Source organism: Misgurnus anguillicaudatus, chromosome 5 (genome assembly GCF_027580225.2).
Source record: "Misgurnus anguillicaudatus chromosome 5, ASM2758022v2, whole genome shotgun sequence".
Taxonomy (NCBI): Eukaryota; Metazoa; Chordata; class Actinopteri; order Cypriniformes; family Cobitidae; genus Misgurnus; species Misgurnus anguillicaudatus.
Window position 1 is genome coordinate 12,910,737 of NC_073341.2, and position 121,896 is coordinate 13,032,632.

Consider the following 121,896-nt stretch of genomic DNA (forward strand, 5'->3'; position numbering starts at 1 on the left):
TTTTCCACATACTGTACATTTTGGTAGCTCCAGATATTCTTGCTTCCTCAAACACATTAATTTGAAAAGCTCTGTGTCGCTGATTGGCCAGCTAATCTGTACATTGTGATTGGCCTAAATACCTCTGCCGTCAGCCGGAAATGTGAAAGATTCGGACACAATGCTAACAGGAGTTAACTTACAGGCTGTGAGTCCGAAACGGGAGGAATTATGCTACCCAGTCGCACGAGGTTTCGTGATGTAGTCACGTAATTTTTTGATTCTTTTTTCGTGATCGTATAACGAATTCCTGTTTTCATGTGATTATCACGTACTTAACTGCTTTTTCCTATTTTTAAACCATTGTCGCTTCGGTTTAGGGTTCGATTTGGTGCTTGCATTAGAATGTCACTTTATGTATTGGTTTATTCAATTTTTTCTGATTTTTTTTTTTGTCACCAGGGCCCGGTTTTTCAAAAGGTTTAATCCGGATAAAATTTATCTGGATTTAGTAATCTTTTTTTGCGATCCGTGATCACGTAATCCAGTTTACTGTTGAGCCAGTTCTTCAAAGCAACATCGGATTGGATCAATCTGATCCGGATAGGAACTTTTCAGGATCACCAAATCTGGATAACCAGTGCTCAATCAGGATAGGAAATCACAATGTAGAACTATAAATATTTAAAGAGCAATAAGTAGAATAGCCAGTGTGGGGTCAATATAAGTTTATTTTTATTTAAAATGAAAACACACACATTTAAAAAAAAAAAAAAAACCCACCCCATCCCATCCTCTTCCAGTCTGCTCATCTGAGACCTACAACACAAACACTGAATTTTATTTATATATATATCAATTAATGACAGAATAAAATTTATTGATATATATATCAATCAGTGACAGAATAAAATTTATTGTTTTTCGTCAAATTTGACAGCTGTTTGGGGGATTATTTAATGATGCCAAACTCTTTCTACTTTGCTGTAGGCCTATACTGAAAGGCTGAATACGTTAAAGCCTACCTAATTACTGTAGCATGACTGATGATCAAATAAAATTAAAACCTTATGAATAAATAGAATATCTTGTAAGATACTGCATAATCCAAATATAGTATCATTTGATACATTTTTTAAGTTTTCATTACATTTTGGGCATGAAATCCACGCTAAATCCACCCTTCTGATGGGATCAGTTTAATCCAGATTTTTTGGATCAAAGTGATCCAAATCCTACAAAAAAGTTCTGAAAAACCCAAACTAAAGGTTTGATCCGGATCAAAACCAAGATTGGATTACGTGATCTAATCCGATTATGTAATCTGTTTTTCTTTTGAAAAACCCATTTTCAAGATTTGATCCAATCCGTTATCCAAAATCCTAGTGGATTACTTTTGAAAAACCGGGCCCTGGCGTTAGGGTTAGAGTTGGGTTTGGGTGAGGATGTCATTTTATGTAAATCTAACCCTAAACCGAAGCGAGAATGGTAAGAAAACAGGACAAAACAGTTGAGTAACCAATCCGTGATAATCACACGAAAACAGGAATTCGTTATACGATCACGAAAAACGCGAAAATTTGTGATAATATCACGAAAAAAATCAAAAAATAACGTGACTATATAACAAAATTTCGTGAGGCTGGGCTGAATTATGATAATGTCGGTCTTGTCCACTTCAACAGACCCAGGAAGTAAACTGTCGCCTACAATCCGTGCGTTTGTAGCCCAAGAAAAGACATTTACATTGAAAACGATAAATTGCGTCATCGTTTACTTTGGGGTTTGTACCTTTTGCATATTGTTTATATGTACTAATACACACTAAAGGAATCATAAAATCATGAATCAGACCATAGTTGCTCTTTAATATTAGTAACTCATCATAGGTACTGTAGGCTATGTATTGGCACCAAATGTCTGTACCTAAACGTATTAGGAACTTTTTAAAGGGCTCTGCCCCTCTGACAGCTTGGGAACATTATTTGGTCATTTTTACTTACAGTGTAAACATAAATATTTAGGCCACACATCAAAGATTTGTACAAAGGATCAGATTTTCATTGCTTGAGGTGTTGGATTAAACCAAAAAGAGAAATAAAAATAGAAAGTATAGTACTTTTAGTACTTTTTATTTAAACTGTTGCTGTAAATATAACTTGTAATGGAAATTGAGCTTTATATTCACATTAAATGAAATTATTACATAACTTGTTGGAATGCTTGATTGTGATTGGTCAGTCGTGCCATTTGCAGGTTTGTTATTTAAAACAACTGCTGAAAACAAATAACTCATGGTAATCCAGACATTTTCCACATCATTTTGAGAGGTAGAGCCTACAGTTTAATATAACAATACATTTTATATAAATATGTCTTTGAATATATTTTGTGAAAAGCCTTTATTTGGTTTAATTATTTGTAAACATATAGTTAACCCCGAGTTATTCTAACACCAAGTTAATGGAATCCTGGGTTATCTGTTTCACTTTTCATACTTAACCAGAGGTTTAGAGATAACCCTGGGTATTCATAAGCTGATGTTTCATACTGTGCATTTCTAAACCCTGGCTCAGGTGTCTGAAACCCTGCTTCCCTTACAAAAATTAACCATGGTTTTACTTCAGTTAAAAACCAAAAAAAAAAACATGGTTACTGTAGTAAAACCATGGTAACCACAAAATAACCATGGTTTTGACAACCATTTTTTAAAAACCATAGTTAAACTAGTGGTTTTGCTGATAGTAATCAATACACACACAAAAACATGGTTACTACACTTTTACCACAATAAAACCAAGGTTAATTTTCGTAAGGGTCCTACACCTGTCTGTAATTATCAAGCTACCCTGAACACCTTGATTGGCTGCTTCAGTTGTGTTTAATTGGGGTCATAACATTCTAACCCTGCTTCGATACACACTGCAAGCATTTGGTACCGCAACGTGGAGTTAACCCCACAAAAGCAGGGCTAGCAGGGTTTCATAACCCTGGGTTAATTTCAGAGATAACCCCACTTTTAAATTATAAGTGTGAAACGATCCTTAACCTAGGGTTAAAAATGGGGTTTAGAATGAAAATAACCCAAGGTTAAGCATTTTAAAGTGGTCCAAATGAAGTCCTTAGCAACACATGATAAATACATTACTAATGATAAATACATTTTTTGATATATTTACGGTAGGACATTTATAAAATATCTTCATGAAACTTAATATCCTAATGATTTTTAGAATAAAGAAAAATGTATAATTTTCACCCATACATGTATTGTTGGCTATTGCTACAAATATACCCATGTGACTTATGACTGGTTTTGTGGTCCAGGGTCAAAGATTTAGTGCTTTATACCAGTTTTTCAAGGGGGCCTTAAGATGACTTAAAATGATAAAAAATTTGACAAAACAAGCATTAAAATAAGCTAAAACAAGCAAAAATCAAGATGTTTCTTATTTTTCAGCCATTTTAGTAGCAAATATACATTAGTGTAGTCATTTCAAGCTCTAGCTAATTTTATTTGCAAAAAATTGAGTGAGTGAGGAGCCTTCAAATATTGTTGTGGGCAACTAGGGGTGAAAAGGCCTTGAAGTGAAAAGGGCTGGGAACCACTCAATGTAAAAAGTTCGCTGTAATTATGCAGCTGGTTGCCAGTAACTTACTATAGAAGATAAAGACTGAACATTTTTCATGTTCATTTAACTTGCAACAAACAGTAAATAACATTAATGTAAAATCCCCTACTGAAAAATCCAGGTAAGACTAGCGTGAGCTGGTTTTAAGTGGTCCCCAGCTTGGTTTTAGCTGGTTTTGCTGGTGTAGGAAGCTGGTTTTGCTGGTGTAGCAAGCTGGTCTAGCTGTGTTTTGGTCACATTTTAAACTGGTCTAGCTGGACTTAGCTGGTCAGGCTGGAATACCAGCTGGCCCACCAGCATGACCAGCTTTGTCAGGCTGGGAGGACCAGCGTAAACCACCTTAAACCAGCTACCAGCTTATGCTAGTTTTAACTGGATTTTTCAGTAGGGTCTACAGTAAGTTACTGGCAACCACCTGCCAGTAATACTGTAATTTCTACAGAAATGTTTTACAGTGCTGCTTTATACAATGTGTGGTACATAGGCAAAGTGACGTGATAATGAAGTGACTTTGAGAGTTTATATGAACTTTAAACTTTGCTTAACATTAGCGAGAACAATGGCGTGTCCCGTTAAAAACTATGTCCTGTGTTTTGCTGTGGGCAAACACAGACTGCCAAAAAGCAGCGTGTTGATAAGACGGGCATTATATAATCAAAACAGATAAAAAACTTGCCTGGCCTGTGTTTTAGCAGTACTTCAGGCATGGGCCGGCTGGGGCAGTGTGTGTGTGTGTGTGTATGTGTGCTTGTGTGCGCGAAAGCTCATAAAATTAGAGAGTCTCACACTCTCTCTCTCAGTGTTGGGTTACTGTAGACCAAACACGTTGCAGTATTTTAGAGTGTCTACTTTCACCACCCTAGTAATGATGGATGCCCTCAGGTCCTAGGGTGCTGTATGAGTGTGTATGTGTGTTATAAGAGAGGCCTGACCTCTCTCACACTAAACACAATTGAAAGCGGCACTGTAATGTGAGCAGAAAGGCCTGTGGGTGATCTTGGCCTAGTGGTCATATCTGAACAAGAAAAGACCCTTTTATAACTTACAGGGACTTTAAACTTCTCCACTCAGACTCTGTATTTGTACACAGGCTATTGGTAAAAACATGTACAGAACATGGGTCTACCTGTAATGAGACTATCTGCTTATTAAAAAAAAAGAATGAAAGAATGTGTTTAAAACTAAATACATTTATTGCTGTGTCAATTTAAGCATATGATTTGCTTCTTCAAAAGAATACAACATTTGAAAATGTAAGAAATTATAAAAGTGTTGAACTTTGTTCATACAACTAAATACACTTACCTAAAGGATTAGGAACACCATTAATGCAATTATCTAATCAACCAATCACATGGCAGTTGCTTCAATGCATTTAGAAGTGTGGTCCTGGTCAAGACAATCTCCTGAACTCTAAACTGAATGTCAGAATGGGAAAGAAAGGTGATTTAAGCAATTTTGAGCGTGACATGGTTGTTGGTACCAGACGTGCCGGTCTGAGTATTTTACAATCTGCTCAGTTACTGGGATTTTCACGCACAACCAGTTCTAGGGTTTACAAAGAATGGTGTGAAACGGGAAAAACATCCAGTATGTGGCAGTCCTGTGGGTGAAAATGCCTTGTTGATGCTAGAGGTCAGAGAAGAATGCGCCGACTGATTCAAGCTGATAGAAGAGCAACTTTGACTGAAGTAACCACTCGGTACAACTGAGGTATGCAGCAAAGCATTTGTGAAGCCACAACACGCACAACCTTGAGGCGGATGGGCTACAACAACAGAAGACCCCACCGGGTACCACTCATTTCCACCAGAAATAGGAAAAAGAGGCACAAGCTCACCAAAATTGGACAGTTGAAGACTGGAAAAAATGTTGCCTGGTCTGATGAGTCTCGATTTCTGTTGAGACCTTCAGATGGTAGAGTCAAAATTTGGCGTAAACAGAATGAGAACATGGATCCATCATGCCTTGTTACCACTGTGAAGGCTGCTGGTGGTGGTGTAATAGGGGATGTTTTCTTGGCACGCTTTAGGCCCTTTAGTGCCAATTTAAATGCCACGGCCTACCTGAGCATTGTTTCTGACCATGTCCATCCCTTTATGACCACCATGTACTCATCCTCTGATGGCTACTTCCAGCAGGATAATGCACCATGTCACAAAGCTCGAATCATTTCAAATTGGTTTCTTGAACATGACAATGAGTTGACTGTACTAAAATGGCCCCCACAGTCACCAGATCTCAACCCAATCGAGCATCTTTGGGATGTGGTGGTATGGGAGCTTCATCCCCTGGATGTGCATCCCACAAATCTCCATCAACTGCAAGATGCTATCTTATCAATATGGGCCGACATTTCTAAAGAGTGCTTTTAGCCCCTTGTTGAATCAATGCCACGTAGAATTAAGGCAGTTCTGAAGGTGAAAGGGGGTTAAATACAGTATTAGTATGGTGTTCCTAATAGTCCTTTAGGTAAGTGTATATGTTGCTGTTGTTGTGTTGTTCTAATTACTTCTATTGTTTACCTAATTTGGAAGTCGCTTTGGACAAAATTTTTCTTTTTTTAAGTACATCATTGTCATGTAAACACAGCCTTACTTAAAATACTATTGGTTTCTTGTTCCTTTTATTTATAATGTGTCGTTGGTTTACAACTGTAGCCATAGTTCATAGTTTTCTAGATAAAAGTATGTAAAAATATAACCCTTAATTTTGACTGTGAGTAGGTCAAAGATTAAAATCAATGTGAAATCAGACTTTAATTCTCTTAAACTTATCATTACATAATAAGACTCTGGGCAGGATTTCACAGACATGGTCATAAAGGCTAAATCGTTTTACTAAAATGTATCTTTAAACAAATCACGTATGTTCACAATTAAACTGAGCATAAATGATGTAGTTCCTGGTGTTCACAACTATCCCTAAATCTTTTTTATTGATCCTGTGTCCAAACAACTCTTTGGCTAATTTATTGTATGAAATCTGATTAGGTTAATATACACGAAACTTCACGTAAGCAGAAAAACTGTGGGGAAAATCATATTTTATTTGGCATGTTCATGTTATATGCGATATGTTAATGGTGGTTTGATTAAATTGGACCTATTGTCATTCCAGCAGAAAAGAGCAGCTACAGGCCTTTTGTTCTGCATCCACACTGAGAGTTTTGTCCACAGCTCTTATCAATGAGACTGATTTGATTATGAGCTCATAAGAGCGAGAGAGCCGTTCTCATGTTTATGGTGTGCTCAGCAACCCACGACACAATGTCAGACTGTCTACAGGCGAGTTAATGAAGAGGAGGCTTTCTGTGAACCCACTTCCTTTATCTGTGATTTAATTGTGTTTTAGAGCTTGAGCGTGTGTATGTCTAGACCTTTGTCTCGTCTAAACGGTATTGATGTTGTTCACAAATGTACATGGCTTGGGGTGGACCATTTGACATCTCATAGACGTCCAATGTTATCCTGCCAGATAATGATATTTGGTGCTAGCAACACGAAGATACCTGTACATTAGAAATGTCTTCATTTAAAAAAAAAAATCAGATGTACTATCAGTCATCTGTGTCAGTCTATGTAGATGTGTGGTTTCAAGGAAATATAAAAACTAATCTAATTTGAACATCTCAATGATTTTAAAGCTGGTTCTTCCTTATCAACCCTTTGGTTAACAGAAGTGAAGTGCTTTATTATTGAGAAAAGGGATGAATCTGGAAACCAAGAAATGAAAATCTGTCTGGAAGGTATATACAAATGGATCATTTGCTGACTGGTGTAGCATAACAATAACATGAGTCTTCAGTCGTTGTCCCCTCAAGTGAGCAAGAATACAAAGTGAATAACTGTAGACACATATAATGAATATTAAATATGAGCAGCTTGGAAATGTGATGCCAAAGCTTTCCTTGTTGTCATTTTTAGGCTTGAAGTATAGTATAGCGCACAGTGCACGTGAATCAAATTTCATCTTCAGAATAGTATGCCCACCACTGGATTTTTGTAACCGTGCGTACTTTGTACACATAAGTCTTGCATGCGCGTACAGGAGTATTTTAACAAGAAAAAGCATTGCAGTTTGTCGCAATGCTCATGCGTCGAATGTCTGTGTATGCTGATGAGTCAAACTATCTCTGCATCTAAAACCGCATACTGTCACAGTAGTATGTACCGAATTAGATGATCGACTGTTAAAACACTATGTATACTAGTCAACATTTGAAGTGAATCAAAAGTTCATCAAAGTTGCCCTAAGACAAAAACCGGTATTGGGTATTGGTTTTAACTTGTATAATCGTTTAATCCACTTCAAATGTTGACTAGTAGTATGAAAATGATGATTTCTTTATTCGTTCATTGCCAAGTAATGTTTACTCTGTTATTTAATTTATTGATTCAGTGATGCATCATTTATTTAATTTATTAATTCTGTGTAGCAAAACTGGAGTCAAGCTTTGTAAACTTTTAGTAGTGTAAACCACTGAGAAACCTTTTGTTAGAATTTTTTTGCGGTCAAGCCATTTTTGCGTCAAATCATACTTGGGTGTCTAGTAGGGATGCATATCAATTAATCGCGATTAATCTATAGCAGAATAAAAGTTTTTGTTTACATCATATATGTGTGTGAACTGTGTATAATAATTATGTATATATAAATATGCACACATGCATGTATAATTTTAAGAAAAAAATATATTTATATATTAAGTATTTATATTTATATATAATATAAATTATACATAAATATACAAATGTATATACACATGTAAACATTGCTTAAATATATACATGCATGTGTGTGCATTTAACTATACAAAGTTATTATACACAGTACACACACATATATGATGTAAACAAAAACTTTTATTCTGCTATAGATTAATCGCGATTAATTGATATGCATCCCTAGTGTCTAGTGTCCATGACAAGTCCGGGACCATTAAAATATGGTCTCGAGACAGAGTCAGAGTTTCGAGTACATGGGTGATTCTCACGAAAACTTGGTTTTAAAAATGTCAAGCATGAAAATGTAAAATTTACTTTTTTTCCCAGACATTGAAAAACAAAGTCTGGAGTAAATGGGAACATTAATTTAAAAACTTTTACTTATCATTTAACACTTTTTGTAACATAATTTAAAAAATTAGTCCTAAAAAATCTCATTACCGCAACAGTCAGAAAACATCAACACTGACATATTTTCAAAATGACATGACAAACCTGAAAGAACATAATTTGGAGATTCTGCACATGCATTTAAAATCAAAGTATTATGCTTCTATTAATTAAATTAACATTTAATAAGCATCTGTTGCGGTAATGATAATCAAAATGTTGGGTAAGCATTCTGACAAGACAATATTTCAAATTAACTGTAAAAAAATGATCTTACCTGGTAGCCATCTTGAAGTAACTAGTCCATGTGCTTGGTCACTCAAAATCAAACTTTATTAAAATTCTGTATGTGTGCTTAAACTGTTCTCAAAAAGTGTTTTGCGGAGGATGAGAACATCAGGCATGGACACATCATATTCCTAATTTTTCTTCATTATTATTATACATGAATATTCAGTAAATATTTTTTCTGTGTTAAAGTAGTCTAGCAAAACATCCATTTTTTTCTTAATATTTTTGTGTTAATTTGATTAAATTACAACATAATGCATGTTCAAACACAGCCGGACACATTGCGGTAATGAGAATTTCAGCAGAAAATGAGATAAAATTTACAATTATAAATTCTTATGTTGAAATCACACATTGTGCAAGGTAGAACACAGTATTGTGTTAATTCTGATGCTTTTTAATGTTACTATATTACACATTTTAAAGCTAAAATCATTAGTGCCATGGTGTTTCAATGGTTTCGTGAGAATCACCCACATAACACTGCCACTCACTTTGCCTATTGCTTTTTGCCTACTAAATAGTAGGGAAGTAGGCGGTTTCAGACACAGCATATGGTTTGCAAGGCTGTGCATTCGACTGTGTGCATACACAAAAAAAAACGTATACTCCAGGCTTTAGGAACAAGTTTTATGTTAGTATTATTATCAGTACGCGCAACGCGAACGGGTTTTTTTTCCGCTCATTTTGCACGAGCCGTCTATGGTTTATCTTCACTACATGCTTAATTAATATGCCCACGCAGCCTTGCGTTAAGTCGAACACAATACAAACGTTGTTGAACACAACATGACCAGGGGGCGGATTCACAAAACATTCTTAAGAAGAAAAATCTTCTTAACTGCCATTTTTATCTTAAATTCAAGCTTAAGAAAAAAGTAAAAAAAGAATATTTTGTATTCTCAAAAAGGCTTCTTGAGAAAGTTCTTATTTTTTTCCTTAAGTATGTTCTTAAGAAAAATTTAAGAAGAATACCAATTCTCGAAAAATAAACTGTCTTAAATAACATCTTAAAGTAATCAGTTTACTTCACATAGATTAGTTTAAAGAGGAATTCCACACTCATATAATGAAGTTTAATGGCTTACTCAGTAATATGTCATGAAACACAAATAAATATTAGTGATAATATTAGCAAACATTTAACTTCCTCCGTAATAGCCTACATTCATTGTGAAATTACTTAACAGCTAAAAGTCTCTCTAAGCGGGAGGCGAACCGATAATCACTCCGTCATGTGAGTCGAGGGCTCCAAAACTGCGGGCACGCTTCACCCTCCGCGTCCGTCTTTTGACGCATGAGCGCCTGAAGCCGTGGGCATGTAGAGTGAAGCAGGCAAACCCAGAGCGCTCGACCCGCATGACGGACCGGAAGGGACATTATGGAATTATATTACCCACCGCACCGCCTTAATACTAGCTGGCCTCTGTTACAACAGTGAATAACATCATGTAGTAGTCTTAAAGGTTCTCTAAGCGAATTCACGCGTTTTAGACCATAAAACATTTTTTGTTACATACAGCAAACATCTCCTCACTATCTGCTTGCTTCCTGTCCGCTGATCAAACTGTAAAAAAACACGATCTCTGTAGACAAACCTACACCAGAAACCATAACAAAGTGTTCTAACCAATAAACGCCAAGAAGGATTTGGGGGTTGGGTTTGGGCGCGTTCATGAAAGCACGGAAGGGAGGGGGAGGAGTTAACTACGCTCAGTTTGTTTGAAAACACATTTCAAAAATCAACACACAGATTCGCTTAGAGAACCTTTAATGCAACACTCGTTTGTATCACGTTAATGATCGCAAGGTAGTCAAAAGATTAATGGATAAGTGTATCGTTACCTCATTAGCAGGGTGTCTTAATTCATTTAAAACCTTATCATTTTATTCTTAAAGGTGCAGTGTGTAATTTTTAGAAGGATCTCCTGACAGAAATGCAAAATGTTATACAAAACTATATTATCAGGGATGTATAAAGACCTTTTATAATGAACCGTTATGTGTTTATTACCTTAGAATGAGCAGTTTTTATCTACATACACAAGGGTCCTCTTAAATGGAAGTCGCCATTTTTTGCCGCCATTTTTCTACAGAAGCCCTTAACGGACCAACTTTTTTTTACTAAGTTGTCTCCGACGATGACATGTTTGTCCGGTGACGGATACCGTAGCTTTTCTATGTGTTTCAAAAGTGAGGAGGGAGCAGTGGATTCAGCTGTTGGCTGCAATTCACAACATCACCACTAGATGCCGCTAAAATGTACACACTGCACCTTTAAGAATGTTTTTGTGAATCCGGCCCCAGAATATGGAAATAACCAGGGTTTAAACTGGGCCGGGGCTGAGCCCCAGCACATAGGCTAAGGGTCTCGCTCTGTTCCTTTCAGATGCCTTTTTTTAAATATTTTGGTCCAACCTCTGGCACAGCTTTAAAGCTGAAATTTATCCAATCCAGCATTTCAGTGAAACACACCAGTGGCTTTGCTGTCATCAGTGTTACATGTTACCCCTTGAACCCTCCCACATAACAAATCCCAATTTAACCCCAGGGAATAATGATTTGTTCTTAATAAATTATTGAATTAATTTTGTTCATTGTTAACCACACTGTCAGAAAAAATGTACAAAACTGGGGTGGTACCCTAAGGTTCCGTTTTGTACCCTTACCGGTATACTAAACAAAATACAATGTTGTACCTTTTTGGGTATGTATGCATAGGCCGGTATAAGATTCTGGCAGTATGATAACCTTTAGCAAAGTTTCACAGTGTTTCGTATTGTCATTGCAACACCAAAATGTGTTATTTTCAAATGCCAAATAAAAACAAAGGCCTTTAAATTATAATATGCTTTCAAAAATATATAATATTTTCGTAATGTATATTAAATGTAAACATCAAATCAATCACATAACTTAATGATTTATTGAATTTTGTATAAACACAGCTCATACTGTAATGGATGAGACGGGGAATCTTATGCAAGTAAAATGTTTATTAAATAAACAGAGTAGAGAAGAGGAAAATAATCCACAAGGGTCTCAGCAAAACAGCCACCAACAACACAATCCACGATGTATGGTAGTAAATCCAGAGTCTCAGAAAGTATCAGCAGGGAATACACAATCCTCACTCGCGGCCGGGAAAATAATCCACAGTTCTCAGAAAACCGGTGAATAGGCAGTACGGACGGTGAAATCACCACCACGCTCAATCGGATCTAGCCTGAAAACGAGACACACCGATGAGCAGAGAAAAGAGTCACATAAAGTTCACAGATGAGTACAGTACCGGTAAAAAGAGGAAACTGTCCCAGCCTAAATAAGGCTTAGTTGAGATAAGCTGAATACTGCCACCGAGAGTCCACAAGAATCAAAAACAGTATTCCACACCGGAGGTGATAGTGAATGCCGAACGACACCAATCTCTACCGAGTCCTGGAGGCAAAAACACACAATGAGAACAAAAACACGATCAAAAGACCAACGAGAGTCTAGCAAAACATGACAGCGATCACCCGGAAGTAACTCAACGAACGCGCACAGAGCACAGGAATCCCGGACCTAAAATAGAGGAGAACAAACACACATCAGCTGGAAAACAATCAGGAATAACGAGAAGGGAGGAGACTGAGAGTGCACACATGAGACACAAAAGGTAAACAAACAAAAAGAGCAACCGATCACACCGGGGTCCTGACAGTACCCCTCCCCCCACGTCCGGCACCAGACGGGCCAGGGAGGAACTCACCCTGTCGTCGACGGAGATCCTCGATCAGTCCGGGGTCCAGAATGTCCCGAGCCGGTACCCAACACCTCTCCTCCGGACCGTATCCCTCCCAGTCCACAAGATACTGAAAACCTCTACCCCTACGGCGAACATCTAGTAACCTCCTGACCGTGTAGGCAGGAGTACCATCCACTAGTAAAGGGGCGGGGGTTTTAGGGGCAGAGACAGGGGAATTAATAGAAGCAAAAATCACTGGTTTAACCCTGGATACATGAAAAACAGGGTGAACCCGACCAAGAGAAGGAGGTAACTTAAGCTTAACTGTCACTGGATTGACCACCTTGACAATGCTGAATGGCCCAAGAAATCTCGGAGCCAGCTTACGAGAAGGCTCGCGAAGAGGCAGATCCTTGGAGGAAAGCCAAACCCTCTGTCCACAGATATAACGAGGAGGAGGTCGCCGGTGACGGTCAGCCGCAGCCTTGGTTCGTCTGGAGCTTTGTAATAATAGGGTTCTAGCTTTCTTCCAAGTGCGTCTGCACCTTCGGACAAAAGCTAAAGCAGACGGAACCGCTGCATCGGGTTCTTGTGATGGAAATAGGGGAGGTTGGAAACCGATAGAGACTTCAAATGGGGACAGATTGGTCGAGGAAACGGGAAGAGAGTTATGAGAGTACTCGACCCAGGGGAGCTGTTGGCACCAGGAGTTCGGAAAGCGAGACGACAGACAGCGGAGCGTACGTCCTAGATCCTGATTAGCCCGTTCACATTGCCCGTTGGTCTGCGGATGATAACCAGAAGACAGACTGGCGGTGGCGCCGATCTGTTTACAAAACTCCTGCCAGAAATGCGAGATGAACTGAGGACCCCTATCTGAAACCACATCAGAGGGAAGACCGTGTAACCTAAAGACATGGTTAATCAGAACCTGAGCCATCTCCTTGGCAGAAGGAAGTTTGGGCAGGGGAATGAAATGAACCGCTTTAGAGAAGCGATCCTCCACAGTCAATATAACCGTGTTACCATCAGATGGTGGCAAGCCAGTGACAAAATCAAGGGCTATGTGAGACCAGGGGCGAGAGGGGACAGGCAAGGGTTTAAGCAGACCAACAGGCGGCTGATGAGAGGCCTTATTACAAGCACAAACCTGGCAGGCTAATACAAACTGTCTGACGTCAGGACCCATAGCGGGCCACCAAAAACGTTGACGGACAGCAGCCAACGTTCTCCGAACACCAGGATGGCCGACAAACCTGGATTCATGACACCACCGGATAACATCAGAACGCAACGCCTCGGGAACCCACAGACAACCCGCTGGACACCCCTCTGGAACTTCCACCCCTCGTCCGGCCTCTCTCACCCGCTGCTCGATGCCCCAGACGACCGCCCCGACTACCCTTCCCCGCGGAAGAATGGTCTCGGAGCAGTCGTGTTCCGAACCATTGAACAGACGGGAGAGAGCATCGGGCTTAACGTTCTTAGAACCAGGCCGGTACGAGAGGGTGAAGTTAAAACGGTCAAAGAAAAGTGCCCAGCGAGCCTGTCTGGATGTTAATCTCCTGGCCGAACGGATGTAGGCTAAGTTCTTGTGATCCGTCCAGACCAGAAAGGGCTCCGAGGCTCCCTCCAACCAGTGACGCCACTCACCCAAAGCGAGTCTAACCGCCAGCAGCTCCCGATTACCTATGTCGTAATTACGTTCTGCTGGGTTTAACCGGTGAGAAAAAAAAGCGCAAGGATGCACTTTCCCATCAATAGGTGACCGCTGAGACAAAACGGCGCCTACCCCGACTTCAGAAGCATCTACCTCAACTATAAACTGGTGAGCCGGATCAGGAATAGTAAGCACAGGTGCAGAGATGAAACGGGACTTTAATTCATCAAAGGCTTCCTGAGCTTCGTTATTCCAACGGAAACCTACTTTAGTAGAGGTAAGTGAAGTAAGAGGCTTAGCGATCTGACCAAAGTTTCTGATGAAACGCCGATAAAAATTGGCGAATCCCAGAAATCGCTGTAACTCCTTACGTGTGTCGGGTACTGGCCACTCAGCGACTGCTTTGATCTTAGCGGAATCGGGGCGAATCTCTCCCGCGGCTATAACAAAACCCAAGAACGAAACCGACTGCTTGTGGAATTCACACTTCTCCGCCTTAACAAATAACTGATTCTCTAAGAGCCGTTGTAAGACTAGGCGAACATGCTGGGTGTGTATCTGCACCGAAGGTGAAAAGATGAGAATGTCATCCAGATACACGAAGACAAACTTGTTAATCATGTCTCCCAACACTTCATTGACCATAGTCTGGAAGACAGCTGGAGCGTTCGCTAAACCGAACGGTAAAACGGAGTATTCCCAGTGTCCTGAGGGTGTATTAAATGCTGTCTTCCACTCATCGCCCTCCCTTATGCGAACCAAGTGATACGCGTTACGCAGATTTAACTTGGTGAAGATGCGAGCTCCCTGTAATAGTTCAAAGGCGGTGGACATTAAAGGTAAGAGGTATTTATTCTTAACAGTAATGTCGTTTAACCCTCTATAATCAATACACGGACGGAGGGAGCCGTCTTTCTTCTTGACAAAGAAAAAACCTGCCCCGGCAGGGGAGGTGGAACGGCGAATGAGACCGGCGGCAAGAGCTTCATTAATGTATTTGTCCATTGCCTCTCTTTCAGGACCCGAAAGGGAAAAAACGCGACCCTTAGGCGGAAAAGTACCTGGGAGAAGATCGATGGCACAATCATACGGCCGGTGAGGAGGCAGGGACGTAGCTCGAGATTTACTGAACACCCGGTGCAGATCAGAATACTCCGCCGGAACCCCAGAGACATCGGCCGCTGGAATCTGCAAAACAGGACAAACAGGATCAGAAAGAGCAGGACCAAGACAAGATACATGACAAGACGGTGACCAAGACAATACAAGACAACTCTGCCAATCAACGTGAGGATTATGTTTAGTTAACCAGTCATGACCTAAAATAATGGGTGACTGGGAAGAATGTAACAAAAGAAATTTAAAATCCTCACGATGATTGCCAGAAACAAAAAGACTTACAGAGGGGGTGCAATGTGTGATCTCTGCCATGTGTTGCCCTTTTAAAGTTAAAGCAGAAAGACACTCTGTTAGGGGTACCGCAGGACTACCCCAAGACTCAGCGAGAGAAGCGTCCATAAAACTCGCCTCGGCACCAGAGTCCAGCAAGGCCTGAGAGTGAAACACCGAATTATTATGGATGATGGAGACAGTCAACATGGTACGAGACCCAGGAGAAGACTTGAGTGGAGAAACGCCCACCGATACTCCCGGGGCTACCGGCGGGCGGAACCTTTTGCTGGACAGTTGAGGGCCTTATGCCCCGGCTTACCACAGTATAAACACAGACCATTGACGAGACGTTGTTGTTTCTCTTCTGCGGTAAGCCGAAGACGACCCAGTTGCATAGGCTCACCCGGAGAGATGGATGTTGAAGGAACATCGTCGCCCACACACAGCGAGGGATCGGATAGAAGATGGTGTAAAGAGCGACGAGCTCTCCGCTGCCTGTGGCGAGCCTCGACACGAAGCGCCAGATCAATGGTACCCTCCAAAGAGCCAGGTAGGTCATGGGATGCGATTTCATCTTGAATATGCTCATTCAAACCTCTGAGAAATTGAGCTCTCTGGGCGGAGTCGTTCCATTCACTTGACACGGCGAGGGTTCTGAATCTAATCGCAAAATCCGTAACAGAGGAATTACCCTGAGTAAGGCGGGTCAACTCGGCTGCTGCTAAATCGCCTTGTACACTACGATCAAATAATCTGATCATCTCCGTGCGAAAAGATTCGAACGTGACGCAGCAAGGGTGTTTGGCATCCCAGACTGCCATTCCCCAGTCTCGCGCTCTGCCTGTGAGGAGGGTAAGGACGTATGCCACCTTTAAAGCCTCCGAGACATACCTCCGAGGCTGGAGCGCGAAGACTAGGGAGCATTGAGAAAGAAAGGCTCTGCATGACTTGACATCTCCATCGTAGGTGGGCGGATTATTTGCATGGGGCTCGCGTTCGGTACCACTCAAATTCTCAGTAGAGGATGTGGATGCTCCTCTATCTCCAATGGCTTGCGCCACCTGCTCCATTCTGTTATGAATCTCCGCTAGACGACCCGACAGCACTTGGAAATCATGAGACGCTGAGGAAAGCATTGATGAATGTTGCTCCAATAGTGCCCCCTGCTGGGCTAAGGCTGCTTGGACTGACTCTCCACTCGCCTGACTTGCAGATTCCATGTTGGCGCGTTCGTTCTGTAATGGATGAGACGGGGAATCTTATGCAAGTAAAATGTTTATTAAATAAACAGAGTAGAGAAGAGGAAAATAATCCACAAGGGTCTCAGCAAAACAGCCACCAACAACACAATCCACGATGTATGGTAGTAAATCCAGAGTCTCAGAAAGTATCAGCAGGGAATACACAATCCTCACTCGCGGCCGGGAAAATAATCCACAGTTCTCAGAAAACCGGTTAATAGGCAGTACGGACGGTGAGATCACCACCACGCTCAATCGGATCTAGCCTGAAAACGAGACACACCGATGAGCAGAGAAAAGAGTCACATAAAGTTCACAGATGAGTACAGTACCGGTAAAAAGAGGAAACTGTCCCAGCCTAAATAAGGCTTAGTTGAGATACGCTGAATACTGCCACAGAGAGTCCACAAGAATCAAAAACAGTATTCCACACCGGAGGTGATAGTGAATGCCGAACGACACCAATCTCTACCGAGTCCTGGAGGCAAAAACACACAATGAGAACAAAAACACGATCAAAAGACCAACGAGAGTCTAGCAAAACATGACAGCGATCACCCGGAAGTAACTCAACGAACGCGCACAGAGCACAGCAATCCCGGACCTAAAATAGAGGAGAACAAACACACATCAGCTGGAAAACAATCAGGGATAACGAGAAGGGAGGAGACTGAGAGTGCACACATGAGACACAAAAGGTAAACAAACAAAAAGAGCAACCGATCACACCGGGGTCCTGACACATACCTTGGAGACGGTATCACAGAACATTGAAACCTTGACTGTTTAAAACGGGTAACCGGCCCATGCCTTATTACAGTACCTTAAGGATCTATTTGGTACCTTTAAAGGTACAGTTAACTGTTTTGTATTTATCAATTTAAATTATTGCTTGAGGTACACAATAGGGTATAATATTGTAACCCAAAAGGTACATGTCAATGTGTAGTGCATAAAGGTAAAAAGAAACCTTGTGTGTACCACCATTTATAGTGCATGTTAACAGTGGATTAATTCACAGCTATACCAATCCACAGATTTTTATCCACCTAAGAGAGCGTTCGGTCACTAAGCCATGCTGGGAATTGTAGTCTGTACACTTGTACATTTCAGCATTAGCAAAAGCCCTTTCGCAGCATGCAGATAATTCAAACCAATTAAACACGTTCAGCCCCGAGGCAAGTGGTTAAGTTAAACAGCATTGTTAAGTTTTAACAACCAGCAGAAGCAATTTAAGCGATGAATCACTTAAGTGATTCATCACTTACAGTGGGAGCTGATTTCGCAATGGGAGGGGTCGTTATTTAATAACTAGTTTCCTTCATTCTACACAATTAGCATGAATTACGTGATTTATAAGAAGCCGTCGTAGACGTACATTTATTTCATGAATGTGAGCACTGTGAGAACCGTCTTATATATGACTTTGCATCATGATTATGCATCATAGTTTACAACGTGCATGTGATTCATAGTTAAGCGATTTCTTAGTGCATAATAAAGGATGTACTGTCAGTGATTATTGTCTATAAATTACCCACAATTAAAGTGGCTGTGTTGTTTAAGAAATGTTGCTATTGTGTTACCGCATGATGGGAAATTCCTGAATCACAGGACTGACTAAACATGCTTTGTCTTAACATAAACAACTGCTGATAGGTTAAGCCTTGTAAACCATACGTGTAAAATACGTTAATTATATATGTATTTACATTTACATGTTTGTTTAAAAATAAGATAGAAATGGTTGTCATGCTTTAAAAAATTGGAAAATTTTGAAGATCAGTGTGGGGCCCAAACAATAAAAGAAGCATTTAGCTCACAGAGTGCAATTGTAGAGGGTTACGTAATAATGATATAATAATTGACATTACCAAGAAGAGATTATAATAGCAGTCTGAATCTTTTCTTACACTTATCACTCATAGTCGCTCATTAATTTGGTCACTCCCTCATGTGCCCAATGAAAAATGACCTGCGTGACTCACAGTGTGAGCAGGTATGAACACGTGAATGAGGCAAATGTAAAACCCTCTAACATGAGCTTTATTACGACTTTACTCAAAATCTATAATGGCGTGCAGTAAACCGAGTGTTTTGCTGACTGAATTATGAAGGGTGTGTGATTGTTTATTTAGCTGTTTTATAGATTAGATTTGAGAATTTTTAGCTTGCCAAAGTACCTTGACTGGGCTCGTCGCTGTATAGCCTTTAAGATCAGTTTGACGTGTATTACAAATATTTGTAATTGGTGTACAGCAGTGGTTCTCAAACTTTTCGGCGTGTGCCCCCCTTGTGTAGGGTCCATCCCTGTGAAACCTCCCCACAAAAAGAATATTCATGCCATAAAACAATCTCAAACTAAGAATTTGAATGAAAGTGCCCATCTTCATATACAAATAACTATAAATAAATAAATAAATAAATAAATAAATAAATAAATAAATATATATATATATATATATATATATATATATATATATATATATATATATATATATATATATATATATATATATATATATATATATGTATATATGGGTGATTCTCACGAAAACTTGGTTTTAAAAATGTCAAGCATGAAAATGTAAAAATTGCTTAAATTTACTCTTTTTCCCACCAGACATTGAAAAACAAAGTCTGGAGTAAATGGGAACATTAATTTAAAAACTTTTACTTATCATTTAACACTTTTTGTAACATAATTAAAAAAATTAGTCCTAAAAAATCTCATTACCGCAACAGTCAGAAAACATCAACACTGACATATTTTCAAAATGACATGACAAACCTGAAAGAACATAATTTGGAGATTCTGCACATGCATTTAAAATCAAAGTATTATGCTTCTATTAATTAAATTAACATTTAATAAGCATCTGTTGCAGTAATGTTAATCAAAATGTCGTGTAAGCATTCTGACAAGACAATATTTCAAATTAACTGTAAAAAAATGAACTTAGCCATCTTGAAGTAACTGGTCCATGTGCTTGGTCACTCAAAAACTTTATTAAAATTCTGTATATGTGCTTAAACTGTTCTCAAAAAGTGTTGCGGAGGATGAGAACATCAGGCATGGACACATCATTTTCCTAATTTTTCTTCATTATTATTATTTAAGCAATATCGCTCGAGTAGGAGTGTGATATAGCTCTATATCATCACAGCTGTGATTAGGCCAGAGGCAATCACGGTCGTGATGAAATAGAGCTATATCACACGACTCAGAGAGCGATATTGCTTTTATACAACAGTTCGACGGCACACGTTTGAAAAACGAAAACTAGAAAAAAAAGAGTTATTTTAAAAGCCTCTTTGTTTGAGAACTACTTCTTCCGCCACGGATTTGAGGGCGGCCAGAATGACAGGTAACCCTTTCGGCTGCTTTGAATCTCATAACAACTCAATGGACGGAAAAGCCATTTCTTTATATTACCGTTTCCTGATCACAAAGTGTAGTTTTAAGATTAGTTCAGTCGAGAATGTATCTGTATTATATTTAAATCTAAAGTCGATTAGTAAAGATAGCGCCTGTTTGAACGTTTGCTTAGTGAGATTCGGTACGAATGAGAACCAAAGCATGAGCGGACATCAGTGTTCACTCTCCCCGCTGACCACCGCCCTCTCTGGGCTACATCTCTGACAGAGATACCCCGGCTCTCATGTTGGCCTTGTTTGTTTATGATCGTCAAAATGAGATCAAATCAGCAGTATTTGGTATCATGATCAAACTATTACTTGTTTTTTTATTCATATTTAGTGTCTTTTGTGTTGTTATTGTTTTGGCGCGAGGTAAAAGTGAATAAAACTATACTTGTATAATGTTACTATTGCTTTCTCATTTACTCTTAACGCGATACGAGCACTCGATTTTTATTAAACTTTGTTCTTGTCAGTACTATACAAAACGTTTTTTTATAAGTGTCAGAGAGATGTTTTTGCATGCTGCTTATAAATATACCAGTGGCGATATCTCATAACATGTTTTAATAGTCACGTCACGATAAAGTAAATGATCAATGTCAACATTTAAAAGCTGCGGTGCTTACCTGCAGTTCCACGGTGTTTTCGCATTCTGAGAAGAGACATTGCTCCAGAAAAAAAATAGTTTACATTCCTCTTTCCAAGTGTTAATCGTCCACACGATGTGACAAGCCATAACTTCCATTAAGTTTAACGTAACATCCAAGAGCGCTGATCTTTGACGGAATAATAACTTCCGATTCGGGATTCACACACTGATTTACGAGCTAGTGAACTAATGAGACACACGGAGAGTGATTCAAAACAGCGCGTTTGTTTGTGTACGTGTGTGGGCAGAGAGGAGCTGTTTAGATGAGCTGTTTAGAGTGTCTGTGTCCATTCAGAGATGAGCCTGCTTAGGACCTCCATTCACTAGGTGGCGGAATGATACGAAAGGTTATCAGCACAATATGGCATAACTCTTAGCCAATCAGATTCGAAAACCAGAAAGAACTGTTGTATAAACATGAATATTCAGTAAATATTTTTTCTGTCATCTAAAGTAGTCTAGCAAAACATCCATTTATTTTTTTTCCTAATATTTTTGTGTTAATTTGATTAAATTACAACATAACACATGTTCAAACACAGCCCGACACATTGCGGTAATGAGAATTTCAGCAGAAAATGAGATAAAATTTCCAATTATAAATTCTTATGTTGAAATCACACATTGTGCAAGGTAGAACACAGTATTGTGTTAATTCTGATGCTTTTTAATGTTACTATATTACACATTTTAAAGCTAAAATCATTAGTATTATATATATATATATATGTAAGGAATAATTGACGACGGGCCATTGAATTATAAGAAAATAATGCACACCAAGGTGGTAATGCGGCATGTGTTCCATAAATATACTAAATATATTAAATGATAATGCTGTTGGATAGTATTATAGTTATTTTTTTAGGTTTAATTACAGATAATTTATGATTATGATTAACTTATTTAAAATGATGTCGCCTCTGGGCCCTCCTGGCATCATCTCACACCCCAAGGGGGGCCCAACGATTACCCTACCCACACCATTTGTAAACCATCAAAACAAGATTCAATCAAATGTATCAGATTCCTACACGCGGTTTCACAGTTTTTATTTACTAAACCAGCAACCCTGTAACCACTGTTAAAAATTTCAGTATAAATTACAGTATCATCTGTTTGCCAGTAACTTCCTGTACATTTAAATGTAGGTAAATGAACTTTAAAGAATTATTCAATTTTCTTAAAAAAATGTCATCCAAAATGTTGATGTCTTTCTTTGTTCAGTCAAGAGAAAAATATGTTTTTTGAGGAAAACATTCCAGGATTTGTATCCTTTAATAGACTTTAATGGACCCCAACACTTAACAGTTTTAATTCAGTTTAAAATTGCAGTTTCAACGGACTCTAAATTATCTCAAACGAGGCATAAGGGTCTTATCTAGCGAAACGATTGTCATTTTTGACAAAAAAAATAAACAATATGCACTCTTAAACCACAACTTTTTGTCTATGTCCAGTCCTCACGCAAAACGTCATCACGTCAAGAGGTCACAGATGACGTATGCAAAACTACGCCCCAGTGTTTACAAGTGTAGAGAAAGAGGACCGTTCCGACGTTGTTGTTTGTCGACTGATACTAATTAATGTCTTTGTGTCAGTTTATTGGTTAAAATGGTCCGCAAATGTGTGTTTCATATATGTAACACGTGATCTTTTCGCGTTGGCTCGTCACGCAGCTGGAGAAGGAAAAGAAGTTGTGGTTTAAAAGTGCGTATTTTTCATTTTTCTTGCCAAAAATGACAATCGTTTTGCTAGATAAGACCTTAATGCCTCGTTTGGGATCATTTAAAGTCCTTTGAAACTACGTTGAAAGTTTTGAGTTAAGTGTAAGTGTTGGGGTCCATTAAAGTCAATTAAAATGAGAAAAATCCTGCAATGTTTTCCTCAAAAAACATCATTTCTTCTCGGCTGAACAAAGAAAGACATCAACATTTTGGATGACATGGTGGTGAGTAAATTATCTGGATTTTTTTTTTAGAAAATGGACTAATCCTTTAACAAGTCTTTATCTTTACATAATAAAAGCCTCATGCAAAGCATTCTGGAACCAAAATCTGAAAAAAGGGAAAAAAATGAGGATGAGGATTTTTGGTTCTCAGAATGCTTTGCATGAGGCTGTTATTTTATAGTTTTATTCTGTAATGATAAAGACTTGTTAATGTTTAATGTTTATTTAACTTGGTACAAACTGTTGCAAACATTTAAATCTACAGTAAGTTACTGGCAAAAAGCCGCATGTTTACTGTGTAACTTTGCATTTCTACCCTTTAGCCGTATGAGTGACAGGTCATCCAGAGAGCTCTTACAATCCACGAGCTTCCTTAAGAAACAAAAGAGGGATATCCTACTTTACACACAACTGTGGGCATACACAGATACACACAAACACACAAGATGAAAGAGGAAACATAATAGAATTTATTATCACTATATTTCACTGGCATTCTTACAGTAAAACATGTTCATGACCCATGTGCTGTTATGCCGGTTGGAAAATTTGAGCACAGCTTATGAATATCCAGTTGAATGAAATGAAATGAAATAACTCTCTAATGTAATGAAGTCTGACTGGTCTTATGCTCTAAATGAGAGTGTATATGTGCCCTGAAACTGTACTTTAGTCAAAGGCAGCATTTATATGGTACTCTGTATTCTGAAAGGGTTCTGCACTGTTCCTTTCATCAGAAAGAAGAGGGGCTCGGTACAAAAACAAGCTTTATGTGTGGATAAAAGACATGACTACCCTTTTGACTGTGCCCTTGAAATCCAGAATGGATGGCGAGAGAGACTTTTTGTGCTTTATTAGATATAAGCCACAAAAGAGATAGATGAGAGAGATGGAAAGGGAGAAAGAGAGAGAGAGATTTTTCTCATCAAATCAATTCGATCAGAAAAGGATGAAAAACTAGCTGAATCATAAACCAACAAGAAAACAAATAAAAAATTACTCATTTCTGATCGCTTTGCAGAGAATGCATTAGCGCATGGTTTTCAAAGTAAAAAATGTTGGTAATTTTTAAAGTAAAGTTATATTTTTTATATAATTTTTAACATAATATTTTGTTTCAATATAACTTTCCCCACCTCTAAAATGACTTTTCCAGCCCCACCCCTACAACCATTTAATTAACTTATTCATACTCTCTAAAAATCCTGGGTTGTTTTCAACCCAGCGTCGTGTTGAAAAGGGACGAACCCAGCCGTTGACTTGAATTGGCGTAGAAAATGTTTATACAGTATTTGGACCAACAATGGGTTAAAACAACGCAGCATTTTGAGTTGAAACAATCCAGCATAGGTTATATTACAACCCAACGCATTGCATGGGCTCATTACTTTTTGACCCAACACTGGGTTGAAAATAGTCCAGAATTTTTTTTACTAGCTGCCAGTAACTTACTGTAGATTTGACATTTATGTTATTTACTGGCAACAGTTTGTTCAAAGTTAAACGAACATGAAACATTTGCAGTCTTTATCTTCACTGTAAAAAAATTCTGTAGAAATTACAATGTTATTGCAGCTGGGTTGCCGGTAATTTACCGTTGATTTAAATTTATGTTATTTATTTGCCAGAGTTTGTACAAAGTTAGATACATTTTAAATATTAACAAGTCTTTATCTTTACAGAATAAAACTATACAATAACAGCCTCATGCAAAGCATTCTGGAAACCAGAAATCATCATCAACCTTTTTCTGTTTTTTGCTTCAGATTTTGTTTCCCAGAATGCTTTGCTTGATGCTGTTTTTTTTAGTTTTACTCTTTAAAGACAAATACTTGTAAATGTTAAATGTTGCCAGTAAATAACATAAATTTAAATCTACGGTAAGTTACCGGCAACCCATCTGCAATTTCTACGATTTTTTTTTTACAGTGTTCTACAGTAAGTAACTGGCAAGCAGCTGCATAATTACAGCAATTTTTTTACAGTAGACAGAAAATATACAATTTAAGTGAATTTGTGCTTAAAACAAACCAAAAATCTGCCACTGTGGTAAAAAAAAATCGTAAATTTTTCTTGAATTAAGTGTTTAAGAAGAAAGTTTCTTTTCTTACACCATTGGAAGATTTTTTTTGTTGTTGCTTGTTTTAAGCAGCAATTTTCTTTAAATGTTATGTTTTTATTTTATTTTATTAGACTTATTTTCTTAGGTTATTTTGCTCATCAAGAACATGCATCTTAAGGGGCCAGTCACACCAAAAGCGCTTTAAACGCTTGCAAACGCAAGGCGCGACGCACTGCCTTTTTAAAAAAAAGAACAGTGCGACGCGGCTTTTCATATTGCTAAGCAACCACCGAGTCAGCTGTCTTGTCAATCAAATATTGAAGCGTGAGCGCTCTTTTGCTGTTAACTGTCATATTAGCAGAAACTTTAAAAAGAGGACGCTTGCTCTGACCTTGTTTGAGGATGAGAGGTGCACAAACAACACGCAGGAGAGAGTGAGCAAGTGGAGTCCGGTTCTTCAAAGCAACTGTAAACTTCCCTCACCACAACGTAAGGCCCGCCTCTCCCCTGATTCGATTGGACAATGGAAAGACGTGAATGACGTCGGGCGCTTCTCCACTCTCAGCGCTCCTTTAAAAACGCGTGCGCGGCAGACGGCAAAAAACCGCAAGGCGCTCGGCATGCATAAACAGCGTGCAAACGCGCCCTGCCCATAGAATATCATTCAAAAAAGGCGCCTGCAACTGCCATAAACGCTTTTGGTGTGACTGGCCCCAAAACACACTTGTAGCCAATCGGCAGTAAGAGGCGTGTCTAATAACTGACATTGTTGCCTGGGTTGTGTATGTGTGGGGCGGGTCTATCAAAAAAAAGGGCCAGATTCTATTGGGTTAGGGGCGTTTTTGTTTAGGTGATTTCAAATATCAACATTGGCTTTAAGAGATCATGCACCCCACCTTTAATATAAGATTTTTTTTATATTTGTACTAAAAACAAGACAAAAATACTAAGTAAGAAAGTCATTTTTTGCAGTGCATCTGCCATATAAGTAATACTTCAAAAATGCTGGGTTGTTTTCAACCAGTGTCGTGTCAAAAATGGACGAACCCAGCCGTTGACTTGAATTAATGTAGAAAATGTTTATACAGTTTTTGAACCAACAATGGGTTAAAACAACGCAGCATTTTGAGTTCATTATTCATTATTGCAGAATAAGTTGAGTATTTCTGTAGTTTAATGGTTAGCAATGTAATGGTTGTGGGTTCAATTTTAAGGGATATACAACATATACAATTGAATGCACTGCACACTGCAAAAAATGGTTTTCTTACTTAGTACTTGCTTGTTTTACAAATATCGAACATTTTTTAAAACAAGATGTATTTTCTTGATGAGCGAAATGACCTAAGAAAATAAATGTACACTGTAAAAAAATGTCTGTAGAAATTACAGTATTACTGGGTATTACTGGCAACTAGCTGCCAGTAACTTACTGTAGATTTTACATTTATGTTATTTACTGGCAACAGTTTGTTCAAAGTTAAATGAACATGAAACACTTTCAGTCTTTATCTTCTACAGTAAATTACTGGCAACCAGATGCATAATTACAGCAATTTTTACAGTGTAGTTTTTAGACAAAAAATATACAATTTAAGTTTTAAATGTAAATGTGTGCTTAAAACAAGCAAAAAAATCTGCCACTGTGGTTAAAAAAATTGTAAATTTTTCTTAAATTAAGTGTTTAAGAAAAAAGTTCAAGATTTTTTTCTTACACCATAGAAATATTTTTTTGCTTGTTTTAAGCAGCAATTTTCTTTAAATTTTATGGTTTTTTTTTCTTCAAAAAATATTTTCTTATGTCATTTTGCACATCAAGAACATGCATCTTAAAGGCGGGTGCATGATTTTTTAAAAACACTTTGGAAAAGGGAGTCGGGCTGGGTACAGAAACACACTTGTAGCAAATCAGCAGTAAAAGACGTGTCTACTAACCGACCTAGGCAGGTTGCGTATGTGTGGGGCGGGTCTATTAAAATAAGGTCCAGATTCTATTGGGTTAGGGGCGTGTCTGTTTAGGTGATTTCAAATATCAACATGCACCCCGCCTTTAATATAAGAATTTTTTATATTTGTACTAAAAACAAGACAAAAATACTAAGTAAGAAAGTCATTTTTTGCAGTGCATCTGCAAAAAAGTAATACTTCAAAAATGCTGTGTTGTTTTTAACCCAAGCTGGGTAAATATGGAACAGAACACACTGCTGGGTTTATGGCCCAATGCTGGGTTATAGTTGCCCAACCATGGGTTGTAAGAGCCTTGGTTGAAACAGCCAAGCATTGGTTCATTTTTAACCCAGCGCTGTGTTCTGACAAACCCAGCCCAATCCAAAATGCTGGGTTGTTTTAACCCATTGTTGGGTCAAATATAAACATCTTTTAGGTTTATTTAGTTTCTCCCTTTTTGACCAAACGCTGGGTTAAAAATAGCCCAGTGTGATATTTAAATATAAGAATGTGATTATTAGATTTTGTGTGTGTGTACGAGTGAGCTCCCCTCTTCCTGTTTCACAGTAAACTGTCGCTTTCCCATGAGCACCCTTATGTTCCTGTTGTTGGCCAGGTTTGCGCACACTGGGAAACATCCCGGTCCCTATTGTCCTAAAGGCCAAAGGTCATCGAGTTTCTCTAAAGCCCTCAATAAGTGAGGTGAGAGGTGGGATGCGAGTCATGATAAAGAGGCCTGTCCAACCTCCCATGAAAAAAACACATTAAATGTATTCATTTTCTCTCACCCTTGTCTTTCCTTTATTTCCATCTCTTTCATTGATTATCAGATTCTGGCCCTTTAAGAGGGCGGTCGGGTGGGGATCTGGAAGCGCACAAAAAGGGACACAATGACACAACTTACCAATTCACCATAAACTTCCTGACTGGCTGCAGTCTATCCTGACTCCTTGCTTACCGGTGGATGTCTTCATTATAGCACATATCAGCTTTCTCACAGAGGAACAGAGTGAGAAGATACACTATAAAAATGCAGTTTTTTAACCCATAATTCAGTGACAAACAAAGCCGTTGGGTTAAACTAAACAATTTTAAAATTCACTATAACAAGCCAGCATAGGATAAATTACAACCTATCGGGTTAGATTCGTCACTTTTTTGTGTAACCTAAAGCATGACAATAATTTACCCCTAAAATCAGAGGGAAACAATAGCACACATTGATACATATTTGTTAGGACCTTTTTAAAGGGCCCCGTCCCAGTGACAGCTTTATTTCTGACAGTGCATGTACCACCCGGAAAGCATAACAGGATATCTTTAAATACTTTACACTACTTCTTCACTACAACCTTGTATCTTTTCTTTTACATAGATGTTACATGAAAAACGTTTAGGCAGAGCTAAGTAAAGAAACTCTGAACAAATGTGAACATTAACAAACACATATAAGGGACATGATTCTTCTGTCTATGCTTAAACCTTGAATGATCCCATGTGTAGGCGAACCTCAGCAATGTGGTTTCACTATTCAGCTTTCAAAGCGTCTTCCATCATAGTCATAAACAGAGCAGATCATCATTTGTTATTCTTGCCAGGAATGTTGTCAACGCTGAAATATACGGCTTGAGTCTGTTTATCAATCGGTCTTTGCTTTGCACATAAAAAACATAGTAAGAACACAAACAAGAATTTCAAATGACAAAATGCTCACAGAGAATTTCACTCGATAAAAATGAATAATTCAATTAGTAGATAGGAAAGTTCCAACACGTCCATGTAAAATGTAAGATATATGCAAGCAATTTTTAGTGTGATTGTTGTCCATTGGAGACCTCTGGGACCTTTTGCACCACTTCTGACAACTGTACGTCTGTGTTGTGTGTGTACAGTTATCTTTGTGACAACCATTATTTTGTAAGACCATCAGAGTGAAGACAAAGAGAGTAAAGGGGGGATATTTTGGCAAATAGCATTTTGGCAACTAACATTAAGGAATGAAGTTATGGTTGGGGTTAGGGTAAAGTCCAATTTATAGTCCTGAGTAAGGTCTAAGGCTTAGCTACACTGTAGGTTATCCGTAGCCTCTGCGTAGCCTGACGGGCACCTCACCATATTTTTAACAGTGCGTCAGTTGTACGCGGTCCACTAGAAACCCTCCCATCAGGTAAAAAAACTGTGTCATAGGTATTTCCGTTTGCGACGGTGAGAACAAAGATAGGCCAATACGGTTATGGTCCAACAATTATAATGAGCCCTTAAGGGTTAGGGTTAGGCACGCTGATGGTTGGGGTTAGGATTGCATTACTTCTATGAGTGTCCTTACGGTTATAGTCCAACAATTATGGTCCAGAGGATGCTTTTCTAAAGTGTACTGAGGTCAATTTATAATTAATATGGATAGCATAGCAGTTTGGTCTTAAAAGTCTTTGAGAAATGTTCAATTTGACCTCAGATTAATCATAATGCTGTCTTGGAGAAATGACTGAGACAATAACAAGATCTTGTTTATGATTTTTTTTTCCTGTGGATATGTGGGCCACCTTAGAGTAAGCAGATGCCTATGGAGGTCCAGAGAGCTGCTTGCACAATGGAAAGAGAGAGAGAGAGAGAGAATATTTTCCATATTTTACTCATTTCAAACCAGGAGAACTTTTACTGCTCAGATGTTTATTTAGATCTTTGTTTAGGCCCAAGGACTTTATCACTTTAAGTTTCTTAGTAAAGTGTTTGGAAGAAAATGAAAAATGTTTGAGTTCATATTAAGATTTCAGATTTTTTTGGTTTGGCAGACTTTGGTATCTTGTAACTCAGAGGAGATCTGCTTTTAAAGGGACACTCCACTTTTTTTTAAAAATATGCTCATTTTCCATCTCCCCTAGAGTTAAACATTTGATTTTTACCGTTTTTGAATCCATTCAGCTGGTCTGGCGCTAGCACTTTTAGCATAGCTTAGCACAATTCATTAAATCTGATTAGACCATTAGCATCGCGCTAAAAAAATAACCAAAGAGTTTCGATATTTTTCCTATTTTAAACTTGACTCTTCTGTAGTTACATCGTGTACTAAGACCGACAGAAACTTAAAAGTTGTGCTTTTCTATGCAGATATGTCTAGGATCTATACTCTCATTCTGGCGTAATAATCAAGGACTTTGCTGATGTAACATGGCTGCAGCAGGCGTAGTGATATTACACAATGCCCGAAAATAGTCCCCTTGGTATCTTTCAATAGCAGGGGACTATTTTCGGGCACTGCGCAATATAAAGTCCTTGATTATTACGCCAGAATGAGAGTATAGTCCTAACCATATCTTCCCATTCATAAGTATTATTTTTAAGATCTTCAGCAGAACAAAGACAATTATATAGGTTTGTAACAACATGAGGATACATAAATGATGACAGGATTTCTTGGCGAACTATCCCTTTACTCTACCTTTACATCATCTTTTCCACACAGTTGACCATGGCTGTCATTTACAGTAATTCTTTTGCTGTCTTAGAAAGGGACACTGTACATTTTTGGCTGCATTTAAGAAACACTGTCAGACTGTAGATGAAATGCATTGAATGTATTTTGCTTTGTCACTGACATCATTGCACAATCCACTTGTTAAGTCTGACGTCATGCACCGCTTTCGGCCCCAACCGATCTCAAATGCAATAGGGAAACAACAAAAAACTCATTCCTAATGTACCCCCTCCCTTAATACCAGGACCTGCTAGGAGTGAGCTTTAGTCACTTCTCCTCTCAGTCTGGTCATTCTCAAAAACCTCATTTATCTTTTTAATGGCAGGAGGTCTGTTTGATGTCCAGATAGAGACTGAAAGCTTCCTGTAAAGGATACCCCCAGACAAGCTTATCCAAATGACATTGCAACACATGCACTGATTTGTTAAGGCGAGTGGGAATCTACAGGTACACAAAAACATATTTGATCTTCTGCACTGCAGCCTTCACAGATAGAGAGATGAAATGGGACGTGTATTTTATAAGTGTGTTGCTTCATATGGTGTCATTTTCAGCCATACGAAACCACAAACTTTAGAGGCCAATGTCGTTTGCCAAAGTATGGGTGCTTTGGCACACAAGAGCCAATACAGTTTCGGTTCTGAAATCTCGCCCGCTGGCTTTATTTATCACGTAATCTTGCATCACATTCGTAATTGTGTTTGTGTGGGTTCGAGGACAACTGGAAATGGTTTGGTGTGCTGTGGAGTTTGTTTTCACATCAGGACTGAAGAAAGATGGGGCTGTTATGCAAGTGTTATTGGTTTGATTTGTCTCTGACAGTGATGGATATTGCATAAGTCACAAACACAGTACATGTCTGTCTGTGTGTTTCTTTAGCTCAGCTTGCTTTCAATTATCACACCATTAAGTCACTGACCCACTGACTCTAAAATCACACTATTTATCATTAGACATGGACTTCAGTCTTCATCTGACTGAATATACGCATTAGCTTGGTCAGTCTGTGAATTGGGTACTTTTCCAGATGTCGTGAGGATTTTTAAAGGACATATTTGTGTGAATTTAAACATTCTTTGACATGAATTGCGTTTAGATATTAATACATTTCTTTGGTTCATCTCAAGTAATAAAATGTAATATGTTTACCTTTTGAAAAGAAGTGAAAGTAAGATCTAAAATTCAACATAAATTTTCTCACTTTAAGGTAAAAAAAACTTTTAAAATATTGCTTACCGTACCTGGTAACAATATTTAAACTTACGTTTTTTGCTTAACCTCCTCTAAGACCCAATCTTTGGTTTGTCTTCTTTTTTTTCCAGCTATTTTGGGGTTAGGAAGACCCAATAAATATAATAACCAAATATTTTTCTTCAAACATGAAGCAGTGTAAGTGTCCATGTTTGTGTACAGCAGGTTCCAGTTACACAGAATTAAGTATTATGGTGCAAAAAAAACAAAAAAATGTGATGTCCACATATGTGGACACACCAGGGGTCTCATTTAGGATCCTTACTAAAAGTCTACGCACAAAAGCCAAAAATGGCATACGCCAAAAAATATTAAGCCTTATAAAACAAAGCAATGTTCTGTTTATAAGGCACAGATCACCTGCAAGTGTGCGTACATGAATCATCCTCAGATCCCACCGTTCAAGCCCACTATCCCATCAAGTTTGTTTTTTTATAGATCACAACCTTTGCGTGGGAACTGGTGTATGCACATTTCCAGCTCCGTTTTGTGCGTACACACCCTTTATAAATGAGACCCCAGGTCATAGGAGGTTAAAGTAAAAAAAATTGTTAAAGTTTATTTAAAGTTAACTTTTTACAGTGTAGAAACAGATTTTGATAGTTTTACCGTGGGTTTAGCTGCGTTTGAGTCTTGAACATTTTGAGTTTACTCACTTCATTTGCGGGTGGAAGCCGCGCGTGAAATTCTAGTCATCGAGACATTCACGCGGAAATTCGCGTCATGGGAGGGGCTTCTGCGACTCCGCTTGCTTCCTGTTATTATGTCACTACTAGAGCAAGCTCCTTATTGGTTAACGTGGTGTGTTTTCCGCCAAATTCAAATTTTTCAACTCAAACGCAGGCGTCAAGTGCGAGTGATTTCAATGTTACGTCAATGTGAAGACGCGTTGACGCGCGTATGTGACTTTATTAAGTGCAAAAATGATCCAGAGATAGTTTTACATGTCCATTTATAACCCTAGGTTTTTCCCTAAACTGAAATGGGCTGTTATTACCTTATTTGGAAGGGTCATGAATAATAATGTTGAGCTTTGCACTGATTGGCTGTTTTACAGCGAGGCTCATGTTTTACAGTAGCTCACATTTTTAATGGACATTTCTGAGTGGTAAGTCTGTGTTTTTTTCAGTCAGGACCTAAAAAACGTAACTGTAACATTAATAGTAGAACTTCAGCCTAAACGCATATACAGTAATTAACTAGCATATATAGCGCTAATTCAGCAGTCACAACTTTGTATTTAGATTGTAACAACATTGTTATTAATTTAATGTGTAATTTAATGTTGGGGCCTATATCATGGCTGTTTTCCAGCTGTATTTTGCATCCACCAGGTTTACATAAGAAGGAGAAATCAATCGTGTTTGAGGCTCACGATATGACATTAACAGAACACTTATTATTCATCTATGCCTATAAGTACAGTTTTACATTCTACGGCACCTTTAAGATTTCCATGAGTCTTTACTTTCGCAAAAACAAATGATGGCGGGAAAGTTCAAGAGCTTTCAATATTTTGTAACTATTAAAATTAAACAATTAAAAGTTTGTAACTAAAAGTTAACGAAATACAACAAGAAATTACATATTAATAATTACATTATCAATTACATTATTATTAAAGGATTAGTCCATTAAAAAAATCCAGATAATTTACTCACCACCATGTCATCCAAAATGTTGATGTCGTTCTTTGTTCAGTCGAGAAGAAATTATGTTTTTTGAGGAATACATTTCAGGATTTTTCTCATTTTAATGGACCCCAACACTTAACAGTTTTAATGCAGTTTAAAATTGCAGTTACAAACGACTCTAAATGATCCCAAACGAGACATAAGGGTCTTATAGCGAAACGATTGTCATTTTTGGCAAGAATTAAATGAGAAAAATCCTGGAATGTTTTCCTCAAAAAACATAATTTAACAGACAAACAATAAATAATGAAATAAATACAAAATAAAAGAATATTGTATTTTAATTAATGTAGAATCTGATCTAAAAGTTGTTCAGACTTTGATTGTTAAAGTCACAGGGACATAGATGGCACCCAGTTTATGGACGTGTTTTCAAAAGACATCATTCCTTTGCTGTGACATTGCAACCTGCTTGCTCTCTCTCTCTCTCTCTCTCTCTCTCTCTCTCTCTCTCTCTCTCTCTCTCTGTTCCAAAAAAAGCCTGGAAATGGTCAATTCATCCACCGGCCATCTCTTCATCACCTCTTCTTCGCTGTGGAGACAGTTGGTGATTTTTTTCTGGTTTTATGAGCGCATAAATCTGACGGTTGCCGAAGAACAGAAAAACATGGGATTAAAATTCTTCTTTTGCCATGTGAGTCCAGCTGCACCAAGCTGTTTGGTTAACACAGCTGCACTAAAGCAGAGAGTAAGAGAAAGAGAGAGATAAAGAATGAGACACGTCTGATCATGAAAAATGATTGTTTTCATTGGCAGGTACTTTGGGTTTCTAAGAATGATGATTGCAATGAAGTGTACATAGCAACACAGCAGATTGCTTAAACTTAACAATTAGCCAATGAAAAGCAGATTTTTTACTTTGTGATTCACATTTGCAGAAGCACCTGATAAAATGCATCCAATCATACAATCACCCATCATACGCCATTGGTTAAGTCAGTTGCTATGTCGAGCCACTCAAACTAACAGACTAAAGTTTTAAAAGTATAGCGCCTATGACTATATTCAATGTCGGGTTTAATGATAGTTACAGTAGCGGCCACAAGTGATCTCCAACTTTGAACAATTGACATCTCTTTATTCAAATATTGTATTAGGGGGGACATTTCACAAGATGTAAAAAAATCTTTGATGTCCCCAGAGTATGTATGTGAAGTTCTAGCTCAAAATATCATATAGATTATTTATTATAGCATGTTAAAAATTTCTCTTTGTAGGTGTGAAAAATGTGCCGTTTTTGGGTGTGTCCCTTTAAATGCAAATGAGTTTATCTTTGCACTAAATGGCAGCGCTGTGGTTGGATAGTGCAGATTAAGGGGCAGTATCATCCCCTTCTGACATCACAAGGGGAGCCAAATTTCAATGACCTATTTTTTCACGTGCTTGTAGAAAATGGTTTACCAAGACTAAGTTACTGGGTTCTTCTTTTTCACATTTTCTAGGTTGATAGAAGCACTGGGGACACAATTCTAGCACTTAAACGTGGAAAAGGTCATGTTGTATGCATGTTGCATTGGTGTGTTAGGACTAGGAGTATAAACTGAAGCTCAGCTTTGAGAAGAAATTAAAGAGGCTTAACAAAAAAATCAAATACAACATCTGTGAAAAGTTTTGAAGATGCAGGACAGTGACTATATAATATTTCCACAAAAGAGGATTAACAACAAATAAAATTGTAGGCAATGTATGCTTTATTACAGTTTCTATGTTTTTATTTTTTTTGTGTGTGTGTGTGTGTTGGAATAAAAACCAGATTTCCTTATTCAATAAATACTTCAAAAGTTTTGTCTTTTGTCCATTTTGTACCTTACACCTCATATTTTGAGGGGGCATTAAAAGCAAATATTATTCAACCCCACCCCAGACATTACATTACATCCTTTATATCTCCGAAGAGTCTTTAGTTTAATCAGATTTATAAAAGAAATATTAGCTTTACCGAATCTTTCCGATAACGTACGAAAAAATGAAGAAGGAGGAGTTACGAGCTGCGGGAGGAGCAAGTACGAGTCATGCAACAGCTTATACATCACTGTTTAACTTATGATTCACTACATGTTCGTGTCATTTAAATTATATGCACGCACCTATTTCCAACATAAAACAGAAGTCTTACTTACCGCATGCAACTCATGACCCGGTTGGGACTTTTCAATGAAATCCAGCGCATCAAACTCACTCGCAAAACTCCGCTGCTACCCCGGATAATAAATTATATCCATTGTTTCCATAATGGCTGGCTTTCTTCTTTTTACATCCAAAAACACACTTCTTTTTTTGTGCCATTGTTGAGTTTTGAAATTAAACAAAGCTGTCGTGTGATATGATGTTTGTAAGTTCTAGCGTCTCCCGCTGATTGACGGGTGGGCGTAGTCGGCCAGGGTGCGATTACCAAACCGCGCCCGGGCACGATACAGAGCAATCACACTAGTCAAATGAAGAAGGCTTTGGTGGTCAAACGCGCCCGGGCACAGTTTGGATAGTGTGAGTGCACTCTAAACCCTGTCTGGGAAACTGCCCCATAATGTCATGTTAACTTTCATCAAGTTGCGAACTTTAAAACATTCATTTGCAAGAAACAGTTGCATAAATCTAACATTTGCTAGTTGACGGATCATATTCCAGATTCTCGGTTATTTTGAAGTTGGAGTGTAGTCTGATTTGGGACAGCAATCTTGCGCGACAGGTTATTGCGACACTAGAGGTACACTGTGTGAAGAATTTGCCCAAGGAAACCCAACACCATAATACTACATGAAACTGAGACAAATGATGGCAAAATCAGGCACTGACAATCCCTCAGCCAAACCCAGTATGAACATGGATACAGATACAGCCTTTGTGCAGCTGTGAAAATCTGTGTGGAAGAATGCAGATGAACAGGTCAAGCATGCTCGCCTATCGCAGTAGCATCGGTCAGTTAACCAACGTGAGGGTGATGTGTGTGGTAATGTAGGAGTGGTAGTCATGGGTGTGAATTACCATTTGTAACTGTCAAATTACAAAGGTATCGTTTAACAAACCTCACTCTAAATTCTGCTGGGTTATTTTTAACCCAATGCTGGGTAAATATTGGACATGTTGGGTTAATCACTTAATCTATGCTGGGTTGTTTCGATGCAATGAAACCCATGGTTGGTTTCAAAACAACCCAGCATAGGTTTATTTATAACCTAACATGTGTTCTGTTCAATATTTACCCAGCATTGGGTTAAAAATAACCCAGCAGAATTTAAAGTGCCCACAATTTAATATTATAACATTTTCAACTAAACAACACACACACATATACTCTTAAAAAGTAGAGGTTCTTGTTGGGCTTTCATAAGGAACATATACACAAAGCCTTTCTGATGCACAAAATGTTCTCTGTAGTGGATAAAGATAAGAACAGTATTTTTGAAGAACCTTTAAAGAAAACAAAAAAGTGATTCGTCTATATATGGCATCTACACACTCACACCAAAAAGCAGTATACTACTACTTTTATTACCAGCATTGGGTGTAATGCATTACTTTGTATCTTCCATATACAGTGGCAAGAAAAAGTATGTGAACCTTTTGGAATTTTATGGTTTTCTGAATACATTTGTCACAAAATGTGATCTGATCTTCATCTTAAGTCAAGAATATTGACAACCATTACTGTGTCTAAAAATAATAACACAAAAAATGTGGTCATCTAATAAATGCTAATAACAAGTTATTCTGTGGTGTGAAAAACTGAGAACACATTTAATACACAGACTTTGAGTCTCGATTTCTGTTGAGACATTCAGATGGTAGAGTCAGAATTTGGTGTAAACAGAATGAGAACATGGATCCATCATGTCTTGTTATCACTGTGCAGGCTGGTGGTGATGGTGTTGTAATGGTGTGGGAGATGTTTTCTTGTCACACTTTAGGCCCCTTAGTGCCAATTGGGCATCGTTTAAATACCACGGCCTACCTGAGCATTGTTTCTGACCATGTTCATCCCTTTATGACCACCATGTACCCATCCTCTGATGGCTACTTCCAGCAGGATAATGCACCATGTCACAAAGTTCGAATAATTTCAAATTGGTTTCTTGAACATGACAATGAGTTCACTGTAGTAAAATGGCCCCCACAGTCACCAGATCTCAACCCAATAGAGCATCTTTGGGATGTGGTGGAATGGGAGCTTCATGCCCTGGATGTGCATCCCACAAATCTCCATCAACTGCAAGATGCTATCCTATCAATATGGGCTGACAAGAATGCTTTCAGCACCTTGTTGAATTAATGCCACGTAAAATTAAGGCAGTTCTGAAGGTAAAAGGGAGTCAAACACAGTATTAGTATGGTGTTCCTAATAATCCTTTAGGTGAGTGTATGTGTATTTAAAACAATTGATATATTTTTACAGTAATGTAGTTTGTTCACACAACATCCATCCATATTTTAAAAAATAATTGGTATACATATGGACTTATTTAGTAATTAGCAAAATGAATTGCATCTTTGTTTTCCTTTTTGTTGTGAAGTATGATCCGGACATGTCCTCAAGATGTTTCTTAAGACCTACCCTTGAGAAAACAAATTGGCAATGTGTTTCTTGCACAAACCCATTTTATTTTCTCCTTTCAAAAATAGCCCTACTGATATAATCTGAACGGTACCCACAGTGAATGTTTGTTTCCTGTTTTGTCCACATTAGCGTTTTCCAGAGCGATGACTCTGAGAAAAGAGAAAGTTAGTGTGTGTGTGTGTGTGTGTGTGAGAGAGAGAGAGAGGTTAGTGCTAGATGAGCAACAGGTTATTGTTAGTTTACTCAACAACTCTACCCCAGAGGCGAGGGCACAGAAACAGAAAGTTTCCTCAAAAGAGAACTAAAGCTCACTCTACCAAACGCCTGAAAAAGGTTGTGTTGTAATCTTGTAATTTTATGGTCCTGACTTTTAACACAGCGACACATAAAAATGATGGTTTCCAGATACGCTCGCTTTATAGGGAAGGTTGTATGTTGGGAATGATATGCTGTAAAACAGAGCTGGTGAGAAAAAGAAATTGCATGGGAACAAGCATTGAGCTGTGGTGGCTCAGCATTTCCCAAGGCCAGCGGTAGGAAACAGACCGACTGCATCTCTCTGACCTCCTCAACTGCCCCCCTGACATCCTCTCAACTGCCCCCAGGGGGGTTCCTGTCTCAATGTTTAAAACAGACCATCCAAACACATCCTGGAAAAGCCAAAGCCGGGGTAGAAGCGAGGAGAAGAATAGATGGCCGAAGGGAAGTTAAGCCAGGTCTAAAACGACACAGCGGAGAGCTAATCTAAGGACCACACAGACGTGAACCACAGTTCATTGTGTGTTCATTCCCTGTATATGTGTGTGTGTCTAATGAGGACAGCTGGGAGGTGGACACTCTTCAATCCCATAGTTCACCAAAGTCTCTGTGTTGACCTAAAGGGCAGGTGCAAGACTTCAGTGTGCTACATATATGCTTACATTGTTCTTCACCAAACCCTTAAAGAAACCTTTTACATTTTTAGGTTTTAAGTAAAACATAAGATTTTCAAAATAGTCCCAAGCTGTTACTAGGGCAGTACCCTTTAAAATGGTCCATTTAGGTACAGATATTTACTAATATGCACTTTTTGGTATGCACATTTTAGTTGTCTACTTTTTATAGGGTATACCCAGTGACAGCAATTTTTTTAACCATTTTTGTCTGACAGTGACTGCATTTCAGATAAATAGCCAGTGTGAAAGCTCAACATGCACCTGCTGTTGCACTGGGACTCCACTTGCACACTACTGATGCAACACGAGTATAGTGAATAAAGACATTACTGTTCATCATAACTGTATACACTGTAAAAATGATGTCAAATCCACATATACTTTCTATTACTTTAACTTAAGAAATTAAGTTAAACTTGTTTATGTCAACTTATCACAAGTCAAAACTTAAAATACACGTTTAAACACAAGTTTAAACAATTATGCAAGTCAATTCCACCTACTTTTTAAAGTTTTTACTTGTGATAAGTTGACACTAAGAAAAACAAGTTGAAATTGTTTAAATTAATTTTTTAAGTAATATAAAAATATATGTTAATATGATATAATTTTTACATGGCACTTATTACAGATTTATTTTATTATGCAAACTGTACAAAATTTAAAAAATTACAAGAAACAAACAGAGAAAAGAAAGAAGAATACTGTAAAAATGGTAACAGGTTCATTTAACATTTAACAACTAACATGAACAAACCATGAGCAATACATTTGTTACAGTATTATTAATCTTTGTTCATGTTAGTTAATAGAAATAAAGCTTTTAATTGTTTGTTCATGTTAGTTCACATTGCATTAACTAATGTTAACAAGATTTTTAAAAAGTATTACTAATTGTTGAAATTAACAAAGATTAATAAATGCTGTGTAAGTGCAGTTCATTATTAGTTCATGTTAACTAATGTGTAAGCAATAAGGTACGAGAGGCTGTGCTGTATTGTGAATTATGCTGCGTTCCATTCAGGTTTTTAAACCCGTGAGTTACGACTTCAAAACCACGACTCACGACCCTATGCGTTCCAGGCAGCCTGTAACTCGTGTTTTTACAACCTTCTACCGGTGAAAGTGCACTGGAATGGCAGTCAAACCCGTGACTTTCCACCCGTGAACTCGTACTAGATCGATGTACTCCCAGTTCAGAGTCGTGAGTCGTGGTTTTGAAGTCGTGAGTTACGGGTTACGGGTTGCCTGGAACGCAGCACAAGTAACGGCTGAAGCGGAGTGCCTGCAACCCCTTCAGCCGTTACTTATTCACAATACAACACTTGCCTCAAGTACCTTGTTGCTTTTATAAAATGGTTACCACACAATATTAAAGTAAAAAAAATATTAGTGCAACTTTCATGAAGTTAAATCAATAAAAAGCATTCCTTCCGCTAGAAAAAATAGTCCCTGACCATGAACAAAAATGTGTTCCAATCACTGATCTATATAAATGACTGGATTGCGCATGACGTCACAATTGTGAAGCCACCGCGCAGCCATGTTGGTATACCCAAACATTCTATTAAATCAATGGATGTTATCAGATTTTAATGATAAAGCATCACTTTACTAGTCTTCGTTTTTATATCTGAAGTTACCCGGTACATTATTACAACACAAACGTCCTAAGCATGACATAGTTATTTACTGAAAGTTGCACATTTTGCTTTTTAATCAGTTATTATACATTCATATTCATTACAGTATCAGCAGACAGACCGCAGCATATTATTAATGACAAACAGGCTCATTCTGAAATCTAAATAAATAATCATACTTTGTACGGTATGTGTATGCAATAATTTGCTGGTTTTACATTATCTAAACTTACAAGTTACCTAAACTTATTTAGAGAAATAACGCTGACCGTATAGCTGAATGTCAAAAAAAAACTTTATTTATACCCGTGTCATTAACAGAATGTAGCAGACACACTCACCTTAACGGTTTTTTATAAATCCATTATCCTGCCCGATTAAAACATTGCAAATAACACCAGAATTAACAATTAATTTACGTACACATATCCTAAATTTAATCTTGTGTGACTGATACGCTGTAAAGCTGGTAAATTTAGATGATGATTTTGAATGGAAGTCAATGACGCTGTCTGCCGGTTGGGTATACCAAGATGGTGGCTCGAACTCTGCGCTGGCTTCACCTCGTGTGTTGCGTTAAGTGTTCTATGCGCAATCCAGTTATTTATATAGATCAGTGGTTCCAATGTGTAATATGCATGAAAGCTCAAATAAAAACAACAAACCGATACATGTGGTTGCTAAGGGTGTTGCTAAGGGTGCAGTGATAAACAGAACCGTTGGGTGAAGCGGTCATAGCCGTGTTTTATCATGAATAAAGCACACATATTGAGATATCTCTCGTGTAATTATGATTGTCCTCCACTTTTGTTTTGTTTTTCTTTGTTTTGACGGCATTCGCGCTTACCGCGCCGCAGGATGCCTATTCGCATATTTGCATTGACTTAACATGTAAATCACTCGTGCTTGCCGCCTCTTCCGCGTCTGGTGTGAACGCACCATAACATCGTCCCTCTCACTTGACTGTTACTGTGCCCGAGGTCGAAGTGCTGCAAACTAAGTGCTCTTCCACCATACAAAATAGTTCATTTTTTATGTACTTAAAAAATTGTCACGTTTTATTTTGTGCCACCATACTTACTCGTGTAACTACTCATGTAACAGTCTTTAAATAGGAAAAACATGGAAGTGTTTGGTGGCTTCTAAATTCTCTCACAAATTTCTGTGACATAGTCACCGAAATTCTGTGGAATTTTCCGTGGCATTCTCACGGATCTCTGCATATTTCCGTGGCCCTGCCACGAGCTTTCTTTTCCGTGGCATTCTCACGGATTGGTTACTCAACTGTTTTGTCCTATTTTCTTACCATTGTCGCTTCGGTTTAGGGTTAGATTTACATAAAATGACATCCCTACCCAAACCCAACTCTAACCCCAACACCAGGCGACAATTGATTAAAGTTTAGAAAATATAAAAGAATACATCTGAAAAAATACGATAAACCAATACTTAAAGTGACATAATAACGCAAACACCAAATCTAACCCTAAACCGAAGCAACAATGGTTTGAAAATAGGAAAAAGCAGTTGAGTAACCAATCCGTGAGAATGCCACGGAAAAATGAGCAAAAAGTTCCGTGACTATCCCACGGAACTTTGTGAGATCATGTTGGTTTGGATCCTAAGGAATGAATGGGCTAGGCTAAATGCTAACACATTCACGGCACGCTGTACAAAGATTAAGTGTGCGCATTGAAAAAATATAGATATGTATTAATTTGTCTAAGTTGAGCTAAGAAAATAGTAAAATATTGAAAAATGATGGTGTTTTTCTTTAAATAAACTTTAATAGTGTTTATGTACAGCCTTACTTCCGGCAAAATCATAAAGCTGCACTCTATAAAAAAACGTGTTAAAAACAACACATCCCTGTGTTATCGGAACAACACATTTTGTATCGTCACTTTCATTTATTTTAACATGAAATGTGTAAAAAATTAACACCTCATTTTTTTGAGTCTGGTTTTCATGTTAGTAAACATGCATTTACGTATGTGATATTCAGCCAAAAACATAAGCAAGTTTATTAAATAAAAGCACTTGCTGTCTTCTTCAGGGGTTGTTCACTTCAGGTGTCAATCAAACAGCCACTTCCTGTTTGACTTTATGCAAATCCAATAGCTTAACTAAAAGAGCATCAGGAGAGAAAGAGGAAGATGATGGTCAACCAGTGGCCAGTTGCATAAACTCTTTAGTCTTACAAGTTAGTCATCTTTCTAGTCTCAAGTGTTTTTTAAACTGTTTTAAGTCAGTTATGTACACTGATCTAAATTCAACCTAAAAAGTACAACCGATTAGCCCTAACTAATTGCTAGTTGGTCGGACTAGTTCTTCAGACACAGTTATAACTTACTGGCTATGTTTATGCAACCGACCACAAGACTTATAAACACTCTGCATCAGTCTGTATAGCCATACAGTTTCAAAAGACAAAGCTTGAATTCACAAGTGGGTAACGGGAAAAGAAAGTGGCAGAGGTGAGAGAGAGAGAGAGAGAGAGAGAGAGAGAGAGAGTATAGAGTTGCTCCCAGCTGTCCACTATCATCCATGATTACATTCGGACGTATGGCCACCAGTTAATGCCAAACATCCTGCGTATGTCAGTCTCATGAGGTTCTGCACAGGCATTGAATAAGGTCGAAGCCCCCTCGCACAAGCGCCCGGTCCATCATCCCATGGCAACTTTCAGACAGAACGAGCTCAGCTGAGAAAACACAGATGTAGCTGACGCTGTAACAGACAGAGTATTTACATCAATACTATCTGTGCTGACAGCAAATATGTGGTGACTTGAAAGACACTAAATAGTAACAGTCCCTGAAAAGCATCATATTATTATTGATTATTAATATTATTTTATGATTATATAATTATTCCTTACAATTATGCATAAATGCATTTTATGTAATATTCATATCATCTTTGTGAACTCCTTTAAAGTTTCAAAGGAAAAAGCCAAACAACAACATGAGGGTAAAATAATAATGACAGAATGTTTTATTTCAGCTTGATGTCTTCTTTTAAGGTTGTTTATTTCAATCATGAGACTTATAAGCACAAATAAGCAGAAACCATTTTCAAAAGATTTCTGTCTCATTCTCTTTACTAAACCTTTTGTGTGTATTTTGTTTATTTTACGTGTTTGCAATACTTCAGAGGGCACAGCCAAAAAAAGATTGTAGCTCTGGAAAAGACAAGGCGCAAGATGACAATGTTTGGAGGGGGAATATGATGCAGGAGCGCATTAAGCAAGACTTCAGCTACAGCAACCCAAACCTCTTTGAGTCCATTTGGAAAACAGAAGAGGGCTTTCGAGTGTCCTCGCATTCGCGCACAGGCTGCATTTTGCAAGCTTTGAAGCTTCAGAAAATAATGTATCTTAAAAGCGGCCCATGGCCTCTGAGGAGCAGGAGCTGCTATTTCAATCAAAGAGTCCCTGAAACCGACATTATTTCATATGTCATTTCATTTTCTTTTTATTTTCTTTATTACTTTCTTTCTTTCACATGGCTTCAAGTTCTCCCTTCTTGTGGTGAAACCTATATAAAGTGACAAATGATAAAAACTTCAGGCTTACCATCAAACTGAAAGTTAACACCCATTGCAGTCTTGGTTTAACAGTTCTGCGTGTCAGGCATATGTTGGATCAAAGCATCGTATTTGTGAGTGAGAAACAACAACCACCAAATACAAAGTAGTTAAAACACATCATGAAAATAGTCAAACGTGAGAACGAAACTTCTCGTTTTTGTTGTCGTTCTGTAAGTTGCTTGCTGTAGCCTTTGGGTTGTAAACTGTTATCTAGTATGAAGTTAGTGTTCAGAAACTCTGTGAACACATCTGACAGAACAACGCTCAGCTGAGAGGTATATTTACAGTATGTGAAGTTATTCAAACACATGAATGAAAACATTTTGAGCTCGATGAAATCGATACTGATGTTGTACGGGTGCATGGTAAAAAGTTTAGGTTGGGATTGTTATTATTGAACAGTTAGGACTTAAAGGTCACATTCTTTCTTATCTTATTTTTTAAACTTTAGTTAGTGTGTAATGTTGCTAACACAAATAATAGCTGTAAAATGATTTTAAAAAATGATTTTCTTTAACATAATTCCACTTTTAAAGCCTACAGCGAATGGCCGGTTTGGACTACAACCCTCTACTTCCTGCTTTAATGACATCACTAGAACAGTTTTTGGATTAAACTCCGCCCACAGGAATACGTCAGTCACCAGCTAAGCTAACAGCAAGCTAAGCTGCTATCGAATCAAAGCGCACTAAACAAGCTACACAATCAGAACTCGATACGTATTTCTGAAGGAGGCACATGGAAGACATCAGCCCATTTTGAGGACATTGAAAACAGCGCTATACAGATAAGTAAATTGTGTGAAAAAGTTTGCGTTTTTTTACGCGTGAAACATGAACACGTTATATTGCGCACTGAAAACACAATCAAAGCTTCAAAAACACAGAAAGAACGGGACCTTTAATATCACAGTGCTTCTATCATCGGTTTGATTAAGTAATTTGTAAGATATGGGATTGTCAATTGTTTGGATATGAGTGTTTAGTCAGAATGTGTGTCTCATCTACTGAAACAAGACTGATATTATTATAACATTATGTGGGAAATTTTATTTTTAATTTACTTTGAAGGTGAATCATACAATGAACAAGGCAGTCTCTATCTTGCTATCTAAAACCCAATTGACAGAGAGGCTTCTGTGGGATTTACACGTCCCGTAAATGTTCTGGGATCGCTCCCGTAAAGAGGACCTTGTAACATCGCTGTAATATTTACACATCCTGTGTAAACAAAGCCCTTTTCACACAGAGATTACGGAAAATACACGGAAAATGCATCCGGGATTTGTCAGGAATCATTTGATTTTTGGTTCATTCACACAGCCAATGATTTTCCGCAATCTGTGCGTGCATTCACACTGCAAAAAATGTTTTCAAGAAAAAAAAAATTCTTAGTGTTTTTTTCTTGTTTTTAGTAAAAATATCTAAAAATTCTTAAATTAAGATGCTTTTTCTTGACCCAAGAAAATAAGTCTAGTTTTTAGACCAATAATATCACATTTCAGTGATTTTGTGCATAAAACAAGCAAAAACATCTGTCAATGGGGTAAGCAAAAAATCTTGAAAATTTTTCTTAAAATTTAAGAAACAGTAGCTTACCCCATGCACAAGATCACTTTGATATTTTTGGTCTAAAAACTAGACTTATTTTCTTGGGTCATTTTGCTCATCAAGAAAAAGCATCTTCATTTAAGAATTTTTCGATATTTTTACTGAAAACAAGACAAAAATACTAAGAATTTTTTTTTTTAAAAAATCATTTTTTGCAGCACACACACATAACATAAAGATCCAGTTGGTAGGTTTTTCCACAGCGTCTGAAGTTTGCACATTTTCTGTGATTAACCGTTCGTGGACCTCATTTACTGACATAGTAGGAAAAAAGAATACTATGGAAGTGAATTGGGTCCACAAACGGTTTGGTTATAAACATTTCTCAAAATATTTTACATTTATACAGGTTCGTAACAACATGAGAGTGAGTAAATAATGACAGAATTTTCATTTTTGGGTGAACTATCCCTTTTTTTGATATACAAATAATTTCGCTTCAAATACACTTAATTCCAGCCTCATGCCATTCAGAAATATCGGTTTGTTGGCAGAATCCAATAATAGCCACAACAGTTTTTTAGCAAAATCCTCTAAGTGCACAGAAGGCAATTTGAAAGAACGAAGAGCCTGATAAAAAAAAAACATTTACAATAAAACATATCTGACGCACTTAAAGGGTTTCGCGTCTGAGCTCATGTCTTTTTCATATTTATACAGATATCCTTACCTTTCTTAAGTGTTTACCAAATGCATGCATTAAATTCCTGATCCTGCATCTTTTTCTGTACCTAGAAATAAAAATGCCTCCTAAAGTAGAAAATGTGTTTATTTTCTGTTCCTTTATACCTTTACTGATGTTACTGGAATATTGAGTTATCTATTCTGTTGTTTTCTCTTGCCATATATTTATTTATATATTTATTTATTGTTTGGACATTCCTGGGGGTTCATGTAGTTTAACTTGAGGAGCATGGTGCCTGCATGTAACACTGGAACAAATATGAGTTTAATTTCTGATCCTGCATCTCTTTGCTGAATTTGTGTTAAAGGGACATTCCACTTTTTTTTGAAAATATGCTCATTTTCCATCTTAAACATTTGATTCCGTTTTGAAATCCGTTTAGGCGATCTCCGGGTCTGGCGCTACCACTTTTAGCATAGCTTAGCACAATCCATTGAATCTAATTAGACCATTAGCATCGAGCTCAAAAATAACCAAAGAGTTTAGATATTTTTCCTATTTTAAATATTTAATTATAATTATAATTTAATTATAAATGTAACTACAGAGTCAAGTTTTAAATAGGAAAAATATCGAAACTCTTTGGTTATTTTTTAGCGCAATGCTAATGGTCTTGTTACGGTTCAATCCAGGTAAGACAGGATGCGGATCCAAATGCAGTAAGATTTATTAAAAATAACAACAAACAAACAAAAACATAGCAGGTAATCCAACGAGACAGGAACACGAAAAAACACCATAACATTGAGCAACGATCGACATCAGACACTGGAAACACTAGGCTTAAATACACAGAGTAATCAGGGAAAACAAGACACACCTGGGGAACAATCATCACACAGACCAATGAACAAAAGAACTACAAAGAACTACAGACATGGATGACACAGACATGACTTCAAAATAAGAGTACAAGACAGGGTACACAGACAGAGTTCATAACATAGCCCCCCCTCAAAGGGCGGCTTCCAGACGCCCCCCAGAAAACCCCAAAGTACAACAGTCTAGGAGGGCGGTGGCATGGAGGTGGACCCGGGGGAGGGATGGTGGGCCAAGGCCATGAAAGTCCAAGGGCCAGGGCGGAGCCGTAGGCAAAGACAGGGACCAAGGCGGAGCCGCGGGTGGAGGCTGGAGCCAGGGCGGAGCCGCGGGCGGAGGCTGGAGCCAGGGCGGAGCCGCGGGCGGAGGCTGGAGCCAGGGCGGAGCCGCGGGCGGAGGCTGGAGCCGCGGGCGGAGGCTGGAGCCAGGGCGGAGCCACGGGCGGAGGCTGGAGCCAGGGCGGAGCCGCGGGCGGAGACAGGAACCAAGGCGGCGCCGCAGGCGGGGACAGGGACCAAGGCGGAGCAGCAGGCGGCGACAGGGACCAAGGCGGAGCCGCAGGCGGCGAGAGGGACCAAGGCGGAGCCGCAGGCGGAGACAGGGACCAAGGCGGAGCCGCAGGCGGAGACAGGGACCAAGGAGGAGCCGCAGGCGGAGACAGGGACCAAGGAGGAGCCGGCAGAACTGGCAACCAGGGCGGAGCCGGCCGAGCGGGAACCCAGGGCGGAGCCGGCAGAGCGGGAACCCAGGGCGGAGCCGGCAGAGCGGGAAGCCAGGGCGGAGCCGGCAGAGCGGGAAGCCAGGGCGGAGCCGGCAGGGCGGGAAGCCAGGGCGGAGCCGGCAGGGCGGGAAGCCAGGGCGGAGCCGGAGACCAGAGAGGGACTGGATACCAGGGTGGTGCTGGTGGTATCATGAACCTGGGTAGAAGAGAACAGAGAGAGGCCCTCTGGGCCTGGTTAGACAGGGCAGTGAGTTCACATATATACATCTCAGACCAGACAGTGAGGGCAAAGAGCTTGGGGACAGTCTTCTTAGGACATGCAGAGAGTTCAGCACTGGCCATAGTCTTGGTGACGACAAAGAGTCTCTGGGGCATCGCGGTGACCACACTAGCTGACCAATGGGGCTCAGATGACTCACTCGGCTCAGATGACTCACTCGGCTCAGATGACTCACCCGGCTCAGATGACTCACCCGGCTCAGATGACTCACCCGGCTCAGATGACTCACCCGGCTCAGATGACTCACTCGGCTCAGATGACTCACTCGGCTCAGATGACTCACCCGGCTCAGATGACTCACTCGGCTCAGGGGAATCAGAAGACTCACTCGGCTCAGGGGAATCAGAAGACTCACTCGGCTCAGGGGAATCAGAAGACTCACTCGGCTCAGGGGAATCAGAAGACTCACTCGGCTCAGGGGAATCAGAAGACTCACTCGGCTCAGGGGAATCAGAAGACTCACTCGGCTCAGGGGAATCAGAAGACTCACTCGGCTCAGGGGAATCAGAAGACTCACTCGGCTCAGGGGAATCAGAAGACTCACTCGGCTCAGGGGAATCAGAAGACTTAGGGAACTCAGAAGATTCAAGGGACTTAGAAGATTCAGGGGACTCGGGGAACTCAGAAGATTCAGTGGACTTAGAAGATTCACTCGGCTCAGAGGACTCGGGAGATTCACTCGGCTCAGAAGACTCGGGAGATTCACTCGGCTCAGAGGACTCGGGAGATTCACTCGGCTCAGAGGACTCGGGAGAACCACTCGGCTTAGAGGACTCGGGAGATTCACTCGGCTCAGAGGACTCGGGAGATTCACTCGGCTCAGTGGACTCGGGTTATTCACTCGGCTCAGTGGACTCGGGAGATTCACTCGGCTCAGAGGACTCGGGAGATTCACTCGGCTCAGAGGACTCGGGAGATTCACTCGGCTCAGAGGACTCGTGTTCATGAGTCTGGTTGATCTGCCGTTGAACTGGTGAGCCACACACTGAAAAAACATAGCACAATGCCAGTGCTAACAGGGATGATTCACAAAGATTAAAAAGTTCTAGGAGCTCCGAGGCCTTCAGTGAATCAATGGGCACAAACAGTTTCAAGAGCTCTGTAGCTGTCTCATGTGATGTAACACACCTGCTGGCCGATGATTCACTTGGGGATCTGCTCGGGGACGATTCACTCGGAGATTGACTCAGGGAAGATTCACTCAGAGATTTACACAGGGAAAACTCACTCAGAGATTTACACAGGGAAGATTCACTCAGGAAAGATTCACTCGGAGATTCACTTGGGAAAGATTCACTCGGGAAAGACTCACTCGGGGATTCACTCGGGGATTCACTCGGGGATTCACTCGAGGACGCACTCGAAGACAAACTCGAGGACTCACTCGGGGATTCACTCGGGGATTCACTCGGGGATTCACTCGGCGAAGATTCACTCGAGAGAACGAGCGGTCCAGGGATTCTGGTCGCTCGGACAGTGATCAGCGGGTAATCCAACACACTGGAGATTAAGCAGCCGACCCGGGCTTTCACGGGATGAACCGGATAACCTGGTGACTTGTGCACCGGCTCAGACACGGCGGAAGTCATCTTGTGAGCGGGGTCGGACAAAACACAGGGAAACCTTGGAAGCACGAGGGGAAACACACAGGGGAGCGAGGAATTGCTGCTGGATCCTAAATGGTCGATCGTTCTGTTACGGTTCAATCCAGGTAAGACAGGATGCGGATCCAAATGCAGTAAGATTTATTAAAAATAACAACAAACAAACAAAAACATAGCAGGTAATCCAACGAGACAGGAACACGAAAAGACACCATAACATTGAGCAACGATCGACATCAGACACTGGAAACACTAGGCTTAAATACACAGAGTAATCAGGGAAAACAAGACACACCTGGGGAACAATCATCACACAGACCAATGAACAAAAGAACTACAAAGAACTACAGACATGGATGACACAGACATGACTTCAAAATAAGAGTACAAGACAGGGTACACAGACAGAGTTCATAACAGGTCTAATCAGATTCAATGGATTATGCTAAAATATGCTAAAAGTGGTAGCGCCAGACCCGGAGATCAGCTGAATGGATTACAAAACAGTAAGAATTAAATGTTTAACTCTAGAGAAGCTGGAAAATGAGCATATTTTCAAAAAAAGTGGAGTGTCACTTAAAGTTTCTGCACCTTTGTTTCACACTCAAAACTTCCATCACATCCACACAAACAAGTGTCAGTTGTGTTACTAGAATTATTATTATTATTAATAACATTGCTGACACAGCAAGCAGAGAAGCAGAGAGAGGAAACCCTCATTAGAACTGAATTAAACAGAGCTTTGGTTGGGAAGACTTAAATCAGTTCATCCTGGCAACACATGAAAGAGGAGCAGAGATGCACAGTTGTTGTCTCACACACATTTCATCCCTCACAATACACACACACACACACACACACACACACACACACACACACACACACACACACACACACACACACACACACACACACACACACACACACAGGCACACTGACAATCAAATCACTGTCGCATACAAACACGGTTCTGCAAAGTTAGAAGAAAGAGACACAGGTATGCGAGTTGTGACAGGTATGACACGTGCTAGATTTCTTGTAGCTTATTGGTAGAACATTGTGTTAGCAGTGCAAAGGGTTGTGGGTTTGATGCATAATAATAAACAAGTTGTAATGCATTGTAATTTGGACTATTTTCACTTCACACTGATTTCATGTTCGAGCATTGAGCATGTTGTTCCTGCACAGCCAAGATTGTTAAAAATCTCACATTTCTCTTATATAAGAATCCATTTTTTCATACAAATGCCTGTGTACACATTAAGGCAATGTTTGTATAGACTATACTGTTGTTACCCAACAGTCTGCACAGCGGTGGGTATGTGGTATTAACTTTAACACACTACTGTCACTTCACACCGGCACATTATTTATTCTCTATGAGCATGTCTATGGCCATGACGCAGGTGTGTATTCCTACCAGTGTGTGTGTGTAAGAGACAAACCAGACATTCATAATTTAAGAGCAATGTCTGTTGACTGAGTGACTGCCGGAGAGGAAATGAAACATTGGATTTGTTGAATAAAATATAAGTTTCAGGAATCCTCGTGTGGGTTTAAGTGTGCGTGTGTGTGTGCAGGTAATGATGTCAGCAGGGACCGAATATGTAATGAGCATGCAAATATACATGTTTATTTAAACATACACACACACACAAAGACACCAACTCTTTCCCATAAACCCTTCTACATACAACCTACTTTTACCTTATACAAATAGACTATTTGTTTTCAAACCTAGAAGCTGGTTTTGCTGCCGAGTACGGTTTGAAGTAAACGATACGGTGTTGTTACGTGATCAACGACCGAAAATGGAAAGATGATCGATTACGCGAACAGAATAGGAGAGCGTGCTGATTTGACGTTTGGAATACAATAAAAGGTATTAGATTTTTAGCAGTAAATGTAGCAGATATTGGAAACTCTCCCTACAGGCTAGTTTTCACATACCTGCAACTTAAGCTGCAACTCATTTCTATTGTTCAAGCAAACGATCCACCTTGGGCAGAGAGGTGTGAGCGTACACACCTGCCAGATTGCATCAAGACAATCGCACACATGCACGAATGTATGTATACACATAATAAGAAGAGCACACACACATACACACACACACACACACACGGTGAACGGTGTCCTAATGAGGCCCTGAGAGGCTCTGCTGGTCTGTCAGTCAGGCTGCACCATGCTGACACGTGGCTGACAACGGCATTGAGCTACTTCTGTCTCTCTTTCTCGGTTTAATTTAGCAAAACAACTGACAGGATTACAGAGTAACCCAAATTAATTCAATTAATAATGTGCTTCCCTGTCCCTTCCACGGATGACTGTCATGGATGGGAACAGTGCGAGATTTGAATATGGGATATAGAGAAGCAAACATGAGTTAGTTCTCAGCTGCTGAGTTGAGACCCAAAAATGGGACACTGATCCAGACAGCCAGGAAACACTACATGCAAATGATAAAATGCAAATGTTTATATAATTATGCATATCGAAATCAATAGGCTTATCCACTTTCAAAGGGAAAAATATATATCTGCATCTCTTGTTGTTGATGTCAACGGCTGTGTGTCCGATCTCTTATTTTGATCTTGATATTTTGCTTGATAACTCATTTGTTACCTGGAAATAAGATTAATACTAATATAGTATTTTAGATACAATTCTATTCTAAGTTTTTACTTAACTTCTTAACAAATTCACTTCAATAATTTCAACTTGTTTTTAAAGGGAAATTCCGCCCTAAAACGGAATTTAGGGTGTTTTTTCGTTGTTAACGAGTCAAACTTTCATTTAAAAGCATATTTATGACTGAAGAGCAACATTTAAGATATTTAAGATGTTCGTTTTCTGGTAAACTGGCCTTTGAATGGGAGTGAATAGGGCATGTCGCATGAGTGCACAAAATCTCTATTTTTACAACACTAAGAAGGCTCGACACAACGTGATACTTTACTCGAAGTATCACGTGGGTCTCTACACATGAACGCGAGCATTGAGAACATTGTTTGTGTACACAGATTTTAGTAAAAGCGAAAAGTTTGGAACAACTTACCGTGCTGTTAAACTGCGTCCCGCCGCCATATTGCCAGTCATGAGCAATCGATTTCAGAATGCGATTGAATGGACTCCATAGGACGCTACTTTTTCAACTACAGGGTCAATATTGTTTTTCACTTGAGACAAAACAACAAATTATCCGTGCATTTATTTGGAACTATGCTTTAGGAGCTATCCATCTTTACTCTCCTTCCTCCTTATGTCGCATTCTGAGATCGATTGCTCATGACTGGCAATATGGCGGCGGGACGCAGTTTAACAGCACGGTAAGTTGTTCCAAACTTTTCGCTTTTACTAAAATCTGTGTACACAAACAATGTTCTTAATGCTCGCGTTCATGTGTAGAGACCCACGTGATACTTCGAGTAAAGTATCACGTTGTGTCGAGCCTTCTTAGTGTTGTAAAAATAGAGATTTTGTGCACTCATGCGACATGCCCTATTCACTCCCATTCAAAGGCCAGTTTACCAGAAAACGAACATCTTAAATATCTTAAATGTTGCTCTTCAGTCATAAATATGCTTTTAAATGAAAGTTTGACTCGTTAACAACGAAAAAACACCCTAAATTCCGTTTTAGGGCGGAATTTCCCTTTAAGTTACGCCAACTACAAGCTAGTCAAAAACTAAAAATAGTAGGTAACATAACCAATTTGATTAAAGGATTAGTCCAGTAAAGGATTTTTCCAGATATTTACTCACCACCATGTCATCCAAAATGTTGCTGTCTTTCTTTGTTCAGTCGAGAAGAAATAATGTTTTTTGAGGAAAACATTCCAGGATTTTTTTTATTTTAATGGAGTTTAATGGACCCCAACACGTTACAGTTTTAATGCAGTTTAAAATTGCAGTTTCAAATGACTCTAAATGATCTCAAATGAGGCTTAAGAGTCTTATCTAGCGAAACGATTGTCATTTTTGGCAAGAAAAATATGCTCTTTTAAACCACAACTTCTCGTCTTGCTCCGTTCCTGTGACCTCACGTAATACGTCATCACGTCAAGAGTCACATATATGTAACACGTGACCTTTCCACGTCATCATGCAATTACGTGAGGTCGCGCTGGCTCGTCACACAGCCCGGGAAGAGAAGAAGTTGTGGTTTAAAAGTGTATTTTTTTTCTTGCCAAAAATGACAATTGTTTTGCTTGATAAGACCCTTATGCCTCGTTTGAGATCGTTTAGAGTCCTTTGAAATTGCAATTTTTAACTGCATTAAAACTGTTAAGTGTTGGGGTCCATTAAAGTCCATTAAAATAAGAAAAATCCTTGAATGTTTTCCTCAAAAAACATAATTTCTTTTGGGCTGAACAAAGAAAGACATCAACAGTTTGGATGACATGGTGGTAAGTAAATGATCTGGGTTTTTTTTTAAGAAAAAGGATTAATCCTTTAAACTTGCATGCAGATTTTCGTACAGTGTATAAGGCCAATGGAATGCACATCTAAACAGAGGTGCAAATGGCAATTAAATTGGATTAAATTAAACCAGAAAATGTTTATATATGATCCAACAATGTGTTAAAAGAAATCAGCGTTTTGGGTTGAAACAACCCAGCGTAGGTTAAATTACAACCCAACGGGCTGGGTTCGTCCCTATTTGAGACAACGCTGGGTTTAAAATAACCCACACTGTAAAAACTGTTTTGCTGCCTTACAATTTTTTGTTAAATCAACTCATTTACGAAATTTATAAGTCATGTCAACTAACTATTATTTATCTTGACATGGGTTGAGTTGGTAAAACTTATAAAATGAAGTTGACTTTTTTCAACTTTATTTTATAAGTTATAACAACTCATCTGTAGTTATAACAACTCAACTGTAGTCAAGGTGATTAGTAATAAATTGAAATAACTTGTAAATCCGAGTTGATTCAACAAAAATTTTTAAGGCAGGAATGTATTTTTTACAGCGCAGAATTTTTTGCACTCTTATCTAAACCAACTAGCTTTGTATCTTTATCAGTATGTTTGTTTCCTGGTAGTTGAACCTATGACCTTAGCATTGCCAGCATCATGCTTCACTAGTTATGCTACAGAAATATTTTTCATCACTATTTTCACAAAAAACAAATTAGGTACACTGTCAGAACAATTGTCAAAATGGTCCGAGGCTGTCACTGGGGTAGTGCCCTTTAAAAATGTCCTAAAACGTGCCATTTAAGTACATATATGCACACTGTAAAAAAAATGCAGCATGAAGTTAAAACAACTTGGTTTTGCAAGTCAATTCAACCATAACTTATAAAAACAAGTTGAAATTGTTTAACTTAATTTTTTAAGTTAAAGGCGGGGTACATGATTTTCAGTATCGTTGCCTGGGTTGCTTATGTATGTGGCGGGTCTATCAAAAGAAGGTCCAGATTCCAGTTTGTTTAGGTGATTTCAAATGTCAACATTGGCTTTCACAGATCATACACCCCGCCTTTAAAGTAGCACAAAAATATATGTTAATTTGACCAAATTTCTTCATGTTTTACAGTGCACTCTTTGGTACCAGTATGTACTAAAGTAAACTATTTAGGTGACAGCTAGGGACCACTTTTTGACCTAGTTTTTGACAGTAGTCTCCAGGTTCAGTGCAAAATCTGCATCGTAAATAAGAACCAGTTGAAAACCCATGCGTTAGAAAAAACAAAACATTTCTTCAAAATAAAATGTGAAATTAAACAGCATTAACAATTCATTAAAAACACACTCCTGGCCTAATAAGTAAGCTTGGTTGGCCGAGGCTACGTCTCCAACCCACAGCGGTCCTGCAATGAACAGCAACTACAGCACCTATTTGCTTAGGAAGCACTACGCTCTGAAAACTAATGACCCGTACGGAGTAATCACCTCAAACAAACATCTCATCAGCAGAGACAGAGAAGTTAAGACCTGCACTTGAAGCAAAAGTATGTGTGGTGGTAGAGCAACAGTACAGATATAAAGACTGGAAGGTGCAATAGGAACACAATAAAATACACAACCAGTGGCACATGTCTGTGTGTGCATTATGCGTAGTTGCATTTATGCGTATGCTATAGATTTACTTTCATAAAAAGCAGCTCAGAGGAGGAGACCATGCTTAACTTCACCCATGTGAGATAACATCATATGGACATGAATGTATAGTGAGTCATTTTTAAATGATCTGAATTATCAGCTCATACTATTTTTGCGTTCGGTACACGTGTCTGGTCGGCAGGTTTAAGGGGGTACCTGTGTAGGGGGTGGGGAGGATTGGTGGCCCTCGGGCCGTCTCTTGGTGGGAGGTTTAGGGATCGCTGTGTTCTGAGAGGGGATTTTTTTTTTTTCATCCAGTAAGCCTTCACTAACGGGCATATTTATCCTTACTACAGCCCTACCCTAATAATCCAGTCCTCTCACATGTACACACTGCCCCACACAGCAGCAACCTGCAATTATGCGAACACCATGCCATTAGAGACTTACACAGACTGCTATTATCACACCCTCGCAGACAGGGAGCATTAAAGGGAACTATGAATAAAAAACTGTGTTAAAAAGAAAAACAAACAAGTAATACCATGACTAGTGCTGCATAGGGTACAGTCAGCGTGTGGTAAATGTATTTAGCAGTTGAACAAAAGCATTGAACTTATGAGTATTTCAACTTGAACATTGTAAAAAAAAATGCAACATGAAGTTAAAACCATTTTTCAAGTCAATTCAACCTATTATTTTAAGTTTTGACTTGTAAAAAGTTGACATAACTTATAAAATCAAGTTGAAATTCTTTACCCTCATTTTTTAAGTTAAAGTAACATAAAAATAATATGCTGATTTCACAAAAATGCTGCATATTTTTACAGTGTGGGAATCAGCATCAGAACAAGCTTTATTTGCCAAGTATGTTTACTTACACACAACAAATTTGTCTTGGTGACAGGAGCTTTTAGTGTAGAAGAAAGACAAACATAGAGCAGACATACTTACACAGTATAGTAAAAATAAAGTAATTATATAAAGAAGTAAATAATGTAATATGGTATTAAATTAGTTTTCCTAGCTACAATATCCTGTATTCAGGGGAACACTGCACCGTACAAATTCCTTGTTGCACTTATATTTTTAAGTTTAATCAATTTAAAAATACAATTCATTTGAACTTTCTGGACTTTTTGGAGGAGTTGCTTTATATTATAAAATAAAGTTAAAATAACTTAAGCTTATTCAACTTTATTTTTATAATTAACCTTGGAGAACCCAGGGGTCAAATTTGGCCAATGTTAATTGCTGCTACCCAAACTTTTCTTGGGTTCTCCAGGGTTAAAAGCAATAAATTGTAAATTCAAGTTGATTCAACTTAAAAAAATTGAAGTGCAACAAGGAATTTTTTAATTTCAAATGGATACATTTCAAGTCACCTTGGATGAAAGCGTCTGCTTAATGTAACTGTATATAAGCCTGAGAATAGGGTAGCTGAAATTATGATCTCAACTAAGTTAAACATTTAAAACCCAAACACACACTACAGCAGGTGGGCATGTTTACAACTTAATGGCAATTCAATTCTGCGGAAATCTACAGATCTTTCTGCTGGTGCAGGTTCTGTGGAGGTCTGGATAGCAGCGTTTAAACTCAGTCAAGCGTTCGGATGGGGGTGAACGTTAGAGTCTGGCCCCTCCATTCATGGTTACGCCCTAGTTGTTCTTTTGTGAATTGTGGTGATGGGGGCTACCAGCGATACAAGGAGTGACAGTGTGGATAAGCATGACATCATTGATTTCAATCGAATATCAATAGACCACGACAAAAGAAAAGGGGTTTCCCTCACTTTTTTTTTATTAAGACAACACTGACCATAATTGAAAAAAATACCGTCCAGAGAATTATCAAACTACATATTTAGGTTTTCTGAATAAAGTGAAGAGTGACACCCTGATGGTAGGGTGCAGAGGTGGACACTACTTGAGTACTTTGAGTACATTTTCCAAGCATCTGTGCTTGTCTTGGGGAAAAAATTACTTTACTAAAAAAAAATTCACTACATTCTAAAGCATAGAATCATATTGTGTATTCCTTTTATATTGCATATTAAAATTGATTTAATACCTAATTACATAAAAATTGTGTACTTTTACTTTCTTGAGTAAAAGTACAACAGTACTTTTTACTTAAGTAAAAGTAAAAAAATGTTTAATGTACTTAAATATTAAATATAAACCAAAAACTTGAAATTATAAAATGTAGTGGAGTAAAAATTATAATAAAATTCTTTGGAATGTATGTTTTCCAAAGAAAAACATTGATAAAATATCGAATACATGAAAATTTACTTTTATGTAGAAAGTAAAAATACTTAAGTAGTGTCCGCCTCTGGTAGGGTATAATGGGTAATAGCCAGGATTTCCAAGCTGTTTTTTGTGCATTTTTGTGCAGCAGGGTTTTCTAGGTGGTTTCTAGGGTGTTGCTAATAAGTTGTGGGTGGTATTGTACTAAGTTAAGTAAGTCAAAACAGCGTAACTCTCTACATTTTAAGTGCTGCTATCCCTGCTTAAAATAACAATAGACACCATCACAGAAATTCTATTGGTTTTATTGGGAATTTTATTAGTTCTAATGGAATATGGCCCAAAACACACTACAGTGTATTGGTCTTTGTTGGTCACTAATGGTATGTATTGGTTCTGTTGGTTCCAATTGGTTCTAATGGAATATGGGCCAAAACACACTACAGTGTAGTGGTTTTAATGATAAAAGCTAATGGTTTCTATTGGTATTTTAATGGAAACCATTAGAATTTTCTGTAATGGTTTTATTGTTTTTTTCAGAAGGGATAATTGGGTCCCCCAGTTCTTCTAACCTTCTAAACATAAAAAAACAAACAACCCATTAACTTTGTTTTGGTAAACCATTTTCTGCAAGCATGTGAAAAATTAGATCATTCAGATTTCGCCTCTTTTGTGACGTTGAAAGTCTTATTACAATAATACCGCCCCTTAATCTGCACTATCCAACCACGGGACTGACATTTAGTGCAGAGTAAGAGAGAGAGAGAGAGAAATAATTGACAGCACAATTAAGTTTTAATTTCAACGAAAACAACATCATGGCGATCAGTGTTTGCATTTTATCAGCCCATTTGCATTTAAAGGACACACCTAAAAACGACACATTTTTAACATGCTGTAATAAAATATCTATGGGGTATTTTGAGCATATGAACTCTGGGGACACCAAAGACTTATTTTACATCTTACAAAAAAATCGTATAATATGACCCCTTTGAATCGTAATCACTTGGGAAAGTAATAGCACAATTTAAGTTACTCGCAATGAAATATGATTTAAGCATGTACGCAATATTGTGTACATTTAATAATAATTTTAACCGTAAAATATGTTCAAGCCAATTTCATGACTTGAGAACATTACCTCCTGGAACGACTTGTATAAATAACAAAAACGCAATCACAGGACATGGTGTCAGTAAACTATTTCAAGAATTAAACTCCGAACAAACTGTTCCTTTAAACTTTTCCGAGTGTGTGTGCATGCTGAATGGAGTGTCGTTTTTCAGCTCTTAACTCCTCCTCTGCATTTTGCTACTCCAGCACACACGCGCGCGCGCTCCGCTGCTGCGCATTCCCCATCAGCAGCTAAAAACGTGGAGGGAAACGGAGCCGCGTCGCGTCCAAAACACACCGATTTGACTGTTCGCGATTCAGTTTATCAAACATGACGGTTTTACCGGACAGAGCGACAGACACGAGCAGCTGATCTGGGGTGGAATTCACGTTTTCTTCGAGTTAAAAACTGGGACAGCGAGTACGGAGACGACGCGACCGCTGTTGCAACTTTGTTGTAATCAGTACGCGTGTTTTGGTAACGGTTGCCTCTTTATAGACAAACTTGTACCCCGGATCATTTGAAACTGTTTGTATGTAGACATACAGATCTGAAATTACGCGCGAGTTCAGTTCGGACATTACAAGGTTTTTATTTGTTGCTCAGGACAAGAGGATACGGCGCTTCACGTCTGGAGTTGAGTTCGCAAACTTTGTTGCAGGGATACTGATGAAACTCTCGTGCCTTTCTGCGATCGCTTCTTACTAGTAATCATGGACAACTTGGATTTAATCTCATGCGTCAAGGATTATTTCTGAAACCTCAAGATCTCGTGTTTACATCGTGCGTGTGCGCGTTTCATGCATTGAGCGGACAGCAGCATTCTGTTGCGCTTCGGAGAGACTCGCCTGGTAACGCAAACTCTTAATTTTGTTGCCGTTGCGAGAAAATCGCAACCATGCCGCAGCTAAACGGAGGTGGGGGAGATGAGTTGGGGGCGAACGATGAAATGATCTCGTTCAAGGATGAGGGCGAGCAAGAAGACAAAATCTGCGAAAACGTGTCAGCCGAACGAGATCTGGACGATGTGAAGTCGTCTTTAGTCAACGAGTCGGAAAACAACAGCAGTTCGTCCGATTCTGAGGTAAGTCGCAGGCGACTGCACGCTGTCAAAACCAATAGACGTGGTTGTTACCGACGGAAAATAAATAACTTTGTTTTTCTCCGTTTCCACCTCAGCAAAGCGAAAGGCGCCCTCAACCGAGAGCTGACATTGAAGCTTACGAGAAAGCCCGGGAGTATTTTAGCGAAGGTAAGACCTCGCTCGCGCTGAATGAACTTGTGAGGTAAACTATTGTGCATCCCTAATATTTGCATTCCCTCTTCTTTACTGTCAAGCTTTGAGAAGACAGCAAGATGGGGGATTTTTTAAGAGCCCACATTATCCAGGCTACCCGTTTTTAATGATCCCAGATCTTGCCAATCCTTACATAGCCAACGGCGCCTTGTCTCCCAGCGCGAGGACGGTGAGTAGTGAGCTCCACTAGTAACTTTAATTTGACCCTCTGTGGTGTGTGTACGAAACCAACATGTTGCTTTAAATCAGATGACTTTTGTTAAATTCATTCTTAAACTGGAAGAGGTTAAATGTTTTCTGAAGGGAAACGTTTGCACAAAATGTCAAAGTTTCAGAATCCGTCACTGAAGTCACACTGGTCAACCAATATTCGGAATATTGCAAAAATCTGTGTTTATTGTGTCCTTGAGCAACAGTTTTTTTTAAGGGATTGTTCTTGTAATAACTGTACTGTAAGGCACTTTAAAAAACAAATAAAAAGTGACTGTCTAGTAAACAAACCAGGAATTTAGTTTAGTTTAGTAACATTTTAGGAATGACATTCACATTTACCAGTTAAAATGAATCCTGATATCCAGTGTGAAGTGTTTGTCTATATTCCACATATTAAAAGCCTATACAAGACTTTATGGCTTTTCGTGGCTTCATGCCATTCTAGTGAGCACTGAAGTAAATTTTAGCTTTTTGACTTGAATTTGCATTTATTTATTTGAGGAGGTCAATTTGCCGATCACTGCATCGGATTTGCCGAAAGTTTGTCATCCCCATAATTTTCTTGTCTGTGCCTCTGGCCAAATATACGATTTCTCTTTCTGTTTGTCTGTGAAATGCTTGGCTTATTGAGTTAATACACAGTGAATGTAATTCTGAGCTGTCCGCCACTTGGCTGTAATTAAGCATATTGGGTCCGCTTTAGTTTGCTTTAAAATAAGATTAGTCTGGCTGAGAGAGCGACTCTGTCAAACCGAAATTCTATCTGGGTGTCCGTACGCTCTTCTCGTTGGACGTTGTGCCTGTTCTCTCACTATAGATGTGTTGTGAGTTTTGTGTCCGTGTCTGGGAAAGGTTGACTGCCCTTTTAGCCTCGGCGTTGGGTCTTTTCAACGCAGTTTACAAAGAACTCGGCAGGCATTCATGTATGGCTTTGCTGCTGTGTTATACATCAGCGCTCTGTGAAAAAAAAGTGAAAGTTTGGGTATGTGCAAAAGAAAAAAACACACTCCCAAGGCTTTTCTTTTGACTAAACTGCGAGCTATCTACCCCAATCTACCCAAAAGTTGTTTATTCCAACGCACAAATCCTTCTTTCTCACCCTGTGATTAGATTGGACTCGGCCAAGCGTTTGAGTGAAAAGTTATGATCCCAAGTTTTTCTTGGCCTCTCCGTTTCTTTTCACTTCTCCGCCTGAGCTCTCCCTCCTTCCCAATCCCATCCATTCAGTTCCCGAGGCGTTAGTCTTGCATTGTCATTCCGAGTGAATGCTGATGGCTTCATTGGGATCTCCATAGGCCCTCATTAGCCTAATGGCTGCTGCTTGCAGGCTAAGTTGCATAGTCGTAGGGCCCAGGTTCTCTTTTGTTCCTCAGCCTGTACAGTTTTGTTGTGGGAAGAGCCAATTGGCTTAAATTATCTTGAAGCAACATGGTTCCCTAGTTCATCCCACCCTCAGCGCCTCAGGCTACGCATGTGAATGTTCGAGGTTTAAACCTTTGCAAGTTTATTTTTTGTGACTTGTCAAAGTATTTGCAGAACTAATTTATTGCGATCTTAAGAAATACACTCATGCGTTGGTGTTTTAAGCCAGGCAGATGTTGCGTATGAAAACCCCTCTGTTATCGCTAACGTAATGCACATTAAAGAGCCAGAGGCTAAAATGGGATTACTAGGAAATATTCAGATGATGTCATTCAGGATAAGGCTTATAACTTTCTCTCTTTTTAAGATTAGCTGATTATTTTGCAAATTACCCCATAACCGAATATTTCCATGGCAGCATACATATTTGACTCTCCAATTATTCCTCGCATTGAAATTCCTAACCTCTCGAACCCGAACGGATTGGCGCTCACATTTTATCTGAAAGTTTTAGGATACGGATAATCCCCGAGTAAGATCTCACAGACTCTCTAGTCCTAAAGTATATCAGATTTAGTGCGGGCCGGGTAAAATGTGTGTTTGTTTGACAGGGGGTCAGTGAGGCAGATGAGCTTAGCCTGTCATTCGGCACCTCTAGACCGAACTGCGAGTTAGACAATGAGAGGTTGGCATACTTCAGATATTTACACACTAATCTTAAGCTCGCGCTCAGACAGCCTCAGTCACAGCTGTCAAAATCACGTAAGGAACTTTCCAAACAAAGCCGAGGAACTTGACGGAGCCCCTCAGAATCTGAATTATCTTCAGTTTCCCTCCAACTTTTAAACAGATGCACAGATTTAGAGTTTGTTTGCCAGTAAACGAATGGATCGGTTTTGTTTTCCCCTTTTTCATTCAGAATTGGGGTAATTTGACTCTGTGTTCAGTTAGCCTTACAAAAGTTTGGTATGTTCAGCTATGTACAGTAGCATCAATGTTTTGCATGGGAAAAGTGGAGAATTTGTGATGTTGGATTTAGTATAGACTTAGAAAATCAAGTTAAAAACCATGAAACTGCTACTGTAAACTGCTATTATTGTATCTACTTTAATATATGTATTTATTTTGATAAAGTTATTATACAGAAATAAATCTGATGGGCGGTTTTCCGGACAGGGATTATCCTAGTTGTGATTTAAAAGTAAGTTTATTTTTTCATAAATGACAATTGTTTCGCTGCATTAAGGCTGCATTGAAACCACAAACTGTTGAGGTCCATAAAGTCCACTATGCAGAAAAATTCTGGATTTTTTTCCCTTAAAAAATTAATTTATTTTCGACTGAAAAATAAAGAAAGACATTCACATCCTGGATGACATGGGGGTGAGTAAATTATCTGGATTTTTTATGAATGTGGAGTAATCCTTTAACATCAGTGCCATTGTTTTGTCTCAAGATTCACACCAGTAATGTTTTTATTTAAGCTGTGTTTTTAAACCGTACTAATTAATTGTCCTAATATAACTAAGGCCTAGTCCTGGATTAATCTAAACACTGTCCGGGAAACCGCCCATCAGTTTCAGTCAGTCAGTCTTTTAGGCCTATAGAAATGTGGTGTGTAGCCTATATGGCACACTACATTTTTGCAACTTTGAAAATTCATTATTGTATCTCGGAGTCTGCTGGGAACAGTCTCACTACATTTACTTCGTTTCTGTTTATTTCCACGCAGACGTTTGTTTAAGCCAAACAGCTTACTGTGAACAAATCGTGTTATAGGTAGCTGGGAATGCGCAATGTTTGCTAAGGAAAAGGGAAACCTAAAGCGATTGCAAATAGAGTAAACATTTAAACTAATATGTAGGTTTGTTGTAGGTGACTTCGCTGATATCTCTGGGGTGGAGTTCGCATTTAAATTCTGACGTTTGATGCAATATTTATGTGTTGAAGTTTGCTTAAGCAATGCAGACAAAACCATTCATAGCCTAATTCCTTAAAATGTTTAAACATGGCTCAGAATAAAGAACCACACGTATGGTCACGCACACACACATACACGCCTACATGCATGCTTTCTTTTGCTTTAGTTTACTCTGTTTATATATCAGATTCAAGCCGTTTAATGCATGCATGTGCATTTGTATGTGGGCAGATGTGTATGCAGACCTACATGGTAAATCCTTTCTGAAAGAAGTTTTCTCTTTAAAACACAGCTGTTACCACCATACACATTCAGACAGGTGTTTCTGACCGTTGCGATCTTAAACTGTTTTTGTTAAAACTAAGGTGGGAAAACAGGCTGAAAACCAATTAATCAACCTGTCCTTCCACTCTAGTTATCCGTTCCCCATTTAAGTTAAAGGATTAGTCAATTTTCTTAAGAGTCCAGATGATTGCTCACAGCCATGTCATCCAAGATGTTGATGTCTTTCTTTGTTCAGTCGAGAAGAAATTATGTTTTTTGAGGAAAACATTCCAGGATTTTTCTCATTTTAATAGACTTTAATGGGCCCCAACACGTAACCGTTTTAATGCAATTTAAAATTGCAGTTTCAAAGGACTCTAAACAATCCCAAACGAGGCATAAGGGTCTTGTCTAGCGAAACGATTGCCATTTTTGACAGGGAAAATGAGGAATGTGCACTTTTGACCCGCGATTTCTCGTCTATCTCCGGTCCTGTGGCTCCCCAGCGCGACCTCACGTAATTGCATTATGGTGTGTGGAAAGGTCACGTGTTACATATATGAAACGCACATTTGCGTATCATTTTAAACAATTAACTGACACAAAGACATTAATTAGTATCATTCGACATAAAACAACGTCAAAATGGTCCTCTCTCTCCACACTTGTAAACACTGGGGCGTAGTTTCGGAACGTCATCCGTGACCTCTTGACGTGATGACGTATTACGTGAGGTCGCGCTGGCTTGTCACAGGACCGGAGATAGACGAGAAGTTGTGGTTTAAAAGTGCATATTTTTATTTTTATTGTCGAAAATGACAATCGTTTCGCAAGATAAGACCCTTATGCCTCGTTTGGGATCGTTTAGAGTCCTTTGAAACTGCAATTTTAAACTGCATTAAAACTGTTACATGTTGGGGTCCATTAAAATGAGAAAAATCCTGCAATGTTTTCCTCAAAAAACACAATTTCTATTCGACTGAACAAAACATCAACGTTTTGGATGACATGGTGGTGAGTAAATGATCTGGACTTTTTTTAAGAAAATGGACTAATCCTTTAAGTAACATTGAGCAGATTTAAGCTTGATGTTAATATTGCTAATTTCCATTCAGTTAGCAGTGGACACTGTCATCCTGGGAACTTGTTGCGTAAGAGACGTTCTGAGCAAAACCAGAAAGAAGAGTTTGGAGAAAAGGGGCTAAGGACAGATAGGGAAATAGAGGTCTGAAGGGACAGAAGTGCAGGCGTGCACGTTTATCCATAATGGATTTAGCGCCTGCCGCCTGCTCAATGCTAAAATTCCTAAAAAATCCAGTGGGACTGTTTTTGAGAACTATGTGTGTCGGCCAGCCATCTCTACAGCTCTTCTCAATGGATGTCACAGAGATGAATGCTCACGCTCGGCCTAAGGAATCATCTGTTGTTGGAAATGGAGAGGACTCTAGAGAAAAAAATTGTAAAAAAATACGCCATAATAAAAAGTGCTGTAGTACTGTACTATACTAAACAATTTATTGAGAAAATGTTCGAAAACATTTTTTACCAGCCATAAAGCATTGTTCTTTATATTTTTATTTGGTGGCTTAACAAGAAAAAATTTGGTAGAGAGCTGTTTTCTTTATCAGGTGATTTAAATTCATATTGTAATTCTTACTCCATTTTATTTATAACTGTGACATTGTATGGTTTAAGTTGCAAGCTAAGACCATTTTATATGCTAGTAAATCTCTAAAGTAAAGAAGTTCATGAAGCCGTGGGCTAGCGATGAGTTTACATGCTGTGATCCGTTGAGCCTTGGCTACACTTGAAGGATACAGGGTTCGAATCTAGTTTAGCATTTCCAATTCCCAATTGTTTCTTGTAATTGGTGCACTGTGAATTTCAAGAAATGGGCAGCAATATAGTTGTGTGTCAGTATGGACAGTTAAAGATAATCTTGTAACAGACCCATCATTTCCTGTTCTACAAGATGCTCCCATTACAGTAATGCCTCTGTCTATTCTGATGACGGGTTTTGACATGTAGTATATTAATGTTTTGTTAACATATGGATTCAATCATTAACGTTTCTCAATGACCCATGGCGCTTCCCAGCACCTAGTACTTTTATTGCGCATTAACATGCTGAAGAGATTTTCTGCTCTCCTGGAAAAGCCATCGAAGCCCTCAGTCATAATCCGTTTCCAGGCTCCTTTTTCATTCGATTTCAGAGACTCAACCTCCCAGGGCCGCAAAACCTTTTAGCGCGAGTTTGTGTTATTTTAACGCAGCCGGATTAGGGCCCTCTCGTCTGTAGAACGGTTGCGAACGGAGCCGCTCGCCAAACCTCGCAACTCCCTCTTTTGTATCGCGGCGCCCACGTCGGCAAACAAACACACCTCAGTGGAACTACATTTTAAACTGTTTAGTCTTGTCTTTTGGTGAAGAATAGCCCTGTTACGTATTCGCACACGCAGACACTCACTCCTGTAATGCCTGAGCATGTCGTCGTAGTTCAGGCCACATGTCTTTTAACAGGGTTCCAGAACTCGGCTAGCCAATTTTTCACATTCATGTGTTCTCACTTTGCCTGCGGGTCTGAGAGCTAAAGATCTTCGAGACTGCGTTGAGTCAATAGTGCTATTGTACTTGCTTTTTTTTTAAGAGCGCGAGTAAATTGTCTGTGTGTATTCAGGAAGACGGGCTGTACCTGTTTGGCTCTTAAGCCTCTCGTCTCCTGCTGCTACAGCGCTGAGTGTAACTAAGTTCAACAGAGTGAACATTGTGCCTACACCCTAAAAGTGTGCGTTTGCTTGCCAGAGAACGAGAGGGAGACAGAAACTTTGACAGCGATCTGAAGGGTGGTTGCCAAATGTTCACTCGGATGATGTTGTTATCACAACTGTGTAAACAGTCTTTTTCTTTTTGAAGCACATCTCTTTCAGCATCAGGTAAATGCCTTGAAATGTTCGTTCGTAGCGTTCAATATGATTACATGTTCTTTATTTCAATTAAATACAGAGAGGAGGCGGGTTCATTTCAATGAAACTGAGCTTGTAAGGGATATAAATACTTGAGACCTGTTAAATTGACTTGCTAAATAACTTGATGACCTCTTGCATTTACATTCACATAATGTTCGGGAAGTAATTACGTTGAATGTTCTTGTCAAACTTGAACCGCATAAAGCCGGCAACCACTCAACTCGTGTCCTAGAAAAGCTATACACTACATCGAGCGTACGTTGTATACTCTTTGGATTGTGTGAAACGCTGCCAGCCTTGGCCTTCGCTCCTCCTCCATTCCTCTGAGGAGAGCAGGAGTTGGCATCGACCCCCCCCCCTGCCACCCATAGCTTGCCCATCATCCCTCCCTCTATTCCATCCCTGCCATTACATATTCTGTTTATAGCCTTCTCCGGCTTATCAAGAGCAGGGCCCTTCAGGAGTGTTTCTACCCCCTGTGAGGACCGGCAAGCCAGCCGTTCTCACACACCCTCCCGACTCCCTACGTTCTGTGACATCAATGAAAAGGCTTTTGAAGCTGTCCGGGATGAGCATGTATATCAATGCATTTTTTCATCAATTTATTAATCTGAGGCAGGCAGCTCGGTGCGGGCCCAGGTTCTGTCAGAAGATCAGCACTCTGGGATGCCCACTGTAATTCCGTGCCGGGATGTTTTTGACTAGAACGAAGCTGTTTACCCCCATCTTTAAAGTCTTCGACTCTCGAGGGACTGTTTTTATGGTGCGAATTCCCACATATGAGTGATGACTGTAGACATACAGTAGCTTAATTTTTTTCCCTTCGTCTGAAACCAGCAAGTTCGTAAACAAGTTCGTAAAATCTCAAGGTAGTTTCTTGTATTTGCGCAACATATTTATTATGTTAGTTTCTTTTTCTGTAAGCAAGTTAAAAGTTGCACGGTGCAAAATTTCATATTTGTCTAACATCTTGTGCAGGAATAGATATTTATTCTGTTAGTTTCCAAAATTAATTCCTTTTTCTCATTTATAAACAAGTTTGTAAACGGGTTATTACGAAATCTCAAGATTGTTTCTTGTATTTGCGTAACATATTTATTATATTCAATTTTTTCCCCGATTTTCTGTAAGCAAGTTAAAAGTTGCAAAATTTCATATTTGTCTAACATTCTGTGCAGGAATAGATATTTATTTTGTTAGTTTCCAAAATTAATTCCTTTTCTCATTTATAAGGTTCGTAAACAGGTTATTACGAAATATCAAAGTTTTTTCCTTGTATTTGCCTAACATTCTTTGCTGGCTGTCCATAAACGATTTTAAAGCAGCACAGTGCAAAATTCGTATTTGGTATACTTGTATACTTTTCAGTAGATGATATTCACTTGTATTAGTTATCTATTTACAATTTTCACCATTCTTGTGCAAGCACAAGTGTGTATTAGTGTTAAATTTAACGATTCGCTTGTCTGTGTTGGTTTTGCTCAATTTAGCGAGCTTGCTAAATTCAACATTAGCTCAGCAAATACTCCCACTAACCACTATGATCTAACATTAAAAATTAGTGCTAAAAACAGGGAAACCGCAAAAAATACAGTGACTTTAGAGAAGTCCTCATTACTGTGGCAGTTGATTTGTTAGTTCAGCTTCTATATTTGTTAGACGGCGGTGTGGTGAGTGTTTCAAGCTGTTTACCTCTTGTGATCCTGTTCTTATGGTTTCGGTTGGCCTGCTTTCACAAATGGAATTTTCCAGGTGTGTTTCTGGCCTTTAAAGACTTTCGTAAGACAATAAGACATTTATATTTTGCATTGAGAGGGTCCTAGTTGGAGTAGACGCCATGTTTAATTAGACAAGATTGTGAAGGTGGGGTAAAAGTACAATTAGTTACAGTTGTGGTATGGACTTGAGTCATGCCTTATTACGAAAACATTTTGGTTGACTGTAAATTTTTGGGAAAGTTACATTTTTAAAGTTTAACCCACTGAATGTTCATGTACATGCATGGTATATGGTAACACCTATGTACAGATATTAAGCGGACTGCATATCCTTGTATTCATTCCTCTTTAAATTAGAGCTGTCAAAAGATTAATCGCGATTAATCACGATTAGTCACATACAAAAAAATTGTGTCTGCTTAATATATTTGTGTGTAATTATTGTGTGTGTGTATATATATATAAATACACACATACATATAAATTTAAGAAAAATATTTATTATATAAAAAATATATGTAATCTTAGAAATAATAATAGATTACATATAAATTAATATCTTAAAATATGTAATTGTTTCTAAAAACGTGTGTGTGTACATATATTATGCAAAGCAAACTTTTATGTTGAATGCAATAATCGTTATTCATCTCTTGACAGCCCTACATTAAATATATAATCTCTAGATTCACAAGCTAGCTCCTTTAGACATTACGCAACAGTCCATGACTCAAACGCTTGTTTCCTGAACCCTTAAAAGACTATATGTCTGTATGCAGGGACTCAAACCACGCACTAGCAGTACTGTATATATAACATAGAAAACACTTGTGAAAACAATGCGCTAGATTTTGTGTCGTTCCACCAAGATATCACAGCTGCTCACCGGTCTAAAATAAAGAGCTGGCCATGATGAAATATAGTCCTGTTTGTGTGTCTGTGCATGTTAGACAATTCACGCCTGCCGTATGTCAAACTAATACTGACTTGTGACGTGTCCTCTAAGTATACAAGTATGTGTGCGTGCACTTATCATATGTACCGCTAATACCTAGTTGCCCCTCTAGAGTAAGGACCAGCCTCCCCCCAGTCGTCAGTGGGCCAAGGTTAACCCCCTGTGGGTTGGCGGGTTGTGGGGGTCATCCGTCTCTCTCCAGGGTGATAAGGGCTCTCAGGCTGATTGATAGCAGGGCTCCGTACACCCTCGCCCCCTCGACTACAGCGGGGCCCCTTCGAATCATGTGTGGCCCCTCATGTGGAGTCCAGGGTTTTATTTCACATTAAGAGCCATCGGTGCTCTTAAAACCAGAACACTAAGTGCTGGAGTGTACGCTAATAAAATCTGATTGTGCAGAAAGTGAGAGAGAGGCAAAATGGGGGTGGGGGGAACTCCCAAGCAGACCTTCATCAGTCTGGTATTCCAAGCAGATGGTTTCAGTTAAAGCTTAGCTGAGAGAGAGAGAGCGAGCGAGAGAGAGGAGGTAGACCGGGGGTGACATGTTGCACAGTTGGTGGGTGGAAGGACAGAAAAGTGATAGTGATGATAAGGAAATAAGCAAAAGGGGGACAGCGTGGGGGTAAAAAAAATGGAGGTGCGGACTGAAGAAATGTCCAGCGAGGTAGTTTCACATGCTGATTCTGAATGATAGCTTCTCTGTGATAGTACACCGAAGGTCCATATTGGTTAACATGCATGCATACTTCACATTATATAACATGTGGCTCTAACCCTTTGAGTACTGAGATTTGATACCTTTAAAAGGACTAATGTATGATACTAGATAGTAATGCAGGACCGCGTTGACCATCATTTGCATTTATTATCTCCTTGCCCAACAAGAGCAGATCTTTGTTGGGTCTAACAGGTGGCCTTCGTGCTCCTGGACACCATCTCATCCAGATCTGGATCTCTGATCACTATCGTATTTGTTTCAAGGCCCTGTTTCGGACCACAGGTCAGCAAGAGGCCACGGAAACACTTGAGAGCTGTAGGACTGATATACTTCTGCAAAGACAGCTGAAGCACAGCAGCACAGGCATACTAATGATAAGACGACACTTTCAACGGTTCACGTAGACGAAAGAATGAAACTTTATTTGTTCTCGTCTATTGGTAGGTCAGGTATGTCCTATCGTCACAGGATGTGCCCCTGTGCTCACATAGCATCTCCTCTTGCACTGTTTTTCCTGCTTCCCGACTCCTTCCCCTCCCTCCGCGGTACTCCAGATGTAAACGATTAGATGGTTTAACAAGGCCGCTCCAGGCAAGGAGCTTTGCAACAACAACAATCCCAAACAGTGGTGTTGCGCTTTATGTGCCACTTTCCACAGTATCAAACCGTGCCAGTCACCATTTCCATTAGGTCTGTGAGATCTCAGGGAAGTCGTTGCGAATCTGTTAGAGACAGTAAAGGTTTTCTCCCTTTCTTTCAGTGTTAAAATGATGTGCGGTAGCTTGGCTTCCCGAAGAAAGTGAAGACTACTTTGGATGTTTGGTGCTCTGTTTATGCAGTCCACATGTCAGCTTCTGGTTCAACCAATAGGTCCTGTTTGTCCGAACAATTGGCAGACAGGTGTGGGGCGGAGGGTGTGTTTAAGTAATTTGTCAGAACGTTGTCATTTTTTACACTTCTGTTTGCCGCTGTCAGTGGCACTGAAATGTCACATGATACCTATAACTTAATCTGATGTGAGCTGATGGTGAAGATATCTTGGTATTATTTACTTCATCATGCGGTGACATCACAGTACTCACAAATTGATAAATTATAGTCACAGATGTATATAGTGGGGTTAAAACCATTTAGTTGACTAGAACCGTCTATCTAGAGATTTGATGATGGCCTGGATAATATATTATCTTCAAGCTACCAACATAGAAAGTGAGATTGAAAGTTTACCTTTGAATATCTCTGGTTAGAACCAGCAGTCAGTTGGACTTGATAGGGAGTCATAAGCATCGATTGGTTTAACATGAAATTCAATTATTGATTTTCATGATGGAATTAACCTTTGTGTTTTTGACTGAATTGGAGCGAGTCAGCCGTGGTGTGATTTGCACTCTGAATTTATAAAGGAATGTGTGCATTAGATTGGACTATATAGAGGAAAGGATGGTGTGTGTGTGTGTTTGCTGGCATGTGCTGCAAGAGTGGTGAATGGGCTCTTTGAAACTTTAAGACTGGCATGTGTGACAGGACAAAAAAACAATCAGCAACTCTGAATCTAACAGCAGAATCTTAATGGCAAAACACACACATTTAATTTGAAAATTTTGTGTCTTTATTGTTTAGTCTGTCACACCCCTTATGAAAACAAACCATGATTTTATTATAGTTAAAAGTGTAGTAAAAAAATATAATAGCTCCTGAAGTAGACAAATTGTGCTTTTTAGCAATATATGTTTTTTACGGTAACAGAACCCGCAGCACTTTGCAGTTATTTAAGTGTTTTTAATACAAATATTTTCATTTTCATCATGACGCGTATTCCCCGCCCCTTTGATTGCCACGCCCCCTGGCACCGGCCACCCGCCCCACCCTACCACCTTCACTAACAAATTTTCTGCAAGAAACTCTGGGTAATTTCTTGCTTTCCAGCAATTACTGCTATTTTCATGGACAGCGGATGGGTGGATTTACCCAGTGACTTATGGATACTTTTGTTTAATTTTTTTATTATTTCTAAATAAAAACTTTATATAAATTTTTATTTCAGTTTTTTCTTGTCAGTTTACAAACTCACAAAACGCAGTAATGATCAATTATTGTAATTTACTTAAAGCCATTTATTTCCTAAGAAAAAAAAACTTACACTTGATGATATCAAATTGTGTTGTAATTTAACATTCAAAAATACATAATGTGTGTTTTCTTTTTTTGCTTTTATTTGTAGTCAAACCATGATTGATTTTCATAAGGAGCAAACTAACTGAAACCATTTGTGATTTTTATTATACATGCATATATGAAGTCTTAAAGGGATCGTTTAAATTTTTAAAAATGTAAATTTTCTCCTTATTTAATCATCTTCATGTTGTTTCAAACTTTTATAAATGTCTTTGTTCTGCTGAACACACAGTGTGATATTTTTGGAGCACCATTGACCATAGTATATATTCTACTATGGAAGTCACGGGTGCTCTTGCTCTTGAATTTTCTTTTTGGGTAAACTATTCCTTTAGGACCTTTATTTTTCATGTGGCGATAGTTGGTGTTACGCCTGTTACTTTTTATAGGTCTGTTAATTGCCCCAGAAATATAATTGTCTTTTTAAGACCATTTATGTCACTGATTAGATACTGTAAGACAACAAAAAAGCATAATAATGCAAATACATATTTTCTAATAACACAACTTTGATTTTTAAGAATATTAAGATAAAAAATATCAAATATTAATATGAAATTGCAATGTAAGAAAAATTATATTCCAAATATTTAAAACATAAATTAATATGATAAAATATGCATTTTTATATTAAACCACTAATAGTGATTGTTCAGTATAAATCCCAGCTTCACAAGGTTAATAGTTTTAGACGATTGTTTACTCTGATCGCATCTGTGAGTATGCGCCATAACGCGCAGTCACGTTTATAATAGTCTTCCACCGTAGTTTTGATTTTTTTCATGTAATAAAATCATTTAGTTTCATAAGAGAGCAGACACTAAAAATTGAATGTGTTTGCTGTCTGAATTCAGTGCGAGCAGAACGTGCGTCACATCACAGCACATTCCTGTACATTTGTAAATGTTTCATCAGTTTATCCTATTATCAGTATTGTCAAACTCATATTGCTACTGTTATTGTTGATCTATCGAAACTGTAAACGCAGCTGTTTTACAAGAAAACTGATTAAAGTAGAAGACTACAAGACAAGTTAATGAAGTTTGTGTGTGTTTGTGTGTGTTTGTGTTTGGGGGGGTTTAGCATAGTCATTGGGTATAATCTACGTTTTATAGTTTTTCCCTCCAGTCCCCCGCTGTGGTTTTACTTATTAGTTTGAGCTCAGTAAAAGATCCTAAACGAGTACCAGAACAGTTTTAATAACAACTCATTCCTCTCTCTCTCTCTCTCTCTCTCTTTCTCACTCGCTAGCTCATATTCTCTTTCACCTCTTTATCTTTCTATTGTTGTTAATCTCTGACATGATTTGGTTAATGTAGAGGTGTTGGCAAACAAATGCGATTAATGCCACACTGTAAACCAGAACAGTACAATGTACTCATTTAATAATTAAGTGAACTGTACTCAAACCTGTGAAAAAAGTTTATTCAACATAAAAGTTTTGTGTGTGCAATGATTTCAACGCTTTGAGTTCCACAAACTTAAATAATATGAGTCAAAGAACTTAACTTCCAAACTAACCCATTTAATACAGCCGCCTCATTTTAATAAAACACTGAAAATAATTACAAACGTTTGGTGGTTATGATGAGTTTTATAGCATTTAATCTGCCAGTTAAGCTAAGAAAGAGGCTGGCACATTTAGTTCAATTTTAAGTTAAATCAACACTATTTATAGTTTTTTAGTAAAGAAAGTGTTAAACATTCATTTACTTTTGCAGATTTAGAAGAGTTTGCTATAGTTTTGTGGTTACCGTTGTTCAGAAGTGTAGCGCCTGTGCTTAAGCTGTATGTTGGAAATGTGTTGCTTTATCATATAAACAATAACTGTGTGAAGTCAATGCCAGCACTGAGCTCAGTGTCTTCACACTTACATACACATGAGTCACATTGTCTGTTTCTGTGAACAAAAAATAAATGGTAAACACTACTTAAAGTAAAACAGTAGTTTTTAGTGTGTACTTAAATGTTAAATGCAATGAAATATAAACTTTTCAGTTTGGATTAATTGTAATTTATAACTATTATTTACTTAAACATTTTGAGTTTGTTTCCAAAAAACCGTTTTAAGTACTCTGAACTTGTTGGGTTTTACAGTGCAGAGAGACTTTGACCCAGAATTAGTCTAACCGAGTGAGAGTTCACTACTGAGGCCACAGGGTAATACCTCATAGAGCTCCAACATGCTGTTTTAGTGCCAAGGGGTCACTTTGTGCCTACATACACACATACTCTTAAAGGCCTTTTCTGGTATAGATGTCACTCACTATTTTGTGTGCCCTTTAGGTTAATGGTTAAAGGTCAAGGTTCAGGGTCATAAAGCTGGGTTGAGTTGATGTTTTTTGCGTAAATAAACATTTTATAGGTATGAGATTTTAACCAAGATTGAAGATGCACATAAAAGTTTGACATTGGTCTCCCCCAAGACCTGATGCATGGACTAAAACTTTATGTATCAAGTCTAGTCAGTTTCACAGTCATTTTTTTTTCTAAGGAATTTTAAGAAACGTTTATCAGTAAACGGCCATTGATCCTAAAGTTTAATTAATATCCGCAGGCTTACATATGTAAGCTTATTTATTCATGTGCATACAGTGTTTATTGTCTTTTGTGATACTTCTTGATACCAGCTTGTTGAAATTATTTTTTCTGTGGGATTAAATGTGTCCTCATCTTGGTTAAATGGTATCATTTGAGGTGTTTGCTTATGTCAATACAATCTCCGCTACTTAGAAAGGGCACAAAGTGTGGATCTTTATGTGGCAAGATTGCTTTTAATCTAAATGAGGATTTGCCGTCTTGTTTATGTCACATGTTTAAATGATAGAATTGTCTAAGATGATGAGTTGAGATGATGGCGTATGTGGCTACGTGAATTAACTTCACACTGTAGTTTAGGATATGGGTTAAAGAGAGAGCTGCCTGCAGCCTTGAATGCAAAACGTAATCTAATTCGATTTCAAAAGAGCCAATGAGCTGAAAGGATCTTTCATATGAAGGTGTCTGATGGTTTCTTTAAATGTGATATTAACTCATTTCTCTTTTCATTTCCTCCATTCTTTTCTTTCACTCTTTTGATTGACCCGTTTTGCTTAAGTTAGTTTGGAGTTTGTGATTATATTAGGATGAAGGTAGCACTAATAATCAAAGCAAATAATCGAGAATAAATAAAAATCACGACACGGCCTTGTGCACTTTATTAAACCGCAAAAAGCTGTGATTCGTTTGAATGTATAGTAAGCTTATCTCAGTCATGATATAGTGGATTCAGTGATTTGTGTGCATGTTCTACATCTGCAGTGTTTTGGTTGAAAATGAAAAAAAAAGATTTTGAGCAAGGGCATACAAGTCTCCTTTTCTTATTGATTTGCAATAGTAAGCTTATAATAATAATTGGTAATTTAAGCTGTCATTTATGATTTTGATGTTCATTTGACTTTGACCCATATTAAGAAAATAACTTGCAATTTTATGTTTTAAACAGAGATGGTAAAAAAGGGCAAATATTTAGACCAATCTTTAGGGCTGGGATGATTAATCGTGCAAATGTGCATGTTCTCAATTAATAAATTTTAATGAATTACAGTGAAATGCCACCACAACCAAAAGCCAGAGGGCTAATTTGTATGAAATCGTCGTGAATCATACAAAAACATAAGATTATCATAAAAAAAAAACAATAACCTAATCCTGCCCCTAACCCTAACGGCGCATTCACACGGGGCGTCAGCGTTAACGCTTCCCATTCACTTTTAATGGGTGACGTCATGCGTTGCCGAACTGAATTGTGGATCCGTCGGCGCCGCGTCAGTGCCGTTGCTCGCGGCAGAAGTTGAACGTTTCTCAACTTTTCATGCGGCAACGCATGCGGCAGCCAATCAGATCGCCTTATGCAAATTACCTAGACAGAGCCAGCCAATTACGTTTATGAAGAACGGAGCATGTGTAGCGGCCACTGTGATTGGCTGTTGGCCACGCTTCAGACAAGCCTTCCATTAAGTGTTAACGCTTACGCCCCGTGTGAATGCGCCGTAACATCACGGGGGCAAAAATGTACGAATGTGGTCATGCATATTAATACGAATTAGCCACCTCATAAAATACGTATGAATTGCCTTGAGATAGAGCTGAAATATTACGTATTGCATTGCTGGTCGAGATAGAGCTGAAATATTACGTATTGCATTGCTGGTCGATATTAACCAAAGTTTATATCTTCTTATTTTGCGATGAATGGCAATATGCGCTAAATTTATCTGTATTTTTTACAAAGTGGAATTAATGTTTACATGCAGATCAAATGTCATAATCACCTTTATTAAAACAGCGTATAATGACAATAATATTCAAAGACAGTGTTTTCCTCTTTGTATACAACTGCATAACATGCAAACTGGTCTGAAAGCGGCAAAAGAGGGTCATATCAGACCATGCCAATATAGACGGCATGATCTCATCCTGTATCCCATTGAAGAAAAAAACTTAAATATTTCCAAAACTCGATATACTTCTCAGCCAAAACATAAAGCAGTCACTAAATATATTTTATAAGAATCGAATGCCTCTAACTTTGTGTAAACAGGCAGTTCATGTGACCCTTGTGAAATGCATTGTGGTTGCATTTTTCCTTATTTTCCCTTACCGTGTGTTTCAAGCTTGCCATATCTTGCTACTATTTCTTAGTTTCACTCACTAGATGGGTTTAAAGTAAATACCCACAAGCTAGTGCAGTCATTATTTGGCTTGAGCTGTTGCTGTAACAGGGTGTTGGAGATTAAGGTATCAAAACTGCTAGAAGTCTTGATTCCTCCATTGTTCACACACCTCATTTTAACAACATGATGCATTCCTGTTTATCTAAACAAAAACTTTTTTTATCACATTGGTAGTCACGTTAGTCAGATATAACCACTGCAAGGCAGGTTATACCCATGTGCCCAGGTTCGTATATTTCTAGCTGTATGTGATGGAATGTCCTAAAATATCCTAATTTCATCATGTTGATGGTCTCTTGGAGATGATGTGTGAGCCAAAGTATTACCCTGCGACGGGAGCTTTTACGAGGCTTTCAGGACGCCAGCCCGCTGACGCAAATGTTTTAATAGCCGTTTACAGTTTATGGCATGGATATGTCTCATTCTTTGACTACTTGCAAAGTTTTCACTCCCTGGTGACGAGAAAATCAGGCCAAAATAACATTTGTGTTGAGAACGTTCACCTCACAACACAATGATTTTCCACATAACACCAGGCCTCTAATCCCATTCAGAGTTTTCAGTCGCAAATAAAAACAATGGACTTTGTTAGCTTGTTAGTTTAACTTGTGACGCTAATTTTTCAAGTGATCAGCTCCATTAGCTTGGACACATTCTTGGACGCATTTAAGTCCAACTCTGTTTGGTTTCCCTTCCATTATCCCGTTCTCGGGTGAGTTTTGAACCGTGTAGAGGTGAGGGGGCTCCTGACCCTTCGGACCCTCGAATTGGCCCACGGACACGCTACGAAGCTCTTCTGTGGACATCACCGAAAAACCTCACACAGCGAGAACTGGACACTGTTTGCTTTTCTCATTGTGTGGTGAGCTTTCCTGTTTGTTCTGTCCTGAGAAAACACAGATGATGGAACGTGTTTTGAAGAAGGCTTGCTGCTGTTGACAGCTGAAAAACTTGTCACATTGGACATAACGAATATCTTTCCAATGAATGATCAATGAGTCACACATGTTAAAGGAGTAGGTCATCTGTAAACAAAAATATTGACTCATGCTATTGTTGTTCTGAATTGGGATGACTTCTGTGAAACGCATAGAGTTTGAAAATGTAATGAAAGTAGATGGTGGCCAATAGCTTACAAGCAAAGCACTGTTAAATTTAAATAGTTTTGCATACAAAATTTGTGATGTTCTTTGCCGTTTTCCTTGCTTTTGTAAGTCGCTTTAAAAAGTAGGGATGCACCGATACCACATTTCTGTGCCGATAACGATATTCAGGTGCTTGGAATGACATCTATCGGTACCGATAAATACCGATATTTTTGCTTTTTACGTTTTAAATTAAATTATGTAATTGAAAAATTGCTTTACGATACTGATTATAATTATAGGCCGATATATGGGTGCGTCAATAGATAAAAGCGCCTAAATGCCTTCACGACTATTGTTGTGAAGTTTCACATTTATAATACACTTAATCCAGTTGGGTAACACATTATTTATCCCAGCATGCTTTTTTGCATGTGTGCATTTTTATGCATGTCATTAAATTGTATCCGTTTGTCCTTCGGTACACGTTTTTTGTACTGTGTGAGTGAGTATTAGGTTGTAAAGTTAAGTCTAAACTCACAGGAGGTCTGGTCCTGGGTCTATATGGTGAACTGAACGTATACCCAGCTCGCTATAGACAGCTGTGTGTGTGTTTGTCAGAGAGCCTTTAGTGTGGACACAATCAGGACTTTGTTTTCATAAGACTTGTGGTATGTGTGAGCAGAAACAAATGTGTTTAATTTAGCCTCGTCTGTTCTTTCCACCATCTCTCTCTTTCTCTCTCTCTCTCTAAAATGATGTGTCATGGCAGTGAAAAGGGCAGTTTAAATGGTAGCAGTGTATGTTTAGCCTCTCCCAGCACAAGCCCTTATTGAGGAGGTGCACGATCGAATGTACACTTGAGCAAATATTTATTTTCACTTTCTCGGCTGCAGAAAGAGTCCTAAAAGACCTTTTTAAGACTGGGTGTAGAAGTGATACATGTGCCTCATTTTGTAATCTTATTTTTGTAAGTTATAAAACTTTTAAATTTGTGTTGCCAGAGGTAAACTCGTGTGTAGTGGACCAATAAAGTTACAACATCTTGTATGTTCACATCTGGACAGAATTTGACAGACTGTAAGTGAAGGTTCTGAAAATTGACCATGTTTTTTGTAATAACAACCATGCATTTTGGCATATTGATTACCAATTGGCAAAACCATGGTTTTACTACAGTAACCATGGTTTAACCATGCAAAACCGTAGTTGTCTTTGGTAACAATGGTTTAACTATGGTAGACATGTTTTTTTAAATGTAGTAACATAATGGTTCATTTTTTAAGGGTATCCAAATGCATTATTGTGTATTTTTGTGTTAACACATAGTCACTGGTGTGGGTCACTGGCCCCAACAAGCAAATTTCATCCTGATATTTAGAGTATTCATGTGCATGTTTACACGGTTAACAGCCAGCCACATTTTCTTGGGTTATTACAAAACGTTTGAGGCTAATTTCGTTTGAATTTCATAAGCTTTGGTTCAGCCTACCAGAATGAAGAGTTTCTGAAACTGAAGCTTTCTTTCAAAGAACATAACTTGTTGTGATACACGGTTTATATGAATTCGTGTCAAGGGGTAAATCAGTAACGAGATATGCCAGGTACTGAAAAGCTCAGTACACACTGGTAATTGACTTAAACAATATGGCCGCCTGGCCTTGGTTGCTTGAGAGAATGCCAGCTCCTGCCAGATGCCCCGATTATTTTCTTGTGGTTTTAATTATGTGTAAGGTTTCGATTGACCTTGCGTTGCGTTCTAGAATACAATAGCTCAATTATATAGCGCCTGACTCCATCAGCTCTCGCTCTCTCTCTCTCTCTCGTTCTATGAGTGCCGTGCGAATAATAAGCTCTTCCATGGTGAATTAAATGGTATTATTCAAACTGTGCTGTTCTCCATTAAAAACCATTTGAACGGTCTTCTCTGATTCCCAACTGGAGGAAGTCGTAGATCACGATCAAGTCACGGGCACATTTAAACCGTATCTTGCACAGGCATGACAGCTGCGGCGTGGCTGAAGATCCAGCTGCACAAGAAGGAGGTTTTAAAGTTAACATCGACGTATGTTAAACATTTAAAGTTTTAAAAGGAAACATTTTTAATACAGGAAAATGCTACAAATAGGCAAACATCCCAACTGTGCATATTGTAAAGTAATAGTTATCTCAAAATGTACTCACCCTTATGCCATATTCATCAATTGAGCGCAAACTATTTTATACTGAAAAGTTGTTTTATGGGGGTTAACATGGTCAAGCTCCGAAAAAGCACACACATCCATTATAGTAATCCAGTTGTGCGGCTTTATAAATGTCTTTTAAAGGGATACGCTATGTTTGTGTGACAAAGCGATTAATGTTGCATGTCAACAGCTAAATTCAAATGTGATGGAATTTTAATACTTGTTTGTGTTTAGCCGAAGAAAGGAAGTCACATACATCTGGGATTAGGTAAATTGAGTAAAATTTTTTTTTTTGGGCAAACTATTCCTTTAACAAATATTGTCTATTTTATTCGACCTTTTTGGCTACTAAAGAGCAAAATATCAGTATATCAATGTTGATGCTGAAATTCGCGTCATGGGAGGGGCTACTACGACTCTGCTCACATCCTGTAATCACATCACTACTAGAGCAAGCTCCTGATTGGTTAACGTGGCGCGTTTTTCCGCCAAAGTTCAAATGGTGCGAACTAGACGCGCGAATAAATCGTATCTACTGCGCCTCGCTAAACGTCTAATTCGCGCCAGAGACCTCCAGATGCACGTCAACGCGTCTTCACACTGACTTACACACTTACGCGTCACCACATTGAAATCACTCACGCATGATGCCTCTATCGCAGCTGGTGTAAATGCAGCATAACATTTTGGTCTTTTTTCAGTTGCTTAAAACAATTAATGGCTAATCACATAACACCGTATTCAGCACAAACTGCTACAATTATATGCCAGTAACATGTATGTAAATGTATGGGCTTGTCCCTTTTTGACCCAGTGCTGGGTTGAAAATAACCCAGCATTTTTTAGTGTACTATATATATATAATTTATTATATTATATATTATATTGCACAAATTCAAATAGTTAAATACAATTCCGTATGTTTGTAAGACATGGTTGAATTTGTTTATTTCTGTTCTACATAGTATAGATCAAGTTTTAAGTAGTAATAAAAGCTTTTTGAAGAGCTGTACTCAATGATCGCAGAATCGATGCATTGCTCCCTAGCTAATAAACAAGAGTGGACTTCAATGGAGTGGGAAATGGGCTCTCCATGCTGTCCTGATGGACTGTTGCTTACCTTAAAAGCTGAAACCATCCATCAGTCCTGATCAGATCTTGCGATCTTTCAATTGTTCAGTTAAACCCTTGTCCTGTTGCTCTGTTCCCCTTACGCTTGCAGGAGCTCACACGCATCTCCATTTGTCCTTCCGTACTAATAGTTCTTTTGTGCGCAAGAGCATGTTAAGAGGCCCATGAGCACAGCCTAAATAGGGCCTTGTTGCCATGGAGATGTGTGCACTTTGGCAGCTTGACCTTTGACCCAGTTTTTAGTCTTGTCAGGCAATGAATTGAAGTGCAAGAAGAACGCCCAGGTCACAATAGACGCCCCGGTGAGAGCAGCAGAATTCTGTCAGAACCTCTTAACTTCACTTGGCCCAAAGACTGAAAAATACTTCAGATGTGTGTGGCCGGCATTGGTATAGTGCCAGATGCAAAAAAAAGTGTAAAATGGCAGACCAGGCACCTGATTTGTGTAATGTTGGCGAGTAAACAATTGGGGTCTGTAGTTAGCATCTTGTGTTCAAATTTCTATTTTTTACCTCTCTTGCTTTTGTAATGATTTTTAGGAAAGCTTTTGGATGGCAATAAACACAAATGTGCCAGTAGGGCTGCTCGATTATGGGCAAAATCGTGATTATTTTGATAAAAATTCATAATGACGATTATTTAACACCTCTGTGACTTTGAAAACGTGCATTAATTTAACCTTTTCATTAAGTGTTGCAATTGGCTACACGGGTCAAAGCAGTGGTGCCTTCGAAGTGCCTTATAAACATCGGTCCAGCAGCACACAATTTATATTTTAATCACACGATAAGTGTTTTACCTGGATTATCTTGTTTTTTATTTGTTTGAATCAAAAATTTTATTTGAACATCAAAAATGATTAATTGCACAGCCCTACCTGTCAGTCATAATCATCATTCCTGTCCTTGGTATTGAGGTCGTGAAAACGCTCAAACAAACAGAGTAATGTTTTATCTTTTTCTATCTTTATTTTGCCCTTCAGTCAATACTGAGTGAATTCATTTGGAAAACTGTCGCTGGATGACACTTGTTTTAGCTGCTGTCCAGTTTGATGATGTTGCTGAAAATGAATATCAGTTTGTACATAATCCACGTGTGACCCGAATGTAGCACGTTGAAGGGTCTTACGTTTTACTGATGCATAGTACAGGGACGTAAACATTTTTTGATCTTTCATTGTTGATGAACAACTTTTGAAAAACACTTAAACGCTAGACGAAGAGCATTTACATTTTTTTGTGGATGAAGATCGTTTTTAAGTAGTTAGTCTAGAAGTGCCATTGTTTATACATTGGACTACAACAAACACACGGATTGTAGGCAACCGTTTACTTCTTCGGCCTGTTGGCATGGACATAACAGTCATTGTCATAATTTGGCCCCCTTCTGAAACACAGCCTGTAAGTAGTATATGTTTTCATATTTAAAGAATTTACTACTGACTTAACCACAATTCAAGCGCTAGTTTTGTGCAGTGCAGAGTAGCGCTTGTTGTTTGTCGATTCTACGATCACAAATGCAGACATGGTTTTATGTTTTAGTATTCTTACCTAAAGTTGGTAAAGTTAAAGGGGCCATGGCATGAAAATCTGACTTTTTCCATGTTTAAGTGCTATGATTGGGTGCCCAGTGCTTCTATCAACCTAGAAAATGTGTAAAAGATCAACCCAGTAACTTAGTTTTGGTAAAGCATTCTCTACAAGCACATGAAAAAATAGGTCGTTGAAATTTGGCTCTCCTTATGATGTCATAAGGAGCTCTTATTATAATAATACCACCTCTTAATCTGACCTATCCAACCACAACACTGCCATTTCGTGCAGAGAAAAGCACAATTGAGTTTAAATTGCAACAAACCACCATCATTGTGATCAGTGTTTGAATTTCATCAGCTCATTTGCATTTTAAAGGACACACCCAAAACGGCACATCTTTGCACACACCTACAAAGTGGTAATTTTGCTATAATTAATTATTTATATGTTATTTTGAGCTAAAACTTCACGTGTGTGCTCTGGGGACACCAAAGATTTGTTTGACATCTTAAAAAAATCTTGTGCCATGGCCCCTTTAATCGATCAGCTTGGTCATCTGCATTTTCTGGAATGGATTCGGCTGGTATTGATAAGGTAGTAAAGACGACATTAACTCCTGTCAGTATTGCATTGTGAGCTAATCTTTCAAACATGGTAAGGAGCGTCACATTTCCGGCTGATGTCAGAGGTATTCAGGCCAATTACAACGTACTTGTTAGCTGGCCAATCGGTGGACACAGTGCTTTTCAGAACGATAAGCTTTGTACAAAATCAATGTGTTTCAGGGAGGCAGGGCATAGATGAGCAACAATAATGTACGGTATGTTTAAAATAATGTGTTATTGTTTTTTAACTACAAACCATGCGAATGCATTGTATTACAGCAAATAAACAAAATAACCTTGTTTTTAGTATCATAATAGGTGCTCTTTAACTGTAATGAAAATGTAGTCAAGCACACTAATTTCATGCGTGACTAAAGTTCTTGCAAGTTACAATCTTATCAGGTTTTGGCAAACTCAAGAACTTGGATTGCAGTATGCATACAAAAGATATGTAAAATGCAGATGGGCAGCTTACTTTCTTTCTAGATCTGATTTGTGGATGTGTTTTACGTAACAACAAATAATGTTTATAAGTTTTATCTCCTCGCAGTGTTGTCTGTTTAGAAGCAGACATCGAAAGGCTCAAATAAATAGTCTCATTGAAATGTGTCGTCTAGCCGCACTGTAAACAAGTCGCACAGCCAAAACAAACATACCTGCATTTTGAGCAGACTTGTTAATGTGGCAGAGTTTACCTATGGGAGCGTGGTGCCGTCCGGCTACATTTGCCCAGAAAGTCGAGGGAAATCTCAGAGATGGGGATCAATAACGGGAGATGAGTTGTATTTAACTTGAGTTTAATTATAGGGCAAATTCTATCAACAACGTTTTGATGGTTAATAACGAAAAAATTCTTTCGATTGCAGTTTATTTAGCTTAATATATCGTCTATTTGTTTATTTAGCTAAATAAACTTTCTGTCCTGCACTGTGTTGATTCCTGTGGGTGGAATTTGCTCCATTTAAAGTGTTTTGCAAATAGGCCACGCCCCTTTGTGGTATTTTCACATGTAAAAAAAAGTTGCTGTCAAAGTTTAGTCATTGGGTATAGCTCTACACAAAAAAGATCAGTAAGGGATGTTGTCACACTAGTCTCAAACTGACGTGTTATAATCAATTTTTGTGGCTATAGTGTTCATTATTAACCCCCAAACATTCTTGTAACAGTAGGAGTGCCATTGAGCTCCTGCTTCGCATTTGGGTTTGCTCATCTATTGAATGCCAGACTCCAAATCGCTATCATTGTTCGAATTTAATCTCTTCAGTTTAAGGACATTCCTGATGATCTGACAAAGCATTGTAGCTGTTTGCAGTTCTTAGTAATGGAGCCCTGTTTCAGGTACACCCAGTTTGAGTGATAGTTAACCTCTCCCTCCAATTAGCATGATTGTATCTGCCGTTTGCCTATGAATAACTTCTATAATTGTTTAATTACCCACAACGCACCTAAACAAAGGAGCTTAGTTTTGAACTAGTCGGGCTGTTCTCACCTCTATTGTGTGTGGTCAGTGGTAGGTGTTGATTGTGTGGTCAGTTTGGACTAACAGTAGGTGTAAATGACTTGCATTAGGATTACAGTATGTTCAGACAATAGGCAGTCGTGTGGGGCAGGACTGCGTGTGTTATCAGTGCTAAGATTGAGATATGCGATTAATTCTTTGACACACAAGCCACCGGGAGGTCCTTTTGGGTTCACCAGGGGTCTTAAATAAATACAGGCCACATGCTGGGTGATTGGCGTTATCCACTTGCGATGTATAGTGCATGTATAGGGTGAATTGTATGGCATTCTGCAGTCCTTCCTTATGAAAATTAACATGTTTTTTAACAAAAACAAAAAAAAACATGGTTACTGTAGTAAAACCACAAAATAACCATGGTTTAGATAACCATGGTTTTCAAAAACCATAGTTAAACCATGGTTAGTGTAGTAAAACTATGGTTTTGCTGATAGTAATCAATACACCAAAAAAAAAAAACATGATTACTTCACTTTTACCACAAAAACATGGTTAATTTTCTTAAGGGCGAAACTTTCCCCCAAAACAGCTTTTCTTAAATATCAGACAAATTATATTAACCGTGGTGTTTACCAAAAATCAGAAGTTCCTTTACAAAAAATTAACCATGTTTTATAGTATCCATTGTTTTGATGTATTGACTACCATTGGCAAAACCATGGTTTTCCTATAGTAACCAAGGTTTAGATATGGTCTTAGTTACGGCTGTCACTATTATGAAATTTGGCTGAAATTTTCACACGTTGTTGTAATTATTTAAATTAAATCTTTTGCTAGGTTTACCTGGCAGTAAATATTAATAGACATCACACCATATTTAAAAGTAATTATTTGATGAATATATATCTTTCAAAAACTGAAAATTCTTCAGAAGAAATAAACACAATAAAGTCTCTGAAAAATAACTGAAAATAAAAATACAATCAAAATAAACTAACTATACCAGAACAGGCCTTAAATAGTAGACAGTCCTACCAAGGTCCTTACAGATCCTTAAGAATAACATCCTTCACTTCCCTAAATTTGGAAATGCTCTGTGGGAAACAGTTCATATTACTTATCAAAGTTTTGCAGCATTTCTTTAAATGCTATTTTTACACTTTATTGAATGGCTTTGCAATGTATGGTGTTACACTGTCAGTTAGTGCTGGACAATAATTCAATATCAAGATATCTCGCGGTATAATAGTTTTCGATAACGATGATATGGTTTTTAAATGCATTTCCGATATTTCGATATACATTACGGCGTCACGCGTAAAAACACATGTTAAACGCGGGTCAAGGCGCAACTTCCCTATAAAACGCGTGCCGTCTTTTGTAGTTAAGCAACCATGAGCCGCAATCTCCGGGACGACGAGCAAACGGAATGCGGATTTAAATCGCTCATTTGTACCTCACGCCAAATCATATCATTGTCACCATGCGATCAATTAATCTATTCGGGACTTTGGAGTGTTTGCTCAGAGAAGAGCTGTCACTCAGGAGTACGAGAAGGAGGTGCGGGTTTTAAGTAATAGTCACCTGGTTATGAGTAATATGTATAATATAATTAAATGTCTAGTATCAAATATATCACTATCTAGCTTGCTAAGCAATAACAAGTCGATCAGTATATTTTATTTTTCTAACAGTATGTAACATTAAATACTACCATTGAAAAGTTTTAGGGTCACATTGACTTATTAATATTTTCTCCACATATTACTATAATAGCAAATTTATCAAAACTATGGACTAACACAGATGGAACTATGAAAGTCAATACTGTGACTGAATAAATAATATATAATATATCAAAACACAACCTGGTGGCAAAAAAATGCATAAAAGTTTATATATGTAAAATAAATAATTGTGTTTTTTAATGTTAAAATGGCTCTTCTTTGTCCCTTCTATGAGATGCCGATCTCAGAAATGGCCCCAAGCCTGTTTGAGACCCCTGCATTACAGCATTTAACACTGACTGACATTCAGGGTGCACTTATAATATTATTAAGCTGAGCCTGAAAGTCTGGTTTACGGGAAAGTGATATCACTTTTTTTGTATGAAGACTTAACACGTATTAAAGGTGAACTTTAGTATATTTATCCCTTTTCATTTTAAACATGATGTAGTTTTATAAGAGAAGGTTTCATTGGCAAATACATTTTTTCAGAGGTTTGTTTTTGGTTCAAACATCCATTGCTTTTTTAAAATGCTTACCGTTATCGAATTTATACCGTACCGACCGAAATTAAGAAGTTTATCATGATAAAAATGTTGGCCATATCGTCCAGCCCTGCTGTCAGTTAGGGAGCGCCATCTAATACTGTCATATATCATATACAATGTTTATACAGGCGCTGCAGCTCCCCCTTGTGTTTTTTAAAGAGATGTGCAATCATTGCGGTGATCTGAAATCGAGGAGGTCAAACAATCGCGATGAGACGAATATTTAATCATTGTGACAGCCCTAGTCTTTGTAGAAAAACTATGGTTATTGAAAATATGGTTATTTTGTACTTAAAGGAACAGTATGTAAGAAATGTATATCAATTAATCATAAAATGGCCCTGATATGTCACTAGACATTAAGAAATCATTTTCATTTCAAATACTTATATCACTGACAACAGTGGTTCAGCCAGAATATTGTCATTTAAAAAGTGGAGTTGCAGCCCTCTAATGATGTTTATGTTGTCATTTTGTGTATTGGCCACCAGTTGTGTGATTGCAGTACCAGTTTTAGCCACAATCCTACATACTGTTCCTTTAACTATAGTAGTTATGTTTTTGGATTTAACTGTTAACCCTTACGGAATGCAACCATGGTTTTACTTGCGTTAATAAAACTGCAGTCTTGCACATTATTATATTTCCTTTATAAGTAAATTGGTTCTTATTAGTTAAAATAACCAAAATAATTGATCATTGCATAATTGCTTTCATTTTTCACATATCACTGTGCCATCCTTTACTACCTAAAATAATTATATATAGTACTTTGAAATGTCATTTAATTACAAATAATATACATATTAATACAAATATAAATACTTTCCTAAATATCATTGTTTCTAATTGGGTCCATTTGGTTATTTATGTTTAATTAGCTGTTTAAGAATCTTTGATGTTTATCATTTAGTCTTTATTATTGCAATAATTGTCTTGATAATTATGCTTAACTTATCTATCACTGACTGTTATTAAAAATATAAACTAACAATGATTAAAATCTATAAAAGGAAATGCTTCTTATATTACTACATTACAGTTACTGTAATAGATGTGTTATTTTGGCACTATGACAATATAGTTACCATTATATTTTTGCGTGTTGAGGGTAAAACAGTTCTGATTTCATCATCATGGCCCAGGATTTTAAACTTAACTTTAATAGCCTTAAAACTCTAAAGTGAGAGACACAGATCTTGAGCAGGCAATTGAAAGCGTGTCAGCCCCTCATTACCTCGACAGCAGAGCCGTAAGTTTGTCAGGCCGCTTCTATTTGGGTGCTGCTGGCAGTGGCTGCACGCTCCCTCTGTAACAAATGTCTCTCACATCTGCCTCACAGCATCCCTGGCAGTGTCGCCACGGCTCCTCCGAACTGACAAAGCCCTCTTGGCGCCCCGTTTGCTTCTGTATCCATGAAAGGGGCCGAACAATTGGACTCTGGTGTTGGCACCTAACGGGCCCAAGAGCATATGCCATATTCTCTCTGTTCACCAAACCCAAGGACCCAACTCTTGGCATTTCTCTGGAAAAACCTCCGCCACCTTTTGTCGCATCTGTGTCCTCCCTCTCATTAGGAGGGAGCTCGACTGATGTTCGGTCTGAGCGTTGGAGGCCGAGGCGGAGAGCTGGAAGACAATTAGAGACGAGAGAAATGGATCAGATAGTTGGAGGTTGAGTGTTTATTCGAGGCCCAGTTTTGAAGTTTGAATCTATGTAGGATGAGGAATGAGGGACTCGCTACACCGTCTGTAAAACTTGGCGGGAAAGTTTTAGGCATCTAGAGGCCAAGGAACTGTAACATTTGAGAAAATCTGCTTTCTAAATTCATATTGAACATTTTAAAGAAAACTGCAGAGAGAGCAATATAAGAAAACATTCAATAATGTGTGCATCCACATCATAGTGCGTGGGCTTAAACCAGGGTATAAAACAGATGAGTTGTATAAAATACACACAACTTATCAAATATATTTTCAACATTGATTGTCTTAAAATGCTTTTGAAAGCACTAAGCCACTCTAACCCCTGTGTTACAGTAATTTCGCAGGTTTGGGGGGGTTGCAAGACCCAAATTTATTTAATCTGTGGTAAAATCACTGTAATGCACAGTAACAGCTTAATGGTTGATTTTACAACAGTTTGGAAAGTACTTCACCCAGTCAGACCATTTTTATTGCATTTAATTAGGTTAAAATAAATCGTTCTTGTGTTGCGTGACTGTTATATGTTGCTAATTAGTTTTAATATAATTTCTTATTAGTTGAATTCTGACAAAAAAAATCTGAAACATAAAGATGATCTAAATACAGTAACAACTCTATTTTATGTTCGGTCTCTCTTCTTTTGTTTAAGCTCAACTCAAGGGCACCTGCAACACATTAGCGCAGGGCCTGAAGTGTACTGTAAAAGGTAATTGGCGAATCGAGTTTATGTTTGTGTTTCTAATCCCGTTTCATTGTAAACACTTACAGGGTTGCATTGAAGAAACACTCAACGCTCGTTTTGCCCAAAGCACTTCTCAAATTGTAACAACGTTTGTCCTTCAGAAATAAATTTCTGCTGACCAGCATTAGGGATTTTTCGCCATTGCCAGCACGAGGACAGTTTTAGTGGGCCAGGCCTTGACCACAGTGGCGTAGTCGACACCAATGTTTGGATAGAGCTGAAGTGCGAAGCTGAAGCGAATAGCGACAGGAATTGTGTCAGGCCGAGGTGTTGAAAACAGTTTAAAAGCCAAAAAAGAGGAATTATTTTACTTGTTTATGGAAGTAAAGTTGTGTGTCACGGTTTTGATGTTGGGTGGTGAAAGTTTTCCTCATCTTGAGTGGACGCGTTCCCAGTTTTCTCAGACACACCAAAGTCAAGTGGAAACGGCCTGCGAGCCAAGTACTCGTAACTGACCAGAAACTACTCTTGCTTTAAGATTTAATGATCCAAACAAGCTTCATGTTTGAAAACACTGAGGGAGGAAGTGAAGAGGCATAAAGAGCTGTTGTCGTTGAAAGGTGTTTGTTTAGGCCGGGGGTCTCCAACCTTTTAGTGAGCAAGGACTACCACAATGGATAAAACTGTCTGGAGGGCTACTTTTTTGATATAGTCTACTCAAAACTATTTTCTTTTCCTTGCTAATATGTTTTCTCATCGTTTAAAATGTTAACATATATAAAAGAAGCCAAGCTAATATAAAATATGTAATAAATAAATATTAAAATTAAGGTTATTAATGGAATGTGCGTTGGCGGGCAACTAACAGACACTCCATGGGCAACATGTTGGACAGTGTTGGGGTAACGCATTACAAGTAATGTTCATTATGTAATGCGAGTTACTTTTCAGTTTAATTAATTAGAAAAAAAATAATAAAAAATTATGTACTGAATTAAACTGAATGTAGTCACGTTTGAGGAAACACTTTGAGTCAGAAAACAGAGATGGCAGACCAGAGCTTGACTTTTTTGCGATGGAAATGTGCAAAATCTCAATGCAGTACTTCTCAGTCATAAAACTGAAAGAGGTCCACCCTCAGCCAAGTAAGAAAAAGTAACGCAAAAGTAACGCATGCATTACTTTCCATTTAAACACATTTAGTTACTTTTTTGAGGAGTAACTTAATATTGTAATGCATTACTTTTAAAAGTAACTTTGCCCAACACTGATGTTGGAGACCACTGGTTTAGGCTAACTACCTCAAACTAGCCTCAAACCTTAAACTTTTTCATCAAATCTTCTGATACAACTCACAGAATCTTTTTACTGACACAATCAAAACTATATAGATAGGAAAATTAGAAATAATTTATATAAGAAATGAAAATTAGAAACATTAGAAAATAATGTCACAACATACTTACAAAATCAATTTATTTTCAGAGACATATTCAGGAAATATTTTGTTAAAAATTTCTGTAGAAATGACAATATTACTGGTACTTACTGTAGATTAAAATTTATGTTATTTACTGGCAACAGTTTGTTCAGTCTTTGTCTTTACAGAATAAAACTAAAATAGCACCCGTATGCAAAGCATTCTGGGAACCAAATTCTCAAGGCAAAAACTGAAAAAGGTTGATGAGGATTTCTGATTCCCAGAATGCTTTGCATTAGGCTGTTATTTTATAGTTTTATTCTGTAAAGATAAAGACTTGGTAATGTTTAATGTTCATTTAATTTTAAACAATCTGTTGCCAGTAAATAACATAAATTTTAATCTACAGTAAGTTTCTGGCAAACAGCTGCATAACTACAGCAACATTTTTTACAGTGAATTCTTTTAAATGGGAAAATCATTTTAAAATAAAATAACACTTTGCACAAAGGTTTTATTTTTTGTTGTATTCAGCGTTTATTAGTCTTTGTTAATGTTAGTTATTGTCAATACAATCGTTCATGTTAGTTTATTGTGCGTTAACGTATATTAATAGTTACAACTATTGATTTTATAAATGCAGGGCTCAACATAAAGGACTGCCCGGTGGCCCAGGGCAAGCATGAGAGATGTTCGGGCCAGTAAAAAGTATTGTCACTTGCCCGATTGGCCAGTGCTTCACCCTGTCTGTTGTAATGTATACAATTAAATTTGACTTTTGAATTTTTTTTGGCCAGTGAAAATTTTGTCCGGGCAAGTGAAAAGCTGAACCACTGGCTCGACCGGGCCACTATAAAAAATAATTTGCGTTGAGCCCTGAAATGTATTTGTAAATACTAAAATTAACATGAACTAACATAAATAAATGCTGTAGAAGTATTGTTCATTGTTACTTCGTGTTAGCTAATGCAGTGATTCTCAAAACGTTTTGTTGTCCCCCCTTGTGTACATTGCATCCTTTTGTGGCCCCCCAAAGAAAATGTATCAAATAAAACATTACAAAACTTAAAATTTGAATTAAACAAAACATTACATTTTACAATGTAGTGCTGTTGGTTAGTAGTCTTAATTTTCTGAGGTTTAAATACACAGAATTTATGATAAATTCTATGTATTTTATTAAATGTCATTAAAGTGGGGACCCCTTGGCATTATCTCAGGGGCCCTTATAGGTAAACTGTTCCCAATGAGATGCAATGAGAAGAGGTTTCTGCATAAAATAGTGTTTAATAACATGAGACGGATCTGGAGATCTTTACTGGAATTAGTCACATTTACTGGAAGCGATTGTAATGTTAACAATACTTTATGACTTAATATGCAATTCTGTGTGTGTTTTATATCTTGGCATATCTTCTAGTGGAATAATACACGACCAACTGAAGAGTAATAATGGCATCCTTCTGTTTTTCTTTAGCAGTTCTATGGGCCCAGTATTCATACCCTTAACATTCAGTTTTAGGCTTGTGTGTGTGTTGGGGGAGATGACTGATGTTAACCCCAAGAATTTCCTCTCTTTTGGATGGGAATGAGGGGCCCACTCTGAACCCCCCCAGTCACCCAGCTGTCAGGAAACAATACCCTTGGCCTGTTCAGACAAAACTCATTCCTGAAAGTGTTTTTTTTCTCTCTGTTCCTCCCGTCTTCCTTTTGTGCTGTAATGTCTTTTCAATTTTTAACCATAGCTGTGTAAACTTCCTTCCTCAGACAGTTGCGTTTAAAAGCAAGGTCGCAGATATAAAAGTTCAGGAGTGGACCAGACCCTCACATCAACAGTTCATTTGTCGTCAGCGGCGCTGATAGGGTCTCATGGGTTTTCAGGCTGAATCTCTAGCGATTCATATTTTGGACGCCATTATTTTTAGTTTTTAAATTAAATTAATCAAGGATGTCGGATATAACAATCTGTGTTGTGTTTTTATTAAAGCTGAAATACAGGTTTAAAATCAAAGAAGGTGGCCTGTGCGATTCCCTCTTGTTTTTTTTTTGGAGAGTTTGTCTCAAAGTCAAATGTTGATTACACAAACGGTGTAGACAATTAGGCAATCAGCATTAAAGAGAAAAACAATTGGTCTGATTTGAAGAATGGCTTCATCCAATCAGCCGGTATCAACTTAAACGTTTACAATTTCAGTGTGATTGTATAGACTGTTTATTAGTGTTTTGCTTTTAGTGTCATGACTTTTACCCAGTTGCGAAAAGCGCTAAAAGTTTTAATGTAAAGTTGTTTTGTGTTGGGTTCCCCATGACCCAAAGTAAAATCTCATTGGTTTCCCTATATCCATCCATCCATCTGTTTATGAAACACCACATGTGATCTGATTGTCTGTTTTCAGCTTTTTTGGCACTGTAGATTTGTCACGTTATGGCTGTTTTAAACGTGTAGGGAGGGACTTTTTTTTACATTTATGCATTTTGCAGACACTTTTGAAAAGAGTTTTAACTCTTCTGTGAAAAAATGACTACTTCACCCTTTAAAGGTGCAGTGTGTACATTTTAGCGGCATCTAGTGGTGAGGTTGCGAATTACAACAAACGGCTCAGTCCACTGCTCACCTCTCGCTTTTGAAAAACATAGAAAAGCTACGGAAGCCGCCACCAGACAAACACGTCATCGTCGGAGACAACTTAGTAAAAAAAATTGCTTCTGTAGAAAAATGGCGGCACAAAATGGCAACTTCAATGTAAGGGGACCCCCGGTGTATGTAGATAAAAAGGTCTCGTTGTAAGGTAATAAACACATAACGGTTTATTATGAAAGGTCTTTTACACCCCTGATAATATAGTTTTGTGTATTATTTTGCATTTCTGTCAAGAGATCCTTCTAAAAATTACACACTGCACCTTTAAGTTGCAGAAAAACAGATCAGATTAATCAGTTATGTAAACAAAATTTACAAAATTACCATGTAAAGAGGATGTGTAGTACATGTCTGTTCAAATCTGCTGGTGCAAATTTCACATGGACCCAAGTTGGTGTTGTATAAGATAACAAAGTTATCCACCACTGTAAATCATGAGAATTGAATGCTGGCACAATGTAACATATAGAGACTCATTTTAAACTACATATAAGTGATAGATGTAGATAAAGCGAAATGTGTTTTAATGAATTTAAAATTCTTGGCTTGCCTAAAAATGCACATAAAAATTCAGCAGTTTCCGGCTGTTAAAATCTAATATGTAAACCAGATGTCTGAACTGAGAATTTGAACCACAACTCCACTGAGACTTCAGCTATGAGCTCGTCAAAATTGAGCAAAACAAGATGATCTGATATAGATTAAATAAACAAAATCTTTGCATTTATTAATTTATTAAAAGTGCATTGTGCTGTAGTGAATGTCAGCACACCTGTTTTGCCCACGGTGAAACAAACACAGGCCACACAAAGTAAGCGAAATGATGTTTAGTGCTAATGACCATCATCCAGGTTGAACTGCGATACAGCGAGAGGTCACAAATGCAGGGCTATTCACTTGAGCATTAAAGATGTGCTTGCGTTTTTACCACGGTCCAGTTTTCCCACCTCTCTCCATGGGACTTCCTCTCAGCTGTCCCCTTCACAGCGCACACACAAGCTCCCTCGATAGGCACCCACAGCTGGACTCTTGTAGGAACACATTCCCAGACAAACACAGATTTCACACTCCCTCTCTCACCGCTGTGCTGTCATTCCTCACGCTCGATGACTCTCTCTCGGTCTCTGTAACATACACACAGACACGCAGGTGTCTGCGAGTCCAATGGCTCTCCTCTGACCGTTCGATTATTTATGACTTTCTGTGCACGCTTGCTGAGAGACTGACCTCATGCTAGATGCTTCCCACTCCGTATTTACTAACCCTCCTGTTGTTTTAATTCATTTTTTTTTTCAAAAAGCTTTACAGTAAATACATATTCGTACAGGCAATACAGAAAATTGACTCGCGCTCGTATGCCATTCCAGATGTAAACTTATGACTTTGATATTCATTTTATTATAAAATGCCGTCATGTTATCTGCCTATATGAAGATCAACACGGTGAAGCTTCAAATAACCTTGATAACGTCAAATAAAATTAGTTCTTGCGTGTTTCTTGACGTAACCCGCATATGAAAACTTGTCAGGAGACGAGTGAGAACCAACAAGATCTGACGTTATCGACATGCCACCGGATTTGTATGTAGTTCTCGGATCTGTGTTTTATATTGATACACAGTTTATTGTTCGCTAACCGCACTCAAAATATAAATTGTTTTTTTAACAACAGATTACGTTTACAAGGATATTTGTGACATTTTAAAATATTTTTGTGTAAATATGTATCAAATATATCAAGTGCAAAAAAATGTGAACCCAGTATTTGTGCACATTGTAGCGCATTAAGGTCTGTTTTGTGTCTTAGCTTAAGTATTTAAATAAAATATTTTAACATGGGCATAGATAAACTTTTGTTACGATGTAGCACCAGAACCAACGAGATCTGACGATAGAGACATGCGCCGTATTTGTATTTAGTTCTCGGATCTGTGTTTTACTTTGATACACAGTTTATTGTTCGCTAAATGCACTCAAAATATTAATAGTTTATATTTATATAAACAGACTACGTTTACAAGGATATTTGGGACATTTTGAAATATTTTTGTGTAAATATGTATCAAATATATCAAGCAAAAAAAAATGTGAACCCAGTATTTGTGCGCAGTCTAGCGCATTGTTGTGCATTAGGGTCGGTTTCTTGTCTTAGCTTAAATATTTAAATAAAATATTTTAACACGTTCATAGATAAACTTTTGTTACGATGTAGCACTAGAACCAACGAGATCTGACGATACCAACATGCGCCGTATTTGAATTTAGTTCTCGAATCTGTTTTTTACATTGATACACAGTTTATTGTTCGCTAAATGCACTCAAGATATTAATAGTTTATATTTATATAAACAGACTACGTTTACAAGGATATAAGGGACATTTTGAAATATTTTTGTGTAAATATGTATCAAATATTTCAAGCAACAAAAAATGTGAACCCAGTATTTGTGCGCAGTCTAGTGCATGTAGTGTAGGGTTGTGACAATTAATCGGGCAAATGCACGTTTTCTCAATCAATGAATTTGAATGAATTACGGTGAAATGCAGCCTCATCCCAAACCCAGGGGGCGCTCTCGCTTAGAATCACCATTTGTGCCACAGAAGAAGTAGCATACCAAACACTATTCCAGGAAATGTCTAAAGGAATATTTATATCGCTGTTCTTCAGATTGTTTCAGGTATTTTCATGATAATAAAGAATATTTTAAACGATTGTGTTTGACGAGTGTTGCTTTTTTAAATGCACGTTATAAACGAGTTTTCACTTGTAGTGATTTTAGATTGATAAGGGCTTCCTACTGATCACGGAGCCGTAGTACATGCACAAGCTGTGCATGAAACACTGTATCGGAGCCTTACGATTCACTAATCGATTTTAGACGGGTCTTTTTAATGGGAGCGCGATGCATCGATGCACATCCCTAATGTAGTGCATTAGGGTCGGTTTCGTGTCTTAGCTTAAGTATTTAAATAAAATATTTTAACACGTTCATAGATAAACCTTCGTTACGATGTAGCACTAAAACCAACGAGATCTGATGATATCGACATGCCGGCATATTTGTATTTAGTTCTCGGATCTGTGTTTTACATTAATACACAGTTTATTGTTCGCTAAATGCACTCAAAATATAATTTTTTTTTTTACAACAGACAACGTTTACAAGAAATATTAGTGACATTTTAAAATACTTTCGTGTAAATATGCATCAAATATATCAAGCAACAAAAATGTGAACCCAGTATTTGCGCACAGTCTAGCGCATTGTAGTGCATTAGGGTCTGTTTCATGTCTTTGCTTAAATATTTAAATAAAACATTTTAACATGGGCATAGATAAACTTTCTTTATGATGTAGCACTAGAACCAATGAAATCTGATGGTATCGACATGCCGCCGTATTTGTATTTAGTTCTCGGATCTGTTTTTTACATTGATTCACGTTTTATTGTTCGTTAAATGTGCTCAAAGTATAAATCGTTTTTTTTACAACAGACTACATTAACAAGGATATTCGTGACATTTTAAAATAATTTTGGGTAAATATGTATCAAATATATAAAAAAAGTGAACCCAGTATTTGCACGCATTGTAGCTGTTTTGTGTCTTAGCTTAAGTATTTAAATAAAATATAACAAATCGATTCAGGATTTTCCAAATCGATATTGTTTAAATCGGAGAATCAATATTTTTCTACCCAGCCTTAAGCTCGATTTATAATCATGCGTAAGTTCTACGCCGTAGCTACGGCATAGGCTATCCGTAGCCTGTGCGTAGCTCTGCGTAGCCTGACGTGCACCTCGCAAAATTTTTTACAGCGTGTCAGATCTACGCGGACCGCAAGCGCGTGATTGGTCCACCAGAACCCCTCCCATCAGGTAAAAAAATCTGCATCATAGGTATTTCCGTTTGTGACGGTGAAAACAAAGATGAGCCAAGTTCAGGAGTGATTTAACTCAAACTGCATCAAAAGTCGCTGTTTATTTACTTCCATCATTGCTGGTCTTCTCAAATTATACACAGGTAGTTGCTGTTTCTTCTTCGTTTGTGGGTTAACTTGCTAAGCTGCTTCTTCTTTGACGTTCACACTGCTACTTTGGTTACACGCGTAGTTAATGCCTACCAGCGGTCTGCGCGTTTGTTTGCACGTCGACGCAGACGACAACGCAAAAGTATAAATTAAAACCGACGCGGAACCTACTCCGTTGCGGCTACGCCGTAGGACCTACGCACAACTATAGGGAGCCCTTTAGTTTTGCTCAAGTAAATATAAATATATATACCATTATTTATTTATTTATTTATTTATTTATTTATTTATTTATTTATTTATTTATTTATTTATATATATATATATATATATATATATATATATATATATATATATATATATATATATATATATATATATATATATATATATATATATATATATATATATATATATATATATATATAATCCCACTTGAGTCATTTGGATTACTTTAAATGCTTATGTGCTTTTTGGAGATTTGCCATGTTGAGCGTTGAGCCCCATGTAATAAGATAACATGACAGCAATTTAATATAAAAATAAAATTATTCGTATGCATCTTACATCATATATATCTGGGATTCCTTTATGCAGGATTTACGCAGCTGTCAGGATCCAAGAAAGAAAAACCGCTATTAAACTTATCCATGTGACTGCTTTATGGTTTACATTTTGAATATATGTCTATGTAAAGGAAAAGAAAAACTTTGTGTGAGGAACAGACTAAATTAAGTCATTATTTAAGCTACAGTATGACTTATTTTGCTTATAGTAAACCACATGGACTGACTTATAGATGGCGCATAGAATTTTCAATAACGATTTCTTTATGCTACAAAAAACTGGGGTTAGTGTGACATGAATAAGTAGGTGACAATTTCCAATTTTGGTTGAGTTGCTCTCAATGCAGCGTTTGTTCATTTAACGTTAGTCATCATCAGTAAAACCTGTCTAGACCTTTCTCTCCATTTTAAAAGCGCTATTGTAAACAGGTCTGACAAAACATGTTTCGTTAGCTTTGCCACCCACTAAGGTGAAGCTTCTGTACCCGGTCTGTGCCAAAACCTTAAAATTGCCACAATTGAAAAGAAAGTTGTGCACAAAGAACATTGGGCCTGTCTGTAAGTGTAATTGGTGTATAATTATTGTTTATGGTCTGATTTGTGTGTTGTTATGTTTACAGTATCTACAGATGAAATGGCCTCTACTGGATGTTCCAGGCACAGCAGCACTCAAAGATTCACGATCACCAACACCTGGACACTTAGTGAGTGTTTAACATGTTGCACAAACACACACAGCTTACTCAAAAGGTCTTTTAGACACGTAAGCAGTAGTTAAAAATAGATGAATTTCTCATTTTATGATCCATATTTCTTATTTGTTGGGTATAAAGAATGTACTTGTCAAAATTGAGACATCATATACTTTACAGGCTTGGGCTCTGTTCCAAAACCTAGTGTTCTGCTTTGCTTCCTATACTAGTAATATTCAGTGGTTCTCAAACTGGGGTCCGTGAGATGATGCCAGGGGGGCCCCAGTTTTATGACATTTTATAAAATACATTAATTTATCATGAATTATGTGAAATTAAACCTAAAAAAAATAAGGCAGCACTACTTTGTATAATTTAATGGTTTGTTTAATTAAAATGTGAAGTTTTAGAACAGTTTTGTGTCATAAATTTTCTTTGTGGGGGCCGCAAAGTAATGCACCGTACACAAAGGGGGCCGCACGCTGAAAAAGTTTGAGAACCACTGTTCTAGCTGATGTGAAATCTCATAAGGGACTGTGATAGCAAGTTCAGACCTTAATCTTATATGTGCAAAAATTTGGCTTTAAAGCAACACAGAGTTTTTTTCCACCTTAAAATACTTAAAACAGGGTGAACGGCACTTTCACATTCGCTTTGCAGCCCTCGGCCAAATCCGCACTAAAGACGTTTCCAACCGTCGGGTCGCGGTCATGTAGTTCGAGTGAAAACTACAAAAACTTGGTTTACGGCAGACCTACAATCCAATCAGAGCCAGCTATGCTGCAGTAGGCTAAATTATTTACGACAGTGGTAATGGACAATTCCGCTTCCAACCTGTAGGGGAAGCAAAGAGCAAAAACTCTTTAGTGTTGCTTTAAAGAGTAACTAAACCCTAATCCAACTTTTTTTAGTTATTGATCTGTAAGAATGATGGTTTATTAGTGCTGTTCATTGATTTAAGTAAGTTTTTTGACATTTGGATATAAAGTGTTTCAATACTACAATATATGGTGAAAAAACGTCTGAGTGCTGCCCTCTTCAGGTTGAACGGTGGCTACTGCAGTTGATTTTTCCTATTGGATGTTGGGTCCAAAAAATGACTCGTGACGTAAGCAGGTTCAAGCTCACCACGCCCTTGTTACGATCTCACCACACACTTGGTACGAGCTTAGTTCGTCCCCTCTATCTCTGTTGGGATCTGCCTACTTTTCTTGCGTTTTTCAAATATTGCCAGTGGGTGGAGTCAGGCTCTGAACAGGGGTTTAGTTACGCTTTAAGGGCTTTTTAAACACAAATCTGATGCTGGACACCTTCTAAATCTGGATTTAGTGAGAATCACCCAAATGTGTTTTCTGTACTAAATTTCTGATGCGTTTTAATCAGTGGTGTCAGGTAGACCGCATTGTCATCAGGTATTGATCGTATAATTGGTCGCACTTACAGCATCTGTTACGGCTCTGTTGTGTGCATTAGACAAACCCACGCCCGGTGTTTCTCTTGTGGCTATACGAAAATAGTTGAACCATTTCATTTATTCAGACCACAACATGACATGCTGACTAGCTATTACCATTTACACCTTATGCATTTAATATACTCAAGGTCCTGCACATCTGATCAGCGCGTGGGGGATCGAACCCATGACTTTGACATTTTTATGCCACTCCTTAGATTAAAATGATGCTGTTAGATAAGAACCGAATTTCCTGTTGAGCAGATATGTGGAGCTGGTCAGCTCGGTTTGGAGGATGGTAGTCGGTGTCCTCAGCTAACCCGTGTGGTTTTATTTACTTCTTGTAAGTTGGTACCCTGCAGATAAGAGGTGATGATTTTAATCAGAGCGTTACATTCCTGCTGTGGTGAGAATACATCAGGGTGAGACAAAAGCACAGTAAACCCACGACACAAGGGACCTCAGATGGCGAACTGACGCATATTAAACCCGTTTATAGGAAGATTTCGAGGAATTTGAATCAGATTGAACTTCAAATTTCTTAATAGTTGATATTGTTTGTCTACTGTGTCATTTATAATAACGTCATTAGTCATTAACAAACATTATTATATAAAAATCATTTTTATTGAGATGCTTATTTTATTTTAAGGGTGCCAAAGAATGCATTGATACATTATATTAAAGTGTTCTCTGATATCTACATAAAAAGTATGTAACTTTATTAAGTGCAAAAATGATCCAGAAACTATAACTCTAAAATGAAAAAGTATTTTAATATTTTTGCAGGCGCGATTGCACCTGAAAATGTCAGTTGCATGACATTAAACTATTCGATTTATCAGATAAGATAAATGTACAATACGATAACATTTGTGCGGTGTCATCTTGAGTGCTGATTCCCAGCCTTTATAAAGCAGTTCATCTAGTTGTCAGCAATTAATGTGTTTTAATGACTAATTTGTTTCTCTTACTGAATGTGAGACATGTATCAATATCCTTTTGTCTTTCCACGTAGCCAAACTGTCTGTGCATAGACTGATTGACAAGATCATTATTTAGTTTTTGTCCAGAGGGCAATCTTTGTGTTTTTGTGTGTGCATGTACACATGCCTGTTAGCGATGTTTGTTTCAGCTTGCACTGCACAGCTCAAAATCACTTTGTCATAATAAACCCTCTCTTACTCTTACGAACACCATGGGATCGTCCTTAAATAACAGAGTGGACCTTGTCTCACCACCCAACCTCGTCAATGGTCCTTTATTGTATTTACTTAATATGCAACATTATGAACTGCATGCACCCGCATTATGGGAGCGGCAGAAAATGCGATCGCTTACGGCAATCAGATTAGCTGTTCTTGTACAAGCATTGAAGATTTGATGAGAACACATCCTTCCACCCCGACGGCCCACCGGACCGTATACGGCAGACAGCTGGAAGCGAGAAATTTGCTTAACCTTGGTGTTGGCTGGTGAATTGTTTGAGAACGAGATCTGATCGTGAACGTCAGACTGCGATGGGGAAATTTGCATTGGGGTGTGAAGAGGGCAATTGGAGGATGACTTCAGGTGTGTTTTACGATTTAAGGTTGTACGTCCCAGTAAGAATTCGGTGGGCGCAAAGTATCACCAAACCTCAACCGGCCACCGTGTACCTGAAAAATACCACAAGTGTGATCCTAAAGAGGGGGTAGTATGTCTATAAGCGTATGAACTTTTTTAGTAAAATTATTAGCCATTCAAGTAGTTGACGTGTCTTGCTGGGTGTGCCTCATACACCTTGAAAAGTGAAGCTGATGGCTCTTTAATGCCCCCTACATAAACCCTGCCCTCTCTAAACAAATGGGATGCGGGTCAAATTAAAAATATAAATTACACTTCCAATAAAATTTTCCAAAAGATGGTTTTGGTCCTTTAAGGTAATTGTTATCATGCTGATATGTTTAATTGTTCATTTTTGTGAAGATACGTTTCCTTTTGACTAGTAATTTGATGCTATAGAAACGGGGCGTGTAGTTATGATGGACATTTGTGATTGACAGCTTCTATGAGCGGACTGTCTGAGCTTCGAGTGAAGATTGAAGCTATAACTAATTACTAATTTTCGATTTCTGTGTTATTTCACACCGACACAATGAGTTGCATTTAACCTACCGTATTTTTAGCAAACCAGTCAAATGAGACGTTCAAGGGGTGTGGTTGAATTGGGGCCCAAGCGTTTGGCCGGAAGTTTGATATGACGGCTCCACCTCCGTGCTGGTTTTGCCGTATAACACGTTTCAAGCTAAATCCTATAATAGTTTTTTTATATAATGCACGCAGTTTATATGAGCTCGTAACAAAGACGTAGAAATGGCAAGAACACCAGAAAATGTAAATGAAAATTCTGTCATTATCGACTCACCCTTAAGTTTTTAACCCTGAATAAATGTATTTGTTCTGCTGAACACAAATGAATATATTTTGCACTGCAAAAAAATTATTTTCAAGAAAAAATCTTAGTATTTTTGTCTTGTTTTCAGCAAAAATATCCAAAAAGTCCCAAATCAAGACGCTTTTTCTTGATGAGCAAAACGACCCAAGTAAATAAGCCTAGTTTTTAGACCAAAAATATCAATTTCAAGTGATTTAAGTGCACAAAACAAGCAAAAAAATGTGCCAATAGGGTAAGCACATTTTTCTTGAATTGTTCTTGAATTTAGTGTTTAAGAAAAATGTTCAAGATTTTTTGCTTACCCCATTGGCATTTTTTTGCTTGGTTTTTTTTTTTTTGCTTGTTTTTATGCACAAAATCACTTAAATGTGATATTCTTGGTCTAAAACTAGACTTATTTTCTTGGGTTTTGCTCAAAAAGCATCTTAATTTAAGAATGTTTAGATATTTCTACTGAAAACAAGACAAAAATACTAAGAAAATTAGGGATGCACAGATAGGATTTTTTTGGGCCGACTCCGATTTAAACAGACAACTTCTGGCCGATACCGATATTAAACACTCGTATACAATACTATACAGTTGGTCTATTAGCTAGTTTATTTCTGCCTCAAATTATTTTTACTGAACATGGATTGGATCTAATTAACATTCAACTGACCAACATAATAAGAGAGGCACAAATTAATCTAAAACAAATATAAGAAGACAGCATGACAACCTTCAAAGGTGGTTTTTGCTATTCAGCATTTATTTTATTAACAACATCAACACATTTTTTACACATAATGGATTTCTTTATGCAGTTAATTAATAAACAATCGGTATCGGCCCTTCTCGTGCTATTGCCGATATGCCGATGGTTTCAAATTCATCAAAAATCGGCCGATAAATATCGGTGGCCGATACATCGGTGCATCACTAAAGAAAATATTTTCTTGAAAATAATTTTTTGCAGTGTGAGCACCATTTTAAATTTTTGGAGCACCATTGACTTCCATAGTAATTTTCTTTCTACTATGGAAGTCAATGGTGTTCCTGCTTTCACTTATTAAATCTTCCTTTGTGTTTAGCACAGCAAATACATTTATACAGGTTTGTAACAACACGAGGGTGAGTAAATGATGACAGGATTTTCATACTTTAAATCTGTTTTCCCATCATTTGCTACCAAATCATAAATTAGAAAATAATGTCAGATGAAACGAGGCGATCTGCCGTTACTATTCATTCTTAACTTTAATTTCCCTCGTTCTCTCAAAAACACAGTCACATGCTGAGCGTTGTCAGATTGAGCCCCCATAAGGTCTCTATGCTAATGTGTTATTCGCTTCACTCCCAAATGGTTCAATAATTCAAGAGACAGGTTTGCTTGGTATTCTGCCGAACCTCCTCGACCCCGCGTGTATTTGTGTGAGAAGAACACAACAGGACCGTCGTTGTTTTACTGTGTGTCAGCATGTGATAAGTTAAGCCAGCCGATTGAGTTAATGCGGTGATGAGGGCTCATATGGGAACGCTGTTTGTTGCGGACTTGGGGTTTGAGGTCTATATTGTGTAAACAACCAACCCATGTTCCTGATTTTTACATATGGTACAAAGTGACATGTTCATCTTCGGTGCCCACGCTGTGGCAATGCAGGTTTGAATCCGTCTCAGCGCAATTTTGAAATAATATGTAAAAAGTAAACTTTTGCACAAGTTGTAACATTCAATTCAGTGCGACAGGTTACATAAGAATTATATTATGAACGATTAACAAGCATTGCTTGTGTATGTTGAACGAGGACCCGCTCAATTACACTCAAGTCAAATAATAGTGAATTATATGAATGCGTTTTCTCTTTGTTGGCTTTTTGTGTATTTTATGTCTTTGTTAAGCTGACAGCATTCCTGTAAAAGCTGAAGTGATGTCATGTTCTGGCCACTCTCACATCCGCTTCCTCTCTGGGTGACAAACAAAGTCGGCTATACCGGAATGCCATGCCTTCTCCCCTTTTCCATCTTTTTCTTTCCTGGAGTTTTTGAAAAGACTCAAAGATTCAGAACCTCCTACTTGAAAGAAGAGAACAGTGCGCGCGCACACACACACATACACACAGAGCTCGGGAGGTTTGTTTGCTTGGTTGGTAACACTTGTACCCAGGGGCTGTTTGCCTGGTAATTTATTTCAGATGTTAAGGATTCAAAAACATGTTTGAAGCAAAGTTCTCCTCCTCTCTTCAACACAGCTTCACAGCCAGCAGTAGTCTTGTCTCTTTGGCATGGTCCGGTATAGTTGTGCCCTTTGGCCAGACCACCACCATGTAGTCTGCACAAACCCTCTCCTAGATCCAGGCTCATTGTTTCTTAAAGTTTTGGACGTCATCATCTAATTGGTTGATTTCTGCAGGATTCAGGTCTGAAAAAAACTGTGATTGGTCTGTCAGATGGTCTCCAGGACGGTCTCTGGCTACCTTCTGCTGTCAGTCAGAAAATACATTTCTGTTTTTGTCATCTTGGCCTCTTTTCAAAATCTTGTCTAGATGCATAACAATCAATTACTGATGGATAACATCCAGTGTCACATTACAGAAGTAAGTCTTCTTTTTAAAGGCGCAGTATGTTGATTCTGCACCGACGCCTTTCTTCACTCGAATATCGTTTCACAGTCAAATAGAAATAAAGGTTGTGGATAGACGCCAAGCGAGATGGTTTACATTGTCTGTCCTCACCTTATAAAGTAGTTCTGCTCGTGCCCAAACCCCAAAGACACTTCGCTGTGGTTTCTTCGCGATGTTTTCAGCATGATGAAATATTGATGCACTCATTCTTTTGTCTCGCATACGTGCTGCCCAAACCACAATCCCTCTATCTTCTTCTTCTTCTTCTAACAGACAAACCCAAACTATACTCTACTACCCAACTTAACTCAGCCATGCCGTTTTCGACGCCATGTCTTAAAGTAAATACATGGCGCCCTTTATGTGTAACATCCACTATCATGTTTGCTGCTATCTGTGAAAGCATTTTCAGGTCAGTAATGACAGATGGATGTGTGATAATGTTTTATTGAACTGTTGTGCTTTGGTGTGGCAGTGGGTGTGACGCTGTCTGGCAAAACGCTCGCTTCTCCAAGCATTCCTTGGTGCGGAGCCAGATTGCTTCATGCACTTTTTGTCACAAACACATATTAGGACACATAGCCACAAGCATGTGCAACCATTGACCTCTTTTCCCCCCCTAAGAAACACTGTGGTTTGAATTACCCCACACACACTAGACACACATTTGGTTAATGTTAGATTTAAGTAGATTTATCTACAACATGAAAAGGCCTTATTGTTGCACATTTGTGAGTGAGTTTATGAATTAAAGTGTTATCGTATCCTATGAAACTTTGTTCTCTCTCTCTCTTTCTCAGTCTAATAAGGTGCCAGTGGTCCAGCATCCTCACATGCACCCCCTGACCCCCCTCATCACCTACAGCAATGAACACTTTTCTCCAGGAACTCCTCCATCTCACCTCTCACCAGAGATACTTGACCCAAAGACAGGTATTAAACAAAGTACACGCATATCTATTGACTGATTGTTGTCTTTGCGATCATGTCAGTGACTCCAAATCTGTTTCCAGGTATTCCACGGACACCCCACCCAGCAGAGCTATCCCCTTATTACCCCCTTTCCCCTGGAGCCATGGGGCAGATCCCTCACCCATTGGGGTGGCTCGTTCCTCAGTAAGTATGCCAAACTTGATGAGTTACTACACATACGCATTTGTACATACTACGATACAGGTTTTAGTTAGAACCAAAATGGATTTTATAGTTTTATAAATATATTTGTGACCATATAGCTAAGTCAAGAACGTATAAGGTTGAATTTTTTTGCATACAAAGTTCCAAAAGTCTTGGACAACATTGAATATTTGGGAACTGTAATGGTGCGTTTACACCAACCGCGGTAGAGGCGTGAAGCGCGAGTGATTTCAATGTTAAGTCAATGTGCAGACGCGTTGACACGCGTCAGAAGATCCCGCGGCGCGGAAGAGGCGTTCGGCGCGAAACAGAAGAGGCGTTTCCGCCTCATTCTTGCGTGAAGGTCGCGCGAAAGGCGCGAATTGACCGTTGTGCGCGGTACGCTTATTTTCCCCCTATAGTAAGGTTACCCAATACAAACTGGTAACTCTCTTGATAAATGCACAAGTAACATTAGTCATCTTGCAAACAGACACTCGCACAGCAGTTGCCCCTCCCACAAGAAGCAGATTTTGCTTCGGACGCGCGTCAAATGCTTGCTGTTCCGCGCGTCTACTCCGCTCTACACGCGCGAATGCAATCAAAGTGTTCAAACGGCAAACTAGGTGCGGTAGACGCGATTTTGACGCCCCAAACGCGTTTGGTGTAAACTCAGCATAACACTGTAATGTCAGTATAATTAATAGTCATAAAAAACATCAGCTGGATTGTTGTTGTCATATTAATTGTAATTTATTTTGTTAGTTTAATTATTTCGGTGGGAAGGGTCATTTTTTTTGGGGGGGAAGCTATAAACTTGATTGTATAAAGTATTTTGTTAAAGTTTTGAAAAATTCATAAATAAAAAGAAAAAGACCCATCAGCTCGACTTAACTTTGTGACATGTAAACAATTGCAAATAAAGTTTTTATTACAGGAAATATGCAATATTCGTTAATGCCATTTAAAGACAAGTGATTAGCGCGAGTACTGTGCACTTGAGCGAATTAACCAAGTTATTGTTATTGTCTGGTAATGTGGACACTAATATAGTTATAGTTGATGTTATAATGTAAACGGCCCTTTAGGGTCACATCTTTGACCCCTATATGAACCTCTCTGTCTATCTTAGGCAGGGTCAACACATGTACCCCATCACTGCTGGAGGTTTTCGGCACCCTTACCCAGCTCTTGCCATGAACGCATCCATGTCCAGGTGAGCGATTTATTCATACATTACACATTGAGTTTCAGTGCATTGAAGAAGATCTGATGTGCTTTTAAATGAGAAAGATTCAGACTGGTCCGTTTCCCTGATATGTGAGGGTGTACGTTTTGAATTATTACTATGTTTATTGGGATGAATAGATTGTCCTCTCTCAGACTTTTATGAACATTGCCAGTATAAGCAACCCCAGTCAGTTTTGTTTCTTCACTGATATTTATGTGTTAAAAATGATTCTTCTTTATCTGTCAATGTTGAGCCCTATTCATAGTTTTGTTTAGTTGTGTTTTTTAGTGATTCAGAAACTATAACAATACATGTGAAAGGATTATACGCTTTTAACTTAATTAATTGACATTACTATTTGGTCGCAATGCTTTTATTTCAAATGATAAAATTATAAATTATAAAATTAGGGCTGCAGCGATTAATCGTGCAAATGTGCGTTTTCTCAGTGAATGAATTTTTATGAATTACGGTGAAATCCCGCCACATCCCAAAGCCAGGGGGCGCTCTTGTGCAGAAACTCCCTTTGTGACGCAGAAGAAGTAGCATTACAATTGCTTTTCCGAAAAATGTCTATAGGAATATTTATATAGCTGTTCTTCAAATAGTTTCAGGTATTTTCATGCTAATAAAGAATATATTGAATAAGTTTGTTTAACGAGTGTTGCTTTTTAAAATGCACGTTATAAACGAATCCGACTCATAATGATTTTAGATTTGATAAGGACTTCCTACTGACCAAATGCCGTAGTACCCGCACAAGCTGTGTATGAAACACAGAATCGATTCAAAAACGGTTTTGAATCGATTTCAGAGGCATTTTTAATGGGACACGCGATAATCGTTGCAGCCCTAATATTTTAACATAAGTCTACTGTAGGGCTGGACGATATGGCCAATAAATCCCAACCAGATTTATTGATTGCATGGTGTCAATGATATGATTGATGCAAGGTACAGATGAGCGATTTAAATCCGATCAGGCATTGCGTTTTCCTCGCTATCCCGGAGAGCGCGGCTCATGGTTGCTTAACTACAAAAGACGCCACGGGAACGCGCTTTGGGAGAAAGAAGAGCCTTGACCCCCGTTTAACACGCGTTTTTAGATGGTACATGTGAAAGGCCACGGGACTCTGCAATGTATATCAAAATATCTGAAATGTGTTTAGAAACCATATCATCGTTATTGAAAAAAAATATGGATATTGAATTATTGTCAAGCCTGGTGTTATTTGACACATTAGTAAGTTTATTGGGATCACCTCAGAAGTGAGACATTGGTCAGTTTTTCCAGACAATGCTTCATTGTGCGTATACCTCACCAGATACTCAGCTGGGATCTGAAACGTGTCCCATTCAGTCTGTTGTAGGAAGCAGTTTCCATGGATTTTGGAAAAGGGGTGTACCGGGGGTGCTCTCAGGTGTTACGCTCTGTTGCGTTACCATAGTAACCGCACACCCAGCACTTAACCAATAACAAGAGAGGATAAAGGAGCTTTTGAGCATCTGGGCTGGAAATGAGTGCTGTAGTCTAGACGGAGTTTTAAGATGTTTAAGTAAGATGCTGTGTGGTATTTTGAGATGTTTAAGAGTTAAATATCAAGATGTAAGTGTAGTCCTTGCACAAATGAGCCAGACATGTTGAGCCGTGGTGCTCACATGGGAAATACAGGTGCGAGTCTGGCAAGGTCTTGGTCTAATATCCTTCAAGACTGGAGATTAAGAGGCATTGTTTATCTGGATTTTAGTCCTAAATATAACAGTTTTAGTTTCTAAATATAACAGTTACCCATGTCTGTTTCAGTTTGGTATCCAGTCGCTTTTCTCCGCATATGGTTCATCCTCACAGTATTCATCAGACAGGAATCCCACACCCGGCCATAGTCTCCCCAGCTATAAAACAAGAACCCAACGGAGACCTCAGTCCATCAGCTCACACGTAAGTACACACACACACACACACACACACCCTATCTGACGTCAACACTTTCTCCTTTTTCTTCCTTTACTCTTTATTGCAACATTTTAAGAAATTATTCAGGATCCATGTTAGGCTTGAATGAGCCACACTAAAAAGTATTGTCAAATAGTTAATTAATAGTTAGATAAATCATTACTAAAACAGTGTTCCTGTAGCTCAGTTGGTAGATCATTGTGTTAGCAGCACAAAAGGTCATGGGTTCGACCCTCAGGCAACACGTTCTGATTAAATGGATACCTTAAATGCACTTAAATAAACGTTGCGTTGTTCCACTATTTTGAATGGAAGTCAATGGGAAGTCTAGTTTGTTTTTCCCCCAAAAAGGGGCGGTGACAAAATTGACAGTAAAGTTCCCCAATGTGCCGGTAGTCAGTATTTGCAGTGACAATTTTGTTATGTACTGTGACTGTTATTGTTGCTGGTACCGTGGCGTTTATTGATGTTATGTACAGTTACCAAATTTTTTGGTACAGTGACAGTTGTTGTTGTTAGATACAGTGGCAGTTAGTTATTTTATGTACAGTAACAATTATTATTGTTGTGTACAGTGTCAATTATTTTGTTATGTACAGTGACGTTATTTTTTGTACTTGTGACAATTTTGTTATGTACAGTGACGGTTATTGATGTTATGTACAGTGACGGTTATTGTTGTTATGTACAGTGACGGTTATTGATGTTATGTGCAGTGATGGTTATTGTTGTTGTGTGCAGTTGCGGTTATTGATGTTATGTGCAGTGACGGTTATTGATGTTATGTGCAGTGGCTGTTATTGTTGTTATGTACAGTGACGGTTATTGATGTTATGTGTAGTGACGGCTATTGATGTTATGTGCAGTGACGGTTATTGTTGTTGTGTGCAGTGGCGGTTATTGATGTTGTGTGCAGTGACGGTTATTGATGTTATGTGCAGTGGCTGTTATTGTTGTTATGTACAGTGACGGTTATTGATGTTATGTGTAGTGACGGCTATTGATGTTATGTGCAGTGACGGTTATTGTTGTTGTGTGCAGTGGCGGTTATTGATGTTATGTGCAGTGACGGTTATTGATGTTATGTGTAGTGACGGCTATTGATGTAATGTACAGTGACGGTTATTGTTGTTGTGTGCAGTGGCGGTTATTGATGTTATGTGCAGTGACGGTTATTGCTGTTATGTGCAGTGACGGTTATTGATGTTATGTGCAGTGGCGGTTATTGATGTTATGTACGGTGACGGTTATTGCTGTTATGTGCAGTGACTGTTATTGATGTTATGTGCCGTGACGCTTATTGATGATGTGTGCAGTGACGGTTATTGATGTTATGTGCTGTGACGGTTATTGATGTTATGTACAGTGACGGTTATTGATGGTATGTACAGTGACGGTTATTGATGTTATGTGCAGTGACGGTTATTGTTGTTGTGTGCAGTGGCGGTTATTGATGTTATGTGCAATGACGGTTATTGATGTTATGTGTAGTGACGGCTATTGATGTAATGTACAGTGACGGTTATTGTTGTTGTGTGCAGTGGCGGTTATTGATGTTATGTGCAGTGACGGTTATTGGTGTTATGTGCAGTGACGGTTATTGTTGTTATGTACAGTGACGGTTATTGATGTTATGTGCAGTGATGGTTATTGTTGTTGTGTGCAGTTGCGGTTATTGATGTTATGTGCAGTGACGGTTATTGATGTTATGTGCAGTGACGGTTATTGCTGTTATGTGCAGTGACGGTTATTGATGTTATGTGCAGTGGCGGTTATTGATGTTATGTACGGTGACGGTTATTGCTGTTATGTGCAGTGACTGTTATTGATGTTATGTGCCGTGACGCTTATTGATGATGTGTGCAGTGACGGTTATTGATGCTATGTGCTGTGACGGTTATTGATGTTATGTGCAGTGACGGTTATTGATGTTATGTGCAGTGACGGTTATTGATGTTATGTGCAGTGGCGGTTATTGTTGTTATGTACAGTGGCGGTTATTGATGTTATGTGCAGTGGCTGTTATTGTTATGTGCGGTGACTGTTATTGTTGTTATGTGCGGTGGCGGTTATTGTTGTTATGTGCGGTGACGGTTATTGATGTTATGTGCAGTGACGGTTATTGTTGTTATGTGCGGTGACTAGGGATGCTCCGATCGATCGGCCAGAGATCGGTATCGGCCGATAACGGCATTAAATGACTCAATCGGTCCTCGTTAAATTTGCCGATCTCGTGAACCGATCTTTCTGTTTACTTTTGTCATCATATGGCTCCTCAATGCGGCTGCAGTTAGAGACCATTTTTACGCAGTGAGAGCATTTTTATAACCCGTGGCTCACGAGCGACGTGCAGATTTGCATTTCTCTCTTTGCCTTTACAGAGATATGTGTATTTTCTATGAGGACGCGGTCCGGTCCTAACAGCGCGACCCGTCTTCACATCCCCATCAAACAGCGTATACAACACATATCTATCCCGGACAATTGCATCATGTCAAAAGTTTATTATTTGCATGCGGACGCGGTCCGGTCCTACAGCGCGACCCGTCTTCACATCCCCATCAAACAGCGTATACAACACATATCTATCCCGGACAATTGCATCCTCATGTCAAAAGTTTATTATTTGCATGCGGACGCGGTCCGGTCCTACAGCGCGACCCGTCTTCACATCCCCATCAAACAGCGTATACAACACATATCTATCGCGGACAATTGCATCCTCATGTCAAAAGTTTATTATTTGCATGCGTTTTAAAGTTTTGAGCGTTTAAACTTTAATTTTCCTCACAGCTGCTCTCGTCTGCATACACCCGCCGCGCGCACACACAGCAGCCGGTCATCAGTGCACGTGAACAGAGCGATCTCTGTCAAGTCTTAAAGCTACAGCAACCTAATTCATCTCTCAATAAAATCACTCTCTGCTCTTCACTAAAGAACTGTTGTACTTCATACGAATGCATGTATATTTAATTCATACAGTAAAGACTGTGAAGTGTTTTCATTAGATTTTACAGACATAAGCCTTTTTAAAGGCATATTAAATTTCTCTTTGCAAAATAAATATTTGTTGTGCTAATTTATTTGATTCTCTATTAAAACAATAATATACCTAATTACTGCAAGTAATATAACAAAGGCAACATCTGTGGTATTACTTTATCTAGAAAAAATGTTAAAAGTTACAGTCATCAAAGAGCTTGCATACCACCTTGAAAAATCGGTATCGGCATTGGTATCGGCCGATCATGAAGACAACAAATCGGTGATCGGTATCGGCCTGCAAAAATCCTGATCGGAGCATCCCTAGCGGTGACGGTTATTGTTGTTATGTGCGGTGACGGTTATTGTTGTTATGTGCGGTGACGGTTATTGCTGTTATGTGCAGTGACGGTTATTGCTGTTATGTACAGTGACAATTATTTTGTTATGTACGGTGATGGTTATTATATAGTGACAATTATTATTGTTGTGTGTGGTGACCGTTGTTTTTATTTTTTAGAACAGTGACAATTATTGATGTAATGTACAGTGACGGTTATTGTTGTTATGTGCAGTGGCGGTTATTGTTGTTATGTACAGTGACGGTTATTGTTGTTATGTGCAGTGACGGTTATTGTTGTTATGTACAGTGACGGTTATTGTTGTTATGTACAGTGACGGTTATTGTTGTTATGTGCAGTGACGGTTATTGATGTTATGTGCGGCGGCGGTTATTGATGTTATGTGTGGTGACGGTTATTGATGTTATGTGTAGTGGCGGTTATTGTTGTTATGTGCGGTGGCGGTTATTGCTGTTATGTGCAGTGGCGATTATTGCTGTTATGTACAGTGACAATTATTTTGTTATGTACGGTGACGGTTATTATATAGTGCAATTTTTATTGTTGTGTGTGGTGACCGTTGTTTTTATTTTTTAGAATAGTGACAATTATTGATGTAATGTACAGTGACAATTTTGTTATGTACTGTGACGGTTATTGTTGTTATGTACGGTGACAATTATTGTTGTTATGTTCGGTGACAATTATTGTTGTTATGTAAGGTGACAATTATTTTGTTTTGTACGGTGACAATTATTTTGTTATATACGGTGACAATTATTTTGTTGTGTACGGTGACGGTTATTTTGTTGTGTACGGTGACGGTTATTATACAGTGACAATTGTTATTGTTGTGTACAGTGACCGTTGTTTTTATTTTTTAGAACAGTGGCGATTATTGATGTAATGTACAGTGACAATTTTTTTAGAACAGTAACGGTTATTGTTGTTATGTATAGTGACGGTTAATGAAATGTTTAGGTTATATTAGTTTATTGCTGTTCTACAGTCACATTATTAATGTTCCTTTAAACTAGCAGAATTTGCATCAATTCAACATTATAAAAAGCACCAAATTTGACTTGATTTCCCACTCCAGTACACACACTCTTTTGACTTGCACTCTCTTATACTCATACACACATAGGCTACTAAACAATGACTAACAACCTGTTGTGTGCTTGCACGAAGTCTCCAGGCCCAACTAAAAAGGAAGAGGATAAGAGACCACACATAAAGAAACCTCTAAATGCCTTCATGCTGTATATGAAAGAGATGAGGGCTAAAGTGGTGGCCGAATGCACGCTGAAAGAAAGCGCCGCTATTAATCAGATCCTGGGTCGCAGGGTAAGCAAACAGTGTTTATGTGACCTCACTTATACGTGGTGATCCAATCACAAGTGGACAGCGCTAAATAGAAATGTAAATGAGGTGCAAAATGTTTTGTGATTGGATCATTTAAACCACATTTGTATGTAGTCAGAAATGCTCTTTCATCACATCATAGTGGTAAACGATGTTTAGTTTGATACCTAGTCAGTTTCTGGTGGTATTGGTGGGAGGGACAGTCTCAGTCTAGAGAGGATTTGATTGGACAATAATCTGTGTAGCACAAGATGACACTTTTTTGTATAGCTGACAAGTTTTAGGAGTACAACTGTCACTTGAATGAATTAAAAATTAATTAAAAGCTACAGAAGTCCATTTTTTATTTCATTGAATACTTAAAGTCAGATGTTAAAGTAACAGTTCACCCAAATATGAAAATTCTCATGCCGTCTCAGATGTATTTGACTTTAGCTGAATACAAAAATTTTATATTAAAATGCCATCGTGTGGATTGATAACTGCTTTTGCATCAAAACAATTTGTTTGTGATGAATCGTGCATATGCCAACAAGTCATGAGAACCAATGAGACTTGACGTCATCGACTTGCTGCCATATTTGAACATTGCAATTTTCTTGTTCTGCTTGTTAACATCGGTCATAATTCAACGTGTCGTCCACTAAACAACTTCAAAATATGAATTGTTTCCTCTTACAAACCTAGTGTTTCACTATTTTTTAAACCATTTGGATTACATTAATAATGGATGTGTGTGCTTTTTGTAGCCATGTGATATACCATATAAGACGATAACTTGATGGCATTTTAATATACAATGATTTTTTGTGTTCAGCTTAAGCAAAACCCTGAAGAAAGAAATTCATATACTTCTGGGATAACATGAGGGTGAATAAATTATGCGAGTACTTTAAAATTTGGGTGAACTATTCCCTAAAGAGGGTGTATATAGCTAAAACTATATTTACCCATATTGCATTTCTATACATTTATATAAAGTGACTCACAAACAAGGGAGAATTTTGCCTTATGTTATGTTGCACGTACACACATTGCATGAGTGTCATATGATGTAAATGTAAATGCGTGTGTATATATATATGTATGTGTTTGGCTTTTGGCTGACTACAGTTTTTTGTGTTTGCAGTGGCATTCGCTATCTCGAGAGGAACAGGCCAAATATTACGAGCTGGCCAGGAAAGAGAGGCAGCTGCACTCTCAACTCTATCCTGGCTGGTCTGCCCGAGATAACTATGTGAGTCACAAACACACACACACATAATGCTATACACTAAACATTTGTTTACACGCAACTTTCACAACTGCACTTTCCTTTAAGAAAATTATTTCACAATTATTACAATTTTATTGTACGTTCTTCTGTAAAGCACAAAAGGAGACATTTGAAAGAAGGTGATGTACCTGCCGCTCGCCTTGGATGCAGTTAGAATAAAACGTGACTGAAGATTTAAAGCCTTTAAAAGGATGCACAATTTCCCATAAAACCCCCAAAATATTCAGTCTATACAACTTATTCCGCTATATTCCAAGTCTGCTTAAGTCAGGTGAGAAATTGAGTGAAATATCTGGTGGTTTTATGGGTTCATGTAGATAACTTGGTGTTAGCATTGCAAGGGTCATGGGTTCAATTCTACCCAAATGAAAAAAATCTATACTATAGTATATTATAGTAAAATTACCATAGAAAAATGTAGTAAAATTACTCTAGTAAATACTATAGTGTTTTTGACCCATACCACAATAAAGATACTACAGTAAACTGTATTAAAATACTATAGTAATTTATAGTAAATAACTATAGAAAATGAAGTAAAATTGCTCTAGCAAATACTATAGTATTTTTGAACCATTCTATAATAAAGTAAACTGTATTAAAATACTATAGTAATTTATAGTAAACTTACTATAGGAAATGTACAATTTCTCTAGTAAATACTATAATATCCTACAGTATACTACAATTCACTATAGTTTACTGTAGTAAGAACTAAAGTATACTATGGTACTTACTACAATTTATCAGTTTACTATAGTTAATACTATGGTATGTGTAGGAATATACTATAATTTACTTCAGTTTACTATAGTAAATACTAAAGTACACTAAAGTATTTTTTCATGTATTTCATATATACAGTATTTAAATATATTGAAAAATGTATACTTTTAATGCTTTGTCACTTTGGATAAATGCATCTACTAAATGCATAAATGTAAACGTACACATTTTAATCTTGAAATCTGCTTTAGCTCTTTGGCACATTTAAGTATAATTTGTGTACAGATCATTCAGACCAATGCTGTAAATCTCAACCGATTCATTGAAAACTAAAAAAAAAATTGTTCTCAAATTTTCTCATTTTCTCTTGGACCTTTTTTAAAATGAAGCTTAAACTTACAAAAGATTGGCCGACACACTGTAGTTGTTTTATCCACTTGAAATTACAATTTAAACTTTTTTGATGAGTTTGTAGTTGCTATAAATTATAAAAATAAAGTTAAAATAACTTAAGCTAATTCAAATAAATGTTTATCATTTATAGCAACTCCTCACTAGTCAAGTAAGATAAAATGAACTGTAAATTCGAAATTGGTTAAACTCACTGATCTATATAAATGACTGGATTGCGCATGACGTCACAACTGTGAAGCCACCGCGCCGCCATGTTGGTATACCCAAACGTTCTATTAAATCAATGGATGCGATCAGATTTTAATGATAAAACATCACTTTACTAGTCTTCGTTTTTATATCTGAAATTACCCTGTACATTATTACAACACAAACGTCCTAAGCATGTACATAGTTATTTACTGAAAGTTGATCAGTTATTATACATTCATCTTTATTACATTACCAGATCAGCAGACAGACCGCAGCATATTTAGTATGACAAACGTGCTCATTCTGAAATCTAAATAAATAATCATACTTTGTACCGTATGTGTATGCAATAATTAGCTGGTTTTGTAATTATGTTATTTAAACTTACAAGTTACCTAAACTTATTTAGAGAAATAACGCAGACCGTGTAGCTGAATGTCAAAAAAAACTTTATTTATACCCGAATGCAGCAGACACACTCACCTTAACGGGTTTTTATAAATCCATTTTCCTGCCCGATTAAAACATAAACATTGCAAATAACACCAGAATTAACAGTTAATTTACGTACACATATCCTAAAATTAATCTTGCGTGACTGATACGCTGTAAAGCGGGTGAATTTAAAACATGATTTTGAATGGAAGTCAATGACGCCGTCTCCCCTTTGGGTATACCAAGATGGCGGCTCGAACTCTGCGCTGGCTTCACCTCACGCTGTTACGTTAAGTGTTCTATGCGCAATCCAGTCATTTATATAGATCAGTGGTTAAACTTAAAAATTTAAAGGCGGAGTCCACGATGTTTGAAAAACGCTTTGGAAAAGGAGACGGGCCGACTACCAAAACACACTTATAGCCAATCAGCAGTAAGGATCGTGTCTACTAACCGACATCCTTGCCAGGTTGCGTATGTGTGGGGCGGGTCTATCAACAGAAGGTCCAGATTCTATTGGGGTAGGGGCGTGTTTGTTTAGGTGATTTCAAATATCAACATTGGCTCTCAAACATTGTGGACTCCGCCTTTAAGTGAAACAAGGATTTTTTTACAGTGCATGTGTTATACAGTAACTGTGTTTAAAAGCAACTTTTGGTAACACTTTACTTGCAGGGGTGTTCATGGGACTGACATGACACCTTCATGATCATGACATGACACGGGTTCTAAACATGGAGATTTTATGCACGTTTATGACAACTTATTAAGTGTCATTTGTTCAATTATGTTATTTTTAATGCAAAGATGACATTGTTTGAGGTCATTGTTATGACAACTTGACATTAACCAATACATCATAACTTGTCATGACAACTTGACATTACCAAGACAACATAACTGACCACTTTTACCAGTGATACAAATTAAATTTGTCGTTAAGTGTTAATATTCTGTCAGATAGTTTTTTAACAGCGGCATGAATATTCTTCAGTTCATAATGTTGTTGTTTTTTTAGTTTCCTCAAGGTGTTTAAGAAATAAAATCCAATAATAATAATAATTAAAATTGATAAAACGATGTTTTATTGCCTTATCGCATAAGGTATAATATTTTGACGTGCCTGTTGCATTTTGTTAAGGTATTTAAATTAATTTGACAGTATTAACACTTATTGACATTTTTATGACAAGTTCAATTTGTACCACTGCAGTTAAGGTCAAGAAAAATATTCATAATGCTGGTATAAAACTATATGACAGATTTATGACAAGTTATGATGTATTGATTTATGTCAAGTTGTCATAACAAAGACATTTCAAACAATGTCATCTTTGCATAATAAAATGACATAATTAAACAAATGACACTTAATGACAGTTGTCATAAAATCTCGTGTCATGTCATGATTATAAAGGTGTCATGTCAGTTTTATGAACACCCCATCAAGTAAAGTGTTACCGCAACTTCCAATAATGGCATTCCTAAAACAAATTTTGTGTTCTACATATGGTAAACGGGATTGCAACATTGTTTAAGGATTAAAAAAGGGAATTTTTATGGCATTTTAGCGTTAAGATTTCTTGGTGAACTCAATCCATAATCGTGCAAGTTATTTGTATTCTGTTTCTGACTATCTGTCTCTCTCTCTCTCTCTCTCTCTCTCTCTCTGTGTAATATTTTCTCTGTAGGGTAAGCGGAAGAAGAGGAAGAGAGATAATAAGAGCGACTCAACACCAGAGGGTGAGGACAGATATACACACACTCACAACCCTTTTCTATCTCGCCTTGTTCGTTTCTAACCTCGCTCTCTCCTCCCTGCTCTGTGACATGCAGCTTATGAAGTCCAGTGCTAGCACAGGCAGGTATGTCTGCAGGCTCAAGAGCCGCTCACACAGGATCACACTGCCGTCATGCTATGTTTTTATCCTTCATTTGCGCCACATCGACAATGTTTTGCGCAGATTTTTTATAGTATTGTGTTTTTTTTAACTATTCGGATGAATCAAAGTGCATGATATGCATTTAAAGTGTGTATGTTTGATGAAGGATAAGACGTATTGATTTTTAATACTCATCCTGTGTGAACGGCCCTTTAGACAGCCGATGGCAGAAAAGATTAGGACCCTGTTCATTGTGCTCATACACACCACCTGCAACTTCCATTTGAATAATGTGATGTCGGCAAATGCACACGAGTCCATTTCCATGTCGTGACTAGTATTTTATGGGTCACATATTCTGTCTAGACCATGACGAGGGCATTTTTTACCCTGAAATTAAAAATGAAATGTAGCCTCTTGTTATGATAGTTTGATGCTTCGCGTTGGGTCCTTTTTAGGAAAGGGGTCCTCGCTGAAGGTTCATAATATGTGGGGGTCCCTACTATCATAAAGTTTGAAAACCCCTGACATAGAGTATTATGTAATTGTTAAATTCCCTCTCGTAACAGAGTCGCTCTTAATGGTGTGTTTATCATTCATCAGCTTCCATTCAAATGAGATGCGGCGTTAAAAATTCTTCCTATTAATTTGCGTGATTTCTCTTCCCTGTCAGATTTCTCAGCGCCAAATAAGAAGCCGTGTGTGCAGTACCTCCCTCAGGAGAAAATGATTGACAGCCCCGCCTCCTCCCACGGCAGCATGCTGGACTCTCCGGCCACGCCCTCTGCCGCCCTGGCCTCGCCCGCCGCTCCGGCCCCTACTCATTCTGAGCAGGCTCAACCGCTGTCGCTCACCACCAAACCCGATCGCCACCAGCACCCACCTCACTTCTCTCTTCTCTCCAGACCCTCTTCGTCATCATCCTCATCATCATCATCATCTTCCTCCCAACCGAGCATCTCTCTCCCCACCAGCTCCTCGGGCAGTCACTCCACTCCGCCTCTACTCTCTCGGCCACTTCCCTTCTCATCCTTGCATGCCTCCCTCCTGTCCCCGCCCTCTCCATTCCATCACGCTTCACTTCAATCCCATCACGCATTGTTCCAGTCTCAGCCTCTCTCTTTAGTTACCAAATCAGCCGACTAACTCAATTCTCTTGCTTTTAAGTCTTTGAAATAATGCTGTATATTGCTTTTTACCTTTTGGAGAAATAGATGTCAGGTTAACTTTTTTGATAAGTGAAAAGAAAATAAATATTATTGGTCAATATTTGATCATCCGCTTTTCAGTGTCTGTACAAAACAATGTATTTTTTGTAACGTCTACTTTGGAACTGGTTTCTTCTTTGATGCATTTATCAGTAAACTTGTATAAAGAATATGTGTATTAAAAACGACTTTTAAAAGACGAGAAGGAACAAAAACTTTTAAGCTTGCCTGTAATTATTATTAATGGTAGTTTTGGAGTTTAATTCATAGTACTGGCATTTTATTAGACCTCTTTGCAACGACCCCCCTCTACCCCAGTTTTGAAGTGTGTGAACTTGATAAATAAAACTTGTAAATTGTTTCTAATCATGGATGGTATTGGTTTTTTGGAGTCATGGATATTTATTAAAAGGTTTTGTAGGAATTCTCAAGCGATATTAAAGGCAGGGTGCATGATTTTTGAAAAACACTGGAAAAGGAAGTCGGGCCGAGTACCAAAACACACTTGTAGCCAATCAGCAGTAAGGGGCATGTCTACAAACCGACATCATTGCCTGGGTTGCGTATGTGTGGGGCGGGTCTATCAAAAGATGGTCCGGATTCTATTGGGG

At 38.2% G+C, this 121,896-nt stretch overlaps 1 protein-coding gene across 1 annotated transcript; it reads left to right on the forward strand.

Annotated features, from left to right (window-relative positions):
* The first annotated feature begins 59,545 nt into the window (after positions 1-59,545).
* tcf7l1b (transcription factor 7 like 1b) lies at positions 59,546-121,651 on the forward strand. Its single transcript, XM_073867584.1, is given in 13 exon segments — positions 59,546-59,829; positions 59,959-60,436; positions 60,532-60,604; positions 60,691-60,818; positions 99,598-99,681; positions 106,963-107,095; positions 107,176-107,278; positions 108,411-108,494; positions 110,314-110,452; positions 114,978-115,133; positions 116,281-116,388; positions 119,886-119,937; positions 120,751-121,651. Coding segments are annotated over 12 exon segments (1,719 nt in total). The 5' UTR covers positions 59,546-59,829; positions 59,959-60,250; the 3' UTR covers positions 121,224-121,651.
* The last annotated feature ends 245 nt before the right edge of the window (positions 121,652-121,896 follow it).